Genomic DNA, 144,179 nt, shown 5'->3' on the forward strand with positions numbered 1-144,179 from the left:
AGTCAGATCTTCTAAGGTACCCCTAAGCCAAAGTATCTGTGTTCTAGAATTTTCAATCATGCACCATGCCTGCAGAACATCTTGTCCACTTGTTTGTTGGTAATCTGATACGGCAGTCACAATTGGAAAAATTTGCATGAAGAAAAAAGCAATGAGCAATTTTTCATATCTTGTCCTGCAATGACATATGGTAGATTGCTTCTGTTATGGCTTTATCATCGAATGTGGGGCATGTTGAAATATACTGCAAGCAGTACAACAGTCTGCTATATACAGTAGTTGCTTGGAATGGTCAAGGAAGGAACTAAAAATTGTAAGTAAGGCTCTTAGTTTACTCCACCAGCGTGTGTCACCAATTTTTTGAAGTCTAGCCAATTTGTCATGGCCTTGAGTCTGAGAAGAAACATGCTCAGTCCACACTGAAGATCTTTTATAGGATTCTGAGAAAAAGACAGCTGTCTTCTCTAAAATGCCATAGAAAGATATCACCCGACAGGAACATTTAGTAGCATCTACAATTACCAAGTTTAATATATGTGCATAGAACCAAGTATACACAGAATTGCATGACACAGTCTTTATGTGGGCCTACACACCAATATAGCATCCATTCATATTTGCAGCACCATCAAAAGAACAACCAATAATGTATTTAACACTCGGAGAAAACATCTCTAATTCTTGTTTCATGGTCAAGAAAAGCCCCTGCCCAGTGGAGACACTGACATTAAATAGAGAAAATAGTCTTTGAGGGACAGTTTTCTCCTTTACATAACGTAAGATAATGCTGCACTGTTCTTGACCGGCAACATCTTGTGTGCTGTCCATTTCCACACTAAAATTAACAGCATATTCCACATCCTGGCTTATTTCCTCTTTTATAATTTCTCCCATTATTATAATTAAACGGTTGACTGAGATTTTACTCAAAAATGTCACCAAACACCTCGTCTGTGGCTGTGCTTTTTTTTTTTCTCACTAATTGCCACAACCTCATCTACATGATGTTTCAGTGCGCTGTCACATTTGCTAAGAAGCAATGCTATTTCAAGGAAATTTCCATGATTGAGATCAGGATTTAGCAAAGAATGAGCAGCGTCATCCTTTCCTCTGTAAGTTAGGTTTAGTTTGGCTATGCAGAGTATAATGTCAATTACTCTTTTCACAACATTACCATTTTGTAGTATTTTATCTATGTTTTTATTGGCTAAATTTACATTGATCATTGTTTCAATGTCAGCTCTTTTTTCAGCAGCTGTTGCGGATGATGCTGGATTGATTCCTCATGGTCCCTGATTCGTGCCTACACATGTATTTTATCAACTGTCCAACCATTAATGAAATGGTTACGTTTGGTAGTGCAAAATGCCATACATGTGCAACAATACCGTTTTTGAAATTGCACACGTTTTCTTTGAATGGCACTGCCACTAGATAAATGGTATGGAATGGTAATATATGTGTAGCATCAGATATCGGTTGGATAGGATGTTTTTTCATAAAGTCTAACTTTGTAGCCAGATTACACATCAGATCTGGGGCGCTTAAAGCAGTGCTCATAGCAGGCATATGAGATGCTATGTCAACTTTCTGAATCTGTGTCACTCAATTTCTCTGAATCACTATTTTCCGCTGTGCACTCCTGTTCTACTGTTTGAGATTGGGATGGCTCACCAGCATCAAATGCAACATCTTCACATGTACAGTAACTATGTCTGGTTCTAACTCTGGATGAGTAACATCTTTAGAGTTTGAGGCTGTTGAGTGCCCAAGACTGCCATTGGCAGAGCTTCTTGGTTGCCATAATTTTTGCCGACCAGGTGCTAAACCTACTTTGGCTAGATGTTTTCTTGACGTTTCTAGTCTCTTTTCTGCACTAGATTTGTATTTTTTCTTTTTTGAACCAGCTTATTCAGATTTTTCTTTGGAATCTAAGCTTCTTTTAGAAGACATTGTGCTATCACTAATGAATACAGCCCGATTTTGTGTAAGAGCCTATGTACTTGGCATAGCTTAGCTATGTCACCCATGAAAGGCAGCATTAATGAATTCCTAAGGTAATGGATTTTGGAACAATAGTCACTCCATGGCCCTCCATCAATCCCTTACAAAAAGTGGTATCCCCTACCTAACAAAACCTGACAGAATATCATTAATAATTAAATCAGGAGTATTACACACAATTCCAAGGTATACAAATTGCAGATTCAAAGGTCACACATTCGGCTGCTAGATTGTCAGGTATATACTGTCTAGGTACCACAGCAAGTCCAGAATTGAATCTATGGAAATTAACATATAACTGATAAGCTTAGATCCTAAGACAATGCCCATATTCTTGATTCATGTTAACGAATGTCAAAAGATGTGTCCGTAAGGGAATCGGTAACCAGTTTCATGCTGGCCTATCTGAAGGCAGCATAAACTAGTGATAGAGAGCCTGATGAAAACACTGGCTCACTTAACCCTTGTATGACCAGGTGAGTTTAAATTTTTTTCCTTTTTGTTTTTTACTTCCAGGCCTCCCAAAGCCGTAACTTTTTTATTTTTCCGTTCACATAGCTAGATGATGGCTTCCTTTTTTGGGGTACAAGGTGCACTTTGTAATGGCACTATTTAAGGTTACACACAATGTGGTGGGAAGCCGGCAAAAAATTACAAATGGGGCGAAATTGGGAAAAAAAATGCAATTCCTCAACAGTTTTTTAGTGTTTTGTTTTTACGGCATTCCCTGCACAGTAAAACTGACCAGTTATTTTAATTATGTAGGTCAATATGAATCCGGCCATACCAAATATATATATTTTTTCATGCGTTTTTATACAGAAAAAAATGAAAAACTTGAAAAAAAATTTTTTCTTTTAGTCGCCATATTCTCAGCTTTATAACTTTTTGGTAGTTATGTGTATGGAGCTTTTTGCGGGGCGATCTGTACTTTTTAGTGATACAATTTGGGGTGTGTTCGAATTTTTGGGGGGCCAGTGCGATGATACTCATACTTACTGTAACTTCCTCTATAACGCATACAGAAGACCCTTTCCATTTTCCCCCATGTACATCACAATAATGTCTCGATACAGGGTGTCCTTCATATTTTTCTTCTATATTATATATATGTGCTCCCTTACACATTCTTTTAGGGGTCTTGTTGTTGACCTACATAACATTTCTCACATGGGCATGTTATTAAAGGGGTTAGCCTCAAGGGGGCTCGTCACTGACATGACTTGCTATTGGCTGCTCCCGCGACCGACAATCCTCTTTTTTGCTACAATTTCTATATAGGTGCATGAATTGACTCCCGGGTACATTTAATAGCCACTATGGCAAATGACAACTAGTCATGGCGATAAAGCTATTATGGTGCCTTCTTCAATAAAAATAGTTAAATCCAACAAATGAATTTTAGATTTACTGTATGTAGGGATAAATTAAAAAAAGTATTCATTTTTATTCAGGGGTGTTGCTAGGTAAAAACATTCGGGGCCAGTGCCTGCCAGCTAGATACAACTATATTACAGTCCTGAGGACGACAATACAATTGAATCTAATGCACTGGAAGAGCTGAAGGCCCTGTGATGACATCACAGGTCATGTGACCAGTAAAACAGGCACTGGTCACCATCATGTGACCAGTGCAGGAGAGGATGGCAGTGAAGAAGAGAAACGGTGGGAAAGAAGCTGTGGTGAGGTCTGCTACATCAGGAGAGATAGGTGAAAGGAGAGGCAAAAGAAAGCTGGGAGTTGTGGTTATTTAACTGGGACTGTGTGTTAGGGATGAAGTGAGGGATGTTATTTACATGGGATTGAATGTTGAGGGGGTGATGTTATTTACATGAGGCTGCATGTTGGAGAGGGAATGATGTTATTTACATGGGACTGTATGTTGAAGGCTGATGTGGGAGGGAGTGATGTTATTTACATGGGACTGTATGTTGATGGCAGTTGTGGGAGGGAGTGATGTTATTTACATGGGACTGTATTTTGATGGCGGCTGTGGGAGGAAGTGATGTTATTTATCTGGGACTGTATGTTGATGGCGGCTCTGGGTGGGAATGATGTTATTTACATGGAACTGTATATTAGAGGGGCTGAAAGGAGGGAAGTAATGTTATTTACATGGGACTGTATATTGGAGGGGACGGGAGAGATGGTGTGATGTTATTTACATGGGACTCTATGGCAGAGGGAAATAGTGTTATTTACATGGGACTGTATATTGGAGGGGCTGAAGGGAGGGGAACAATGTTATTTACATGGAACTGCGTTTTGGAAGGGGCAGGGGAGATGGTGTGATGTTATTTACATTGGACTGTATGGTGGAGGGAGAAATATAACTACAGGGGGCAGTATAATATCGGGGGCACTGTAGGGGCATTTTAAATCCAGGGGACATTAGGCGTTCTTATTACTACGGGGGGCTCTATAGGAGTGACTTATAGATCCACCTTATTTCTACTAAAAACACTATGGGGGCCTTATTACTACGGAGGGGTCTGTAGAGAGCTTTATTACCACTGGGGGAACAATAGGGGGCCCTATTTCTACTGGGGCTCTGTGAGGGCATTATTAATACTGGAGGACTCTTCTAATAATGAGGGCACTCTTGGGGAGCATTATTACTGTTGGGGGCAGTGTAGGGGGCAGTATTACTAATGAAGGCATTCTAGAAGGGAATTACTATTGGTGTGACTCTGAGGAGCACTATTACTATGGTGAGCACAGCGAGCAGCAGGATAACACTGTGGGGACTCCAGGTTGGGGGATGATGATAGAAAAGTGAGGAAGCTAAGATGTCTGTGTGTAACCCTCTGTAGAGACGAGGAGCGGCTGAAAGAAGATGTCCGGATCGAATGAAGAAGATGATGAAAGAGAAGATCTACATCAGAGGAGACACCACCTGGGAGGACCTGGATCTGAGAGTTTTGTGCTGCTGTATAGCAAGTTCAGTACAATGCGGTGTATGGGGGGAGGGTCGACTTAGAGGGGCCATATTCATTGGGGCTTGGGCCTCAGATCTTTTGAAACCCTAGCAACACCCCTGTTTTTATTTGCAACCTCAAAAAAATGTAAAAGCAATTCTTCTCCTCCCTTTTATATGAAAATAACATTATCAATAAAATGGCGCCAGAGGACTAGATCCGCACCGTGTCTGCCAGGTGGGAAGATGCATTGATCCTCCTATTGGGCAACAAATAGGTTAGCAAAACTTGGTGCGAATCTCACCCCCATCGCGGTCCCCCATGTCTGTAAATAATAATCTCCTTCATATAGAAAATAATTTTTATTTAATATAAATAAAATGCAATCTCCTATAAAATCAATTTGTTCTATAGAGTAAGAACTGGATTGGCAGAAAAAGGATTTTTCTGTTTCGCGTCCCTTATTACTTTCTATCGTCGTATACAATCATTTGACGTCTAGGTACCTATAATGTATTTAGATTGCCATTGTACTGTCTGCAATGTTTGAATAATATGTGTAGTATCCTTTAGGTAGGCCTCTGGTCAGCTTTACACAGGGTTGTAAGGGTACTTTCACACTAGCGTTTTTCTTTTCCTGCATAGAGTCCCGTCAAAAGGGCTCAATGCCGGAAAATAACTGATCTGTTTTATCCCCATGCATTCTGAATGGAGAGCATTCCATTCAGGATGCATCAGGATGTCTTCCGTTCAGTCATTTTGACTGATCAGGCAAAAGATGAAACCGCAGCATGCTACGGTTTTATCTCCGGCCAAAAAAACTGAAGACTTGCCTGAATGCCGGATCCGGAATTTTTTTTCATAGGAATGTATTAGTGCTGTATCTGGCATTCAAAATACCGGAATGCCGGATCCGTCCGCGCAGACCGAAAAAAAAAGGTGAAAAAAATAAATGCCGGATCCATTTTGCCAGATGACACCGGAAAGACGGATCCGGCATTTCAATGCATTTTTCTGACTGATCAGGATCCTGATCAGTCTTACAAATACCATCAGTTGTCATACGTTTTGCTTGCCGGATCACTCTGCCGCAAGTGTGAAAGTAGCCTAAATGGTGATCCACATATTTGGATAAATTACTTGTCAGGCAATTAACGCCCAACACTATCGGCCTTCCTGGTGGATCAGTGAGAGATTTGTGCAATTTAGGGAGGTATAAAATAGGGCAATAGATGGATATTGAATCATAATAAAAGATGCTTCATTTTTATTTAATATCTCTGCTGTTAACTAATTCCTCCAAGTCTCTTTGAAAAATGTTGGTGGGATCCTGTTTCAAGTATTTTGTATATCTGTGTGTCCCCTAATAATTAAAGAGCCTTTTTATTGTAGTAGTCTTTGTTTAAAGCAATTATCCCCCCCCCCCCCCCTTTATCTGCGGGACGGATAACACAGATAATAATATTGTGACTTTGTTGCATACTGACAATAGCTTATTTCTGTTTTAATGTCAAACTATTATTACTACCTTTATACACTGTACAGATATTAGTTTTACGGATGTCAATAATCACCATATTTTGAAAGGTTTTCATAGATTCAGAATATTCATGTAAAGGGTGAAAATGAGATTTTGCCTTCAGGTTGGTATGTATGTACAGTTAGGTCCATATACATTTGGACAGAGACAAAATGTTTCAAATTTTTTGTACCACAATGGATTTTGAACCAAACAATTTAGATGTACAGTACAGACCAAAAGTTTGGACACACCTTCTCATTCAAAGAGTTTTCTTTATTGTCATGACTATGAAGGCATCAAAACTATGAATTAACACATGTGGAATTATATACATAACAAACAAGTGTGAAACAACTGAAAATATGTCATATTCTAGGTTCTTCAAAGTAGCCACCTTTTGCTTTGATTACTGCTTTGCACACTCTTGGCATTCTCTTGATGAGCTTCAAGAGGTAGTCCCCTGAAATGGTCTTCCAACAGTCTTGAAGGAGTTCCCAGAGATGCTTAGCACTTGTTGGCCCTTTTGCCTTCACTCTGCGGTCCAGCTCACCCCAAACCATCTCGATTGGGTTCAGTGACTGTGGAGGCCAGGTCATCTGGCGCAGCACCCCATCACTCTCCTTCATGGTCAAATAGCCCTTACTTTCAAAGTTTTCCCAATTTTTCGGCTGACTGACTGACCTTCATTTCTTAAAATAATGATGGCCACTCGTTTTTCTTTACTTGGCTGCTATTGTCTTGCCATAATACAAATTCTAACAGTCTATTCAGTAGGACTATCAGCTGTGTATCCACCTGACTTCTCCTCAACGCAACTGATGGTCCCAACCCCATTTATAAGGCAAGAAATCCCACTTATTAAACCTGACAGGGCACACCTGTGAAGTGAAAACCATTTCAGGGGACTACCTCTTGAAACTCATCAAGAGAATGCCAAGAGTGTGTAAAGCAGTAATCAAAGCAAAAGGTGGCTACTTTGAAGAACCTAGAATATGACATATTTTCAGTTGTTTCACACTTGTTTGTTATGTATATCATTCCACATGTGTTAATTCATAGTTTTGATGCCTTCAGTGTGAATTTACAATTTTCATAGTCATGGTGTGTCCAAACTTTTGGTCTGTACTGTAGATGAAGTCCAGACCTTCAGCTTTAATTCATTGGGTTGAACAAAATGATTGCATAAAAATGTGAGGAACTAAAGCATTTTTTAAACTCAATCCCTTCATTTCAGGGGCTCAAAAGTAATTGGACACATTTAATATTTGTAAATAAATGTTAATTTCTAATACTTGGTTAAAAACCCTTTGTTGGCAATGACTGCCTGAAGTCTTGAACTCATGGACATCCTTTTTAATGCTCTTCCAGGCCTTTACTGCAGCGGTTTTCAGTTGCTGTTTGTTTGTGGGCCTTTCTGTCTTAAGTTTAGTCTTTAACAAGTGAAATGCTCTATTGGGTTCAGATCAGATGACTGACTTGGCCATTCAAGAATAATCCACTTCTTTGCTTTAATAAATTCCTGGGTTGCTTTGGCTTTATGTTTTGGGTCATTGTCCATCTGTATTATGAAACGCTGACCAATCAGTTTGGCTGCATTTTGCTGGATTTGAGCACACAGTATGTCTCTGAAAACCCCAGAATTCATCCGGCTGCTTCTGTCCTGTGTCACATCATCAATAAACACTGGGGACCCAGTGCCACTGGCAGCCATGCATGCCCAAGCCATCACACTGCCTCCGCCGTGTTCTACAGATTATGTGGTATGCTTTGGATCATGAGCTGTACCAAGCCTTTGCCATACTTTTTTCTTTCCATCATTCTGGTAGAGGTTGATCTTGGTTTCATCTCATCTGTCCAAAGAATGTTCTTCCAGAAGTGTGCTGGGTTTTTTTTAAGTAGTTTTTTTTTAGCAAAGTCCAATCTTTTTATTCTTGAGGCTTATGAGTGGCTTGCACCGTGCAGTGAACCCTCTGTATTTACTTTCATGCACTCTTCTTTTTATGGTAGATTTGGATATTGATACGCCTATATCCTGGAGAGTGTTGTTCACTTGGTTGGCTGTTGTGAAGGGGTTTCTCATCACCATGGTAATTATTCTGCGATCATCCACCACTGTTGTCTTCTGTCGGCGTCCAGGTCTTTTCGCATTGTTGAGGTCACCAGTGCTTTCTTTCTCTGGATGTACCAAACTGTAGATTTTGCCACTCCTAATAGTGTATCTCGGATTAGATTTTTCTGTTTTCGCAGATGAAGGATGGCTTGTTTCACCTGCATGGAGAACTCCTTTGACCGCATGGTTACTTCTCAGAAAAATCTTCAAAATGCAAGCACCACACCTCAAATCAACTCCAGGCCTTTTATGTGCTTAATTGAGAATGAAATAATGAAGGAATTGCCCACACCTGCCCATGAAACAGCCTTTGAGTCATTTGTCCAATTACTTTTGGTCCCTATAAAACAGGGTGCCACATGTAAAGGAGCTAAAACTCATAAACCCTTCATCCAATTTTAATGTGGATACATACCCTCAAATGAAAGCTAAACGTCTGGACATTATGTCCATGTCTATTATATAACTATAACTTCATTATGTTTTAGTAAACAGGTAATAATGAGACCAAACACAAAAGTTGGTTTCATGGAAAGATCTTCTCATTCCCCTGAGCAAGAGAGCTTTATTCGAAATACATTCACTTAAATAGAAGACATGATATCACAAAAGGGGTGTTCCTTAAGAAAAGACTATTGGCTTCTTGACAAAATGAGAGTAGTATGCTAATTTTACCCCTGAGTTTCATTGGTACATTCAAAAATGGCAACCTAACTCCCCCTTCCCCTCCCCCAGTGACCTTAAGACAAAGAAATGCACATGAGGCTCACACATCTGGTTTGCTGCCATCTTGTGGACAGAAAAGAGTAATACAGTACATATACAGTGGATATAAAAAGTCTACACACCCCTGTTAAAATGTCAGGTTTCTGTGCTGTAAAAAAAATAAGACAAAGATACATCATTTCAGAACTTTTTCCACCTTTAATCTGACCTATAAACTGTACCACTCAATTGAAAAACAAACTGAAATCTTTTAAGTGGAGGGAAGAAAACAAAAAAAACTTAAATAATGTGGTTGCATAACTGTTTTCTTATAACTGGGGATGTAGCTGTGTTCAGAATTAAGCAATCACATTCAAAATCATGTTAAATAGGAGTCAGCATACACCTGCCATCATTTAAAGTGCCTCTGATTAACCCCAAATAAAGTTCAGCTGCTCTAGTTGGTCTTTCCTGAAATTTTCTTAGTCGCATCCCACAGCAAAAGCCATGGTCCACAGAGAGCTTCCAAAGCATCAGAGGGATCTCATTGTTAAAAGGTATCCGTCAGGAGAAGGGTACAAAAGAATTTCCAAGGCATTAGATATACCATGGAACACAGTGAAGACAATCATCAAGTGGAGAAAATATGGCACAACAGTGACATTACCAAGAACTGGACATCCCTCCAAAATTGATGAAAAGACGAGAAGAAAACTGGTCTAGGAGGTCTGTTTAAAAAATGATTTTATAGATAAGTAAATGAGCCTGGTAAGGAGCCCAAGGGGCTGTACTAACCTTCTTGGAGCCCAGCCACGCCCCCCCTGTGAAGGAGCACAGCACCGCCTGCGTCCTCCGAATCTCCTCCTTGCTCATTGTTAGATCGCTGTAATCTCGCGATGCGCGAGCTCCCACATGCGCAGTGCCGGCATAGTGTTCCTTCTCTGTGCTGGCATCAGCCTCAGGGAAGTAACTGCATATGCGCGAGCTCACGCATTGCGAGATTCCGGCGATCTAATTTTGAGCAAGGAGGAGATTCGGAGGACGCAGTCGGTGCTGGGCTCCTTCACAGGGGGCGTGGCTGGGCTCCAAGAAGGTTAGTACAGCCCCTTGGGCTCCTTACCAGGCTCATTTACATATCTATAAAATCATTTTTTAAACACAATAAAAGGACACAGGGCTATGGGACAGGTATATTGCGGACATACTAGCGGCAATCTAGTCGTGCATGTCCGCATCTCTATAGGGTAAAAACTAGGTGACAAAATCCCTTTAAAGGCGCTGCAGGAATATCTGGCAAGTACTGGCTTTGTGGTACATGTGACAACAATCTCCCGTATTCTTCATATGTCTGGGCTATGCGGTAGAGTGGGAAGACGAAAGCCTTTTCTTATGAAGAAAAACATCTAAGCCAGGCTACATTTTGCTAAAACATATCTGAAGTCTCCCAAAAGCATGTGTGAAAAGGCCTTATGGTCTGATGAAACCAAGGTTGAACTTTTTGGCCATAATTCCAAAAGATATGTTTGGCGCAAAAACAACACTGCACATCACCAAAAGAACACCATACCCACAGTGAAGCATGGAGGTGGCAGCATCATGCTTTGGGGCTGTTTTTCTTCAGCTGGAACTGGGGCCTTAGTTAAGCTAGAGGGAATTATGAACAGTTCCAAATACCAGTCAATATTGGCACAAAATCTTCAGGCTTCTGCTAGAAAGCTGAACATGAAGAGGAACTTCATCTTTCAGAATGACAACGACCCACAGCATACATCCAAATCAACAAAAGAATGGCTTCACCAGAAGAACATTAAAGTTTTGGAATGGCCCAGCCAGAGCCTAGACCTGAATCCGATTGAAAGTCTGTGGGGTGATCTGAAGAGGGCTGTGCACAGGAGATGCCCTCGCAATCTGACAGATTTGGAGTGTTTTTGCCAAGAACAGTGGGCAAATCTTGCCAAGTCAAAATGTGCCATGCTGATAGACTCATACCCAAAAAGACTGAGTGCTGTAATAAAATCAAAAGGTGCTTCAACAAAGTATTAGTTTAAGGGTGTGCACACTTATGGAACCATATTATTTTATTTTTTCTTCCCTCTACCTAAAAGATTTCAGTTTGTTTTTCAATTGAGTTGGACAGTTTATAGGTCAGATTAAAGGTGGAAAAAGTTCTAAAATGATTTATCTTTGTCTCATTTTTTTACATCATATAAACCTGATATTTTAACAGGGGTGTGTAGACTTTTTATATCTACTGTATAGAGAGAAATAAAACTTCTCTCTCACAATAAGTAAAGCATCTCTCTTAAATTAGCTAATTTATTTTCTCTTTAAAGGGGTTGTCCGATTTCAGAGCTGAACCCGGACATACCCTTATTTTCACCCAGGCAGCCCCCCTGAGGCTAGCAGGGCATGGGCTCTTTTGTTTTCAATAACACACTGCCGGATGGAAACTTCCGCCCAGCAATGTGTTTTCGGTGACGTCACCGGCTCTGATGGGCGGGCTTTAGCGCTGCCCTAGCCATTTTACTGGCTAGGGCAGCGCTAAATCCCGCCCATCAGTGCCGGTGATGTCACCGGGCTTCCTGGCAGCCCCATGGAGAGCCCCAGTATGTCATCGGATCTCCAAAAAATGCCTTTGCCCTGCGCGATTTAGCGCAGGGCAAAGGAGAGCATCGGAGCATGAACTGCTCCGATGCTCATGTCAGGGGGGCTGCCGGGGTGAAAATGGAGGTATGTCCGGGTTCAGCTCTGAACCCGGATAACCCCTTTAATGTCCTTCTCCATATTGTGAATGTGGTTAATAATGCTATTTGTTAGTGTGATGATGCTTAGATGGCCCTTCCAAGGTCTCAAAATTTCTAATTGTTGTAAGATATCACTATTTATTCTCATTAGCCTAAGTTTCCTTTTCTTAGTTATGAAGGTAAGTGCTTGTCTAGAGAAATTATGGAACATATGTGTCCATTTCTTATTGACCTCATGATCCCAGATGTCCCCTGATAGGGTTTGATACACCGTGAGACCCTTAGGAATGATACCCTACTCGAAATATTTTTCTAACAAAGCAATCTCCCATAGGTCCTTTATTTCAAATGTTAAAAGACATTCCAAAACTTTAATGGTGTATTTGGCTTTAGTGAAGCCCGTTTCTGTACTGGAGTGCCCATCTTTTGTGACTGGCTGTTGTCCAAAGAATAATTGTATCTTACAGATATGTTCCTTTCTATTGTACCATAATTCAGACATGTTAAGTGGTGCTTGCAAATAAAGCTGCCACATGAATGCAGTAAAAACTGGATAAATGATCAACAATTGTAATCACTGGCGCTATTCCGCAATGCAAACTGATAGTGCTGCAGGAAACAGTCGGTAAAGCAACCGACTAAAATAATTACAATATAAAAAACAGCGTTGTTTATGTGCAAACTGTCAAATATAAACCCTCTCTTAACTGACTCTTGCTGACATTTTACCACATAAAATACAGTCCTGATCAAAAGTTTAAGACCACTTGAAAAATGGCAAAAAAAAATATTTTACATTGTTGGATCTTAACAAGGTTCCAAGTAGAGCTTCAACATGCAACAAGAAGAAATGAGAGAGACAAAACATTTTTTGAGCATTCAATTAATTGAAAATAACGATTAAACTTAAACAGGCTGTTTTTCAGCTGACAATATAACAAAATAATAGCAAAGACAGGTGCACTCTGCGGTCTTACAAAACCCTCAAACTGATTTTAAAATTGAGAGATTAGCCAACATGTCCTACGGGGTAGGACATGTCTGAGCCCGAGCACCGTGCCAAGGTTTCTCAAGTAGCTCGGGACCTAACACTCACCTACCTGTGCCGTGTAGGCAATACCAGGGGCCAGTGGGCAAATTACAGGAGCATGATGCCGACTCACCAGTTACCTCCAGCATGTAACCATGCTAGCAATGGGAGGAGGGAGGAGTCTGCGAGTCCCACTCAAGACTGGCTGGTATGGCCCAGGCCTCACAGGTGCACCTAAATGTAACCTGTAGATGAAAAGCAGGCACATTTAAATTGGAGTTTATACACCTCCAGGCATCTCTATATATAGAAACTGAAAAGAATGGCGTGGTATTAAATAGGCAGGAAGTGCTCAAACCCACATGCAGTTGTGCATATATATACAGGGGAGCAAATCCTGCACTTGTGGCCCGTTGCTAATGACGATCCCCAGAAAAAATGCATACAGTGGAGGATGCCTGCAGCGAACCACAAGTACCACAATAGACATCCTACACAAGATAGCAAGGTTACATGCTGGAGGTAACTGGTGAGTTGTTTGTTAGTCAGCCTCATGCTCCTGTAATTTGCCCACTGGCCCCTGGTATTGCCCACATGGCACAGGTAGGTGAGTGTTAGGTCCCGAGCTACTTGAGAAACCTTGGCGCGATGCTTGGGCTCAGACATGTCCTACACCGTAGGACATGTTGGCTAATCTCTCAATTTTAAAATTGGTTTGAGGGTTTAGTAAGACCGCAGAGTGCACCTGTCTTTGCTATTATTTTGTTATATTGTTATATTGATTATCACATCCACATAATTGCTATCTTGTGTAGGATGTCTCTTGTGGTACTTGTGGTTCGCTGCGGGCATCCTCCACTGTATGAATTTTTTCTGGGGATCGTCATTAGCAACGGGCCACAAGTGCAGGATTTGCTCCCCTGTATATACTGTATATGCACAACTGCATGTGGGTTTGAGCACTTCCTGCCTATTTAATACCATGCCATTCTTTTCTGTTTTTCAGGACCACATGCCTTTAAAAGGCCAAATCTGTGCAAAGATGTGGATTCATTGTCATTTTCTGCGAGGTAGTCACATGTTGTGATGGCAAAGGAAAAGAAACTCTCCCTTTTTGAATGTGGTTGAACTGCATAAGCAGGGTCTCTCACAGCGCGCCATCGGTGCTGAGGTGGGACGCAGTAAGACAGTCATTTGGAATTTCTTAAATGATCCTGAGGGTTATGGAACAAAAAAGTCAAGTGGAAGACCCAAAAAAATGTCATCAGCACTGAGCCAGAGGATCCAAATGGCTGTCCGTCAAGACACTGGACGATTCTCGACCCAAATTAAGGCCCTTACTGGTGGTGACTGCAGCCCCATAACCATCAGACGGCATCTGAGACTGAAGGGCTTCAAAAATAAAAAAACATCTTCAGAGACCTCGTCTCCTTGAACGCCACAGAACTGCTCGTTTGGACTTTGCAAGAGAGCACCAAACATGGGACATTCAAAGGTGGAAAATAGTTTTATTCTCTGATGAGAAAAAATGTAACCTTGATGGTCCTGATGGTTTCCAACGTTACTGGCATGACAAGCAGATCCCACCTGAGATGTTTTCTACGCGCCACAGTGGAGGGGGCGCCATAATGGTCTGGGGTGCTTTTTCCTTCAGTGGAACAATGGAGCTTCATGAAGTGCAGGGGCGTCAAACGGCTGCTAGCTATGTCCAGTTGTTGCAGAGAGCATTCCTGATGACTGAGGGCCATCGTCTGTGTGGTAACGACTGGGTTTTTCAACAGGACAACGCTACAGTACACAATGCCCGCAGGACAAGGGACTTCCAGGAGAATAACATCACTCTTTTGGCCCATCCTGCGTGTTCCCCTGATCTAAATCCAATTGAGAACCTTTGGGGATGAATGGCAAGGGAAGTTTACAAAAATGGACAACAGTTCCAGACAGTAGATGGCCTTCGTGCAGCCGTCTTCACCACTTGGAGAAATGTTCCCACTCACCTCATGGAAACGCTTGCATCAAGCATGCCGAAACAAATTTTGGAAGTGATAAACAATAACGGCGGAGCTACTCATTACTGAGTTCATGTTTGGAAGTTGGATTTTTGTTTTGGGGGGGTTTAGTTTTTTTTTGGAGGTGTGGTCCTAAACTTTTGATCAGCTAAAAAACAGCCTGTTTCAGTTTATTCGTTGTTTTCATTGAATTGAATGTCTCACTCCCATTTCTTCTTGTTGCATGTTGAAGCTCTACTTGGAACCTTGTTGAGATCCAGCCATGCTAAATATGATTTTTTGCTATTTTTCAAGTGGTCTTAAACTTTTGATCAGGACTGTATTCCCCTATACTAGGGGTGGCCAACCTTACAGACACAAAGAGCCTGAAAGAAAAAATGTATGACTGCTAGGAGCCACAAGCTATACATTTACACAAATATGCGTGCACACGACAGTATTACTGCAATTGAGTTTTCAAACATTTAAAAGTGTATTTAAACCACCTTTCCTACCTATAGTGTAGACAGCTTTAGTGAGACTTCTGGCAATCTTTGTTTTTCACAATGTGTTTCAAATCTGGCTTGTATTCAGTCCGCCTCATGCTCAGATGACACCCTCAAGCTCAGATGACCGCCCCATGCTCAGATGACCGCTCCATGCACAGATGACCGCCCCATGCTCAGATGACCGCCCCATGCTCAGATGACAACCCCATGCTCAAATGACCGCCCCATGCTCAGATGACAGCCCCATGCTCACATGACACCCTCATGCTCAGATGACACCCTCACCCCCATTTTGAAATCATGTGTGTGGGGGTGATTTGACATAGTGGAGATGTGAGCATGAGGTGTCTGATTTTAGTTGTCTTATGTGGGGGGGACTTATTTTGTGGATCTGATGAGGATTTGGGGGTCTCATCTGAGCTGGCCCCCTCCTCCCAATACTTTAAACAAAATTGTACCCGTAGTATTGCCCTTATTGTACAACCTTCACAGTAGTTTTTACAGATGTGTGCCCCTTCGCAGTAATTATGCCCACATTGTGCCCTCTCACAGTAGTTATGCCCTCTGTGCCCCTTTCACAGTTGTAATATCCTCTTTGTGCCCCCTTCACAGTAATAATCCCCATTGTGCCCCCTTCACAGTAATAATCCCCATTGTGCCCCCTTCATAGTAATAATGCTCATTGTGCCCCCTTAATAGTAGTAATGCCCACTGTGCTAGTAATGCCCTCTGTACCCCCTCCATAGTAGAAATCCCCATTGTGCCCCTTCACAGTAATAATGCCCACTGTGCCCCCTTCACAGTAAAAATGCCCTCGGTGCCCCCTTCATTGTAGTAATGCCCTCTGGCTCTGTGCCCCATCCATAGTAGAAATGCCAATTGTGCCCCCTTCACATTAGTAATGCCATCTGTGCCCCCTCCATAGTACTAATGCCCTCTGTGCCCCCTCCATAGTAATAAAGTCCTCTGTGCCCCCTCCATAGTAATAAAGCCCTCTGTGCCCCCTCTGTACTAAAAACAAAAAAACACAGTAACTACTCACCTTGTCCTACTCCTGAAGCTCACATAACCCTCTCCCCTGTAGGCACAGATCGCTCTGCAGCAATGTGTGGGCAGGGATTATGCATATTACCAGGCTACAGGCTCAGCCCACACATTTCGGCAAGGCGATCCATGTCTGCAGGCTGAATGGTGGAGCGGGGAGGAGTCTACCTGTTCCACCATTCACAGCACCACCGGCCTGAAGGAGGGGAGGAGTGGTGTGACAGAACCCATCTCCCTGCACTCCAGCAATGAGCGCTTCCATGTGTATTGATTTAGGCACTCATTGCTTCTGTGTTCGACACCCAGGGCGGACAGCACCCATGCCCCCCCCTATCACGCCACTGGAGAGCGCTGCTGAGACAAGCACAAAGTAGAGGAATAGCTGGCCTGCTCCCCTGCAAGCCGCATATGTAGACAGAGGAGAGTAAGGGTACTTTCACACTTGCAGCAGAGGATTCCTGCCGGATCCTTCAAAATGTACAGTAGGTGAACCCGATTTTGTGTCAATCTCGCTCTCTTTCTCGGCGAGATTGAGCACCTACGAGCCCCATCGCGGGAGCCAGCGCCGAGCTGGCTTGCCGCGATGGAGACAGAGCCGTCATAGAAGCGACGGGAGATCCGACTTGGATTCCCGCCAATTCTACACGTGTGCGGCGTTTGTTATGAATCCTGAGGGGGAAGTCCCCGCCGGATTTTAAATAAAAATCCGGCCTGGGTCCCCCCCTCAGGAGCATACCGGGCCCTTAGGTCTGTTATGGGTTGTAAGGAGAGCCCCCCCTACGCCGAAAAAAACGGCGTAGGGGGTCCCCCTACAATCCATGCCAGACCCGTATCCAAAGCACGCTACCCGGCCAGCCAGGAAGGGAGTGGGGACGAGCGAGCGCCCCCCCCCCCCCCCCCCTCCTGAGCCGTACCAGGCTGCATGCCCTCAACATGGGGGGGGTTGGGTGCTCTGGGGCAGGGGGCACACTGCGGCCCCCCCCACCTCAGAGCACCCTGTCCCCATGTTGATGAGGACAGGGCCCCTTCCCGACAACCCTGGCCGTTGGTTGTCGGGGTATGCGGGCGGGAGGCTTATCGGAATCTGGGAGCCCCCTTTAATAAGGGGGCCCCCAGATACCGGCCCCCCACCCTAAGTGAATGAGTATGGGGTACATCGTACCCCTACCCATTCACCTGCAAGAAAAGTGGTAAAAACACAAATAAACCACACAGTGTATTAAAATATTTTATTTTTCTGCTCCGGAGGCCGCCCCCTGTCTTCTTTATTAGCTCTTTTACCAGGGGGGGCTCTTCTTCTTCCGCTATCCCGACGGGTCTTCTCCGCTATCCGGGGGGTCTTCTCAACTCTCCGGGGTTCTCCTTCTGTCTTCTCCGCTATCCGGGGGGTCTTCTCAACTCTCCGGGGTTCTCCTTCTGTCTTCTCCGCTATCCGGGGGGGTCTTCTCAACTCTCCGGGGTTCTCCTTCTGTCTTCTCCTTCTGTCTTGTTGACTCGGCGCACCCCGGTTCTTCGTCTCGCGAGACTCGGCGCACCCCGGTTCTTCGTCTCGCGAGACGTCTCGCGAGACGAAGAACCGGGGTGCGCCGAGTCAACAAGACAGAAGGAGAAGACAGAAGGAGAACCCCGGAGAGTTGAGAAGACCCCCCCGGATAGCGGAGAAGACAGAAGGAGAACCCCGGAGAGTTGAGAAGACCCCCCCGGATAGCAGAGAAGACAGAAGGAGAACCCCGGAGAGTTGAGAAGACCCCCCCGGATAGCGGAGAAGACAGAAGGAGAACCCCGGAGAGTTGAGAAGACCCCCCGGATAGCGGAGAAGACCCGTCGGGATAGCGGAAGAAGAAGAGCCCCCCCTGGTAAAAGAGCTAATAAAGAAGACAGGGGGCGGCCTCCGGAGCAGAAAAATAAAATATTTTAATACACTGTGTGGTTTATTTGTGTTTTTACCACTTTTCTTGCAGGTGAATGGGTAGGGGTACGATGTACCCCATACTCATTCACTTAGGGTGGGGGGCCGGTATCTGGGGGCCCCCTTATTAAAGGGGGCTCCCAGATTCCGATAAGCCTCCCGCCCGCATACCCCGACAACCAACGGCCAGGGTTGTCGGGAAGGGGCCCTGTCCTCATCAACATGGGGACAGGGTGCTCTGAGGTGGGGGGGCCGCAGTGTGCCCCCTGCCCCAGAGCACCCAACCCCCCCATGTTGAGGGCATGCAGCCTGGTACGGCTCAGGAGGGGGGGGGGGCGCTCGCTCGTCCCCACTCCCTTCCTGGCTGGCCGGGTAGCGTGCTTTGGATACGGGTCTGGTATGGATTGTAGGGGGACCCCCTACGCCATTTTTTTCGGCGTAGGGGGGGCTCTCCTTACAACCCATAACAGACCTAAGGGCCCGGTATGCTCCTGAGGGGGGGACCCAGGCCGGATTTTTATTTAAAATCCGGCGGGGACTTCCCCCTCAAGATTCATAACAAACGCCGCACACGTGTAGAATTGGCGGGAATCCAAGTCGGATCTCCCGTCGCTTCTATGACGCGCTTGCTGGGATGTGCTGTCACTATTCCAGTGAGTGCGAGATCTAGGCACCATGTTGCCGAGTATCAGCGCGACGCTGTCGTGCTAAAAGCACAATCTCACAAACACCTACTGTATGCAAACTGATGGCATTTGTCAGACGGATCAGGATCCTGATCTGTATGACAAATACATTGAAATGCCGGATCCGTCTCTCCGGTGTCATCTGGAAAAACAGATCCGGCATTTATTTTTTTCCCATTTTTTGAGGTCTGAGCATGGGCAGACCACAATGCCGGATCCGTTTTGCCGGAATACTTGGGGCCGGATCCGGCATTAATGCATTTCAATGGGAAAAAATGCCGGATCCGGCATTCTGGCAAGTGTTCCGGAATTTTGGACGGAGATAAAACCGCAGCATGCTGCAGTATTATCTCCGTCCTGGAAAGGCAAAAAGACTGAACTGAAGACATCCTGATGCATCCTGAACAGATTGCTCTCCATTCAGAATGCATTAGGATAAAACTGATCAGTTATTTTACGGTATTGAGCCCCTAGGACGGAACTTGATGCCGGAAAAGAATAACATTAGTGTGAAAGTACACTAAGAGTTGGTCAGACCGCTCCCCTGTGAGCCGCAAATAAAGATGCAAGGAGCCGCGGGTTGGCCACCACTGCCCTATACAAATAGTGCCATTCAGTGCTTGAAGTGGGCCGGAACGCGGCGGTACTCAGTACCGCCACTTCCAAAAATTGCCCTGGAGAGTACCAGCACCTCTCCGTGCGCCCAGTACGTGGGTTTCCGGTACCGGAGGGCAGCGGAGAGCTGGCAGTATCTCCTCCCTAATGTCGTTGGCTGGGCAGCTAGTGGAGGGGGGCGGGTCGTTGCAGAGTACGGCTCAGGCTGGCGCAGGCAGGGAGTTGACCTCACGTTAGGTGACGTCAACTCCTTCCCACGCGCCTGTGACTGAGGAGCGATCAGTGCGGCGACCAGTGACTGGTCCTCCTTGGAGTCAGGAGTCGGACGGTGCAGCAAAGAACATCGACTTTGCTTTGGAATCCAACTTCTGAAGAGTACTGGTGAGTGACAGGCACCCCCCCTCCCCCCACACACATTAGTTCCTCTCTGTACCAGTACCCCCCCCCCCCCTGGCAGGGGGGTACTGGTACAGAGAGGAATTAATGTGTGTGATGAGGGGGGGGGGGGTCTGATGTGCAGGGGGGTACTGGTACAGAGAGGAACGAATGTGCGGTGGTGGGGGGGGGGGGGGGTACTGGTACATAGAGGAACTAATATATATGTGTCTGATGGGTGGGTCTGATGTGTAGGGGTGCACATCAGACCCCCCCATCACACACATATATATTAGTTCCTCTATGTACCAGGACCCCCCCCCCACCACCGCACATTCGTTCCTCTCTGTACCAGTACCCCCCTGCACATCAGACCCCCCCCCCCTCATCACACACATTAGTTCCTCTCTTTACCAGTACCCCCCCCCCCCCACCACCACCACACATTAGTGCCTCTCTGTACCAGTACCCCTCTGCACATCAGACCCCCCATCACACACATATATATTAGTTCCTCTATGTACCAGTACCCCCCCCCCCCCACCACCGCACATTCGTTCCTCTCTGAACCAGTACCCCCCTGCACATCAGACCCCCCCCTCATCACACACACACACACACATTAATTCCTCTCTGTACCAGTACCCCCCTGGCAGGGGGGTACTGGTACAGAGAGGAATTAATGTGTGTGTGTGTGATGAGTGGGGGGGGGGTCTGATGTGCAGGGGGGTACTGGTACAGAGAGGAACGAATGTGCGGTGGTGGGGGGGGGTACTGTACTGGTACATAGAGGAACTAATATATATGTGTGTGATGGGGGGGTCTGATGTGCAGGGGGGGGGAGCACCGGCGCCTAATAGAGTACCGGCACCTCTTTTGGCCCACTTAAAGCACTGGTGCCATTGGATTGTGACATAGATACTGGAGTTTCTCCTGCGGTCTCTTTCTTCAATGGTCCAGCTATGGAAAAAGCTCCAATGGCTTGGCTCAATCCCAGAGTCCTTTACAGGCAGTTTAGTTCTTTATTTCAGATGGAAGAGTGGCGTCACCTGAGCACAGCTACAAGAGCTGAAATGGGGAAAAAAAACTCAACACATTGCTAACTTCATTTAAAAAAAAGTATTTGTTGTTGACTGGGATTTTCAATGACTTCTTTTGAGCCGAAGACAGCAATGGATCCAGCAGGAAGGAAAAGTACTGTATAAGTGCAGCGACCAGGATCGCAGGGGCAATGTGTGACTGTGGGGGCCTGATGGGTGTAGTAGTTGGTACTCACGTTTCTGCAGCTCCCTTTGATGGAAAGGAAGGCATCGGGTTCCTTCGGTACACACTGTGGTGTTGAGGGATCTCCTGCCAGATGTTGGTTGAGGTGCCCTCGATGGTACAATGTTTTAGGTGCAGGGAAGGCAAGGTCCCTGACGTTTGTGACACCTGCACCATTGGGTGCAAATAAGGTGTGGAAATAAAGAAGAGTCTGACGATCATGGAGGTGAACATGCTGGATGTGGAGGTCCTGGGCTGGTGTGGTTACACGTGGTCTGCGGTTGTGAGGCCGGTTGGATGTACTGCCAAATTCTCTGAAACGCCTTTGGAAACGGCTTATGGTAGAGAAATGAACATTCACTGCATGGGCCACAGCTCTGGTAGACATTCCTGCAGTCAGCACGCCAATTGTACGCTCCCTCAAACGTTGCGACATCTGTGGCATTCTGCTGTGTGATCAAACTGCACATTTCAGAGTGGTCTTTTATTGTGGGAAGTCTAAGGCACACCTGTGCAATATTCATGCTGTCTAATCAGCACCTTTATATGCCACACCTGTGAGGTGGGATGGATTATCTCGCAAAGGAGAAGTGCTCACTAACACAGATTTAGACAGATTTGTGAACAATATTTGACAGTAATGGGTCTTTTGTGTATGTAGAAAATGTTTCAGATCTTTGAGTTCAGCTCATGCAAAATGGGAGCAAAACCGAAAGTGTTGCGTTTATATTTTTGCTCAGTGTGTGTATATATATATATATATATATATATAGTGCCAGCACCACCTAGAGGTTATTAGGTGTGATTACATACAAGACAGCACCAGCCTGTTAGAAGGAATTACAGCAATATACATACACAGCATAGAATGACGTTCTGCAAGTACCCTTAAACATATAGGATCCCACTACTAATATGGAGTGGAGCATTGCACAAGTCTTTCCTTTATATTTTGCTCATTTTCTTCCAACCCACTTTTTTCTTTGGGTCAAAAAACTACATAAAAACTGTCATAAAAACCTAACTATAAACCTACCCTAAGGCTCATTTCACAATATGTCTTCTTTTTCAGAAAAATCTGTGTATATACACCCTGCTCAGGGACTGATGGTCCTCCCCCCTCCTCCCTTTTCCCCTTAGGGGCGTTTAGGGAGCTGGCCCCGTCTCAGTAATGGTTAAGTAGGTTGCAGATTAGGGTCATTAAGGGTTAATTCACTGGGGATCCTCCTTAGACAGGATGGGGGCGGTGCAGGAAATCCTGAAGGTCACATATACCTTATCTCTGTTCTGGTCACTTCCTCTTGCAAGTGGAAGCAGATTGGTGTGGTATGTACCCTTTTGCTCTGTCCACACCAAGATGCCGCGGGAGGTGCTGCCCTTAAGGAAGCCTCCTGGCGAGTTTCATGAGGAGGGTGAGGTTAAGCTGCGCTCAGTTTTGAGCAGCCTCAGCTCTCCCCTGACATCCTCCTTCCCTGTGCCTGCTTTTGTGCTGAGTGTGGAGCTGCTGCAGCATGCGTGCAGCTCCAGCGCTTCAGGGGGTGTTGGGGGGGGGGGGCTTGGTCATAATCCCCCAGCTGCCTGCTTCCTCCGGCATGTCTAGAGCAAAGTGTGCACCATTTTTCCGGCCCAGCCTAGGGAAGTTTTGCGGCGCTGTGTCGGGGCTCTGCCCCTCCCCTGCAGCGCTTCTGGTACGTGGGTGTTGGGCAGCGCATGCCAGGCAGGATTGTTAGACATGAGGGGGGGGGGCACGAGAGAGCTCCTCACTCCCTGAAGACATCCACCCCCTCTACACCACCTCCATTGTAGCCTATTGTGCCCCCTACCGCTAATGTGGGGCAGCATGAGGGCGTCACCGCAGCCCTCACTGCTTCAGGCAGGACCCCTTCAGCGCCCATGGTGCTAGCTGGAGCGCTGTGCCTGGCCCCGCCCCCTTCCCCTGCAGCACTTACAGGGTGCTCGTAACGGGCAGGTTCATTTGTTACTCTGAGGCCCCTGGAGAGCTCTTTGCCCACCCCTGGCATCCCCCTATCCCCCCTCCCTTTTCCATCCTGGATTACAATGTCACCACTAATATAATATTGCCTCAAAGGGGAGTTACTGCCCCCCCCCCCCCCGTTTCTGTGGTCAGTGCCCCTCTAGTACTGTGGGGTGATCGGGGTCTCTGTTGGAGCATGTTACGGCACCTCCCTTTTTTCTCGCCATGCCTGATTGCATTGCACCCGCGCCTATGGCTTGCCTCGAAGGGGTGTTCCTGCTGTCCCTGCTTCTGCGATCAGTGGCTCTTCAGTACCATTGGGGCTCTCTGGGTCTCATTTGGAGCCCATTTTGCAACCCCCCCTTCCCCACGGGTCACGCTGGCGCAGGGAGCTCTCTGTTTTTCTCCTCCTCGCAGGTGGTCAGGAGGCATGGCGCAGTAGGCGCTCCAGATCCTCCAGGTGGCGCTTACCGTCGTCTTCGGACGGAATGTCAGGCGCATCTGAGGAGTCTGGTCTGATGTTGCGATGGAATTCCTGTACCCGCTCCTTCGGCGGTGCCGTCCCTGCCAACGACTGGTGAGTACTAATGCGGTGGGGGGTGGGAGGTCTTGTGCAGATTTAGAATCATTACTATGGGCACTTTTAGATACCGGGTCCCCCGCCCCTCCAGTCGAGCTGGTAGCTCCGTGGTACTGCAATAGCGTCATGGGTAGCATTTCTGGGTTTAAAACTCCTTTGGTTTAGGTTAGTTGTGTACAGGTTTGGAGCTGGGAGGTTCCCCAGCAATTTTTTACCTGAGCTTGTGCAACTGTGCAACTGCGGGTTTAGCACTTGAGGTATTCATCTTCTATAGAAGAGGTTTTCCCAGACTATACGTCCACCAAAAAAAATAAAAAAATTATGAAAGAGTAAAATAAATACAGAAAGCGACAAAGCCCCTCTGTCAGTGTCGGTTTTGTGACGTCTGTTGCTCCCCGGCATGTAAGCACGACTTCCCCCCTTTAAAGGGGTTCCTACGGTGGTCGTCACAAGTAGTGTAATGAGTAATTAATTTGTATTGTGTAGAAATCTTGTTGAGTTCAGAATGGGTCGTACGTTAGTCGCCAGTTTCTTTATTTTGTCTATGCGATACCCCACACGATCCACGGTTCTTGGTCCCACCGGTCTTTCTGCAGGTCTTCTTGCAGCTGGTTTAGCTCAGTCCTTCTGGGTGTCCTTTCGTTTTCCCTTACAGCTTGAAGTGTAGGAGTTTACTTGTCCTAACTGGATTGTATTTCTCCTTTTATGCAGCAGTTAAAAAGTGTAAAAAATAAATAAATATATATAAATAAATAATTAAAAAATAATAATAAAAAAAAAATAAATGAATAAAAAAATAAATAAAAAATTAATGAACATAGGAGAGTATGAGGGAGCGGTATATTCGGGTGCTTTCATGTGTAAAGTAGTACTGCCTGTTATGCTCCTATCTGTGGGCACTAGGCCGTGTGTATGTTAAAAAAATTAAAAAATAAATAGGTTCTATTTGGGCTTTCAACAGTGACATATAGGACATGGTTAGTTCATATGTACAGAGGCGAGGCGCAGTAGTAGTAATCCCTCTAGCATTCAGCTCTATAACCATTGGCTATGGACCTTCCTTTAATGTAAATGGTTTTCTCTTTCTGCAGTCGTTGGTATGGTTGATAACGGGGCACTTCTGCTGAGATTCTAACATGTCTATGCAGGCTGGCAGCTTGGTGGTAATGCACTTGCCTCATGTCCAGTGTTACAGGAGTTACAGTGCGGTGGGATCCAGTGAGGTCGAATTCAAGGGAGATGTACACGATGTTAGCAGTACAAGAGACTTTATTCTAGTCCAGCTGGGTTGGTTGCCATGAGGGCGGTATTAGTATACTGGTGCCGCATGTTTTGTACGAAGCAGGGCTGCTCCTTGTTGAGTGGATATGGCGAAATCAGTAGTCGCAGGTATAACTAGATGGTAAGCCAGAAGCGGATAACCAGGTCCGTTCGTATACATCGCTCACGGTAGAGCCTTGATACAACACAATTCATGGAGTTACACAGTAAAACTGCAGCCTTTCATTCCCCATTCAGATCTAGGTTTTGATGCGGGTCAGACACACTGACTGGTCCTCTTGACAGGACTTCACAGGTCAGCATTATTTTGCATGTATCGTTTCATTGTACGGTAGGCGATACGGGTATAGTTAGGGAGTATTTAGTCTGGATAGCCATGTCCCGTCTCCTTCAGCCTTCTGTTCTGGCTGATTGATATTTTCTCCAAGGTGTTTCTCTCTTCATTCAAGGCTGCACTGTGTGGGGGGTTGTTATTCCAGAATTTTTTTGTATGGGGTAATAGTACTCGGGATTGGGGTCCGTCTAAACACGTCGATCCAGTTAATATAAAGGGGTGTGTACCTCTCCTCCGCCTGGTTTCAGTCCGGCTGGTCGGTTCGTTTGGTATTTAGTAATGACTTCATGCATGGTGGGGCTCCAATTGTTTTTCCCTTTAGGTTGGTTTCCCCCAGGTGGTTTGACAATTTACCTTGGTCTTTAAAAAATAAAAAATAATTTTGGGTGAAATATAACTATTTTGTGGCTAGTTATACCATCATCTTTTGTGTGTTGAGGCTCGGGCTAATTGTTTTTTCTTTCAGGTTCGATGGTTGGCCTTTCGTATATCTTCTGTGCGGTGCGGAGAGAGGAACAGAGGTTGGTGGGCGCTCTTTGTTTTTTTCGAGAGGTGGAAGTCTTTTGGAAAGGGATCCAGGAATTCAGGTGGTCATAACTTCTTCCGGAGGTGGTTGGAGTTCCGCCGGAGGCGCGGTGATGCTTGTGACCCGCCCTGTGGTAATGCCCCTTTGTCTATTCCAGAGCTCTGGACCTCATGTGTCCTAAAATATGATGATCCCTTTCTTTTTCAGGAAGTTGGTAGTAGGGTAGTTGGTGATTATCTCCCGGGTGGGTTGTTCTGGGCCATATATGGAAGGCGTTATGAATATAATACAAAGGTAGAGATCAAGGGGCGGTAGTTCGGCACTGTTATCGGGAAGATGCAGCTATATAGTGTAGTGGTTACAGTCCTCTGGTGATCTGTACTGACCCCTGTTATATTTATACATAGTTATTAGATCTCCCCTCAGTTGTCATTTTTTTTCTAAAGTGAATAACCCCTATTTTGATAATCTTCCAGGGTACTGTAGTTCCCTCATTCCAGTCATTATTTTAGTTGCCCTCCTCTGAACCCTCTCCAGCTCTGCTATGTCTGCCTTGTACAACTGTACACAGTACTCCATGTGTGGTCTGACTAGTGATTTGAAAAGTGGTTGGACTATATTCTCATCACGGGCCTTATTGGCCTTGGTTTTTTAATGGGACCTGATGGTTGTCTTCTTCTTGGGTGTTACTTGGGACAATTCCTTTTCTAGCCTGTATGAGAGCTAAAATAGACTCGGTTCTGCTGGGTGGTGGTCGGAGCCCCTGTTGGGAGAACGGGTCTCCTCCGTGGCGGCATTTGAGTACAGCAGAGATATTGTGGTAGCAGATGGCGTAACTGCCCGCTGGGAGTCCAGCGGTTGGCAGACCGATCTGATGATTACGGTTTAACTTGCCCGCTGGGAGTCCAGCCTTTGGCATACTGCTCCGATATTATGGTTTATTAACCGCTTTACGTCCGCCCATAGGATATAAACGTCCTATGGGTGGACCTCTATTTCTGAAAGCACGTTTTAAAACGTCCTTTCAGAAATAGCAGCTGCACGCTAATCGTGCAGCTGCTGATCGGGTTGCCCGCTGTCAGTGACAGCAGGGCAACCCTAAGACAAGGCAGGGACAGTTCCCAGGTGTCCCTGCCTTCTGGATCGCTGCAGACACAGCGCTCACCGAGCGCTGTGTATGCAGAGAAGGAAGCGCTATGCGCTTCCTGTTCCGGCCCGGCGGTCATGTGACCGCCGTGACCGGAGAGTGCAGGGGCTGTGTGAGCCCTGCTCTGAGGCTGTACTGTCTCTAGGGCTGTATTTGTCCTGTAACTGGGGCTACTATGTCAGCCCCAGTTACAGGAGAAATCAACAGTGAAAAAAAAAAAAAGAAAAAGTGAAGTAAATGTCCCCTAGAGGTCTTGTATGACCTTATAGGGGACGAAAAGTGTAAAATAAAAAAAATAAAAATAAAAGGTTGAAAATAAAAAAATAAAAAAAAGTTTCACATGTAAGTAAGGAATGAAAAAAAAATGTTAAAAATAGAAAAAATAAAATAAAATAGACATATTTGGTATTGCCGCGTCCGTAAAAACCAGCTCTATAAAAATATCACATGACCTAACCCCTCGGGTGAACACCGTAAAAAATAACTAAAAAAAAACTGTGTCAAAACAAGCAATTTTTGTCACCTTGCATCACAAAAGGTGCAACACCAAGTGATCAAAAACGCGTATGTCCCACAAAATAGTACCAATAAAACCGTCACCTCATCCCGCAAAAAATGAGCCCCTACATAAGAAAATCTCTCAAAAAATAAAAAAACTATAGCTCTCAGAACATGGACACATTAAAACATATTTTTAATTTTTTTTAAATGCTATTATTGTGTAAAACTTTAATAAATGAGAAAAAGTATACATATTAGGTATCGCCACGTCCGTAACAATCTGCTTTATAAAAATGTCACTTGACTGAACCCCTCAGGTGAACTCTGTAAAAATAAATAAATAGAAACTGTGCTAAAACAACCAATTTTTTGGTCACCTTGCCCCATAAAGTGTTATAATGAATGATCAAAAAATCATATGTACCCAAAAATAGTACTAATAAAACTGGCACCTTATCCCCTAGTTTCCAAAATGGGGTCACTTCTTGGGAGTTTCTACTGTAAGGGTGCATCAGGGGGCTTCAAATGGGACATGGCATCTAAAAACCATGTGGAGTTCCTTTTCTTCTGCGCCCTGCCACATGACCACATGTGGGGTGTTTCTGTAAACCGCAGAATCTGGGTAATAAATATTGAGTTTTGTTTGGCAGTTAACCATCGATGTGTTAAAGAAAAAAATTGATTAAAATGGAAAATCTGCCAAAAAAGTGAAATTTTAAAATTTGATCTCCATTTTCCTTTAATTCTTGTGGAACGCCTAAAGGGTTAACAAAGTTTGTAAAATCGGTTTTGAATACCTTGATGGGTGTAATTTCTACAATGGGGTCATTTATGGGGGTATCCACTATGTAGGCCCCACAAAGTGACTTCAGACCTGAACTGGTCCTTAAAAAGTGGGTTTTGGCAGTTTTCTTAAAAATTTGAAGAATTGCTTCTAAACTTCTAAGCCTTCTAACGTCCTAAAAAAATAAAATGACATTTCCAAAATGATGCCATCATAAAGTAGAGATATGGGGAATGTTAAATAATAAATATTTTATGAGGTATCGCTTTCTGTTTTAAAAGCAGAGAAATTGAAATTTAGAAAATTGCAAATTGTTCAAATTTTTGGGTAAATTTGGGATTTTTTCATAAATAAAGTTGAAATATTTTGACTCAAATTTATGACTATCATGAAGTACAATGTGTCACGAGAAAACAATCTCTGAATGACTTGGATAAATAAAGGCGTTCCAAAGTTATTACCACATAAAGTGAGATATGTCAGTTTTGCAAAATTTGGCCTGGTCAGGAAGGGGGCAAATGGCCCAGATGGCAGGTGGTTAAGGTTTGCCGCTTTAAAGGGGTTGTCTGGGATTGGGGACATTGTTGTAAGGGTACAACAAGCACATAAATATTACATACATTCCTGTCCTACCTTTACCAGAGTTTTCTGATGCCCTGTATTTCTTTCATAAATTCTCAGCCGGAAGTTCCAATTTTCAAAGATTCAGTGACGTACCGACTCCTTACTGGTGTGCTAAGCCTCTTCCTTCCGCTTAGAAAGGAGCCCGGTGATGTCACCAGCACACCGGATCGTTCTGAAGCTAGCAAGGAGGCTGTCAGTAGGAGGTAAATGTCAGCTAAACCACGCCCCTCTGTGACATCACTGGGCACAGAGGGCGTTAGTCTGGTCATTTGCAATGAATGGAATGTGCTACAGCTCCCTGCACTATTGTCTTTTATGCAATGCTAGCAGAGAGCAGATACATGGAAGCAGGGAGGGATTCAGTTTGTAGGCTTAGAAAAAGGTGGTTTTAGGGGAGGAATACTGATGAGGAGTATGAGTGGCAGGAGGCGGAATACTGATTAGGGGGAGTGGAAAGGCTTGTAAGATCCAGCTGCAGAGTCACGCAGCCTTGTGGGACCCATAAGGCAGTGTGGCCGGAAATGACATAGCACAGGAGCTGCTATGTAAACAATACTGACAGCAGGGGACTCATAGGAGCAAAGAGAATGAAAAAAAAATATACAGAGCATCAGAATGACTTTACTGCGTAATGTCAAGGTGATTATTAACGTTTTTAAAAATTACTTTGATCCCGGACAACCCCTTTAATAAAGAAGCTGTGGCCGATCACCACCCAGCAATAAAATGATACAGTTGTCGGTGTCTTTTGTTATGGGTCAAGGTTGGGTAAAGGGGCCAAGGGTGAGTTAAAGGTGGTACCCCCTCCCCTGTTTACCTGGATACCAGCAGTCCAAGCTGGCCAACATTAACTTGACCAACTAAACAAAAAAGTTATGTTACTAAAAAAAAAGCCACCCCAATAAACACTTTTTTTTGCAAGAAAAAAAAAAAAATAGAAAAAGATTTCATGTGACAGCACACTAACAGTTATTACAATACTTATTGGCCACTTAAAGAGGACCCTGTGTAATAGCAATTATGGAGCATCTTTTCTAGTGGCTCTATGTTATGCCATTCTTTTCTTATTCCTACTAGAAATGTACGGATATAAATACAGATTGGCATTATAACCGGGGAGGGGAGGGGGTCTGCACAACCTAACAATGGCAGCACTGATTAGATAATGTCAGACTGTACAGGTACACACCCCAACTGGTATCACTCATCTGTGCCTTTATTCATAAACTTTTAATAGGAATAAGAGAAGAACCACATGAAATAGAGTCAAAAGAAAAGATGTTCCAGAATTGTTATTGCATAGGCAAGACAAGAAGGCACTAAAACAGACATGTCAGGAGAGATGACAGGTCCTCTTTAAGGAGTCTAACATGTGTCATAGGTATCATTGCTTCTAGGGGAGAATCCCTCCATAATATGACTTTTAACTAACCATGTCACATTTTTTCCTTTCATATAAATTTATAACACATATAATAGGACCCAATAAAAGTCTATTGGCGTCATATTAGGCCTGGAGGTATCTGCAAATGTTTTATTATATATTGTTATGTTATGTTGCTGTTATGTTTTAGGCCGTGTAATCCAGCAGAAGCAGTATGGTTCGCAATGGTTGGCAGGAACAGGGTTATCCACCCTGTTCCTCCCTTCTTGGTAGGAGTGGGCTGGTCCTACTTTCTGCCAGGAAGGGGAGTAAGAGTCCAGACAGAGTGGAGGTAGGAAGCACATTCCAGAGCTCCTACTCCAAGGCACGGTATCCAGGTCTCCTGTGAGAGAGGCCAGGCCAGAAAAACATTAAGCTAGTATCACAGAGGACACCTATATCCACAAGTGCCTGCAAGTGCCATTCATTAGCCACACAACCAACCACTATACCTCCTCATCCGGTTCCAGAAACTGCACTTTGTACTTAATACTGCTGGATGGGTCACAAGCTACATCTTACAGTAAGTAAAGAGAGACTTTTATACGTTTCCTTCTGGCTTAATTCTTCAAGCTACATTTCCACCACACCGATCCCCAGGTAGCAATGGCCTAAGGGAGTACACAGTGAAACAACAGCTCATCAGAGGTGCTATCACTCCGATTCTCTGCATCGACTCCTATGGGACTCACTGCATGTGTAACAAAAAGTCTTTGTGTAGCATCAACCTTCTTCTTTAGGCCCTAATAGACATAAGTGTATTGTCGGCCGAACCTGCCAAGACTGGTGGTCTAACATGTGCGAGGTGAATATTTTTGCCAGAATCTTTTGTTCACCCAGGAGATAAACCACCACCAGTAGTGTCTGACAGTGTAAGTCCCCAGAGGTGCATTACCACCTTCTGCACCTCCTCACTATCTCCTATGGTTAACATAATGTCATCATAGGTATTAATTTCCAGATCCTGCAAAATGTGCCTTCATAATAATGTTGTGTAACTGTTCAAGTGTAATATTCCTGGTTCACCAGCAGATTGCGGCATACATGGCAGAGCTATTTTACCTAGAATGGAACCTTCTTTCCATTCTAGCTTGCTCCCTCTAGGGAGGAGTTCAGCTAGTTAGAAGTAGAATAGAGTACCTCCTGCTATGGTAAGGCTATGTCCAAGCCAGAAGAGCACCCTAAGCTCTGCTGGATCAGGAGGCCAAACCAAAGAGCCTCAAAAGCCAGGAAGTAAGTTCCCTGGACAAAGACAAAGCTGAAGACCGACCAGACTACAGAAATAAAGTACAGCAGAAAAGGAAAAGTTTCCTATTTAATCCTATTAGCACAGCAGAGCCAGAGAGCAACAGATGTAGCATGGACGAGTGTGTTCGCCTGCCAGAATTAATGCCAAAGCCTGCTGGTAAGGCCTCATGCACACGACCGTATTTTTTTGCGGTCTGCAAAACGGGGTTCCGTTTTTCCGTGATCCGTGACCGTTTTTTCGTCCGTGGGTCTTCCTTGATTTTTGGAGGATCCACGGACATGAAAAAAAAAGTCGTTTTGGTGTCCGCCTGGCCGTGCGGAGCCAAACGGATCCGTCCTTAATTACAATGCAAGTCAATGGGGACGGATCCGTTTGACGTTGACACAATATGGTGCAATTTCAAACGGATCCGTCCCCCATTGACTTTCAATGTAAAGTCAGGAGTTAATATACCATTGGATCGGAGTTTTCTCCAATCCGATGGTATATTTTAACTTGAAGCGTCCCCATCACCATGGGAACGTCTCTATGTTAGAATATACTGTCGGATTTGAGTTACATCGTGAAACTCAAATCCGACAGTATATTCTAACACAGAGGCGTTCCCATGGTGATGGGGATGCTTCAGGCTAGAATATACTAAAAGAACTGTGTAAATGACTGCCCCCTGCTGCCTGGCAGGTGCTGCCAGGCAGCAGGGGGCACCCCCCCCCCCTGTAGTTAACACATTGGTGGCCAGTGTGGCCGGCCCCCCCCTCCCTCCCCTGTAGTTAACTCATTGGTGGCCAGTGCGGCCGCCCCCCCCCCTCCCCTGTAGTTAACTCATTGGTGGCCAGTGGACCCCCCCTCCCCTGTAGTTAACTCATTGGTGGCCAGTGGGCCCCCCCTCCCCTGTAGTTAACTCATTGGTGGCCAGTGGGCCCCCCCCTCCCCTGTAGTTAACTCATTGGTGGCCAGTGTGGCCGGCCCCCCTCCCTCCCCTGTAGTTAACTCGTTGGTGGCCAGTGGGCCCCCTCCTCCCTCCCCCTCCTAATTAAAATCTCCCCCCTATCATTGGTGGCAGCGGAGTGTACCGATTGGAGTCCCAGTTTAATCGCTGGGGCTCCGATCGGTAACCATGGCAACCAGGACGCTACTGCAGTCCCGGTTGCCATGGTTACTTAGCAATTTGTAGAACCATTATACTTACCTGCGAGCTGCGATGGTCTGCGTCCGGTCGGGAGCTCCTCCTACTGGTAAGTGACAGGTCCGGCCGGGAGCTCCTCCTACTGGTAAGTGACATGACCGGCCGGACCTATCACCAATGATAGGGGGGAGATTTTAATTAGGAGGGGGAGGGAGGGGAGAAGGCCCACTGGCCACCAACGAGTTAACTACAGGGGAGGGAGGGGGGCCGGCGACACTGGCCACCAATGAGTTAACTACAGGGGAGGGGGGGGCCCACTGGCCACCAATGAGTTAACTACAGGGGAGGGGGGGGCCCACTGGCCACCAATGAGTTAACTACAGGGGAGGGGGGGTCCACTGGCCACCAATGAGTTAACTACAGGGGAGGGGGGGCCGGCCGCACTGGCCACCAATGAGTTAACTACAGGGGAGGGGGGGGCCCACTGGCCACCAATGAGTTAACTACAGGGGAGGGGGAGCCCACTGGGCACCAATGAGTTAACTACAGGGGAGGGGGGGCCCACTGGCCACCAATGAGTTAACTACAGGGGAGGGGGGGGGGCGGCCGCACTGGCCACCAATGTGTTAACTACAGGGGGGGCGGTTGCCCCCTGCTGCCTGGCAGCACCTTCCAGGCAGCAGGGGGCAGTCATGTACACAGTTCTGTTAGTATATTCTAACCTGAAGCGTCCCCATCACCATGGGAACGCCTCTGTGTTAGAATATACTGTCGGTTCTGAGTTTTCACGAAGTGAAAACTCAGCTATGAAAAAGCTTTTATGCAGACGGATCTTCGGATCCGTCTGTATAAAAACTAACCTACGGCCATGGATCACGGACACGGACGCCAATCTTGTGTGCATCCGTGTTCTTTCACGGACCCATTGACTTGAATGGGTCCGTGAACCGTTGGCCGTGAAAAAAATAGGACAGGTCATATTTTTTTCACGGCCAGGAAACAGCTGCAAAACAGCTGCAAAACGGTGCATTTTCCGATTTTTCCACGGACCCATTGAAAGTCAATGGGTCCGCGAAAAAAAACGGAAAACGGCACAACGGCCACGGGTGCACACAACGGTCGTGTGCATGAGGCCTAACCAAGATAAAGTCTGTAAAATGCTTGGAGGAACGTTTGTGCCAAGTAAAGCTGCTGTTCAATGTTATACAAAGTCTGGACTCCATTTATTTCTTTCTCATCCCTTCCATCAACTACCCCTTGATTTGCTTCGCTTGACCACACCTGGGTTTCCAGCGTATCCAGGTATGAGCACCGTGACAAGTGCAACACCATTAAGGGACATTTTAGGCCACCCTACACCACTCTGGTATTTTTACACCTGGGTACCACCATATCACTAAAAGGGGTCCTGTGCCCTTGTTGCTGCAATGCAACTGGTGTCACGATAAACACTTATCTCATCTTAAAGGGATCCCATGGATGTTAACCCCCGTGCGCTGCAAAAGTGGCGTCACGAACAGGATCCGAACACGTTAAATCTGTGAGCCCATGAACTATATATCCTATCGGATTTACAAAAAAATGCCTCTAAAAATGATTTTGATGCATTTATTGTGAAGCGACCGGCGCAAAATGCTGCGTGCCGGCCGCCAAAGGGTTAATCTGCCATTTTTATATGTAATGACGCAGCTTCTTCGTGAGCAAATAGAGTGGGAAAATCAAGGCACGCCGCTAGCTAACGCAGAAAACTTCAGCCCTGCCTACTGGGAGCGATACTACAGTGTGCAAACAGGAAGAGGAAGCCCCTCCCTTCAGGCTCCTCCTTCTTCTCCAGTCATCTCAGACAGAGAGCAGCAAGGCAAGATGGTGAGTGAGCAGCACGATAATAAGGCTCTCTCAAAGCCCAATTGGGGAGAGATGGTCTGCGGGGATGACCTCCCCAAACTGAAAGAAGCAGTGGAGAAGATCAGGCTGTCGCAACTTGTCCGAGGATCGGGAAAGGAGACGCCCGCACTTCCCGCACCGGCTGGCGTGGCAGAGGCGGCAGGAATTTCCACTCCGCCACCCAGAAAGAGCGAGGAGTATGATTCTCTTAACCCCATAGTGCCGCTGAAAGTGACTGCCCACGTTACCAATGCATGGGATTATAGAAAACCAATTGAAGACTGGGTTGTCCGGATACTCGACCATCCACTGTCTCATGACCCGATTCTTGAACGAAGCACCGCCATTGTGCTTTGGTTCAACATGGAGAGAGGTAATGCCAAAGCCTCCTGGTAACTAAGATAAAGTCTGTAAAATGCTTGGAGGAACGTTTGTGCCAAGTAAAGCTGCTGTTCAACGTTATGCGAAGTCTTGACTCTGTTTATTTCTTCATCCCTTCCATCAACTACCCCTTGATTTGCTTCGCACGACCACGCCTAGGATTCCAGCGTATCCAGGTAGGAGCACCGTAACAAGTGCAACACTATTAAGGGACATTTTAGGCCACCCTACACCACTCTGGCACTCCTACACCTGGGTATCACCATATCACTAAAAGGGGCCCTGTGCCCTTGTTGCTGCAATGCAACTGGCGTCACGACAAACACTTATCTTAAAGGGATCCCATGGACGTTAACCCTTGTGCACTGCAACAGCAGCCTTCTGCACTCTGCCCAGTCAATACACATACACATTTGGCTAAACATATATGTGAATGGGGAGCCGATAGGGAGTTGGGAGAGATAGCTGTCGGCTGAAGGATAGTTCAGCTGAAAGCTGTTGAATGTACAGTATATGACTGTGTAAGCCGTGTACCGGGATGGGCTCCCCCGGATACAGCAAAGTCACGAATGAGGTGCATCAGTAGAATAAATTAATGGGGGCGGCACCGCTTAATGTCTCTTAAGGCAATGATTTCCTTAGTACCTTGTCATATACACAGTGTGCGTGGTTCTCAGCCCGATATAAACAGGTGCATCAATTCACTTGATAATAGATAAAGGAAAGAAGGTGGCACTCACCACTATTGTACTTGAATTTCTTTATTCTTCCATGTTATAGATGCAAAAATATAAAAATAGGGCTGGGGTGGACCTGTTATCACACAGAACGCTGAGTGGCCTAGATGTAAGCCGTGTACCGCGTGGGCTCCCCAGGATACAGCGAAGTCACGAACGAGGAAAGCAACTCCAACACCAGCTTTTGCCAAAACATAAATTTACTAAAACATGGTAATGAACACCACCACAAATGCTGGGAACATAAGATAAATTTACATACACAAAGCACGAAGGCTGAGACCCTTGTGCTGTACAACACAGTACCATCCGATGGATGCAGGAGGAAAATGCTGTAATTTACCTACTGGCGGGCACAACTTATCTGCCACACCTTTACTGTTATTACCCTAAAAGAACAAGAATCACTGCATGGGTGTGCGGTACGGGCTAGCCTGTGGTGCAGCACAACAGCTTACAATCTTACACAGATCTATAGTATTCCCCCTCCCATAACTGGTCCTGATACACGTGCCTGAGAATTCTTTCTGAGTTTGTGGGGATTTATCAGCTCTCCAAGGTGAAATGTCCCTTTAAGTTATGGAGTCCTTGCAATGAACAGTATAACACTTGTGGCCTGACGCAAAAAGAAACCCTAACTAACTACAGGCCTGGTCTCAGTCTCTAGGCACCAACACTGTAATGAGGTGCATGCACGATCTTAGAGACTGGGTCTTTTTTGCATCTGCTGGTGACTCTGAACAGAACAAATGTCTCTCCAGAAAGCATGCGGTACCGCAGTGTATGTAGCTTTGTTCCTCTGCTCTCATCAGCGTTCCTGGCAACAGTCTTCCTTCCTCTGGACAAGATCAGGGTCTTGGGCATGATCCGCTTCACTTAGCTGCAGCTCTTGTCACTCTCACACCTGGATGCCGTCGGATTCACTGCTCACACAGTCTCTCAGTGTCTCTCACAGCCTCCTTCTAAGATGGCTACTGGCTTCCTCTTCAGACTTGTAACTCCAACCCTCTCATGAATATGGATATATATGTCTGTAGCTGTCTTGGGAAATAGCGGCAACTTGTGGCCAAACAGCAGAATGTCAGTCCAGAACATTTAATTTAATCACACAGTGTTCAGACAAGCAGAGCTTTCCCAATCTCACAACTGCTGTTAATTACATGTCTGTGACAAGGTCCATGAAAAAACAGTCAGTGTTTCATCCGTGACAATGTCTGTAAAGGGTCCATGTGTCTGTTTTTTCCCTCCATGTGGCATCTGTTTTCTACGTGCACTGCTAGGCTGAAAAGAAATTTCCCAAGAGTCTGCTTGCAACAATGTGAAATATGGACTGACCACAGATGGCATCCATGTTCTTCTATGGATGTGTTTGGGCCGCAGAATAAACCTAAGAACAACAAAAATGTCTATGCTGTTTCAGCGGATGTATGACTAAACATATTAAAATCAATAGATCCTTGTGCTGTCCATCGAGAATACGGAGTAAACACATTCTTGAGTCAGTCACTGAAGTGTAAATAAGTCCTTAGAGGGAAAGTGTCAGCCAAACATAGGTGCTAGTCCTGTTGAGTTGAACTTGACATTTTGACACTTTCCTTTTGTCATTTGCTTCTGAAATTCCCATTCCTAACTACACATGAAAATAAACCCTTTTTTATTTTATTTGGCCAATGGAAAGAATAAATGGCAACTTGTCTAGGCCAACTGCTGATCTGCAGAGGAATTTCACGGGTAAGATTTTTTCTTGAAAGTCTCATCATTTCCTGTGCGTTGGGTTCCGAAAAAAGAGCACTGACAACTGAAAATGTAAAATGTGGACGGATTTTATGAAACATTGAGGGCATATGCAGATTCTTAACAAGTCGCACTTCTAGATGAGGGGAAATTAAAGTTCACAGTGTGAGAATATAAAGAAAAATCTTAAATTATTCATCACATTTTGCAACCATTAAAAGACCATGCTGCTTATGGATAAGTGGCTGCCCCTGTTCCAGTCTTGATGAACCCTCAAGTTCTGCTACCGTAATGTAACACAAGTGCATCTGATATCCCTCGTGAATACGTACAAGATTAATTTACATACAATTAGTCCATTGTAAATGAGTTTCTGCCTAATTTAGCTAAACGCTTTTCCCCTCGCCTACAACAGAAGCAAGAACACTGGAGAAATAACGCAAGGTCTCTAAATAATTGATTTTTTTCTACCTGCAGAAAGTTTGTGTGTTATTTTCTCGTGATCAACTGGAAATTTCATGGAGGTCTACAACCTGGAAGAAAAATACTTGACTACACAAGATAAATATGTCTAGAATGATTATATTGACCCAGGCAAATGAGGAAGGTCCCTTAATTAGGCAGCCACCATTAATTGGCTGGGTGAGTGGTAATTTTGTCTCCTGTTATTATGAGAGATTAGTAGATAGAAATGTGGATTCTGACCCTGAAGGAGTGAGTGCATTTGAATAAATTTGTAGAAAAACAATGTAACTATTAGCAACATACTGTACATAGTATATAAGGATAAAAAAATACATTTGTCCATCCAGTTCGGCCTGTTATCCTGCAAGTTGATCCAGAGGAAAGCAAAAAAAAAACAAAAAAATGTGAAGTAGAAGCCAATTTTCCTCACTTAAGGGGAAAGAAAATTCCTTCCCGACTCCAATCAGGCAATCAGAATAACTCCCTGGATCAACGAACTCTCTCTAGTAGCTATAGCCTGTAATATTATTACGCTCCAGAAATACATCCAGGCCCCTCTTGAACTCTTTTAGTGAACTCCCCATCACCACCTCCTCAGGCAGAGAGTTCCATAGTCTCACTGCTCTTACCGTAAAGAATCCTTTTCTATGTTTGTGTACAAACCTTCTTTCCTCCAGACGCAGAGGATGTCCCCTCTTCACAGTCACAGTCCTGGGGATAAATAGATGATGGGATAGATCTCTGTACTGACTCCTGATATATTTATACATATTAATTAGATCTCGCCTCAGTCGTCTTTTTTCTAAAGTGAATAACCCTAATTTTGATAATCTTTCAGGGTACTGTAGTTGCCCCATTCCAGTTATTACTTTAGTTGCCCTCCTCTGGACCCTCTCCAGCTCTGCTATGTCTGCCTTGTTTACAGGAGCCCAGAACTGTACACAGTACTCCATGTGTGGTCTGACTAGCGATTTTGCAGCTTAGTTTGCTGTTTATTAAAATTCCTAGATCCTTTTCCATGTCAGTGTTACCGAGCGTTTTACCATTTAGTATTTCAAGTAGTACCTGTGCATCTAAGTACACGTATCAAACTGGTGAAGTGTAGCACATTACACAGCCTTTTATTACAACTTGCATAAAGCTGCTTGTTAGCCCTCATCAGTATATGATATGGAATGTATAACTCCATGAAGTAGGTTTTGGAGAACAGCAAGAATATACAACTAGTAAAATTATAGTGGCATGAAAGAATAAAAATATTTTTTTTTTTACATTTTAAGGGTCTTTTCACACTGCCTCTGCAGTGTATACTTAATGTATGCACTAGGAAAGAACACTGCAAATATGTTACCAACAGGCCCCCATTATCCCAAAAGATGTAAAAAAAAATGTTTGGGAGATGACTGTCAGCTTATAAGGAGATCAGATTACATTCATGGACATCTGTGGAGAGAGGAGGGGCAGGAAATGCAGAAGAGACACACAAAGGTGTTAATGCAGCTAACAGTGTTTTGCTGTCTTACAGCTGCTGGATTCACATCTACACTGTGCAGTACTTCTCTATAATGCCTTCAATGCTGCTCGTGAATTTATGTACACAAGCAGTTTTTCCCAAATTGGTAAATTGGTACATAAAATGCAGAATACAAGTTATAAATAGCAAGATATTGTGCTATTTCTCATATGCACACACAACAGCTCATACTGAAAAGTCACCTTAAGCAACATGTCTGCTTTAAATTGCAAGATGAACCATATTAAAGGGAGAGAAAAACAGTTACATTATTCATGAAAAGTCATTGCACAAATACATAGACAAATCCATTATATATTACACCTCTCATATCCAAAGGAAGCGAAACTGCACCTAAGATGAACCCAAGATCTGAAGCATCAAAATAATATGAAATATACAATGGAGGCAAAATTCAATAACTCCTCTATATAGATAACAAAATAGAAATATATGTACCATACAAAACATTGGTGGCTACTTGTGTAGACAGAGTGTCATTTGTGCACCAAGGAGATAAATGTCCAACATACAATTCATAGAAAATCTGTCAGGATTCAGCACAGAAAATGGGTGGCAAGTTTTAATTGTTATTACAAAAAAAACAGGTGGATTGTTTTCTGGATATAATTTTTTTGGGTCAATCCATGTATTCTACTTTTTGCTCTGGCACTTCATTTGCTCCTTTGTTTGGACTTTTAGCATTACTGACAACTTTGCTTGACTTTCTCAATAGACCATTAGCTGACCATCTTCCCATCACAGCAGCAGTAAACTAGCAATGGGTTTGTTTGCCTTAATAGGACAATGCATTGTATTACATTTTCCATGGTATAGTACTTCCTAAATGGAAAAGACAAACAAAAAAAAAATAATTTTCTATGGATATTGAGTTTCCGAAAATACCCCTTTCTGGTGGAACTGTCCCTGAGATTACAAATAGAGGGTTGCTGTTTTTCAATTTCTAGAAACAACACCAATCTTGTCGATGAGCTCTGTCTGGTTTTGCAGCTAAGCTCTATTCACTTGAATGGATCTGAGAGGCAATACCAGACACAGCCCAAGGCCAGCAGTGATGCTGTTTCTAGGTGGTAACAAAACATTTTTTTCTGACCTCAGACAAACCCATTAGGTATTAAACTGGAGATGAGCATGAAATTCTATTTGTTTCATATTAATTCATCACGAATTGCTATAAATCAGGTATACACGGCAGGTGCCGGCTGTATCATGCAGCAGATACCCGGCTGCAATGACGGGGAACGGCGATCCTGCCACGGACCGTCATTTAACCCTTCAGATGCCGCGAACAACGCTGATTGTGGCATCTGTGAGGTAAGCCAGAGGGATGCGGCTCCCTCAGCCTTCCGATCAGAGCCCCCAAAATGAAATTGTGGGGCTCCGATTGGTCACCATGGCAGCCTGGACACTTCTGAAGCTTTCCAGGCCTGCTATGGTAAGCTTCATGGTTCGCTCTGCACGAGGCCCAGCTCAGGAAGGAGAGCAGTATAATGTAATTCACCCTAATAGATCTCTATTAGGGTGAATGGGACAAATGTTTAAAAAATCCTAGGGTCTAGCCCACTAAGGGGGCTAAAAGTCAACGTTAAAAAGTAAAAAAAAATAAAAATAAATAAAATATTATCAGTTTAATTCACCAGTTTTTCCCAATTTTACATATAAAAATATATAAACAATAAAAATATATATATATCGGGTATAGCCGCGTCCGAAAAAATATTTTTTAAAAATTTCCAGAAGAAATTGAAAAACACACGATTCACTTTTTTTGTCACCTTTTTCCCCCTAAAAAATTGAATAATAATGATAAAAACGTTGTACATATCACAAAAATCGTACCAATAAAAACTACAGCTCGTCCCACAAAAAACAAGCCCTCATACAGCTCTGTAGACCAAAATATAAAAAAGTTATGGGTATCAGAAAATGGCAATGCAGTGCCAGTGACAGTTTTGGCCACATTACAGAGTGGGGACGATGGCAGCAGCAGCAGTGGCATACAGCACAAGATGGTTGGAAATCACAGTAGTAGCGGAACCCAACAACAGCAGTATGATAGCAAGGCATAGTGGCATGCATATCCTTACACCCAATACCCCACCCCACTGTAGGAATGGCAGTAGAGGCAGAGCTTGTTAAGAACTCATTTGCATCCCTTCCCTCCAAGAATTCCAGAGGAGCATGTATGGCCTATAAGTCTCCTCACACTGATTAAGGTGCTCTCTCCCTAAGGAATGTGAGTCAGTATGACATGCAAATGACAGGCATTGCTCTTAGAATCACTGCACACTTCACTTATTTGGGCAGTACGGGACCAAAACTGACCAAATAACTCAAGTGTGAACTCAGCCTTACAGGTCAATGTTAGAGTCAAGAAGAAGCGCACTCTTTTTACACCGTCAGCTGCTGATTCTACATAGATGTCTACAGAACCTGTTCTATTAAACACTTATACAAGTAGAGCCCAACCCTGGCAGAGTGGAGAGGGTGTCAGCAGTAAGTCTGTGTTGACGTCACTGATTATTTTGCCCTTCCTCTGATTCGTCAGAACAATAACCCCCAAAAAACGGATCCTGTCTGTGGAGCATCCGCCTTCACTAGGTCAGCATTTGGTCAGTAATCCATCAGTATTGCTAAAGCCAAAAAAAACAGGAGTGGATCCAAAACAGAGATGACACGTGAATGGAATATTTACATGGCTTCTGTGTTTTGTACCCATTTGGCTACCAAATCATAAGCCAATTCTCATGCAAAATAGGGACCATGTCATGCAGGCCTTACAGCTGTTACATAGACAGGATCTGTTGTGCATCTCATTTTTCCTTCCTTCTGACAGATCAAAGACAAAATAGTGGCCCAGTCATGAAGTGGGGAGGGTGGGAACAGCATGAGAAGTCCACAGACTGGCCCTATGACATAGTGGTGAGGTGGAAGCAGCATGAGAAGACCACAGAGTGGCCAAATTACAGAGTCTGGAGGTGGCAGCAGCATCAGGAGGAGGCCAAAGGGTGGCACAATGACAGTGTGGAGGTGGCAGCAGCATGAGGAGGCCACAGAGTGACCCAATGACATAGCGTAGAGGTGGCAGCAGCAGCAGCATGAGGAGACCACAGAGTGGCACAATAACAGAGTGTGAAGGTGGCAGCAGCAGCATCAGGAGGCCACAGAGTGGCACAATAACAGAGTGTGGAGGTGGCAGCAGCAGCATCAGGAGGAGGCCACAGGGTGGCACAATGACAGTGTGGAGGTGGCAGCAGCAGCATCTGGAGGCCACAGAGTGGCACAATGACAGAGTGTGAAAGTGGCGTCAGCAGCAACATCAGGAGGAGGCCACATAGTGGCACAAAGACAGTGTGGAGGTGACAGCAGCATCAGGATTCCACAGAGTGGCACAATGACAAAATGTGGAGGTGGCGGCAGCATCAGCATAAGGAGGAGGACACAGGGTGGCACAATGAGTGTAGAGGTGGCAGCAGCATCAGGAGGCCACAGAGTGGCACAATGACAGAGTGTGGAGGTGGCGGCAGCAGCAGCAGGAGGAGGCCACAGGGTGGCACAATGACAGTGTGCAGGTTGCAGCAGCAGCATGAGGGGACCACAGAGTGGCACAATGACAGAGTGTTGAGGTGGCAGCAGCATCATCAGGAGGCCACAGAGTGGCAAGGTGACATAGTGTGGAGGTGGCAGCAGCATCAGGAGACCACAAAGTGGCAAGGTGACATAGTGTGGAGGTGGCAGCAGCATCAGGAGACCACAAAGTGGCAAGATGACATAGTGTGGAGGCGGCAGCAGCATCAGGAGACCACAGAGTGGCAAGGTGACATAGTGTGGAGGAGGCAGCAGCATCAGGAGACCACAGAGTGACAAGGTGACATAGTGTGGAGGTGGCAGCAGCATCCGGAGACTGCAGAGTGACCCGGTGACAGAGTGGGGAGGTGGGTGGCAATACCAGTAACAGATGAAGTTGGTGGGTGAAATAAGGAGCACTTGGCATCAGATGTGTGGCATTAGGCGGGTGGCAGTATCAAAATAGGAGTCTGATGCATCAAGCATTGGTGGGAAGAAAATCCTGGCTGATCCACGCTTGATTCATCTTGACAAAGATCAGTCTCTCCACATTTTGGGTGCACAGGCGAGTTCTTCTTGGAGTAATTATGGCCCCCACCGCACTAAACACCCACTCGGATGCCAAACTACTGGCCAGACAGGACAACTTTTACAGGATAAATTCTGCAAATTGCCGCCACAAATCCAGTAGTCCAGCGGATCTTCAATGTGGGGTGGCAGGGTGCTGTCAAAGTATGCCACCACCTGCTGGTTCAGGTCCAGGTCTAGCTGCTGCTGGTGAGTAGTTTCTTCACTAGACGGGTGAAGAAAGCTGCTCATCAGCGACTCTAGACTCAAGTTGCTGTTGATGGAGCTGGAACTGCTCCTACCCCCCACCACAACAGCCATGGCAGAGGAACGGGAGCGCAGAGGGCCCCCCCGGTCAGACCGATGGGAGGATGGACGATGCTGCACATAGGCAGCGGCCAACTGACCACATAGGATGTCTCTATAGTAGTTCAGTTTGTCCTCCATCTCAGCGAGTGTAAAAAAGGCACCCATTTTGGACAGGTATCTAGGGTCCAACAAGGTGGAGAGCCAGAAGTCATCCCTCTGCCGAAGGGTGACAATTCGGCTGTCACTACGCAAGCAAGTGAGCATGCATCGGGCCATTTATGTCAGTGACTCAGAGAGACCCCCTGCCTCCATCTCCACTGCATACTGCCACGGTGTGTCTGGGTCCTCTGCCTCGTTTTCCTCATCGCCCTGTAGCTCCTCTGGCTGCTCCTGCTCCTCCTCTCCTGTGACCTGTGTAGAAAAACCACCCATTTCACTACACATTGCTTGTGCTCCAATATCCTCCTCCTCCTCCTCCAGTTCATCCCCCATAGGTCTCATGTGGCCATGAGATCTAGGCGCCACATCTTCAGTCCCCTGACCAGCCAGATTTACCAGCTCAATGATAGAAAACAGAGGGTGGTTATTAACAGTACATACTCAGATTGGGTCACTGTCACTAGTGGAGTACCTCAGGGGTCAGTATTGGGCCCTATTCTCTTCAATATATTTATTAATGATCTTGTAGAAGGCTTGCATAGTAAAATATCAATTTTCGCAGATGACACTAAACTGTGTAAAGTAATTAACACTGAAGAGCAGTGGCGGATTACAATAGGGACGTTCGGGTCGGCAGCCCCGGGTCCAGCACCGCTGGGGGGCCCAGCGCCGACCAGAACGTCCACATACTGCAGCGGGGCACAGGAGCGCATAGCTCCCTGTCCCGTCGCCTATCACCGCCATAGGCTTCAGGCCTAGTAGGCCTGAGGCCTATGCGGTAGTGAAATCCCGGCGCAGGAGTGCGTGATGACGTAATCACGCGCCTATGCCGGGACACAGCACATTGACGTGAGCACGCCTGCCTCATCCCGCCTTCGTCTGCGATCAAGTGCCTGGCCCTGGACGGTGAGTATTTAGCTTTTCATTTTTTTTTCCAATTTTTTTTATTTTATTTCATGTGCCTACTTTGGGGGACATGTGGGGGAGGGACGACACACAGAGGAGGACATATTCAAGGGACCTCGAGTACATGGGAGGGGGAATGTGGGGGCTGTGTGGGGCTAAACTATTATGGGAGGGACTACTATGTGGGGGCAAATTATTATGGGAGGGACTACTATGTGGGGGCAAATTATTATGTGGGGGCAAATTACTATGTGGGGGCAGTGTGGGGGCAAATTACTATATGGGGGCATTGTGGGGGCAAATTACTATGTGGGGACAGTGTGGGGCAAATTACTGTGTGGGGGCAAATTACTATATGGGGCTGTGTGGGGCCAAATTATTATGGGAGGGACTACTATGTGGGGGAAACTATTGTGTGGGGACAGTATGGGGTAATTGCTATGTGGGGGCAGTGTGGGGTAATTGCTGTGTGGGGGCAGTGTGGGGTAATTGCTATGTGGGGGCAGTGTGGGGTAATTGCTATGTGGGGGCAGTGTGGGGTAATTGCTATGTGGGGGCAGTGTGGGGTAATTGCTATGTGGGGGCAGTGTGGGGAAATTGCTATGTGGGGGCAGTGTGGGGTAATTGCTATGTGGGGGCAGTATGGGGTAATTGCTATGTGGGGGCAGTGTGGGGTAATTGCTATGTGGGGGCAGTGTGGTGGAAATTGCTATGTGGGGGCAAATTACTATGTAGGGGAAATTACTGTGTGGGGGCAAAGTACTATATGGGGGCAGTTTGGGGGAAATTACTGTGTGGGGGCAAATTACTATGGGGGAATTACTATGTGGGGGCAGTGTGGTGGAAATTACTATATGGGGGAGTTGCTATTGGGGAGGCACTGTAGGGGCAATTCTATTATTTTTGGGGACACTATACAGGGATTGTTGCCTGGAGCACAATAGAGGGTGTTATTACTCTAGGAGACATTATAGCTGCTGTGGACACTATAAGGACATTTGGGGTAATTTATCAAACTGGTGTAAAGTAGAACTGGCTTAGTTGCCCATAGCATCCAATCAGATTCCACCTTTCATATTTGACAGCTCTTTTGGAAATCCAGTTCTACTTTACACCAGTTTGATAAATGACTCCAATTATGTCTATTAGGGTCACAATTTTTTAAGCAGTATAGTACCTTGGACATTGGGGGGCACAACGGGCACAGGTATTGGGGGTGGCAGCAGGATGACACTGTGGGGAGACCAGGATGAGGAGGAATTGAGAAATCTAAGGTGTCTGTGTTACAAACTGTAGAGACAAGATGCGGCTGAAAGAATTTGCCATGGCGGTCTGGGTCAAATGGAGGAGAAGAGGAAAGAGAAGGTCTATATGACAGGAGAGGTCACTGGATGTAAGAGGTATGTGGTGCTGTATTCTCCTCCATGTCTTTTTTTATTTTAATTATATGTATTTTAAATTTGGCGACCAAATTTTTCAGTTTAGGACCCAATTTGGGGTATTTTTTTTTTTGTCTGAAGATGTCATATGGCCTAAGAAGAGACTGTGGCGCTCATGAAGCTCCGCAGCCTCTTCATACAAAAAACTAAACTAAAATGGGGGGGGGGGGGGGCAAGTTGGTTAGACAGCCCCGGGCCTATGATGCACTTAATCCGCCCCTGCTGAAGAGGACAGTATACTACTACAGAGGGATCTGGATAGATTGGAGGCTTGGGCAGATAAGTGGCAGATGAGGTTTAACACTGACAAATGTAAAGTTATGCACATGGGAAGGAATAATGCAAGTCACCCATACATACTAAATGGTAAAACACTCGGTAACACTGACATGGAAAAGGATCTAGGAATTTTAATAAACAGCAGACTAAGCTGCAAAAAACAGTGTCAGGCAGCTGCTGCCAAGGCCAATAAGATAATGGGTTGCATCAAAAGGGGCATAGATGCCCGTGATGAGAACATATTCCTACTACTTTACAAATCATTAGTCAGACCACACATGGAGTACTGTGTACAGTTCTGGGCTCCAGTGAACAAGGCAGACATAGCAGAGCTGGAGAGGGTCCAGAGGAGGGCAACTAAAGCAATAACTGGAATGGGGCAACTACAGTACCCTGAAAGATTATCAAAATTAGGGTTATTCACGTTAGAAAAAGACGACTGAGGGGAGATCTAATTACTATGTATAAATATATCAGGGGTCAGTATAGAGATCTATCCCATCATCTATTTATCCCCAGGACTGTGACTGTGACGAGGAGACATACTCTGCGTTTGGAGGAAAGAAGGTTTGTACACAAACATAGAAAAGGATTCTTTACGGTAAGAGCAGTGAGACTATGGAACTCTCTGCCTGAGGAGGTGGTGATGGTGAGTACAATAAAGGAATTCAAGAGGGGCCTGGATGTATTTCTGGAGAGTAATAATATTACAGGATATAGCTACTAGAAAGGGGTCGTTGATCCAGGGAGATATTCTGATTGCCTGATTGGAGTCGGGAAGGAATTTTTTATTCCTCCAAAGTGAGGAAAATTGGCTTCTACCTCACAGGGTTTTTTTGCCTTCCTCTGGATCAACTTGCAGGATGACAGGCCGAACTGGATGGACAAATGTCTTTTTTCGGCCTTATGTACTATGTTACTATGTTACTATGTTACTAGTTGTTCCAGGACATGAAGCAGTGGAATGACGTTGTTCATCCCATAGTCCACGACAAATAATGTGGCCTCCTCAAAGGGCCTGAGCAAACGGAAGGTGTCACTCATGAGCTGCCACTGGCTGACATCAAAGTTACACACGGGAGTACTCCTGTCCGCTTGGATCATCAAAAAATCGTTTATGGCCTTTTTCTGTTCTTATAGTCGGTCCAACATATGGAGGGTGGAATTCCAGCGGGTGGAAACATTGCATATCAGCCTATGTTGGGGGAAGCCGTTCTGCCGCTGCAGCTCAAGGAGGATGTGCTTTGCGGTGTACGAGTGGCTGAAGTGCATGCAAAGTTTCCTGGTCATTTTTTGTCTTGCAGATGGGTGGAAGACTTCAGGAACAGCTTGACAACCAGATTGAACACGTGTGCCATGCAGTGCGCATGGCTCAACCCTCCTTGACGCAGCGCCGACACCATGTTCTTCCCATTGTCGGTCACCATGGTTCTGATTTTGAGTTGTCGCAGAGAAAGCCAGGATTCAATTTCTTGATGAAGGACACGGAGCAGTTCCTCTCCTGTGTGACTCCGTTCGCCCAGGCAAACGAATTGCAGAACAGAGTGACACCACCGTGCCCTGCACATGTGGTATGTTGGAGGTGCACTGTGAATTGTCCCTGCAGTGACGGCTGAGGACATGGTGGAGGATGAGGAGGCAGAGGCGGACATTGTTGCAGGACCAATGACCTGAGAACATGGAGGCAGAAGCGGGGTCACCTGGACAAGTTGCTGGTGTGAATGTGCAGGAACCACATTCACCCAGTGGGCCGTAAAGGACAAGTATTGTCCCTGACCGTAGTTACAGATGTACACGTCGGCGCTCCTGTGCACTTTGGCAGACACCCACAGGCTCAAGGACTGGCCCACCTTCTGTTCTACATAAGTGTGCAGTGCTGGTACTTCCTTTTTGGCAAATAAAAGACGGCTTGGTACTCTCCACCTCGACTTGGCACAAGCCATCAGTTCTCTGAAATGTGCAGAGTCCACCACTTGGAAAGGGAAGGACTGCAGCACCAGCAACTTGGCCAGGAGCACATTCAGTTCTGCGCCGTTGGATGAGTGTATGTATACTGTTGTCTCTTGGCAATCGCTTCGGTGATCGATTGCTGATGGAATGAGTGACGAGGAGTAGGAGCAGGAGCATCAGGACCAGCAGATGATGGGAAGGACAGACAGCTCCCTTCGGCTAAGGTGGTGGAGCCTTGACTGCCTAAAATCGAGTGCGTGCCACTGGGTGATGCAGCGGTTGCTGAGGCAGGCTGGACCACCACATCGGAGCCACGGTTCTCCCAGGCCACTTTATGGTGACGTTGCATATGTTGATGCAGGGCCATGGTACCAACATTGGCACCCTGGCAATGCTTCACCTTCTGCTCACAGATTGTACAAATGGCCATGTTCACCTCCTCCTTAGCAAAAAACGGTCACACCACTGAGTAGATGATCTTACTCCCAACACTCCGCATTGACTGACTGCTACTGCCGTTGCTTCTGTGAACCCCTGCACCACTACTTTCAGGACAGGTAGGCTCATGCAAAGCGGGTGGTCTACCCCGGGCACGTTTGGCAGCCGACCTCCCACTGCTGCCACCCTGCTGACTCCCGGCTACGCTAGCGGCTTACTGGCTCCACCTCTGCCTCACGGGAAAGCTACCACCCTCTTCTCTCGATGAGGATGAAGCCCCTAATTCATATAGCTGATCCCAAGTGCGATCAGCTACATCATCATCATTGAGTACTGTCTGCATGTCACTGATGTCCTCCTCAATTGTCTCTGGGTGAGAAGCCTGACCTCTCGCAACAGCAGCTCCCATGCCACTCTCCTTATCACTACTTGCCCGCCTACCGGAGGAAGCTGCGAATGTTTCCTCCACATCTTGGCTGGCCAGTAGCTGCTGACTGTCCTCTAGTAGCTCGTCCTCACTGTATAGTGGAGCTGAGCCCACAGCATATAATACTTCTCTGGCTGAGGGAACAGAAAAGGACAGAGGTAGGTTGAGGACAGGTGAGGGCACAGGGCCTGCTCCCAGGCCATGCCAACTAAGGGTTGTGTCTGACAAACCCACCAACTCTTGGCTTGGGGTGTCTGATATCACTTGGGACAAAGTGGATGACCGAGTCAACCATGCAAGAACCGCTGGGTTGCTGGTCAAGACACGAACGCTAGATGACACCGCGAGCTCAGGCTTCTCGATGCGACTTCTACTACCACGCTTCCTTACTCTGCTGCGACCTGTGCCTGCGTTAGAAACATTTAGGCCTCTGCCACTCCCCTGTGCAGGGCCTGGCACTTCTCTGTCTGATGTACTGTTAGATCAAATAAATAAATAAAAAGGAAATTAAAACACCCAAAAATAGTCTGTAGTTTTCTCACTTGACCACATAACAGGTAATAAGCCCTTTTTTTCACTAATGCACACCAAAAAGGGCTTTAGAACAAATAACTGCACCGCTGAACAGCAAATAGGCCCTTATTTTTTTCCACTTAAACACATCACAAAAGGCTTTAGAACATATAACTGCACCGCTGAACGGCAAATATATATATTTTTTGCCACTAATACACGCCAAAAAGGGCTGTAATTTTCTCCCTTCACCACACAATGACAAATACTTTTTTTTGTGCCACTAATACAAGCAAAAAAGGGCTTTAGAACATATAACTGCACAGCTGAACGGCAAATATATATTTTTTTGCCACTAATACACGCCAAAAAGGGCTATAATTTTTTCACTTCATCACACAATGGGAAATACATTTTTTGTGCACTAATACACACCAAAAAGGGCTTTAGAACATATAACTGCACCGCTGAACAGAAAATAGGCCCTTACTTTTTTCCACTTGTACACTCTACAAAAGGCTATAGAACATATAACTGCACCTCTGAACGGCAAATAATATATATTTTTTTGCCACTAATACACGCCAAAAAGGGCTTTAGAACATATAACTGCACCGCTGAACGGCAAATAGGCCCTTACTTTTTTCCAATTGTACACTCTACAAAACGCTTTAGAGCATATAACTGCACCGCTGAACGGCAAATAATATATATTTTTTTGCCACTAATACACGCCAAAAAGAGCTTTAGAACATATAACTGCACCGCTGAACTGCAAATATATATTTTTTGCCACTAATACACGCCAGAAAGGGCTATAGAACATATAACTGCACCGCTGAACGGCAAATAATATATATTTTTTTGCCAATAATACATGCAAAAAGGGCTTTAGAACATATAACTACACAGCTGAACGACAAATATATATTTTTTTGCCACTAATACAAGCCAAAAAGGGCCATAATTTTCTCACTTCACCACGCAATGGGAAATATATTTTTTGTGCCACTAATACACATCAAAAAAGGCTTTAGAACATATAACTGCACCACTGACCAGCAAATAATATATATTTTTTGCCACTAATACATGCCAAAAAGGGCTTTAGAACATATAACTGCACCGCTGAACGGCAAATAATATATATTTTTTTGCCAATAATACATGCCAAAAAGGGCTGTAATTTTCTCACTTCACCACACAACGGGAAATACATTTTTTTGTGCCACTAATACACGCCAAAAAGGGCTGTAATTTTATCACTTCACCATACAACGGCTAATAAGTAGGGTTGAACGAACCCGAACTGAAAAGTTTGGGTTCGTACCGAACTTTAGGATTTTTGAACCCCGGACCCGAACATTTCAGTAAAAGTTTGGGTTCGGTGTTCGGCTATTTTATGGCGCTTTTTGAAAGGCTGCAGAGCAGCCAATCAACAAGCGTTTAACTCTGTGCCCTTAGAAGCCATCACAGCCATGCCTACTAATGGCATGGCTGTGATTGGCCAGTGCAGCATATGACCCAGCCTCTATATAAGCTGGAGTCACATAGCGCTGCACGTCACTGTGCTGTTACTAGTGTAGGGAGAGGATGCTGCTGCTGTGAGGGAGAGAATGGGACAGAATCTTTAATTAGAAGTGCTTGTTAACTCAGTGATCTACCAAGATTTTGTTTTCTGGGTGCAGTGCACAATCTTTTTACCCTGCCCTGAGCCAAGTGACCCAGAAAAATAACTTTTATCCGTCTGTTAGTTAGGTGGGCAGCGGTGGCCATTTTATGCAAGTTCTGTGCAACAGCACAGCATATGGCATATGTGTCAAATACAAGCTTGAACTACTGCAATTATATTCAGGGTTGAAAAAAATCACCCATTTTTGGCAAGACCCTAAATCTGTGGCCTTTGCAGCATTATTCAGTGTGCAATTTTAGCTAGAAATACAGCTATAATTTTCTGGGTTTTAAAAAACTCAATTATTGGGCAAAATACTCAATTTTACAGCCCTTACTGCATCTGTCAGTGTGAGATACACGCGTGAGATACACGCTTTAGATACCGCTGTCATATTCTATTATTACACTTTATTTACCCTTTTTGGGCAAAAAACTTAGTTTGTGGCCTTTGCTGCATCTGTGATTGTTAAAAACAAGTTGAAAAAAACTTCAATAATTTTATGGCTTTTAAAAAACACCCATTTTTGGCTATACCCTACATCTGGGCCCTCTGCCACATTAGTCAGTGTGCAATTTAAGCTAGAAAAACAGCTCTAATTTTCTGGGTTTTAAAAAACACCCATTTTGGGCACAATACTAAATTTTACAGCCCTTGCTGCATCTGTCAGTGTGAGATACACGCTTTAGATACCACTGTCATATTCTGTTATTAAAAAAACACTCTTTTTGGGCAAAAAACTTAATTTGCGGCCTTGTCTGCATCTGTTTGTATAAGATACACGCTTTAGATACTGCTGTGCTATTCTGTTATTAAAAAAAACACCCTTTTTGGGCAAAGTACTTAATTTGCGGCCTTGTCTTCATGTGTTAGTGCGAGATACACACTTTAGATACCGCTGTCATATTCTGTTATTAAAAAAACACCCTTTTTGGGCAAAATACTTAATTTGCGGCCTTGTCTGCATCTGTTAGTGTGCGATACACGCTTTAGATTCCGCTGTGCTATTCTGTTATTTAAAAAAAACCTTTTTAGGCAAAATACTTAGTTTGCGGCCTTGTCTGCATCTGTTAGTGGGAGATACACGCTCTAGATACCGCTGTGCTATTCTGTTACTAAAAAAACACACTTTTTGGGCAAAATACTTAATTTGCGGGCTTGTCTGTATCTGATAGTGTGCGATACACGCTTTATATACCGCTGTGCTATTCTGTTATTAAAAAAAACACCCTTTTTAGGCAAAATACTTAATTTGCGGCCTTGTCTGCATCTGTTAGTTTGAGATACACGCTTTAGATACTGCTGTGCTATTCTGTTTTTAAAAAAACACCCTTTTTGGGCAAGATCATAAATTTTAGAAATATGAGGAGAGCGTCAAATAAGGGACGTGGCTCCGGTCGTGGTGCTGCTGGTGGAGCTCCTGTTGCAGGGAGAGGACATGGTCGATCTGTGCCAGCTACACGCACAAGTGAAACACCTTCCTCAGGTGCTAGTAGGCGACAGAACCTTCAGCGGTATTTGGTCGGGGCTAAAGCGGCTCTACGAATGGTGAGGCCAGAACAAGTACAGGTGATAGTAGATTGGGTTGCTGACAGTGCCTCCAGTTCCTTTACATTGTCTCCCACCCAGTCTCCTGCTGAAAGATCAGAGTTGGCACCTGCAGCAGATGTCCATCAGTCTTTCACCTCACCCCATTCCAAATCAGCCAAGCAGTCTGAGCCCCAGGTCATGCAGCAGTCTCTTCTGCTTTTTGATGACTCTGCTAGCAGGGTTTCCCAGGGCCATCCACCTAGCCTTTCCCCAGAAGTGGAAGAGATTGAGTGCACCGTTGCCCAACCACTTATGTTTCAAGATGAGTACATGGGAGGACCACCGCAGCACGTCTCGGATGATGACGAAACACAGGTGCCAACTGCTTTGGCTTTCGAAAAAGTGCAGACCGACAAGGAGGGCAGGGGTGAAGACTGGGTGGAAGATGATGTGGAGGACGATGAGGTCCTCGACCCCACATGGAATCAAGGTCATGCGAGTGACCTGTGTAGTTTGGAGGAAGAGGCGGTGGTCGCACAGAGCCACCAGCACAGCAGAAGAGGGAGCAGGGTGCAAAAGCGGAGCGGCCGTCCCCTAGACAGTACGCCTGCTACTGCCCACCACAGCAAGGGAACAAGCACACAAAGCCATCTCCAAGGAGTTCCCTGGCGTGGCAGTTCTTGCTGGGGACAAGACACGAGTGGTTTGCACGCTGTGCAATCAGAGAATGAGGCAAGGCATAAACGTTCTCAACCTGAGCACAACCTGCATAACCAGGCATCTAAGTGCAAAGCACGAGCTGCAGTGGAGTAGACACCTCAAAAACCAAGAAAGGTCTCTGGCTCCTCCTGCTTCCTCTTCTGCTGCAGTCTCGGCCTCTTCATCCACCGCTGAAGTGACAGTGGCACCTGCCACCCCACAAACAGAGGATCTGCCAGCAATACCACCACCTGGGTCACCAAGCATCTCCACAATGTCCCACGGAAGCGTTCAGCTCTTCATCTCCCAAACACTGGAGCGGAAGAGGAAGTACCCCCCTACCCACCTGCGATCCCTGGCCCTGAATGCCAGCATTTCAAAATTACTGGCCTTTGAAATGCTGTCATTCCGTCTGGTAGAGACGGAGAGTTTTAAAAGGCTTATGGCGGTGGCTGTCCCCCAGTACATTCTGCCCAACCACCACTACTTTTCCAGGCATGCCATCCCTTCCCTGCACAACCAAGTGGGGGTAAATGCAGTAGCGGCTGGGCCTGAGGCGGATAGCAGTTTGGAGCATGTCCTTCCACCACCGAGGATTGCAGGGCGCTTCTCTTTGCCTCCTGTTGCTTCCTCCTCCTACTCCGCTTCCTCATCATCTACCGGCTCCTCATCCGGTCAGCGTAACACCTTCACCACCAACTTCAGTACAGCCAGGGGTAAACGACAGCAGGCAATTTTAAAACTTTTCTGTTTGGGGGACAAACCCCACACCGCGCAGGTGCTGTGGATGGGCCTTGAACAACAGACCGATGAGTGGTTGGTGACAGTGAGCCTCAAGCCCGGCCTGGTGGTGTGCGATAATGGGCGAAATCTCGTAGCAGCTCTGGGACTAGCCGGTTTGACACACATCTCTTGCCAGGCACATGTGCTGAATTTGGTGGTGCAGAGATTCCTTAATAATTACCCCGATATGTCAGAGCTGCTGCATAAAGTGCGGGCCGTCTGTGCGTGCTTTCGGCGTTCTCAACCTGCTGCTGCTCGCCTGTAAGCGCTACAGCGTATCTTCGGCCTTTCCTCTCACCGCCTCATATACGACGTGCCCACAAGGTGGAATTCCACCTTGCACATGCTGGCCAGACTGTGCGAGCAGCAGCAGGCGATAGTGCAGTTTCAGCTGCAGCACGCACGGGTGAGTCGCTCTGCGGAAAAGCACCACTTCACCACCAATGACTGGGCCTCCATGCGAGACCTGTGTTCCTTGTTGCGCTGTTTCGAGTACTCCACCAACATGGCCAGTGCCGATGATGCCATTCTCAGCGTTACTATCCCACTTCTATGCCTCCTTGAAAAAACGCTGCTGGCGATGATGGAAGAGGATGTGGCACAGGAGGAGGAGGAGGAAGAGGGATCATTTCATAGGGTTTCCAACCAGACATTCACAAGTGGCTCCAAGGATGGGTTCCTGCACCCACAAACACCAGGTACACAATTGTCCAGCCAGGGCACAGTTCTGGAGGATAACAAGGTGAAGGATGAGGAGGAGGAGGAACCATGTTCACAGCAGCGTGGCACCCAAAACAGCTCATGGCCATCACTGGTGCGTGGCTGGGGGGATACAGAGGACACAGGTGATACACCTCCCACAGAGGACAGCTTTTCGTTGCCTCTGGGCAGCCTGGCACACATGAGCGATTACATGCTGCAGTGTCTCCGCAATGACCGCCGAGTTGCCTACATTCTAACTTGTGCTGATTACTGGGTGGCCGCGCTACGGGATCGCCATTACAAGGACAACATACCGTCCTTAATTCTGTCACTGGAGCGTGATTGTAAGTTGCGCGAGTACAAGCGCACGCTGGTAGACGCGCTGCTGGTGGCATTCCCACCTGACAGCGGGGGTACAGTGAAAACACAAGATGAAGGCAGAGGAGGAGGAAGAGGTCGCCAACGCAGCTGGGGCACCACCAGCACCTCAGAAGGCAGGGTTTGCATGGCCGAAATGTGGAAAAGCTTTGTCAGCACGCCACAACAACCAGCACCACCAGCTGATATGGAATAATAAAATAATAATAAAATAAAATAAAAAATAAATTAAAACCAAAAACCAGTGTTGGCTACCTCGTCCTCCTCCACCGCCGCTTCCACCTACAACGCTACGTCCACCACCTCCTCAAACTTCTACTCCAAATGGACCTTCACCTCATAAATCAAGATTATTATTTTTTATTTGTTTTTTATTTTATGTAATTTCACTCATTTCGGGTGAAATTCACCAATTTTTGGGTGTGATATACCACTGCTATACCTAGTAGACAGGTAAAAAAAAATCATTCATTTGTCTGTTACATATTCGGGTGAAATTCACCAATTTTTGGGTGTGATATACCCCTGCTCTACCTAGTAGACATTTAACATTTCACTAATTTGTCTGTTACATATTCGTGTGAAATTCACAAATTTTTGGGTGTGATATACCACTGTTCTACCTAGTAGACAGGTAAAAAAATTATACTAATTTGTCTGTTACATTCTTGGGTGACATTTGACCATTTTTGCCGTGATTAAACCCCTGCTCTGCATAGGTGATAGGGACCTAAATTTAAAAAAATCATCTGTTACAAGGTGACATTTTACCAATTTTGCCGTATACAAAACCCTTGCTCTGCATAGGTGACAGGGAATTAAATTTCAAAAATTCTTCTTTAATTGATGCGCGCCCCATCCTTTCATTCAATGCTTAAACTTTAATAACTTGTCCCACATTTGCGCTTCAATAATTTGTTCCACTTTTCCGCTCGATCATATTTAATTTTAAAAAATCAACCTCCCTTGGATGTGGTCTCTCTTTCTCACGCTTCCTCTCCGGCATGGAACCCTGATTCGCCGATAACAGTGATCAACATGGTAGGCTCAGAAAATAACATTGAAAGTTGATAGAGAAGATATCCAAATGGATCGTGGACGTCACGGTGACGTGCGATCAGGCAGAAGTTATCTAGAGTCAACAAAGCGGCAGCAGGGCCTCTCCTGTCTGTTTCCAAATCCTAAATACCCCAGTGACATTCCCTATAATTTTTTATAATTCATTCCAATAACAGGGCATCTTAAGAGTCCTGTATTGTTATTTATCATCACTACCACCCCTAGTCGGGAGTGGGTAATTGCCGCGCGCCCCCTCCTTTCCTTCGATTCTTCAGTTTTAATAACGTTTCCCATATTTCCGCTCGATCACAATTAAATTTCATCTATTGATCTCCCTTGGATGTGGTCTCTCTTTCTCACGCTCCCTCTCCGGTGTGGAAACCTGATTTGCCGATAACCGTGATCAACATGGTAGACTCAGAAAAAAACATTGAAAGTTGATAGAGAAGATATCCAAATGGATCGTGAACGTCACGGTGACGTGTGACATGATGGGGCAGTATGTGTGCACACGCCTACATGAACTGACTGATGGGTCTCCAAATTGGGCACATGGACTAATCTTGCCCTTTACGCCTTGAAGGTGCTGGCCTGCCCAACTTCGATTCACTCATCTCTAATCAGGAGAATGGCAGCATCAGAATGGTGGCAGCAGCACATGGCAAGAAGTAACTTCCCATTTCGCAGAATATTCCGGCGTACACACTACAGTGTGATCATTTGTGGCAGAATGATCTTTTCTGTTGCATCAGGCACCGGTGTCTGGAAATCCTGGTTGATCCATGACTTATTTCATCTTTATGAAGGTTAGTCTGTCTACATTTTGGGAGAAAAGGTGATTTCTTTTTTAGGTCCCTAAGCCCCCCACTGCACTGAACACCCACTCTGATGCCACACTACTGGCCGGTTAGGAAAGCATGCCCATTGCAAACTCGGCCAGTTGCTGCCACACTTCAAGTTTGCATACCCAGTATTCCAGGGAATCTTGGATCATATGGGTGACAGGGTGCAGTCCAAGTATGCAAGTATGAGGTTCTGCTGGATGTCTTGTTGCTGCTGCTGGGTGGTTTCTTCAGAAGGCGGCTGAGGAAAACTGCTTATCAGAATCTTTAGTTTTAACTGGCTGCTTATGGAGCTGGTGCAGCGACCAACCAACTACCCAGCATGTCTCTATAGTAATCCATTTTTGCATCCAGCTCAGAAGGTCTAAAAAGTGCACCTATTTCTGACCAATAGTGAGGGTCTAACAATGTGGATAGCCAGTAGTCATCCCTCTGCCGAATCCTGACAATGCGGCTGTCACCACGTAGTCTCCCTGCAGTCTCTTTGGTCTCTCTCTCCAATATTGTTCTTTCAAACTGTTTTCAGCAACACTGTCCCTAGCGTATGAGCACTTGCCACGTCTTTCTATATACTCAGCTCACAGGACAATGGTGGAGACCGTGCAGAATTAGGGTTTTATAGGGCTGTGACATCACAGGGGATGGCTACCTGAAGATTGTCTGGCTGCTCGGCATTATGGGTTATCTTGCGTTTTCGGGCTTCTTACTTTCACTTTGGAACACGTGCAGCCACCATTTTAGGAAAAACTGATTTGTTATCACAAAATGCTGGGAAATTCAAAAATCAAAGTTTTCCTAAACTTGGGACCAAATTCTGCTTTGAATGCTTCACTATACTAAACAATAATCACAACCCCACAGAACTTAAAGGGACACTGACAGGCCCAATAAGCATATTTAGGTATATATATGACAGTACAGGTCTTATAAAGTGTATTAAAATCATCTAAGTATCCCCCCTGTCCACCTTATAAATACAGTAAACTGAAGTTTTATAACCTGCTTGAATCGTCTTCAATCTGCCCAAGGGGCGGCGTTTCATCTTCACTTTTCGCCCAGCCAGCCGCCCCAACTGCCGTTTTGAAGCGCCGCCCAGCTCATCAATATTCACTTCGCTGGGCGGCTACTACTGTCCCCGACTTCACAAGATCTGGCGCATGCCCAATACAATCCTATGGGCTTCAGCCTCCGTCTCATCTTCAGTGCATGCGCCCGGCACCCTCACTGGCTGGGATCACATCGCGCCTGCGTACAGTCTGCATCTTAGAGGCCGCTTCAGCCTCTGCATTATGCGCATGCGCCAGGCACTGTTCAGAGCAGCGCTTCAGAGCGGAGACAGCAGAAGCCGCCCAGCTAAGTGAATATTGATGAGCTGGGCGGCGCTTCAAAACGGCAGTTGGGGCGAGGCTGGCTGGGCGCAAGTGGAGATGAAACGCCGCCCCTTGGGCAGATTGAAGACGATTCAAGCAGGTTATAAAACTTCAGTTTACTGTATTTATAAGGTGGACAGGGGGGATACTTGATGATTTTAATACACTTTATAAGACCTGTATTGTCATATATATACCAAAATATGCTTATTGGGCCTGTCAGTGTCCCTTTAATTTTGTATATGAAACGTGCGCTTCCCTCCAGGGCCCTCTATTGCGCGTCCCAGGTTTAGTAGGAATGCCGAGTGGTGTAGTGCGGCCTAAATGTCTCTTTAAGTGTGTCAAGGTGCTCCTACCTGGACACTGCTGGACCCCAGGCTTTGGCTCCAAAGCAATAAATAGGTGGAATAATTGAGGAATGGAGAAAAAATAACTTGAGTCCAGACCTTGAGATGAAGTTCAATGGCAGCTTTACTTGAAAAAAACAGTTTTCAGGATTTGTCTTGGTTCCAGCAGGCTTTAGCATAAACTGGCAGGCAAATTCAACTCTGCTTTATTTATTTCTCTCTGTTGTGATGACAGGCTAACTTAGTAACTTTGTTTTCTTTCTTTATGCTGCACTCCACTCTTTAGTCTGACTTAGTTTCAGCCAAGGAATAGGTTAGTGTCCTGTCAGCATCAACATGGAGTCTGAATCAGAATCATCTACAACTGCCACACTTCCTTCTGGTAGCAAGCAGGACTCGCCCACTTCTGCCCAAAAGGGGGGAGAATGAAATGGTGAGTTCTATTCTATCTAACTATAGCTCTGCCATATTTGCTGCCACCTGCTGGTGAACCAGGCACATTACATGTAATAAACAGTTACATAACAAGATTATCAATGCACAATATGGAGGACCTGAAGCAAATTACATAAGATGACATTTAGGTTAGACCATTAGAGACAGTATCAGGGTGCAGGAGTGGTAACACCACTCTGGGGTGTTACATATATGTGTAGCCTGAAAAAAAATTGGTGTGCATTTAAGGTACATTAAGATTCAATATATAAGTTTTCCTCCAGTTTATGTGCTGCTTGTCTTTTAAAAAATCAAAGAAGTGACAAATGACCCGCACTTTTTTCCTGCACTGGACACTGGGGCAGGTTATCATACTTTATGACTGTTTGATCATAAAGATGTGAAGACAGATCTTACAATAGATTTCTATGGTCAGACACCATAGTGCAGGAGGCCTCTGTTCTGGATGTCACTCTGACATATTCTACACAGTGCTCCCTGTCACAGCTCCGTCATCGTGTATTTTGGATTCTGATTGAAATGCCTTTATACCCATCCCATTCAGAGAGTGAATACAGTGTACAGGATTAATGTAGAGCGGCATCCTTCAGATAAACCTGACACTGTGTTAGGGAAGCAGTGATCCTTTGTCAGACTGGGAGCTCCCGCTGACAGCTTTTCAGATTAACACATTTCCCTGGTGATTGATATCCACTTAAACAGAGTGTAAGGGAATCTCTAGACCTCATTATAGTCCATATCCAAACAGCAAGGACGAAGGCACAGCCAAATCACTGCTGTGACCTCCAGCAGGAGAGCAGCTCTGAGCCATGGAATACTGATGGAATGTCCTACGGCCACCTCTGCCCTGCACTCTGCGGAGCCAATATCCCTGTTATTAGGAGGCGCTGGCGATTAGGACACATTTGCGAATGACTGTGCAAATTGAAATTGGAATATACTGCAGCACTGATTAAGGCTTCATGCACACAACCGTATCCATTCGCAGTTCCGCATAATACAGATGCGTTCTGTGTTGCATCTGCATTTTTTGAGGATCTATTGACTTCAGCAGGTATGCAGTCCGCATTTTGTGGACAGGTATAGGAATTGTTCTATTTCTTTTCGAAACAGACATACGGATGCAAAAAGCACACAGATCATCCCATGCCCTTCCCCCATATGTATCAATCAACTGGATCGACACCACCAGTGCATATGCGGGTGTACCTCCTATATATAAATCAACAAAAGAGAGCTGGTACCACAAAAATACCCAAATTATCAAAGTTTATTAATATGATTTAAAAGACATATATGACATAAATACACATGTACAAACATGTGGAAACCAATGAAGTGCCAATACAATCTCATGGAATCACAATAAGCATATAAGTGAATACCTGGAGCTCAGCACTGTGGATACAAATGGGTAAAAGCATGTATCATAAAGTCCCCAGTGTATGCAGCAAGTGTGGCGGGCAGCAAAGACTAACAAAGTCCACCTATCCGTGGTCAGCAATGCCAACTTTCCCAAACATGAAATGATGAAGCGTACTAAATAGTCTGGATCTATCTTACCCTGATGCGCTGTGTGAATGAGCTGTCGCTGTATGGCGTGTCCCTCTATACGCGTTTCGCGTTTGCTTCTTTAGGAGGAATGGCTACTTTCTTGTGTTGGAGGTTTTTAAACTATCTTATGGCCAATGACTTGTTTCCTACTGGTCACGTGGTCTATCTTCATAATCACTCCATATGCGGCGCATCGCAGTGGCCAGCCGGCCGGGTTCTAATGGGACTTCCGCCCTTCCGATCGCGCGGCTCCAGCAAGGGCAGCCTACGTCTGACGTCACTGGAGACGCGCATGACGGAAAGGCGCAAGTCCACCCACCTCTGCCTCGCGATGCGCACCGGAGTGGAGCTGCCGTCACTAGGTATGACTGGAGGATTAAGGATCTTACTATATATATATATATCTCCAATATGTTTAATACGATCACATTCAATATACATACAATATATACATTATATAGATCCCTAATCTTAGAAGTCAGTACATATATTCAAAAAATATGAAACATCTATGGCTCCGAGAGGACTACATCTAAGATGTCCAAAGGAGGAATTAAAATAATCCAGACTTGCACATACGACATGCAAATGCATCCTACAGTACATAGCTGATAACAGCAACAAGGGGGAAGAGGCATACGTCAAATGATGGAACCGAACTAGCTGCATATGTACATAACAAGAATGGTAATAAATACATACATAAATATATATACCGGTGAATCTAAATGTGGAAGCATAGAAATACATAAAAATACATCTCCATATAAATTAAATACAAGTGCAATAACAACTATAAGTGTAAATACCGGTGGGCCATATGGGTCTCAAGTGTCACCAGCATATCTCAACACATATAACCCAACACATATTCATACCATTATATTACTAGCCCCATATATACAGAGATTCATATTCAAGATGAACTCTGTCCCTGTGATTATATAGTGTGCCAGAAATTATCTTATATATAATCCATAGACCCTATATCAAATATAGGTCTACCTGTGTAACAGGTAGACGTACACTCACATAGAGTGCATCCCACCATGTCACCCCATTCCAATATCAACATCAATATCCATAACTAAATACTATGTCTGCATGGCATGGGGTGGGCAGCGTCCGCCCCCAAATAAGAGCGGACCGTCCATCCCATGCCATGCAGATCCTCATATGACCATGTGCCTATGGTGTACTAAAGCCATCCTACTAAAAGGCTCGGGCATGTGAACTAAAGTGCTAGGTGCAGCAGACATGTACCATATGTCATCATGATAATATTCCATTTATCCCATGCCATGCAGATCCTCATATGATTCAATGCATACCGTGTGCTAATGCCACCCTACTTAAAGGTATTTGTGTGTGAATTAAAGTGCAAAATGCAGCAAACATGTACCACACGTCATCATAATGGAGTTCTATTAATGACACTAGTCAAAGGTGTACCTTATGTGAATGTACAAATACTTCAAAATAATGATGTACCATATGAAGTCCACCATGTCTCACCATCCAAGAATGCGTGGCAACACATGATAGAACATCAATACTCGTCATTCAACATAAACATCCATCTTCCAATATCATGACACGTGATACATACCATATTATATCGATATCCAACACTAGACATACCATACAACCTCCTGTGTATGATACATAGTTTCATATAAAATAAACATAACCCTGGTAACCCAGTCCTTTCAAACTGTAACATAATTCTGAACCTTTATTCCAACAGATGTAAGTTCTTTCTTCTCCGATGATGGTTCTAAAATAATCAATATCTATTTTCTCTCCATAGATGCCCCCGAACTTCTACAGACCAGAGGACTCAGCCATCAGCCCACATGGAAACAACCACATGTGAGTTCTACAATGAATCAAACAAAGACAGTATTAAAATACAATATATTAATCTACTAACATAAAACATTATTTAAAACCCCCTACAGTCTTCTTACAAGAAGGAACTAAATCCTAAGGTTTCATTAAGATCTCTAGGTGCCATGGTGCCCAGTCGAAAGATCCATTTACTTTCAATTTGAGCTAGTTTTTTGCTAAGGTCCCCCCCTCGCATTCCCATGTGTACCTGATCAATGCCTGTAAACTTCAGTAATTACATTGATGAAATAATTTGAAATGTCGCGGTATAGTTTTCAGGTTGTTGAGACCTTCTGCAAAAAGATAGACTATGTCCACAAAATGCGGACCACGGACTGATTGAAAACAATGGTTCAGCAAATAAAAAGCTGACAGCAAATGGACTGCATCTGTATTTTGCGGGTCCACGATTTTCGGACTGCAAAACGGACACAGTCGTGTTCTTTTTCTATGTTTTCTATTTGATTCGTGCTACTAGTCATTTCTGTAGATTTTCAAATCACAGGACTTTATACCTAGAAGATAGTGGAAATTTGATGTATCAGATGATAGAATTCATCATAGAACACCCATGTATCTGACCTACACATTGTGATAATTATCGCAATTAGAGATGAGCAAATTTCACAAAGAAATTCTTTTTGTGGCTAATTGCTTCATCATTAAGCACATTTCTTTGTATGTAGCGGGCACAATGATGGGAACTGCGATTGAGACGCCCCCCCGCCCATCACTGAACCCCTCAGATGCCACGTTCATTGATGATTGCCGCATCTGAATCTACCATTTAGGCCTCTCAGGGGTTAATAAGGAAAAAAATAAAAATAATACTCACCTTATCCTTTTGATCGCGTAGAGGCTGTTGTGACTATCTTTATTGAAGACACCGCGCAAAATCTTCAACTCGCTCAGCACTAATCTCAATATTGACAGCTCCTGGATCCGTGTGCATGTTATGACAAAACAGAAGTCAATAACCTGATATAATTGATTGGATCTTCATTAACTGTCGTCAGAGCATATGACAATAAATCACTTGCATGCTCCTGTGGTCGTCCGCCCATACTGCCGGCAAACTGTGAAAATGGAAACAATCTGGCACCATCATAAAGTTGACAAATGATCCACTGCGGTCACTGTACATAAGCTTCAATTAGAAAAATGATCCGGTTACCAAAGTGCAGAGAACTTGTACTACAACCCACCAAACACATTCAGCTTTCCCAATAGCAGATGAGAGCAAATGGATAGAAATGTTCTGAGACAAACTCAAATTAATGTTCTTTAAGGCTGGGTTTATGCTCCTTGGCTGTGGCATATAGCCCAAACTCCAAACAATTAGAAAGGAGGTATTACCCACAAAATCATGAGGTTGTTAGCTGTGTGGTTGGGTCGGGTTCATCCACATGCAGCAGCTAGTAACATAGCTTATGAGGCTGCAAAAAGACATCTGTCCATCCAGTTCGGCCTGTTATCCTGCAAGTTGATCCAGATGCAGCGTCCCACTAGTGTACGTGGGCACTGCAAAAGCTTGTTATGTCACATGATATATAATGCTGTTTTTTTTCTTATGTGAAATGCCTGTTACCAGGCTGTCAGGTGCACTACACACATTCCACCACTAGATGGGGATAGCACCACAGTATATATATATATATATATATATATATATATATATATATAGCTCAGTTCAGGCCTAGTTAGTCAGTTGGTAAAATGTAGGAGTTGGATTTAGAAGTTGGAGGAAGAAGGAGATGGAGTGAGGAGCAAAGGGGAAGGAGAGGTCTCCTCTTAGCTCTCTCTTGGGCTCCACGGCCCAGAGGAGCCAACTTGTATCTCAGTGTCAAGCCAGGAAAATAGGCAGAGGTGAAGTCTGTATTCTACCATTCACTCTTCTGGAGTAGCAAGTGGATTTTGTCAAGTTTATTGTGGAAAAAACAAAGGAAGGACAAAGCCATTATTCTGGGCTCTAGGCGCCTTTGTAGCTAGGTGAAGGTTTTATTAGCTTCCAGCAGCCTCACCGTTATTTTCAGGACAGATAAGATATCTGTTGCATCACTTGTGTGTAGAAAATAAAGACTTGAACTACCTCTACTGAGACTGAAGCGAGGCAAGGAGCTGAATATCAGTGATTACACAATTACCTACTATAGCCTGAGACATAACTACAAGTATAGCCTGTTACTAGGATTCATCACATTCAACTTGCATGTGTATCAGAGACTGTTTCATAACTGGATGCAAACTGTTATCAAGAACCTGGTTACAGTAAAGTTCTCAGTTGGATTCAAACCTGACTCATTCTTTTATCTCCATACTACCACTACTCTCATCATCTTGCACCATCAAGGTGCTGGCATCACGAGATTACCTAAGTCAGGGGCCCAGCCGCACAAGCACCCAGAAAATCCAATCACCATCAAGGGCACCTCGATCACCACCTGGCCGGTGTCCCCTGTAATAGAGTGTGCCCCGGAGAATCCAGTGCTGTTCTCCCCTTCACTGCACTGCTGGCCCAGGGAGGCATCTGCTAAACCGTGAGTAACCGATGAATTGTTTGTACACTTTGGCCCACCGTGAACCTGTTCTACCCCTGCAGACTGGCAAGTTGCACAGAGGAAGGCAAAAAAAAAGGAGGAAGGGGAAAAAAATTCCTTCCCGACTGCAATCAGGCAATCAGAATAACTCCCTGGATCAACGACCCCTCTCTAGTAACTATAGCCTATAATATTATTACACTCCAGAAATACATCCAGGCACCTCTTGAACTCTTTTAGTGAACTCACCATCACCACCTCCTCAGGCAGAGAGTTCCATAGTCTCACTGCTCTTACCGTAAAGATTCCTCTTCTATGTCTGTGTACAAACCTTCTTTCCTCCAGGCGCAGAGGATGTCCCCTCGTCACAGTCACAGTCCTGGGGATAAATAGATGATGGGATAGATCTCTGTACTGACCCCTGATATATTTATACATAGTTATTAGATCTCTCCTCAGTCGTCTTTTTTTCTAAAGTGAATAACCCTAATGTTGATAATCTTTCAGGGTACTGTAGTCCACCTGTCACGAATACCACACCTCGTGTCCGCTTGACGTCAACTACGTCAAGCTCACAAGACGCGGTATGGTCCCTGGTTACCAAGACAGGATGTTACGCCCTCCTGGAGGAGCATGTAAGATCAGCTTGGTACAGTTTACCCACACACTTCCTGTCCACGCGGGCACAGAGAGGCAACAAGCTGAGAGAGCCTTTTCACTGCCGCAGTGAAAACAGCACTGTCTCAGCCCGGGAAATCTGCCACCAGCTCCTCGTTTGATATAAGCCCGGTCCGCTAACGGGATTATATAGGGTGAGAAACCAACCCGCTGTATTTTATAACTAGGCCAAAACACGGACATGGGGATTCGTGATCGAGATCCAAGATAGCACAAGATTAAATTATATATTTAATCGCCGTAAGGGCACACTACAGTCGTGGCCAAAAGTTTTGAGAATGACACAAATATTAGTTTTCACAAAGTTTGCTGCTAAACTGCTTTTAGATCTTTGTTTCAGTTGTTTCTGTGATGTAGTGAAATATAATTACACGCACTTCATACGTTTCAAAGGCTTTTATGGACAATTACATGACATTTATGCAAAGAGTCAGTATTTGCAGTGTTGGCCCTTCTTTTTCAGGACCTCTGCAATTTGACTGGGCATGCTCTCAATCAACTTCTGGGCCAATTCCTGACTGATAGCAACCCATTCTTTCTTTTTTTTTCTTTTTAAAATCTTTTTATTGAAATTTATATTCACATAACATAAAGAAATAGGAAACAGAGCTACAGGCACACTGCTTGAGAATACATTCACAATACATTGGTCTAAGAGTGCACATATTAAAGAGTAAATCAGGCACAGTGGAACATTACAGTAACTCTACAGCATCCATCGCAAGATAACATATCCGAAGAACCATAGTCTGAGTGATGAGACCAGGCCGGAATGAATGCATAATTTTACAATAAGAGCCATAGAGAGAAGAGAAAGAGCATTAAGACTGCTACCACAAGACTGACATCATGGGAGTATCCTGAAATAACGTTTACTATTCGGATAAAACATTGCAAAATATGCATTTTGGGTATAAAGTCCAATATACACAAATTTCCGAATCTTGACAAATTTGTGAACCTACAACTCTGTAGAACAAAGGACATAAAGGAAGGGGGGGGAGAAGGGTGGGGAGGAAGAAGGAGGAGAGTAGGTGGTGGGACAAGACAACGGAGGGGGAGGGGGGGTAAGCTGATAATAAGGTACATATCTAACGCACCAACAAAGGAAACGATTCTAGGATTGAAACCAACGTACATGAGTCCAGCAACCAGTTCAAAGGTAATACATAGGTCAGGTTAAGCGAAAGTGGGAACCAAATATGTATATGTTTATGTGAGCCCAAATAATGAGGCTGTAGACATTTAGACAAAGATATAGATAAAGTGCAGTTGTATGGGCGAGAAAAAGGGGGGAAAAAAACGCAGATGTCTAAGTTACTCTTACTCTAAATCTCTAACCTGATGAGGGACAACCAAACTCCTCCCAACCGACCAGGGTAACCATATTTTTGAATATTTGTGGTGGGAGCGAAGTTCCCAATGTGATAATTCCTCTAATCTTGCTAGAGCTTCCATCTTCATTCTCCACTGGGAGATGGAGGGAGGGACTGTCAGTTTCCAGCTAGAAGCGATTAATATTCTGGCTGCCGCTAACATTATTCTCAGAAGAGACATCTTTGGGGCATTTATCTTATTTGGAAAAAGAGACAGTAAGGCAGTTTCCGGGCTGCAGGGAAGTGAATCTGCATTTAGCTTGAGAATGTCCCTCACCAGGTCAAAGATCTGCCCCCAAAATATTTTTATTTTAGGGCATTCCCACCAGATGTGCAAAAAGGAGCCTTTAGCAACCCATTCTTTCATAATCACTTCTTGGAGTTTGTCAGAATTAGTGGGTTTTTGTTTGTCCACCCGCCTCTTGAGGATTGACCACAAGTTCTCAATGGGATTAAGATCTGGGGAGTTTCCAGGCTATGGACCCAAAATGTCAACTTTTTGGTTCCCGAGCCACTTAGTTATCACTTTTGCCTTATGGCACGGTGCTCCATCGTGCTGGAAAATGCATTGTTCTTCACCAAACTGTTGTTGGATTGTTGGAAGAAGTTGCTGTTGGAGGGTGTTTTGGTACCATTCTTTATTCATGGCTGTGTTTTTGGGCAAAATTGTGAGTGAGCCCACTCCCTTGGATGACAAGCAACCCCACACATGAATGGTCTCAGGATGCTTTACTGTTGGTATGACACAGGACTGATGGTAGCGCTCATCTTTTCTTCTCCGGACAAGCCTTTTTCCAGATGCCCCAAACAATCGGAAAGAGGCTTCATCGGAGAATATGACTTTGCCCCAGTCCTCAGCAGTCCATTCACCATACTTTCTGCAGAAGATCAATCTGTCCCTGATGTTTTTTTTTGGAGAGAAGTGGCTTCTTTGCTGCCCTTCTTGACACCAGGCCATCTTCCAAAAGTCTTCGCCTCACTGTGCGTGCAGATGCGCTCACACATGCCTGCTGACATTCCTGAGCAAGCTCTGCACTGGTGGCACTCCGATCCCGCAGCTGAATCCTCTTTAGGAGACGATCCTGGCACTTGCTGGACTTTCTTGGACGCCCTGAAGCCTTCTTAACAAGAATTTAACCTCTTTCCTTGAAGTTCTTGATCATCCTATAAATTGTTGATTAAGGTGCAATCTTAGTAGCCACAATATCCTTGCCTGTGAAGCCATTTTTATGCAACGGAATAATGGCTGCACGCATTTCTTTGCAGGTCACCATGGTTAACAATGGAAGAACAATGATTTCAAGCATCACCCTCCTTTTAACATGTCAAGTCTGCCATTTTAACCCAATCAGCCTGACATAATGATCTCCAGCCTTGTGCTCGTCAACATTCTCACCTGCGTTAACAAGACGATTTCTGAAATGATCTCAGCAGGTCCTTTAATGACAGCAATGAAATGCAGTGGAAAGTTTTTTTTGGGATTAAGTTAATTTTCATGGCAAAGAAGGACTATGCAATTCATCTGATCACTCTTCATAACATTCTGGAGTATATGCAAATTGTTATTATAAAAACGTAAGCAGCAACTTTTCCAATTTCCAATATTTATGTAATTCTCAAAACTTTTGGCCACGACTGTAGATATAACACAATATACACAGAGAATATATACAGTGGTCTGAGGTTACAGATACGGGTTATATGGGTACAACAGGGTTAAGCAGTTTAAAAGTCAGTTACCGGGTAGTTGAAAGTTCCTTTGGGTCATAAGGGTGGAATAGTCCCTAGCTTCAGTCACGTGGGTGCGGTGATGTTTCCAGGTCTCTCCAAACACATTTGCATGATGTGACCCCCTTTCAGAGAAAGACACCGCCCTCTGGCTTGCATGGGCTTATGACCTGTAGCCGGCCACTCCCCTCCCCGCCTATGGGTAGGGTCCACCCCTCCTTCTCTGGTGCTGGGAGCAAATGACCCATAGGGCTCATAGCCCCAGACCAGAATGTCGCGGGAAGATGGTTCCGGGCCCAATTGATCTGCCTGGGTTCCGGCTACAACTAGAGTCCAAACATGGTACCGGTATTTGGTTTCTGTGGGGAGATATGGATTTCTCCTTTGGCCCCTTTCACACGGGCGAGTATTCCGCGCCGTACTGAATCCTGACCCATTCATTTCTATGGGGCTGTGCAAATGAGCTGTGATTTTCACGCATCACTTGTGCGTTGCGTGAAAATCGCAGCATGCTCTATATTCTGCGCAACGCAGGCACCATAGAAGTGAATGGGGCCGCGTGAAAATCGCAAGCATCGGCAAGCAAGTGCGGATGCGGTGCGATTTTCATACATGGTTTCTAGGTGACGATCGGGCTGGGGACCCAATCTGTATTATTTTCTCTTATAACATGGTTATAAGGGAAAATAATAGCATTCTGAATACAGAATGCAAAGTAAAATAGTGATGGAGCGGTTAAAAAAAAATAATATTAACTCACCGAGTCCACTTGATCGCGTAGTTGCGGATCTCTGTCTTCTTCTGTAATGTTAAGCTACCGGCTAAGGACCTGTGGTGGCGTCACATCACATGGTCCAATCACATGGTCCCTCACCATGGTGATGAACCATGTGATTGGACCATGTGATGAGCACAGTGACGTCACCACAGGTCTTTTGCCAGGTCCTGAAGATAAAACAGAGACCAGCAACTATGGAGCAGGTAAGTAAATTTTTTATTTTTTTTAACCGCTCCATCCCTAATTTACTTTGCATTCTGTATTAAGAATGCTATTATTTTCCCTTATAACCATGTTATAAGGGAAAATAATAAAATCTACACAACACCTAACCCAAACCTGAACTTCAGTGATGAAGTCCGGGTTTGGGTCTGGGTACCAAACATGGCGATTTTTCTCACGCGCGTGTAAAACGCATTAAAACGCTTTGCACTCTCTCGGAAAAATCGCACATTTTACCGCAACGCACCCGCATCTTATTGGGCCCTCACACGCCACGCTCGTGTGAAAGAGGCCTTTCCCTGGCATGCCCCCATCAAATAGAGCCCATGGGCACGTACATCGTGGCCACCGGGACACAAGTATGTATCCAATTTGCGCCTGCGATGGCCGGGCGATTCATAATTCCTTATGATAATTCCTTATGAAATGTAGGTGCCAACATGTCTGGAAGGTATCCTTGATCCTGGCAAGGGCTGATACCTCCTGCTGGGGGGGTTTCCTGCAGGATTTAGCTTGCCTCCAAACTGGTTGATTGAGGTGTGACCTTCTCCACCTGGGGCTTTCTTCATTGCCAGCTGACAATCAGATGGCTGGGTGGTGGGAACTTATTTTGCATGTACACTGATGAACATGCCAAAAGGTGAATCAAATGACAATCAGGGCTGGGGCTTTGAAGCAGGGCCCTCCTGTGGAGTTCACTACCTCTGCTATCTGTCAGCAAATGGGGGTGTGAGGACATGGCTGACAGTAAATATTAATCCATATTCCTCACATCACCCATTCCAGTTATTACTTTAGTTGCCCTCCTCTGAACCCTCTCCAGCTCTGCTTTGTTTGCCTTGTTCACAGGTGTCCACAACTGTACACAGTACTCCATGTGTGGTGTCACTAGTGATTTGGAGTGGTAGAACTATGTTCTCATCACGGGCATCTATGCCCCTTTTGATGCAACCCATTATCTTATTGGTCTAGGCAGCAGCTGCCTGACACTGTTTTTTTACAGCTTAGTTTGCTGTTCACTAAAATTCCTAGGTCCTTTGCTATGTCATTGTTACCCAGTGTTTTACCATTTAGTATGTACGGGTGACTTGCATTATTCCTTCCCATGTGCATAACCTTACGTTTTGTCAGTGTTAAACCTCATCTGCCACTTCTCTGCTCAAGCCTCCAATCTATCCAGATCCCTTTGTAGCAGTATACTGCAAAAATTGATATATTACTGTGCAAGCCTTCTACAAGATCATTAATAAATATATTGAAGAGAATAAGGCCCAATACTGATTTGTAAAGTGGCAGTGACCCAATTTGAGTAATAATAACTAGTGTTGATCATGATTGAATATTCGAATAGCAAATTTTTATCGCGAATATCGGCACTTCTAGTGATATATATTCCTAATTTTGGATATTCGAGACTCTTTTTAATCAGTACACATGATCCGTCCCTGCTTCTAGCTTGTGAGCCAATGAGAAGGCTGCAATATTTTTGACTTTAGGAGTAGTGTTGATTGCGAATTTTCGTAATGCTAATTTTTATTGCAAATTTTTCAATTGCCGATTTCCGCAATCAAGAAAATAATGACTGGAGATAACAAATTCTCGAATTCGCGAATATATGGCGAATATTCGCCCAAATATTTGTGAAATATCACGAATTAGAATATTGCCCCTGCCGCTCATCACTATTAATAACCACCCTCTGTTTTCTATCACTGAGCCAGTTACTTACCCACATACAGACATTTTCTCCCAGTCTAAGCATTCTCATTTTATATACTAACCTTTCATGTAGTACAGTGTCAAATACTTTGGAGAAGTCCAGATATACGACATCCATTGATTCGCCGCTGTCAAGTCTAGTACTTACCTCCTCATAGAAACTGATTAAATTAGTTTGACATACCGATCCCTCATGAAGCCATGCTGATATGATATATTTGCCTATTTTCATTGAGATACTCCAAGATAGCATCTCTTAGAAAACCTTCAAACAGTTTACCCACGACAGATGTTAAACTTACTGGCCTATAGTTTCCGGGCTCTGTTTTTGGACCCTTTTTGAATATTGGCACCACATTTGCTATGCGCCAATCCTGTGGAACACTCCCTGTCAGTATAGAGTCCTTAAATATCAGAAATAAGGGTCTGGCTATGACATTACTTAATTCTCTTGGGATACGGGGGTGTACGCCATCCGGTCCTGGCGATTTGTCTATTTTAATATTTTTAAGACGCCGCTGTACTTCTTCCTGGGTCAGACAGGGCACTTTTAATGGGGAATTTACTTTTACATTCTGCATTTCATCTGACAGTTTATTTTCCTCAGTGAATACAGTGAAGAAAAAAATATTTAATAGCTTTGCTTTCTCCTCATCGCTCTCTGCAACTCCCCCCTCATTACTCTGTAGAGGGCCGACACCTTCAGATTTATACTTTTTACCATTTATATAATTGTAGAACATTTTAGGGTTAGTTTTGCTCTCTTTTTCAATTAATCTCTCGGTCTCTAGTTTGGCTGATTTTATTTGTTTTTTACATATTCTATTTTTTTCCTTAAAGTTTTTCAGTGCTTCCTCGCTACCCTTCCTGTTTTAGTGGTTTAGATGCTTTCTTTTTGTCATTTATTGCTTGCTTGTTCCTTAACCTTTTATTCCCATAAGGTATGTACCTCTCACAATTAGATTTTAGGATGCTTTTAAAAATATGCCATTTTGTGGCTGTATTTTTATTATTGAGGACTTTGTCCCAGTTATTTAGTCCTATGGCCTCTCTTAGTTGGCTAAATTTAGCTTTTTTGAAGTTTGGTATTTTTGTTCCTCCCTGAAGAAACACTCTTTTTAATGACAATTGGAAGGTTATTACTTTATGGGCACTATTTCCCAGGTGTCCTCCAATCTGCACATCTGTTGTTCTGTCAGGTCTATTGGTTAATACCAAGTCCATTATGGCTGTCCCTCTAGTTGGTTCCTGAACCAGTTGAGAAAGGTAATTGTCTTTGGTTATTGCCAAGAACCTGTTTCCTTTATGAGATATACAGGTTTCAGTTTCCCAGTCTATATCTGGGTAGTTGAAGTCCCCCATAATAACGACCTCATTATGATCTGTCGCCTCGTCATTCTCGTTTAGTAGCAGATTTTCTGTGGACTCTGGTTTATTAAGTGGTTTATAATAAATTCCTATTAGTATTTTATTATTGTTTTTGCCTCCATGTATTTCTACCCACAGTGACTCCACATGATCATGTCCCTCACTTATATCTTCTCGGACTGTGGGCTTTAGACAGGACTTTACATAAAGGCAAACCCCTCCCCCTCTCCGGTTTTGGTGATCCTTTCTAAACAGACTGTAACCCTGTATGTTAACCGCCCAGTCATAGCTATCATCCAGCCATGTCTCAGTTATTCCCACTATGTCATAGTCCTCCTCATACATCACTAATTCCAGTTCACCAGTTTTATTAGTCAGGCTTCTGGCATTAGTATACATACAATTAAGAGGTTTATGTATATTTTTTACCCTACACCTTTCCTTCTGAACTGTTCTAGTCCCTCGTTCCATTCCTCCGCAAGTCCAATTACCTTGCCCCCAGTATCTATCTGCACTATCTTCCCATCCTATAACATAATTACCCTCCCCTCCTAGTTTAAACACTTCTCCAACCTTCTAGCCATCTTCTCCCCCAACACAGCTGCCCCTTCCCCATTGAGGTGCAGCTCATACCTACAATAGAGCCTGTAGCCAACAGAGAAGTCGGCCCAGTTCTCCAGGAACCCAAACCCCTCCTTCTTACACCAGTTCTTGAGCCACTTTTTAACCTCCCTAATCTCTCCTGCCTTTCTTGTGTGGCTCATGGAACAGGTAGTATTTTAGAAAACACTACCTTTGAGGTCCTTGCCCTAAGCTTGTGACCTAAACCCCCTAATAATTGAGTCTCCAACTACCAGCACCTGTCTGGCCTGCCCTGCTCTCCTGGTCCCCTGCTTACTGGAGCTGACATTCCCCTGACTGGCAGAGGAAGGGTCCGGCTTCAGCAGTGCTCTCCCTGAACTGACATCCCACTCATCTGCCAACCTTGCAAACTTGCTGGGGTGTGTCAGATCAGGGCTAGCCTCCCTGTCACTCTTCCCTCTACCCCGCTTTCTAACTGTTATCCAGCTAGCTACCTCACTTTCCTGAGCCTCCTCTGTACCACCCCACATCTACCCCATAGACTGCTCGCTCAGAGAGCAGTAAACTCTTTTTCAAATTGTCAACGCTACTCAGTGTTAAAATTCGCCTGGTTAGATACTCGATGTGCGGTTCCAAACGGGCAATTTGCTCACATTTTGAACAAAGATATGCACCCTCAAAAGGCTGTTCCAGGACTGCATACATTAGACAAGATGTGCACTGGACTGCGCTGTCAATAATGGAACACATACTAAATGGGGATTACGCAAGAAAAGAGAAAAATACAATATGGTGCAGTGATAAGAATCTAACTTACTGTAGTCCCTTCCTAAAGTCCCTGAATCTCAAGTCACGTAATCTAAAGTCACACACTTAATACAAACACGCTGGAAATCAAACACTCGAACGCTCACAAACTCGCCTTGTTTGACTGCTTGTACTGTATAAGTGCAGCTCTTAAAACAGCTCTCTGGATTCAAAGGACTGAGTTGCCCTCTAAACTGGCTATTTAACTTCTCCTAATTAGATAGTCACACCCTAATTACTCATCTGTGCAACACCCTGGAGAAGGAAGAGTATACTCTCAGCTGCTATGAAATAAACCTGGCAGCAAAAGCAAGTCACAGTGTATAAACTACACTACACTGCTCTGACTTGGTATAGAGTAGTTTAGCGGTAGGTCCCGCGCCAACTAAGAATATATATATAGAATGTGCCATTTTTTATCTTTGGTAACATTCTGGTGCACCTGGTAGCCTGTGTCACACTAGCCTGTAATTGGTGGGGCTCACAGCCCCCTCCCTCCTCCCATTGTATTTGTGATCTCACTTTGGAGGTTTGTGGAAGCTTAGCTGTGAGTTGGACCTTAGCACCTATCAGACAGTGTTCACACACTATAGGTAGGTTTAGCGGTAGGTCCCGCACCAACTGAGATACCTTGATGGGGTGTGCGGGCTCCGATATGTTTTTTAACGGAATATATTGGCTAAAGTCTCATTATAACATCAAGCATGAGGGTTAAGCCTTGTATTTTCATTTGCATATATTGTAGTGCACCTTTGCAGTGATTTATTTATTCTCATAGTGTAATCCACACATTATTCCATCTTGTGTAGGATTTTTTTGTGGCACATGTGGTCCGCTGCCGGCATCCTCCATTGTATGCATTAATTGCTGGGGATTGCCGTTTGCAGCGGATCACATGTGGAGGTTTTGCTCCCCCGGTTATAAATACGCTACAGTATTTGGGGTTCTGAGCATTTCCTCCCATTTACGCCACTCTATTCAGTGATTTGACTTGGTATAGGAGTACAATAAAGTCAGGCACTGCCACTCTGCAATGCACACAAATAATTTAGCTCTCACAGATACGCCTTCACGTAATCTAAAGTCACACACTTAATACAGACACACACTTGAACTCAAACATGTGAATTCTCACAAACTCACAAACTAGACTGCTTTTTTTTCCTCTAGATTCGAGTAAACCCAGCCCAAAGGGAAAATTTGCCTGTAAGGGCTCATGCACATGGCCGTTTTTTCAGTCCACATCCAATCTACGTTTTTTACGGATCAGATGCCAACTTTTTCATCTCAGAGGGGCTGCAAACGATGCGGACAGCACACCTGGCCATGTGCATGAGCCTTAAAGGGATTCTGTTACCTTTTTACCCTATAGAGATGCGGACATGCACGGCTAGATCGACGCTAGCATGTCTGCAATATACCTGTCCTATATCTCTGAGTGGTTTTATTAAGTGTAAAAAATGATTTTATATATATGTAAATCAGCCTGGTAAGGAGCCCAAGGGCCTGTACTAACCGTTCTGGAGCCCAGCCATGCCCCCCTGTGAAGGAGCCCAGCACAGCCTGTATCCACGAATCTCCTCCTTGCTCACAAAGACAGATCTCCGTAATCTCGCGATGCGTGAGCTCGTGCATGTGCAGTTCCTTCCCTGAGGCTGATACCAGCACAGGGAAGGAACACTATGCCGGCACTGCGCATGTGCGAGCTCGCGCACCGCGAGATTACGGCGATCTGACTTACTGAGCAAGGAGGAGATTCCTAGATACAGGGGGGCATGGCTGGGCTACAGAACGGTTAGTACAGTCCCTTGGGCTCCTTACCAGGCTGATTTACATATATATAAAATGATTTATTACACTCAATAAAACCAGTCAGAGATATGGGACAAGTATATTGCGGACATGCTAGCGGCGATCTAGGCGTGCATGTCCTCATCTCTATAGGGTAAAAAGAGGTGAGAGAATCCCTTTAAAGGTGTTTTCTCACTAAGGACAATAATCCCCTATCCATGGGATAGACTATTAATGTTTGATCTCTTGTGGTGTTACTAGAATGGCAACCCTGAGCCCCCCATTTCTCCTCATCATTGTGATGCAATGAGGAGGGATGAGGGGCTAGGATCCACATGATAAATGTCCTTAGTGGGAGAACCCCTTTAAACATCTGACATCACAAGATATCACTGTAGAGAGGTCTGTCTCTGTGACCCCCGTCAATAGATAGAACAATAGGGCTGTATCACCATTAGCATTGTGCCCCTTTGTCTTCTGACTCCTCACCAAATATGCATTTCTAGAAGCTCAATCATATATGGTGGTATCGACTTCTCTGTACACATAGGGTTTAAAATAGTACTATTATTAGATGTATATCTTATCTTGGGTAGTATTAAGCTTGTCATGCACATTAGATGTCTGTTGACCAAAACTGGAGATTTCTGAGGGAAGAACTGACCATCTAATGTGTATGAGCGTCTCCTGATTCTCCCATATAGCCAATGTTGGCAACTTTTTCCTCTTTCAGCCAAGCATGCATGTGTATTGGGGGGTTAGTAGAAATAGCTGTTGGCCAGACAAGCGTTCAGCTGACAGTTATCTCATGTCTATGGCTGACTTCAGACTTGTTAAAAAACATGATGTTCCTCACAGCAAAAATATATATTCTAAGATATACTAAAAGCTATGTAACAAATCTGGGCCTATTAACTGCACATATGCAACTTCGTATACATGGACTTTTAACATTATAAAATTGTGGATATTTGTTATAAAAATATTTAATCACATTATGATGTAACAAACATTCCTATATAACTCCAGAAACACCACAATGTGGCTGTGGCCTGAGAGAAGAAAGAACCCCCTTTGCTTTCCCTTTTTTGGATTTTAGTAAAAAATCGGAATGCATCTTGCTATGTTGCCACACGAATGGATTGTTATGGGGAAGCAATTAATTTTAATCAGTTCATAGTATAATAAGTAGCTGTCCGCTAATTGGTTGCTATGGATTGCAATAACAACTGCTAACAATTAATTACCGTATGCATATTTTATGGCACAATCTTATTATACACTTTTTTTTTTCTTCTTCTCAGATTTGAGCTAAAATCATATTCTGGATTTCACTTCATATTTATCATTAATAATGTGCGTTGTATTTTTTTGCTGTAGACCTAGGCAGCTTAATCATTCTAAAGGTTTTCACATTCTGTGGTCATTCATTTAATGGAGTATGAATCTGCAGAAGACATTCAGTCCACAAAGAAAGTGACCTGATGGCTGACAGATCATTTGTACTGTGCCATAGACGATGGATATTACTGAAGAAAGTGCATGAAAAAAGTATAAAATATAAAGACATCCCTGCTGGATAAAGGCGGATATACACACAGGCAGAAAGCACAATGAATATTACAAATAAGAGCTCATGACCACGAACGTATTTACCGTGTCCGTTCCGGTTTTTTTGCCGCCCATATGTGGAACCATTCACTTCAATGGGACCGCAAAAAAAAACGGAAATGTTTCTGTGTGCATTCCGTGTCCATATGTCCACATTGCTGTTACCCCAAAAAAATAGAACATGTCCTTTTATTGTCCGCATTAGGCCCCTTTCACATGGGCGAGTATTCCGCGCGGATGTGATGCGTGAGTTGAACGCATTGCACCCGCACTGAATCCCGACCCATTCATTTCTATTGGGCTGTTCACATGAGCTGTGATTTTAACGCATCACTTGTGCGTTGCGTGAAAATCGCAGCATGCTCTATTTTGTGCGATTTTCACATAACGCAGGCCCCATAGAAGTGAATGGGGCTGCGTGAAAATCGCAAGCATCCACAAGCAAGTGCGGATGCGGTGCGATTTTCACGCACGGTTGCTAGGAGACGATTGGGATGGAGACCCGATCTTTATTATTTTCCCTTATAACATGGTTATAAGGGAAAATAATAGCATTCTGAATACAGAATGCATAGTAAAATAGCGCTGGAGTAACTCGCTTTAATCCACTTGATCGCGCAGCCGGCATCTCTTCTGACTTATTTCTTTGCTCTGTGCAGGTACAGGACCTGTGGTGACGTCACTCCGTCATCACATGGTCCGTCACCATGGTAAAAGATCATGTGACGGACCATGTGATGACCGGAGTGACGTCACCACAGGTCCTGTTCCTGCACAGAGCAAAGAAAGAAGTCAGAAGAGATGCCGGCTGCGCGATCAAGTGGATTAAGGTGAGTTAAATTATTTTTTATTATTTTTTAACCCCTCCAGCGCTATTTTACTATGCATTCTGTATTCAGAATGCTATTATTTTCCCTTATAACCATGTTATAAGGGAAAATAATACAATCTACAGAACACCGATCCCAAGCCCGAACTTCTGTGAAGAAGTTCGGATTTGGGTACCAAACATGGCGATTTTTCTCACGCGAGTGCAAAACGCATTACAATGTTTTGCACTCGCGCGGAAAAATCGTGCATGTTCCCACAACGCACCCGCACATTTTCCCGCAACGCCCGTGTGAAAGAGGCCTTACAGACAAGGATAGGACTGTTCTAATAGGAGCCAGCTATTCCGTTCTGCAAAATAAGTAATGCACACGGCCGGGATCCATGTTTTGCAGATCCAAAATTTGCGGATTTGCAAAACATCCAACGAATGTGTGCATGAGCCCTAACATAGATATTTCTCTTTCAAAGTGCTTAAAGGGGTTGTGTCATCTGGGACTTTGATGGCATATCGGTAGGACATGCCATCAAAGTCATATAGGTGCAGGTCCTACCTCTCGGGCCCGCACCTATCTTCAGAACGGATCCCAAAATTGAAGAAAAGCGCACTATGCATGTTCGGCTATTTTCGGCAGCCCCTTAGAAGTAAATAAACGGTGGCCACCAGTTAGGTAGCTGGGCGATATTTGGTTACAGGTGGAAATTTCTTACTAAAGAAACACAAAGTTTTTATAGATGCTCACCCGTCTATTGTCATACAAGGTACTTAAAGTCTGACTGACTCACCCAGTCAGCAAAGGAATATATAATTGTAGATTTTAAATATATTATATAGCTGTGCCTGCGCTGTCAATGGGTGGTTAACTCTATAAACAATTGGAACACAGAGCCGCTGCTGGGTACCTAAATGGGTGTCGGCTGCCCCGATCCAATAAAACAAACAAATGTGTAAAATAAATGACGGTACCAGCGCTGGAATAAAAGGGGGGGGGGGGGGGGGGGTTTATACAACAAAGCTCTTAGAAAGTACCTGTTCCGGTAAGGTGATAGCTCGATGCTGATGTGTTGTATGGCGAATATTCAGTCCATGGATGTTGCAGGATAAATCGCAGTGCTTCTTGCTCAACTTCAAAGCGCGAGCGCCGCCCCAGCCGGTAGCTGGCGTGCGCGCGAAGGAGCCAGTTGGTATGGGATTCCGGAGCGTGGAGTGTGACGTCACAACAGTCCTACGGTGAGATCCAGGGACCAAAAACAATTCTACGCGTTTCGAAGCCTACGGGCATCTTCGTCAGGGATAGCTGCCATGTTCGGTCCCCTGGAATAAATAGATACCCGGTTCCCATGGCTACTGCTATGACCTTCATTGTCAATACTTCCGCACACATTCCTGATTGGATTAGCAATAAAGGAACGCAAGTCTACAAGATGAACAAAGTTTTTTTTAGATCCAAACAGTCTTCAGATGCTTGATATTAAAATGCAAACAGTTCCATTTCTTGATTTAAACCATTTGGTGCTAGGCTGTTCAGTCTAAAGATCCATTTGCTTTCGCACCGTGACATCTGTTGGATAAAATCTCCACCTCTTGTATTTAATTTAACTTTTTCAATACCCCCAAAAACGGCATAATGACGGGACAGGGGATGACCGTCATATTTTTTCTTTATGTTATTTAAGTGTTCCCCCATTCTAATCGTCAGTTCCCGTTTAGTTCGGCCCACATATATTTTAAGGCAGGGACATCTAATGAAGTATATTACTCCCCGAGTATTGCATGAGATATAGTGATTGATTTTATAGAAGTGATGGTTATCTCCTATTTCTGTAATAGAGAATTTTATGGTGCCATACTTCATTTTATTACAATTTTTGCTCAATTTGCATGGAAAAAAACCTTTCTGTCCTATGTGGGTAGACATATTTCTTTGAACTGGTTTCAGGGTGGGTGCTACCATAGTGGCCAAATTTGAAGCCTTCCTAAATATGAAGGTGGGATGTGTAGGGATCCTATCTCCTATCATTTTATCCTGTCGTAGCATTTCCTAATGTTTTCTAACAATTCTTTTAAAAGTGGATACCCCTTCACTATATGTAGTGATTATAGGAATTTTAATGGGGGCATTGATAGAATTGCTCTCATTAGTTCTTAACGGGTCCTGTGGTTTATCTTGCAGTAGTGAATTACGGTCTACCTCTCTAATCTGTCTTATAGTTGGTTCTAAGTCCTCCATTTTGTATCCTTTTTCAATAAATTTATTGTTTAAATCTCTGATTTCTTCTTCAAAATGAGTAATGTCTGTACAGTTCCTACGTATCCTAATATATTGGCTGCGGGGGATATTTATCAGCCATGTGGATAGATGGCAACTGTTAAGCGGGATCAAGCTATTACAGTCAGTGGGCTTGCGATATGTCTTGGTCTGAATCTGCCCTTTTACAATGAATATTGTGAGGTCCAATAAATTCACCTGCTGTCTACTATAATGTGGTGTGAACTGTAAATAAAATTCATTTTTATTTAAATCATCTAAAAAACAATTCAATTCAGATTCGCCTCCCTTCCAGATAAAAACAATGTCATTGATAAAGCGTTTCCAGAGGACCAGATTCGCACCGAGCATGCCATGAGGAAAGATGGTGGTATCCTCCCAATAGCCCATGTATAGATTTGCGGAACTCGGTGCGAATCTGGTCCCCATCGCTGTACCCCATGTCTGTAAATAAAAATCATGATTAAATTTGAAGCAATTGTGTGTGAGAATAAACGTGACACAATCTCCAATGAATTAAATTTGTTCCTTGGGCATTTTCCCATCCTTTTCCAGAAAATATTCCGCTGCAGATCTCCCTTTTGTGTTTTCAATGACGGTATATAGGGAGGTCACATCCAGGGTCCCCAAAATGTAACCATCCTCCCATTTAACACTTTCCAGGAGTTGTAGGATGTTCTTGGTGTCCTTAAGGTATGCTGGAAGTTTCTGTACATGACATTGTAGTAAAGTGTCAACATATTTAGATAGATTTGCTGTCAGACTGTCAATTCCCGAAATGATCGGGCGGCCGGGGGGGTTAGTTTGACTTTTATGGATTTTTGGCAAATAATAAAAGATAGAGATCTTCGGACATTGATTATTTATATGTGATGCTTCATCAGAAGTTAATATGCCCTTCATTTTTCCATTTTTAATAAGTGAACCTAGTTGATGTTTATATGTATTCGTCGGATCAAGACTCAATTTTTTATATGTTTTCCTATCACTGAGTAGTCGGATTAACTCCCTGTGGTAGGAGTCCTCATCTAGGATCACTATTCCTCCCCCTCTATCTGCGGGCCTTATCACGATTTTGTTATCAATTTGTAGTGTCCGGGTGGCCTTTTTTTCCCAAGGAGATAAATTCTGAGGACCTATTCGCTTGATATTGGGATTAATTCTGCGTAGGTCTCGCAACACCAAAGTTTGAAATGCTGTAAAGGCGTCTGAGTATTAACCCAAGGGGTTAAAGTGGGTTTAAGTGATGTATGTATGGGAGCTTCTGTTACAGTACAAGGATGATTGACATTGTGTTGGGCAATGTCATATGTGATCGAATTTTTACCATGTCTCTTATTTTCTATTGATTTGGTATTAGAGTGTAGATTGTCTTGAGTCTTATTAGAAGGTTTGGTTTTGTTTTTTTAAATTAAAATTTGTTGTTCAAATACTTTTATTAGCAAGAGCCAAAATAATCACTTTACATTAAGGATAACCCGAACACAAATCGGGACCATATACAATATCAGCATACAAGTAGGAGGTCACAATAGCAACATCAGAATAAAGGAATCTCAATGACCCAATTACAGGAAAGAGATATTGAGAGCTCCCATATGAGATACACAACAAATTTAGACAAACAAGACAGGACCACAGGGGGGAAGGAGGAAAGGAGAAGGGGGGGGGGGGGGAATCCCTGAACAGACAAGTCGAGTTAGGAAGGACTATGTAAAATATATCTTGTTAAGGCGTGCCGAATACATGTGGGTTAAGATCCAATGGGATGTGCAATCTCCCTAGGGACTGGCGACCCCCCTGTTCAACCACGTGATAAAATCAGGAGAACTCTTAAATAGGATCCAAGGGGTCAAGGTTTTCAAGAACTTATTAGTATTGCCCATGTCCTCCGCCCAGAGTTCCTCCATTCTATATATTTTTTCAAAGGTGGTGAGCCAGTCCCCAGGGAGAGGGGCGCGCGTGGACTTCCAAAATCTAGGGATAACCAGACGTGCAGCCTGAACAAAGAATCTCAGAAGACCCTTTTTCAGAGTAGATATAGTGCAAGGGAACATAGAAAGCAAAGCGCCCTCAAGAGTCCATCTGGAGGAACTGCCACAAACCATATCGTATAAATCATTAATAGCCTCCCAAAATGGGGTGATTTTGTTGCAGGACCACCAGATATGAGACATGCTACCCTCCTCCTGACCACATCGCCAACAAGTACTAGGACAAGAAGGGAAAAAAGAGTGCAGCAGGACCGGGGTCCTGTACCATCTGGACATAATCTTAAAATTCTTCTCCTGCAAACTGCTGCTTATTGATGATTTATAAGATATCTCAAATGCCTTCTCCCATATGTCAGGAGGAAAAGATTTACCCAAGTCTCGTTCCCAAGCCTTTACAAAGGGAAGGTCAGATATGGCATCATCTCTCCCCTGGAGCAGCCCGTAAACCAGAGACACCAGATGTGTAGGTGGGGATGTTTGGGTGCATAGCGCCTCAAATGGGGAAAGGTCTCTGGACAAAGTGTTATTGGGGCCAAGTAAAGATAAGAAGTCTCTCAGACTAATGTATTTAAGCCAAGCCCCTCTAGCTGACCCCCCCGGGAAGGATGAAATTGGCTGAAGGGATCCCCTCACCCAGACCACAGAAACCGTAGGATTGTCTGCGCGATCCAACCCCAAAAAGGACGTACAACCTAGGCCCAAAGGAAAGTCAGGATTGTTAAAAAGGGGAGTTAAAGGGCTAGGGAACTGAGTAAGACCCAAAGGGATTGCAATTCCTGGGGCAGAGTAATATTGAGTCATAGCAGTAGCCATGGGAACCGGGTATCTATTTATTCCAGGGGACCGAACATGGCAGCTATCCCTGACAAAGAAGCCTGTAGGCTTCGAAACTAGTAGGATTGTTTTTGGTCCCGGGATCTCACTGCACTGTTGTGACGTCACACTCCACGCTCCGGAATCCCATACCAACTGGCTCCTTCGCGCGCACGCCAGCTACCGGCTGGGGCGGCGCTCGCGCTTTGAAGTTGAGCAAGAAGCACTGCGATTTATCCTGCAACATCCATGGACTGAATATTCACCATACAACACATCAGCATTAAGCTATCACCTTACCGGAACAGGTACTTTCTAAGAGCTTTGTTGTATAACCTTTCCCCCCCCCCCCTTTTATTCCAGCGCTGGTACCGTCATTTATTTTACACATAATTGTAGATTTGCAAGTAAAAGTATAGACCGGCACTCTGATAGGAGGAAACACCAGAATCTATTGAGGCAAAAAAAATATGTTTTTCACCATATCAATAACTAAAATAAAATATAACAGTAGAAAAGTTGCAAGCACTTGAAGGAGATTTTGTAGTTGAGAATTAGGATGGTTCTGGAATTCAGCAATTCAGCCTTCAGAGACTGATGGTAGTGTCAGATAGGTGCGTACATAAACTGACACTATGTAGCGAGTGATACTACTGTGGTAAAGTGGCAATGGTTGCCTAATATGGACCGATTCAGTGTGAGCCGATTCAGTGTGTACAGATTCGGTATGAATAAATTCAGTACGACTTTGATGCAATATTAGTGTGACAACTTTGGGTATACATCAGACCACAGGAAGGCCAAGGGATGTATTAGGCAGATGCTGGCAATGTCACAGGATTAAAGGGATAAACAATTAGCCAGTTATGGCTGTTTGACTGTGGTGTCCTGTATTAGTCAAAAAGTCCCGATAAGTTCACTTGACATGCAGTACACGGTTCTATATACTTCAGCTTAGAGTGGTTTCTCAGGCATATGTAAAAAAAAAAGGACAAAGTGGTGAGATACCCAGTAAGGTAATAGTGAGAAACCATATTTCTCTGCTTTTAATAATTGTAGATTTGGTTAATGGACTGGTACACTATATCTGATGATAATTTATTTTCCCTATTATAATAAAAATATGTCAATAAGAGATGATATAGTAAGAAATATATATAGAAATAGGATAAAAGGGCAAAAGATGGCACAAAAATATATTAAATAAAAAATATAAAAAAAGATGATAAAAAGTCATTGTTAATTTCTAACGATAATTTGTTTTCTCTTAGTCCTAACAGCAGAACAGATGGGGTTAACCACCCCCCGTGGACTGGTAGGACCGGAGGAATTTTAATGAGCCTAAGTAATAATTAAACACTTAAACCTCCCCTATAAAGGAGGGAATCACCTCCAGCCCATTGTGTTATAGCAAGAAAAAAACTAGTCTTACTAGGGTGGGAAATTTGTGTGCTGCTGTTAGGACTAAAGGAAAACAAATTATCGTTAGAAATTAACGATTCCCATACGTCCTACCAGCAGCACAGATAGGAAGATAGCAAGAAGAACCCCTAGGGAGGGCCATCTTGCCTGGCAGAACTAAGTATAGTCTGCCCAAAGGCCGAGCACTCAGCTAATCTGGCATCTAGTCTATAATGGGAGATGAATGTTGATTCAGAGCTCCAGGAGGCAGATTTGCAAATCATGTCGAGCGGAAGAAGACTCCTCTCGTCAAAAGAAGTAGCTACAGCCCTCGTAGAATGGGCTTTTGCAAACCCATGGAGGGTCTAGAGATTGGGAAACAAAGGATTCAATAATAGCCTCCTTAATCCATCGACTGATGGATGGTTTAGACGCCTTACGGCCTTTAAAGGGCTTCTGTCACCCCATTAAACCGTTTTTTTTTTTTCTTTACTAATAATCCCTATAGTGCGATCTCATGATACATAAGCTAATTAATCATTTTCGTTCAGTAGAATTTGCTAAAAATCGATTTTTTAAATATGCTAATTACCTTGCTACCAGCAAGTAGGGCGGCTACTTGCTGGTAGCAGCCGCATCCTCCGATCGTAATAACGCCCCCTCGGCATGCTGATTGACAGGGCCAGGGAAGGGAATCGTTCTCTGCTGGCGCTGTTAGAATTTGAAATCTCGCGCCTGCGCCGTACCTGTCTTCAACCTGTCTTCGACCGCTCCATCCTCAATGCGCCTGCGTCGATGACGTCATCGCATACACCCGGAAGAGTATAGTGTTAATAATTGTACTTTTGATAACAATTATTTATTGTTTTTTATGACCATTTCGTTGGTGGTTTTTGTGGCAGCATGCTTATTACATACATACTTACCTGATTCGAGCATCCAGCGACGTCATCCAGACTCTCCGCCTCCTTCCAGCGATGCCGGCGTCTTCTCTTCCGGGTGTATGCGATGACGTCATCGACGCAGGCGCATTGAGGATGGAGTGGTCGAGCGAGCGGCCGCCTCTCAGTGCGCCTGCGCCGATTGAAGACGGGTACGGCGCAGGCGCGAGATTTCAAATTCTAACAGCGCCAGCAGAGAACAATTCCCTTCCCTGGCCCTGTCAATCAGCATGCCGAGGGGGCGTTATTACGATCGGAGGATGCGGCTGCTACCAGCAAGTAGCCGCCCTACTTGCTGGTAGCAAGGTAATTAGCATATTTAAAAAATCGATTTTTAGCAAATTCTACTGAACGAAAATGATTAATTAGCTTATGTATCATGAGATCGCACTATAGGGATTATTAGTAAAGAAAAAAAAAAAAACGGTTTAATGGGGTGACAGAAGCCCTTTAAACTTACCGGCAAACAGGATTAGAAGATTTTCATCTTTCCTGAACTCCTTTGATGTATCCACATAGATCCGGAGGCATCTCGAGACATCCAAAGGATGTATAGCAGGTTCCTCGGAGGAGGTAGAAGGTCTAGAAAGAACCAGGAGGGATATCACCTGGTTGATATTCTGGAAAGAAAGAACCTTAGGCCTAAAGTAAGGGAGAAATTTTAAAAGGACCCGGTGTTGCAAAAAGATGGTATAGGGCTCGTGCGCTGATAGAGCTTGAAGCTCAGAGACCCTCTTGGCCGAAGTCACAGCAAGGAGAAGAAAAGTTTCCATGTGACAAACTTGAAATCTACCTCCTCCAAAGGCTCAAAGGGGGGAGATGCTAACCTCTTGAGAACTACTGATAGATCCCACTGAGGAATGGGTTTCAGTACTGTAGGCTTTAATCTTTCAGCTCCTTTAAGGAACTGTTTGATGAGCGGGTCCTGAGAAAAAGACTTGTTGAGACAAGCTGAAATGGCTGAAACTTGAACCCTCAAGGTAGATGGAGCAAGGCCTTTGTCAAGGCCATCTTGCAGAAACTGAAGGATGATGGGAAGGGGCGGATCTGCAGACGCCACCTCCTTTGAGGGACACCAAGAGGAGAATATCCTCATAATCCGTGAGTAGGCTCTCTTAGTAGCGTCTGCTCTTGAATGAGACAGTGTTCTCAGGACCGACTCTGAAAGCCCTTCTATTCTGGGAAGGGACTGATCAACCTCCAGGCTGTCAGGTTGAACCTGTGCAGATCTGAGCAGAGGTGAGTATCCCACGACACCAGGGTCTGCTGAGGGGGGAGTCTCCAAAATTGCCCTCGACTCATTTGGGTGAGCTGGGTAAACCAGGATCTCTTCGGCCTAAACGGTATGATGGCTATCACCGAGGCCTGATCCTGACGGATTTTCATCAATCCCCTCGGAATCATGGAAAATGGAGGGAAGATGTAAGCCAGCCTGAACCGCCATGATATTGACAGAGCATCTATCGCCAGGGGGTTGTCCTCCCTGTAAAGGGAGCAAAACCTCTCCACCTTGGCGTTGAACCTTGTTGCCATAAGATCCACCTCTGGCATTCCCCACTTGAGGACTATCTGCTTGAATATCTCCAGATGTAAAGACCACTCCACTGTTGTTAGGACCCGTCTAACAAAGATCGCCTTGACGTACGGCAGACGGGCTCAGATGGTTTTGTACAAAATGCATTGTCCAAGCATCTCACTTTATAAATAAGCGTAGCATTAGCACCATTATTATTGTAATCATAATTTTTGTGACTATGGCATTGTTGTACTTTATCTGATTTGCAGTGTGCTGCTGCATTGTCTTTTTTTCTTCTAGGTCTTTGCCATGGCAGCGTGCACCTGCGCACTGGGAGGTGCTGACTAACCCCCTTTTTTTGCACACTCCACTGTTGGAAGACCGCGGCTCAACCGATCCGCTATCATATTAAAGGAGCCTCTAATGTGGATTGCAGATAAGTGGGAAAGGTTCAACTCTGCCCAATCCAGAATCACCCCGATCTCTGTTAAGAGGGGAAGTGATCTTGTGCCTCCCTGCTTGTTGATGTAAAATACCACAGTCATATTGTCTGACTGGACTTTCACTGCTTTGCCCCGGATCTGAGGGGCGAAGTGAAGGAGGGCTAGCCGGATAGCTCGAATCTCGCGGAGATTGGATGAGAGGAGCCGCTCCTGAGGAGACCAGGAGAACTGGAGAATCGTCTAGATGAGCGCCCCAGCCAACTTGTTGTCAATATGACCCAGGTTGGCTGGGTCATAGACTTCCCATCTAAAAGATGGCTCCACCATCTGAGGGAATGCCGAGTTTGCCAAGACAGGGAACACAGGGAGTTCAGCCCGGCGGGGGTTGCCATTCCATTTGGAGAGGACCTCCGACTGCAGCGGTCGGAGGTGCCATAAAGCCCAAAGGACTGATTCCGCAGACGCTGACATGAGCCCCAACATCTTCATGGGAGTCCGAATTGGAACTCGCTGAGGCACAGATAGGAATTTGCCGTGTTCTGTATTCGGGATCTTCTTTTTGGAGTCAACCGGATAGACATCCCAACGGAGTCGATTATGAAGCCTAAATATCTTACTGACGTCGACGGGCTCACGTTCGACTTCTGCCAGTTGATGATCCACCCTAGGCGGAACAGAAAGGAAATCGCTACATGAAGATGGTGGGTCAGGACCACAAAGGAAGAGGCTTTTAAAAGCTAATCGTCCAGATAAGGAATGATGGTCAGTCCTTGGAGTCTTAGAGCCGCCACCACAGAAACTACCACCTTGGTGAAAGTGTGAGGGGCAGAAGAAATGCCGAAGGGAAGGGCAACGAACTGAAGGTGTCTGGTGACACCCGACACCTGGACTGCGATCCTGAGATATTTCCTGGAAGCAGGATGAATCGGGATGTGCAAATATGCATCCTTGAGGTCCAGGGTTGCCATCACATCTCCAGGATTTGAGAACGTGAACCACTGACCTGATGGTTTCCATACGGAACCTTACTTTCCTTGCGTATCGATTGAAGAATCTCAAATCGATAATCATACGGAGATCCCCTGACGCCTTAGGAACCAGAAACACTGGTGAGTAAATCCCTAAGCCCCGTTCCCCTGCCGGAACCTCCTCCAGAGCCCCCTTGTGTATGTAATCCTGAATGTAAGCCTCCAGAACCAACTGCCTTGCGGCCTGTCCGGAGGCAGAGAAAGAAGATTGATTGAGTACCCCTCTGAGATGACATTCAGGACCCAGGGATCCGAAATCTCTCGGATCCAGATGTCCTTGAAGTGGGAGAGCCAACCTCCGACGGGAATATGAGGCAGGGGAGTGGGGAAGTCTTCTGGCAGGAGGCATGAGTAACGGGAGTCATCCAAGAGCCTCGAGGAGGCCCGTAGTCAGGAGGTGGATTTTTTATCCTTGTCTCCTTCACGAGAGCGCCTCGAACCTCTTCGCTGCGCTCCCCAGTCCCTCCGGGCTCTTGACTGCTGGTCAGACCTACCACCACGGTTTTGTCTGCTCCGCCCCCGAAAGGACTGTTGGGGAAGACTCTTCCCCTTTTTATCTGACAGGCCTTCCATAATCTTATCCAACTCTGAGCCGAACAAATGGTTGGGCTCAAAGGGAAGGCTACATAAATAATATTTAGAGGAATTGTCAGCGACCCAAGGCTTAAGCCACAAAGGCCTGCGGGCCGCTGACACCAGGGCTATGGTTTTGGCCGCCAACTTCAGCTGTTGTTGCGCTGTATCAGACAGGAAATCCATTGCCAAGTTGACAGTCTTGAAAGCCGCCAGAATGTCATCCCGAGACACCTTCTGATCCACATCCATATGGATCTGGTTTAATCGAGACCGGAGGAAGGTAGAAACTTCTGTAGCAGCGATGGCCATAGACGCGGAAGCTGCAGCTGCCGTATAACCTCTCCTGAGTGTGCACTCTGCTCTCCTGTCAAGGGGATCCAGCAGACTCGACCCATCGTCCACAGGAACCAGAGTGCGCTTGGACAGTTTGGCAATAGCCATGTCCACCTTGGGAATTGAACCCCACGATTCCACTAAGGGCTTAGCCATCGGAAACATGGTTCTGAATCTTTTAGTTAGAATCAGACCTTTTTCGGGTTTCTTCCACTATGTGCGCATGACAGAGAGGAGGGTCTCATCCTCTTTAAAGACACAAAGTGCCCGACTAGCGGGATCAGAGGACTCCCCCAGGTCAACATCATGGTCCCCCGACCTGATGGACTTAAGTAACTTTTGCGTCTTATCAGGAGGAAAGAAGCATCATCCGAGGAGGAGGAACCCAGGGAGACTACGGAAGGTCTCTCTACTGGAGCCGAAGACTCCATAGGAGTCTGAGTAGGAAGCCTCTCATCCAGCAGGCTTATAACCCCTTTGATGGATCCATCAACATAGTTCTTCACCCACTGATACATATCCTGCATCGTAGGTTCGGTGGAAGGTTGGACCCTCGGACGGCAGACGTCACACCTGGAGTAGGGACAGCTATCCTCCAAAAGCACTACATCATAGCACAATAAATGTTTCCACTTGGAATCCGCCTTTCTGCCATTCGAATCCTGTGGAGATGACATCACTGTGGGAAAAAAAGGACAAGTAAAACATTTGTAAACAACCAATAAATGTTTCAGGAGAAAGGTAAAAGAAAGGCAGACCGGCGGAAGCTGAAAATGAGGACCAGAAATAAGGCACCAATAAGTGGAGGAACACCAGCTTATAGGACTCTGGGAGCTAGCTTAAAAAGCATGTGCAGCCAGAGAACGACCTGGTGCACAATGCTTCCTTAAATAGGGGAGGGGATGGGCTCAGAACCGAGGAAAAATCGCGAATTATATATTTAAAAATCGCAAAAGGACGCGAAATCGCGTCGCAAGTAAAAATTCCGGAAGTGACGTCAGAGATTCCAACATCACTTCTGGAAGAAGGCGGCGCCCAGCGACCGCAAGGAAGAGGACCGAGGACGCCGAAAAACGCACCGTAGCGAAGCACCACTGCCGGACAAACCATAGTAAAAGCGGAGGCAAAGCCCGCAGATAAAATGAAAAAAAGATTCCCCCTAAGAGAGGGGGAATCACCGCCTAGTCCACCTGTCGGGAGGACAGAAAAAAACACAATGGGCTGGAGGTTATCCCTCCTTTATAGGGGAGGTTTAAGTGTTTAATTATTACTTGGGCTCATTAAAATTCCACCGGTCCTACCAGTCCACGGGGGGGTGGTTAACCCCATCTGTGCTGCTGGTAGGACGTAAGGGAATACACTGTCTCCAAGGATGAAAGTAGGTTTCACCCAGGAGTTAATACCAATAACAATGAGGGTATCAGCAAGTCAGCTGTCTGGTCACCATTAGGTTAATAGCTGTGCAAATAAATATCACCTGTTGGATATACCAGTATAATGTTATGATTACTATATACAGTGGGATGCGAAAGTTTGGGCAACCTTGTTAATCGTCATGATTTTCCTGTATAAATCGTTGGTTGTTACGATAAAAAATGTCAGTTAAATATATCATATAGGAGACACACACAGTGATATTTGAGAAGTGAAATGAAGTTTATTGGATTTACAGAAAGTGTGCTATAATTGTTTGAACAAAATTAGGCAGGTGCATAAATTTGAGCACTGTTGTCATTTTATTGATTCCAAAACCTTTAGAACTAATTATTGGAACTCAAATTGGCTTGGTAAGCTCAGTGACCCCTGACCTACATACACAGGTGAATCCAATTATGAGAAAGAGTATTTAAGGGGGTCAATTGTAAGTTTCCCTCCTTTTTTAATTTTCTCTGAAGGGTAGCAACATGGGGGTCTCAAAACAACTCTCAAATGACCTGAAGACAAAGATTGTTCACCATCATGGTTTAGGGGAAGGATACAGAAAGTTGTCTCAGAGATTTCAGCTGTCTGTTTCCACAGTTAGGAACATATTGAGGAAATGGAAGACCACAGGCTCACTTCAAGTTAAGGCTCGAAGTGGCAGACCAAGAAAAATCTCGGATAGACAAAAGCGACGAATGGTGAGAACAGTCAGAGTCAACCCACAGACCAGCACCAAAGACCTACAACATCATCTTGCTGCAGATGGAGTCACTGTGCATCGTTCAACCATTCGGCGCACTTTACACAAGGAGATGCTGTATGCGAGAGTGATGCAGAGGAAGCCTTTTCTCTGCCCACAGCACAAAAAGGTCCGCTTGAGGTGGGCTAAAGCACATTTGGACAAGCCAGCTTCATTTTGGAATAAGGTGCTGTGGACTGATAAAACTAAAATTGAGTTATTTAGCCATAACAAGGGGTGTTATGCATGGAGGAAAAAGAACACAGCATTCCAAGAAAAACACCTGCTACCTACAGTAAAATATGGTGGTGGTTCCATCATGCTGTGGGGCTGTGTGGCCAGTGCAGGGACTGGGAATCTTGTCAAAGTTGAGGGACGCATGGATTCCACTCAGTATCAACAGATTCTGGAGACCAATGTCCAGGAATCAGCGACAAAGCTGAAGCTGCACCGGGGCTGGATCTTTCAACAAGACAACGACCCTAAACACTGCTCAAAGTCCACTAAGGCATTTATGCAGAGGAACAAGTACAACGTTCTGGAATGGCCATCTCAGTCCCCAGACCTGAATATAATTGAAAATCTGTGGTGTGACTTAAAGAGAGCTGTCCATGCTCGGAAGCCATCAAACCTGAATGAACTAAAGATGTTTTGTAAAGAGGAATGGTCCAAAATACCTTCAACCAGAATCCAAACTCTCATTGGAACCTACAGGAAGCGTTTAGAGGCTGTAATTTCTGCAAAAGGAGGATCTACTAAATATTGATTTCATTTCTTTTTTGTGGTGCCCAAATTTATGCACCTGCCTAATTTTGTTTAAACAATTACAGCACACTTTCTGTAAATCCTAAAAAACTTCATTTCACTTCTCAAATATCACTGTGTGTGTCTCCTATATAATATATTTAACTGACATTTTTTATCGTAACAACCAACGATTTATACAGGAAAATCATGACGATTAACAAGGTTGCCCAAACTTTCGCATCCCACTGTATCCGTAATGTGGCGGTGATATAATATTCAAGATTGTCCCTCCTAGGGCAAGGCCACTGTTTCTCAGCTGTTTCAGCCTATAGGGGTTGAAAATCTCAGTTCATCAGCAATGCAGTTGCCCCTGGGTTAGTTCTCAGCCGTTATAGACTGTGGATGTTAAGATTGTCAGTTGATCAGCGGTATAATTATTATTTGGCTGTGCAGACAGGAATGATCCACTGGATATATAGTTATAGTGGTGTCATTTCTATATATCCACAGTGAAATAACATTCAAAATGTCTCTGATGGACTTAGGCCCCTTTCACACAGGCGACAATTCCGCGTGGGTGCAATGCGTGTGGTGAACGCATTGCACCCGCACTGAATACAGACCTATTAACTTCAATGGGGCTGTTCAGATGAGCGATGATTTTCACGCATCACTTGTGCATTGCGTGAAAATCGTAGCATGTTCTATATTCTGCGTTTTTCACGCAACGCAGGCCCCATAGAAATGAATGGGTCTGCGTGAAAATAGTAAGCATCCGCAGGCAAGTGTGGATGCGGTGAGATTTTCATGCATGGTTGCTATGAGATGATAGGGATGAGTAACCCCATTAAAGTCTAATCACTGTATTATTTTCCCTTAAAACATGGTTATAAGGGAAAATAATAGCATTCTTAATACAGAATGCTTACTAAAACGTGGCTTGAGGGGTTAAAAATAAAAAATAAAATTAACTCACCTCCTCCTCTTGTTCGCGCAGCCGGCATGTCTTCCTTCTTCTTCTTTCAGGACCTGCCAAAGGACCTTTGATGACGTAATCGCGCTCACCACTTGGTGGGAGCGGTGACGTCAGCGCAGGTCCGGCTGAATTAAGATAGAAGACTTATATACATATTTCCTTTTATATAACCTTTCATATAATTTTTTACATCTTTATATACATCTCCTTCTTATTTTTATTAATATACATTTTTATTCATATATATTTTGGATTATTGTACAATAGAAACATAACAGAGAAAAATGTTTCTATTTTAATGATATGTCAAAAAAGTATCTACAACAAAACAATGAGTAGTAATTTTAACATGATTGGATCATTGAAATCAGACTCAAATGATTGAGGGACAATTACCCCTAAATTGAAGGAAGTGGATAAAAAGGGCGTTATACGTAACAGCGGGTCACCACTGAGAAAGGAATCAGTTTAGACCCCGAAACGCGTCTGCTGAAAATCCCGCTTGTCCACACAGTTAAGGATACTATTACTATACATTAAGAGGAAGCACTTCCCCACAACTATGCTAGCCTGCATAGCTACTACAACCTTTCCCGATATGTGTAACCAGCGGACATATACCACGTGGGATGCCGAGTCAACATAACACCACGTGGGACACCGAACCTGCCACGCGCACATCGGGAAACATAGAGAGCAGCAAAGTCTAATCGGACAACCTAGTGGAGAGGAGCGGCCACGCACACAGAAGACATCTCAAAGGTAACAGCAGGCAGTGTATTGCCTCCGTGTGGGACGCCACAGGAGCGATACAAACAATACCTGCCTGCTATAGGACTTTAACTATTGAATGTGTTATAAAAGCTGCATCATTTATTTAATGTAAAGCGAGATGTTTATAGGTGAAACAGCTGATACACAGTAGCATAAGTCCATCAGAGACATTTTCAATATTATTTCACTGTGGATATATAGAAATGACACCACTATAACTATATATCTAGTGGATCATTCCTGTCTGCACAGCCAAATAATAATGATACTGCTGATAGACTGACAATCTTAACATCTACAGACTATAATGGCTGAGAACTAACCCAGGGGCAACTGCATTGCTGATGAACTGAGATTTTCAACCCCTATAGGATGAAACAGCTCAGAAACAGTGGCTTTGCCCTAGGAGGGACAATCTTGATTTTTTTATATTTTTTATTCAATATATTTTTGTGCCATCTTTTGCCCTTTTATCCTTTTTCTATATACTGTATATTTCTTACTATATCATCTCTTATTGACACATTTTAATTATAATAGGGAAAATAAACCAAGATATATTTGTCACACCGGTGACAGGTTTTAGAAGGTCTGAAAGATTACCTGCACATTAGTGATCTGACAGCCTCTTTTGGTTTTGGTTTCACTTTGTCTGTGTGTTGCTTGTATGTCCACACTTCCTGTTCAGGTGTGGATCATGTGACCTTTACCTCCCCCTATTTAGTCTGACTTTACCCATCACTCCTTGCTCTGGATAGCTTCATTTGGTTTTTGGAAGAGCTGGAGTGTGGTTCTAGTTGAAGTCCTGTTCATCCATCAGTTAGACCAACCTACGTATAAGAAAAAACTCACATGTAATGTGTAGATAACACTGGGGTCTAGTATAATATACTGAGCCAACCCAAAAACAAAACCAATAACCCCAAAGAAAAGTGGGAGACACATATAAAATATATGTAATTTATTAAGACATGATCAAATAACAAACACTATATGAGACATAAGGCACAAGTGTACAGGAGGGGGGGGGACCTCATGTAAGGAGGTCAGATACAACCTCTCTCCCAAAACACCCAGCTGGCAGGGAAAAAGAGGTCACAGCCCTAGGTATACATCAGCATGAACATTGTGAGAACTGTAGGTTCACTCAAAATAACATATACTGGTATGTATGTTGCATGCACAGAGAGAAAAATTAAAAAAATTAAAAAAATAGCACAAGGCAAACTAGCCCACCCAAAGACCTGGGATGGCCGCATAAAGTATGCACATAGCCATTGAACTGTGGAGTACAGACAGAGGCCAGTGTGCCAAGTGTAGGTGGTAATAGAAATGTAAAAGGAAATATAACCACTAACTGAGCAAAACAACAAAACATGTATTACCCATGATATGATGGACCCAGAGCGTGTGACCAAAAGCTGCACCTCGAAACATATTTCATGTGCATACTAATGTGCCAAAGAAGTAATAATAAATAATTATACATACTGATAATCCATTTAAGTGATAAGATGTAAAAATTATGAACTCATATAAAGTGCACTGTGCAATGAAGCCCTGAGCAAGATAACCTAGGAGCCAAAACAAATACTACCCATACATTAAAGCTTAAAATCACCCACTAATCTGACCGCACGGATCAACCCATACAGAGAATAGAATACAGGGTACAACAATATTTTGGAGTGAATATTCTGATGTTGGTAGACAGTTAGTATCCGTTGTTCAATAGGACATATTCTATTCTGCTTCATAACACAAAGAAAGCCTTCTTTTCATCTGGCAGGGCACGGAGAGCCGGCTCTTGTCCTTCCTCCAGCAACACCCTTAATATTAGGCTCACATGACATTACAGCCAAGATAGGATGGAATTTCTGGACATTCTCATTTGTAGGGAGAGGGACGGCCGGGTCTCCACGGACCTATTCAGAAAGCCCACCTCCACCAACACCTTGCTACATGCGAAATCTGCACACTACCCACAGACAGTGAGGGCCATTCCGATTGGGCAATTTTTGCGCCTTCGACGAGTTTGTTCCAGTGATCAAAAATTTGAGACACAATCCGGGGAGCTGTCTAGGAGGTTCCGTAACAGGGCCTATAATCAGGCTGACATCAAGAAGGGCTATACACGGGCCAAATCTGCAAATAGGGATTCTCTCCTAACTAGTAGTAGATCTAAAATTGACAATACTGGTTGTCGTTTTATTACCCCTTTCAACATGCTGTGGCGCAAAATACGCGAAATAATAACAAAACACTGGCCAATACTGCTCTCGGATAGTGACCTGCGGGCAACTCTTCAGGATTATCCCCAGGTGACATGGCGACGCTCAAAAAATCTAGGTGATTTGCTTACCAGCAGCCACTATGTATCCCCTTCGCCATCTTAAATTTTTGGCAGCAAAGGGCCAAAGTGGGGCTCCTATCCGTGCAATAATTGTCAGGCGTGTAGGTATATGACCCAGTCTTCCACATTTGGGGACTCCGAGGACAGACGTGAATACCAAATTGTGCAACATATCACATGCAGGACTGCCTCTGTGATTTATCTTATCACCTGCCCTTGTAAGCTCCTGTATGTTGGGATGACCACCAGGGAGTTGCGTGTTAGTATTTTTGAACATGCAAGCAAAATCCGGCAGGCAGCCACTACTACACAGGAGGAGGGGAGCCAGTTCCAACCCATAGCCCTACATTTTAGGGATCACCACAGGGGGGACCCTCATGGGCTACAATGTATGGGTATTGATAGGGTGTCCTTGGGCTGCCGTGGAGGGGATATCAAGAAACGCCTTTTACAGCTGGAGACCAAGTGGATTGTGTTGCTTAAGGCCTCATGCACACGACCGTATTTTTTTGCGGTCCGCAAAACGGGGTTCCGTTTTTCCGTGATCCGTGACCGTTTTTTAGTCCGTGGGTCTTCCATGATTTTTGGAGGATCCACGGACATGAAAAAAAAAGTCGTTTTGGTGTCAGCCTGGCCGTGCGGAGCCAAACGGATCCGTCCTGAATTACAATGCAAGTCAATGGGGACGGATCCGTTTGACGTTGACACAATATAGTGCAATTTCAAACGGATCCGTCCCCCATTGACTTTCAATGTAAAGTCAGGAATTAATATACCATCGGATCGGAGTTTTCTCCAATCCGATGGTATATTTTAACTTGAAGCGTCCCCATCACCATGGGAACGCCTCTATGTTAGAATATACTGTCGGATTTGAGTTACATCGTGAAACTCAAATCCGACAGTATATTCTAACACAGAGGCGTTCCCATGGTGATGGGGACGCTTCAGGTTAGAATATACCAAAAGAACTGTGTACATGACTGCCCCCTGCTGCCTGGCAGGTGCTGCCAGGCAGCAGGGGGCAGCCCCCCCCTGTAGTTAACACATTGGTGGCTGGCCCCCCCTCCCCTGTAGTTAACTCATTGGTGGCCAGTGGGCCCCCCCTCCCCTGTAGTTAACTCATTGGTGGCCAGTGGGCCCCCCTCCCCTGTAGTTAACTCATTGGTGGCCAGTGGGCCCCCCCCTCCCTCCCCTGTAGTTAACTCGTTGGTGGCCAGTGGGCCTTCTCCCCTCCCTCCCCCTCCTAATTAAAATCTCCCCCCTATCATTGGTGGCAGCGGAGTGTACCGATCGGAGTCCCAGTTTAATCGCTGGGGCTCCGATCGGTAACCAGGCAACCAGGACGCTACTGCAGTCCTGGTTGCCATGGTTACTTAGCAATTTGTAGAACCATTATACTTACCTGCGAGCTGCGATCTCTGCGTCCGGCCGGGAGCTCCTCCTACTGGTAAGTGACAGGTCCGGCCGGGAGCTCCTTCTACTGGTAAGTGACATGACCTGTCACTTACCAGTAGGAGGAGCTCCCGCACAGACCTGTCACTTACCAGTAGGAGGAACTCCCGGCCGGTGGCAGAGATCGCAGCTCGCAGGTAAGTATAATGGTTCTACAAATTGCTAAGTAACCATGGCAACCGGGACTGCAGTAGCGTCCTGGTTGCCATGGTTACTGATCGGAGCCCCAGCGATTAAACTGGGACTCCGATCGGTACACTCCGCTGCCACCAATGATAGGGGGGATATTTTAATTAGGAGGGGGAGGGAGGGGAGAAGGCCCACTGGCCACCAACGAGTTAACTACATGGGAAGGGAGGGGGGGGGCCCACTGCCCACCAACGAGTTAACTACAGGGGAGGGAGGGGGGCCGGCCGCACTGGCCACCAATGAGTTAACTACAGGGGGGGCCACTGGCCACCAATGAGTTAACTGCAGGGGAGGGGCCGCACTGGCCACCAATGAGTTAACTACAGGGGAGGGGGGGGCCGGCCGCACTGGCCACCAATGTGTTAACTACAGGGGGGGGGGCTGCCCCCTGCTGCCTGGCAGCACCTGCCAGGCAGCAGGGGGCAGTCATGTACACAGTTCTGTTAGTATATTCTAACCTGAAGCGTCCCCATCACCATGGGAACGCCTCTGTGTTAGAATATACTGTCGGATTTGAGTTTTCACAAAGTGAAAACTCATCTCTGAAAAATCTATTATGCAGACGGATCTTCGGATCCGTCTGTATAAAAACTAACCTACGGCCACGGATCACGGACACGGATGCCAATCTTGTGTGCATCCGTGTTCTTTCACGGACCCATTGACTTGAATGGGTCCGTGAACCATTGGCCGTGAAAAAAATAGGACAGGTCATATTTTTTTCACGGCCAGGAAACACGGCTCACGGATGCGGCTGCCAAACGGTGCATTTTCCGATTTTTCCACGGACCCATTGAAAGTAAAAAAAAAAACGGAAAACGGCACAACGGCCACGGATGCACACAACGGTCGTGTGCATGAGGCCTAAGAGTGAGATCCCTAAAGGTCTCAATGAGACGGCTAGCTTCAGGTCCTTTCTATAAATCTTGCTTTTTATTTCACTATGTGTTCGTTGTTTTTTTCATGTATTCATTGATGTTATTTGTATTTTCAACGGATACTAACTGTCTACCAACATCAGAATATTCACTCCAAAATATTGTTGTACCCTGTATTCTATTCTCTGCATGGGTTGATCCGTGCGGTCAGATTAGTGGGTGATTTTAAGCTTTAATGTATGGGTAGTATTTGTTTTGGCTCCTAGGTTATCTTGCTCAGGGCTTCATTGCACAGTGCACTTTATATGAGTTCATAATTTTTATGAATATCACATCTTATCACTTAAATGGATTATCAGTATGTATAATTATTTATTATTACTTCTTTGGCACATTAGTATGCACATTAAATATGTTTCGAGGTGCAGCTTTTGGTCACACGCTCTGGGTCCATCATATCATGGGTAATACATGTTTTGTTGTTTTGCTCAGTTACAGTTGTGTTCAAAATTATTCAACCCCCAATGCTGTAAAGGGTTTTAGGGAATTTAGTGTACATTTGTAATTGTGTTCAGAATGAAATCTTACAAGGACTTTTTAAAGAACCAAATGCAACTAAAATAACATCAATTGTTTTTGTAATACAGTATTAAATGTTTTTTTTTGTGATTTCTTCATTGACACAATTATTCAACCCCTTAAAGACTACCACTCTTAAGAACAGAGGTTCATTCAAGTGTTTTCGATCAGGTATTGAAAACACCTGTGGATGTCAAGGAGCAGCAATCAAGCATAATAAGCACCAATTAGGCATATTTAAAAGGACTGTGATACTCAGCTCCTTCTAGACATTTACTGGTGTGTTTACAAACATGGTGAAGTCAAGAGAATGGTCCAGGAAGACAAGAGAAGAGGTGATTTCTCTTCACAGGAAGGGCAATGGCTATAAGAAGATTGCAAAGATGTTAAACATACCAAGAGACACCATAGGAAGCATCATTTGCAAATTCAAGGCAAAGAGCACTGTTGAAACGCTACCTGGTCGTGGCAGAAAGAAGATGCTGACTTCGACTGCTGTGTGCTACCTGAAGCGCAAAGTGGAGAAAAGTCCCCGTGTGACTGCTGAGGAACTGAAAAAAGATTTGTCAGATGTGGGTACTGAAGTTTCATCTCAGACAATAAGGCGCACACTGCGTAATGAAGGCCTCCATGCCAGAACTCCCAGGCGCACCCCCTTGCTGTCTCCAAAGAATAAGAAGAGTCGACTGCAGTATGCCAAAAGTCATGTGGACAAACCACAAAAGTTTTGGGATAGTGTTCTGTGGACTGATGAAACAAAATTAGAACTGTTTGGGCCCATGGATCAACGCTATGTTTGGAGGAGGAATAACAAGGCCTATGAAGAAAAGAACACCTTGCCTACTGTGAAGCATGGTGGGGGGTCAATCGTGCTTTGGGGCTGTTTTGCTTCTACAGGTACAGGGAAGCTTCAGCGTGTGCAAGGTACCATGAATTCTCTTCAGTACCAGGAGATATTGGATGAAAATGTGATGCAGTCCGTCACAAACCTGAGGCTTGGGAGACGTTGGACCTTTCAACAGGACAATGATCCCAAGCATACCTCCAAGTCCACTAGAGCATGGTTGCAGATTAAAGGCTGGAACATTTTGAAGTGGCCATCGCAGTCACCAGACTTAAATCCGATTGAGAACCTCTGGTGGGACTTAAAGAAAGCAGTTGCAGCGCGCAAGCCTAAAAATGTGACTGAACTGGAGGCTTTTGCCCATGAAGAATGGGCGAAGATACCTGTAGATCGCTGCAAGACACTTGTGTCAAGCTATGCCTCACGTTTAAAAGCTGTTATAACTGGAAAAGGATGTTGTACTAAGTACTAAGATTGAATGTCACTTGGGGGTTGAATAAAACTGATAATGATGTGAGCACAGAAAAGACATTTGTGGTTATTTCATTATAAATGTTATGTTATATTTGTCTGACTTACAAGTGCCTCTTTGATTTAATTGTAAACAAGATGACTGAAATTATCAAAATCTTTGTCAAACTGGCCAAAACACTCAATTTCAGTGGGGGTTGAATAATTTTGAACACAACTGTAGTTGTTATATTTCCTTTTACATTTCTATTACCACCTACACTTGGCACACTGGCCGTGTCTGTACTCCACAGTTCAATGGCTATGTGCATACTTTATGCGGCCATCCCAGGTCTTTGGGTGGGCTAGTTTGCCTTGTGTTATTTTTTTCATTTTTTTCTCTGTGCATGCAACATACATACCAGTATATGTTATTTTGAGTGAACCTACAGTTCTCACAATGTTCATGCTGATGTATACCTAGGGCTGTGACCTCTTTTTCCCTGCCAGCTGGGTGTTTTGGGAGAGAGGTTGTATCTGACCTCCTTACATGAGGTCTCCCCCCCTCCTGTACACTTGTGCCTTATGTCTCATATAGTGTTTGTTATTTGATCATGTCTTAATAAATTACATATATTTTATATGTGTGTCTCCCACTTACCTTTGGGGTTATTGTTTTTGTTTTTGGGTTGGCTCTGTTCATCCATCATCCATCAGCCTCAGAAGTTAAGTGTTCCACTTGTTGTATTTTGTATTCCCCCCACCTTTGTTGTTCACTAGGCCTCAGCGAGATGCTGGTTCCTTCACCAGGGAAGGAGCGGGTTGTCTCTGCCCTGTCATTATCATTAGGGCATCCGAGGGCCACCAGGGTTTTCTAGGTTCCTGTGTATGGGCATCTCTACCATCGAGAGGTGCTCATACAGATAGGAGTTAGGGCCAGGAGCAGAGTTTTATAGGTGGTAACCCTTTTCCTTCCCTAGCGGTGAGGCCTAGTGTCTTTTCCCATCCTTCTTGTTGTCTTTTGGTGTTCTCCCCTACTACATCCGTGACATTATTTAATACACCTTGTCTGCTCTCTACTTATCACCAGATATCGTAGTGTGCCAGCCTATTAACCAAATCTGCAATTACTTACTAAAGGTACATTCCTATATAGAAACCACGGGGCTAACTGCAATACCATGTGACCATAAATTAAAGGGGAATTCTCATCTCTAACATTGCTGTGGATTTACAATAAAAGTGCAAGAGATGCTGACTCTCTTTAGAACAATTGCCTATGGCAGTGTATGGAGAGGTGTCTCAACATGTGTGGCTCCTTCCATATACTTCTATGGGAGAATGAGACCTGTGGTATCTGAATCTATCAGACTCCTATGGATATTCAATAAAATTATTTTCTGAAGTCCTATGTAACACTACTCTCTGAATACATGTAGTAGATGTTCATAACTCTCAACTGTCAACTGCCTCTAACCCTGCTTAATGTCTATCTATACATGACACAATTCCACCCAGTCCCCTTTGGACCCCACAAAACTGAATTCCCCCTTACAGTAGAATGCCTCCTTTAGTGTCCCCTCACAGTAGTGCCGGCCCCTAAATTGTTAATAACACCCCTACCCCAGACTAGAACACACATGGCGGCTCCACTACACTGAACTGCATCCTAAAATACAGAGACAGGTAAGAGCAGGACAGCCACTGAACTCAGAGACTGTCCTGCCAAATCTAGTGCTGTACAAGTATACTGTAGCTAATGTAGTAAATATAACATGCAGTCCTATGTAACAGCACAGAAAACACCGTGATAGCTCTTGAGCATAGAAAATGTAGTAGTGTTACCTATAGTCCGATGTAAAACCACAGATAACACTAGTGCAGATTACAGTTGTTGCGGGTATCAAAATATCGATACCTTTGTCCTGGTATTGATACGATACCGGAATTTGACATTTTCTATACTATTCTGCGCTACGGCAGCATAGTAGCACAGAACTTATCCTCAATCCAGGAGTTGGGGTAGTATCACCATCTTAACTAAGGATATCCTGTCAGGATAGTCAAAGCCATATTGTCACTTTTGACCTCAACTTACTTATCAATGAAATCTGATTTAAATTTAAAAAATCTTCAACATTAGGGGATATAATAATTCTCAAGTATTCAAATGAACCAGAGACCTTAAGTAGACTCAAGGGCCCCTCAATAGAATAATCAGGTCTATCCACCGGCATAAGTGTCGTCTTTGTCCAATTAATATCAAAGCCCCAAGCTGCACCAAAGGCATTAACTATATAAATAAGTTCAGGAAGTGAGGTATTGGTATGAGTTATAAAAAACAACACGTCATCTGCATATAAGGAAATACGGTCCTCCATTCCTAATATCCCAAACCCCTCAATCCCAGGGTCCTGCCTAACTCTGGCAGCCAGGGGCTCAATATAAATATCGAATAGCAATAGGGAGAGTGGGCATCCCTGACGGGTGCCTCTACTCAAAGAGAAGCTTTCCATCACACTCCCATTGATATTCAATCTTGCAATAGGGGACTTATACAAGAGATTAAGCAAATTTATAAATCTAGTGCCAAATCTCATCCTTCCCAATAACTTCCAAAGTAATCCCCATTCCACCCTGTCGAACACCTTAGAGGAGTCTAAAGACAGAATGGAGTAAGGAATTTAGTAAGGAAATAGGCCTATATGACCCCATATCTAAGGGATCCTTTCCTTTTTTCAATATTAATATTATTACAGCCTCTCTCATTGATTCTGGAAGGCTACCCTCCTCAATTGAACCTAAAAACACCCTCAACAAACGAGGGAGAATATTCTCCCTATATTTACGATATAATTCATATGGAAGTCCATCTGACCCGGGGGACGAATTCCCCGAACACGCCTTCAGTGCAGTCTCTAACACCTCTAAAGAGGGATCCAGATCTAGAAACTCCCTCTGAGTATCAGTAAGGACTGGAAGATAGATAGAGTCTGGGTATGAATTAATCTCTTCATCTAAGATATAGTCTTATCTGAGCTATATAATTCAGAAAATAATTTCAAAAAAGTTTCTTTTATACGGTCTTGTTCTTCAATAATTATACCCTCAGATGTCCGAATACTAATTATCTCTTTTTTTTGTTCTTGGTTAAAGATCACCCATGTTAGGAGTTTCCCTGGTCTCCCTGCCTCAGAATTTTTTTTTTGTCCCCTAAAAAAAAGTCCACAAGAAAATCAGCATACACCTGGCTTGCCTTCTGCATAATTTCCCTATTTTCTGTGGTTTTATTCCTGAGAACTCATTCATGGCAGCTAACACTACTTTTTTCAGCTCCCCCTCCTTCTTGCCATATCCCTTTTTTAAATTGGAAATATTACTAATAAAGATTCCGCTCATAAAAGCCTTAAATGTATCCCATACCAATTGGGGTCTAGCCGTGTTCTCGTTACTGTCCCAAAAATACCCCATCTCTTGTCTAACCCGGTCATGAATATATTTATCCATTATGGAAATCCAATGGGGGTTCAACCTAAATAAAGTCTTGATTTATAATCATTAGGCCCCATGGTTAATTCAAGAGATATGGGTACATGGTCCGATAAACAACCTAGCCTCATATTTCATTGATTTAATAAATCTAAGATAGTTTTTATTTATCAAGGCCAGGTCTATCGTAGACATGGAATTTCCAGCTTTACTTATACAGGAGTAAGCCCTTTTCCCTTTTCCAGCCCATTCCCATACATCCACATAGCCTGCTTCCAGACAAAAGCGTGCCAATGGGGACCCTTGGGCTGCAGTGTAGGTATGCCTCCCCCCCCCCCCCCCCCACACACACACACAGAAAACATGTCTATTATTGGATTCATAACACAGTTAAAGTCTCCCATAATCAGTGAGGAACATTCAGGCCATTGGTCCATAAAAGTTAATAGGCAGTTAATTACCCGTAAAGAAAAGGGAGGAATATAAACAAAAGCCAAAATACACAATCTTCCAGAAAGTTGCCCATAAAGAGAAACAAACCTCCCCTGCTTATCTATCAATCCCCATATGGATCAAAACTGTAACACTCCTGGAATAGCTAGTAAAGGTAGAATGATAAGTCTGTACAGTCCATCCCCTACATAGTTGCAGAGCCGCCTCGTCCGTAGCATGTGTCTCAACCAGGCAGACAATCGCTGGTAGATGTCTCTTAACCTGGTCAAAAACCGCCTGTCTTTTAATCTTGTCCCCAAGGCCTCGCACATTCCAAGTAAAAATTCTAACTACCATCTAAACAAGCCACCAGTTTCCCTTAATATGTGTGTTCCAAATCCCCGCCCCCAACCCCACCATCTTAAGAGACACATCGCAACCCATCCCACCCCCTCCCCCCCACACTTCTTGATCTGTCACATCACTGCACAGATCTCTCACCTAAGACTACCCCTCCCCCTCTCCCCCTGTCCCACCAACAACTAGCAAAAAACAGAAAAAGGAAAGGAGATCCTGAAAAAAGAAAAACTGGTTAAATATTATTCAGGTCCAGCCAGTCCATAACAGAGTCCGCAGTATAAAAAAAATGAGTTTCCCCGTCTAATATTATTCGCAGTTTAGCTGGCTAAACAAATAAATATCAAATATTATTTTCTTGTAAACGTATTTTTGCCGCCGTGAAACTGCGTCTCTTTTCCCGGATCTCTTTTGAGAAATCCGGGAAAAAGAGCAGTTTATTTCCATTATATACAGTAGGGGGACACTCTCTCGCTCTTCTCAAAACCCTCTGTCTAATGCTGTCAGTATCTTCACCAATAACATCCTTGACTGCCTCCCAGGGGTAGGTCTACCTCCTGGAACCCAGTGTGCCCTCTCCACCAGAAACATTGTAGAAAAATGTTCCTTCCCAAACTTTTCTTGAATTAGGGTCTGTATCATTTCAGCAGGATTTTTTCCTTCAGAGCCTTCTGGTAGACCCAGAATTCTCAAATTGCATCTCCTAGATCTATACTCCAGATCCACCATCTTCTTTTTAAGAATATTGACCACCGTCCTCAGTGTAGTAATTTAAGATTTAGATATTTTAGCATCAATCTCCAAAGCCCCCACAGTTTTTTCTACAGTTGTGACTCTGTCTCAGATCTTGGTAACATCGTCCCTTATCAAAACCACATTTCTCTGGATTGCCCCAAGCTGCGTTAAGATGCTCTGTATTAGATCTCCATTCTTTTTATCGCATTCAGGATTTCTTTTAATGGAGCAGTCTCTCCCATAAGTGAATCATTCATCTCTTCCCTCCTCACCTTCTCATTCTGCGAATCCTCCTCCATTACTTCGTCCTTTTAAATCCGTCATTTTTTTTTTACCATTAGGATCTGTCATCCCCTTTTGTCCTGCCCTTGAAATTACATTTAGGGACTTTAGAAACTGGTCTATTTTTACAGACTCCAGTGTTTTCTGCCCCATTTTTTGTGACAAATGTTCCGCTGAATGTCTGTTTTGCTTAGGGGCCATTTCCTTTCCCCAGCCCCCTCCTCTCTTCATATATATATATATATATATATATATATATATATAGATGTGAAAAAACGGACAGCACTCCAAGTAAAAGCTAGTGGTGTTTATTCACCCATGTGGATGGCAACGTTTCAGCTCATACAAGAGCCTTTTTCAAGCTTGAAAAAGGCTCTTGTATGAGCTGAAACGTTGCCATCCACATGGGTGAATAAACCACTAGCTTTTACTTGGAGTGCTGTCCGTTTTTTCATCTCTATTAGACGGGGTAAGCTGCTACATCCCTGGACCTAGCACCCTCTTTGTGTTTTTCCAGTGCCGTCATTATTTTCTTTTTATATATATATATATATATATATATATATATTTCTCCCCTCCCCTCCCTTCTTCAGATTCAGTTATATCTTATTCCTCAAATGAGGTTAAGTGAGGTTATTAGCAAGGGGAAAAGGAAATAAAAAACAAAAAAAGGGGAAGAGAAAACAAAAAATACTATAGTCTCAGTATAAACGACTCCCAATAATTTTTCCATATACAGTTGCAAGAAAAAGTATGTGAACCCTTGGAATGATATGGATTTCTGCACAAATTGGTCATAAAATGTGATCTGATATTCATCTAAGTCACAACAATAGACAATAAGTCTGCTTAAACTAATAACACACAAAAAATTTATGGTACCATGTTTTTATTGAACATACCATGTAAACATTCACAGTGCAGGTGGAAAAAGTATGTGAATCCCTAGACTAATGACATCTCCAAGAGCTAATTGGAGTAAGGTGTCAGCCAACTGGAGTCCAATCAATGAGATGAGATTGAAGGTGTTGGTTACAGCTGCCCTGCCCTATAAAAAACTCACACCAGTTCTGGGTTTGCTTTTCACAAGAAGCATTGCCTGATGTGAATGATGCCTCACACAAAAGAGCTCTCAGAAGACCTACGATTAAGAATTGTTGACTTGCATAAAGCTAGAAAGGGTTATAAAAGTATCTGCAAAAACCTTGCTGTTCCGCAATCCACGGTAAGACAAATTGTCTATAAATGGAGAAAGTTAAGCACTACTGCTACTCTCCCTAGGAGTGGCCATCCTGTAAAGATGACTGCAAGAGCACAGCGCACACTGATCAATGAGGTGAAGAAGAATCCTAGAGTGTCAGCTAAAGACTTACAAAAGTCTTTGACATATGCTAACATCCCTGTTAGCGAATCTACGATACATAAAACACTAAACAAGAATGGATTTCATGGGAGGATACCACAGAGGAAGCCGCTGCTGTCCAAAAAAAACATTGCTGCATGTTTACAGTTTGCACAAGAGCATCTGGATGTTCCACAGCAGTACTGGCTAAATATTCTGTGGACAGACGAAACCAAAGTTGATTTGTTTAGAAGAAACACACAACACTATGTGTGGAGAAAAAGAGGCACAGCACACCAACATCAAAACCTCATCCCAACTGTGAAGTATGGTGGTGGGGCATCATGGTTTGGGGCTACTTTGCTGCATCAGGGCCTGGATGGATTGCTATTATCAAAGGAAAAATGAATAACCAAGTTTATCAAGACATTTTGCAGGAGAACAAGGCCATCTGTCCACCAGCTGAAGCTCAACAGAAGATGGGTGTTGCAACAGGACAACGACACAAAGCATAGAAGTAAATCAACAACAGAATGGATTAAACAGAAGAAAATATGCCTTCTGCAGTGGCCCAGTCAGAGTCCTGACCTCAATCCAATTGAGATGCTGTGGCATGACCTCAAGAATGCGATTCACACCAGACATCCCAAGAATATTGCTGAACTGAAACAGTTCTGTAAAGAGGAATGGTCAAGAATTACTCCTGACCGTTGTGCACATCTGATCTGCAACTACAGGAAACGTTTGGTTGAAGTTATTGCTGCCAAAGGAGGTTCAACCAGTTATTAAATCCAAGGGTTCACATACTTTTTCCACCTGCACTGTGAATGTTTACATGGTGTGTTCAATAAAAACATGGTAACATTTAATTCTTTGTGTGTTATTAGTTTAACCTCTTCCGGACACATGACGTACCGGTACAGCATGTTGTCCCGGTACTTAAGGACACATGACGTACCGGTACGTCATGTGTATTTCCGATCTCCGCCTCTCGGCGGGTGGTGATCGGAACCCGGTGCCTGCTCAAATCGTTGAGCAGGCACCTTGGCTAAATGCGTGGGAATTTCAATTCAGACCTGCGGTTTGCGGCTTTTCACTGTTGCGGTGGCGGCGATCGTCGGTGCCATCGGGTCCCCGTGGGGCTGTAGGGGGGACCTGATGGCATGGAAGGCAGCGTGATGCTTTCCTGAGGCATCGGCACTGCCTTCCTGTGACGAGCCTATGAGATCCAGCCCCCTGGATCTCTCAGGCCGGAAGCTGTATGAGTAATACACACAGTGTTACTCATGCAGCCAATGCATTCCAATACAGAAGTATTGGAATGCATTGTAAATGGGATTAGACTCCCAAAAGTTGAAGTCCCAAAGTGGGGCAAAAAATAAAGTTAAAAAAAGTAGAAAAAATAACGTTTTCCCCCCCAAAAATTAAAAGTTTCAAGTAAAAATAAACAAAAATGTCATTTTCCCCAAATAAAGTAAAAAAAAATAGGTAAAAAAAAAAAGTTGACCTATTAGGTATCACCGCGTCCGTATCGACCGGATCTATAAATATATCACATGACCTAACCCCTCAGATGAACACTGTAAAAAATAAAAACTGTGCTAAATAAACCATTTTTTTGTCACCTTACATCACAAAAAGTACAACAGTAAGCGACCAAAATAGTACCAATCTAACCGTAACCTCATCCCGCAAAAAATGAGCCTGTACGTAAGACAATCGACCAAAAAAATAAATAAATATGGCTCAAAATATGGAGACACTAAAACATAATTTTTTTTGTTTTAAAAAAGCTGTTATTGTGTAAAACTTAAGTAAATTTTAAAAAGTATACATATTCGGTATCGCCGCGTCTGTATCGACCAGCTCTATAAAAATAACACATGACCTAACCCCTCAGGTGAACACCGTAAAAAAAAACGGTGTAAAAAAAACATTTTTTGTCGTCTTACATCACAAAAAGTGTAATAGCAAGCGATCAAAAAGTCATATTCACCCCCAAATAGTGCGAATCAAACCGTAATCTCATCCGCAAAAAATAAGACCCTACATAAGATGATCACCCAAAAACTGTAAAAACTATGGCTCTCAGACTTTGGAGACACTAAAACATGATTTCTTTTTTGTTTCAAAAATGATATTATTGTGTAAAACTTACATAAATTTAAAAAAGTATACATAATAGGTATCGCCGCATCTGTAATAACCTGCTCTATAAAAATATCACATGACCTAACCCCTCAGGTGAACACCGTAAAAAAAAAAAAAAAAAAAAACGGTGTAAAAAAAGCCATTTTTTGTAACCTTACTTCACAAAAAGTGTAATAGCAAGCGATCAAAAAGTCATGTGCACCCCAAAATAGTGCCAATCAAACCGTTATCTCATCCCGCAAAAAATTAGACCCTACCTAAGATAATCGCCCTAAAACTGAAAAAACTATGGCTCTCAGACTATGGAGACACTAAAACATTTTTTCTGTTTTAAAAATGAAATCATTGTGTAAAACTTACATAAATAATTATTTTTTATACATATTAGGTATCGATAGGTGCAGGGAGGGGCTGGAGAAGATCCAGCGGTCATGGTCCATATCGGAACTGTAACGGTTCTCCTGGCACCCCGACCGGGTACCTCCGTTGATAAATGCTCCCAGTGCCTCCCGAGGACTCCAAGCACTATACATCCATGGATAGCTCTGATCTGGGTGAACAACATATCCAAAACTCACCCAGATCCGAGCAGGGGTTCCCGAATTCCATGGAAGTCACATTTGGCCGACCGCAAGCATGGCTTTCCTGCCCAAAACAGTTCCACAGATTTAAGCTGTGCGGCCGGTCTGTCTTCTCCTTTAAAGTTAGTATGGGCCATAATCCTGAGGCAAGAGGCTGGCAAAACCCAGTGGCGAGGTTATTTTCGCCACACATCTCCCCCTCCCAAGGAAGACTAACCAGATACCTGACCTCACGCCGGTCGGTATTTGAGTTAGTTTGGCAGTCCACCCACAACCAAATACTGGACCTGTTGAATTTGGTAGCCTGTCTCTGTCCAGTGAGTCCACCAAGGTTGTATTGGTAGCTGGTTCTCCCGGTCTCTGTGTTGCTTTCTGGCTTGGAGTGGAGGTTGCTTTGTGGGCAGGGATCAGCGGTGCTCTGCCCTGGTGCCAGCGCTACCACGGAAGAAGCCTGGTTGGAGTCTGGTTGTTGGAGGGGGAGACCGACTGTCTCCCCTTTGGCTACCCACCTCTGCTGCTCCGTCTCTGCTCCCAATACAGTGTCCTGCTGCTGGGGAAAGGAGACTGGGCTCTCTATTCCCTGCTGGACACTCTTCCGCTGGGGGACAGGACCGTCTGTCTCGGCCCCCTGTAACTCAGCCTGCCGCTGGGGAATGGAGACTGGGCTCCCAATTTCCAATAAATCACATTGCCGCTGGGGGACAGGACCGACTGTCCATGCCCCCTGTAAATCAGCCTGCTGCTGGGGAATGGAGACTGGGCTCCCAATTCCCTGAAGGACCAGTGGAGAGACCTCGGTTCCATCTCCACCTGCACCCTGGGGTTCTTCCCAGAAAAACTCCACAATATCTTCCCAGCTGAAGAGGTCTGGCTCTGGGTCTGTCACTCTGCTGTCCTTCTGAGCCTTCTCACTGGAGTGGAACAGCTGCTGGTAGCCCTGTTCCAGCTCCATCTCCCGGGTCACCAGGTGGACCAGGTCCTGCTCAATCTCATGAGTGTCATCCCAGTCATACCTGCTCTCCTGCCACTCAAAGAGGTCCCTGAACCGGGCTTGTGTAGGGCTCCCAAACTCCAGCTCTGAAAAAGTCTCCCATAACAAGCCAGGACCATCAAACTCCTCTACCTCTGGCTTGTCATGCTCAGCTGTCCTGGGTAGGTACTGTGCTCCATACCACCAGAGCGCCTGGTAGGCATCTTCCAGCCACAGCTCCTGCCATGCTAGGTGTTCCAGTTTCTTTACCCATTCCTCCCGGGGCTGCTCTCCCAGGAAGGGCATCCGCAGGGCTATTCGCTTCTGCAACCGCTGGTTTTCCGTGGGGAGTCTCTCGTCCCGCATATACTCCACAATACCCAGTGCCTGGTACCAGATGCCTTTGCGGACTGCATCTCGGTCATCCATGACACCCTCATCGTACTCCACTGCTGTTTTCATTCTGGTGCTGTCAGGGTTGCTGTACTAGGACATGCGTTGCCCTCAAATTGTAAAATACATGGAATGGTGTCTCCTGTAGCTGTCCTTTTGGCTGTGGGAACGATCCCGCCGCTTGCCACCAATGTAACGGATCTCCTGGCACCCCGACCGGGTACCTCCGTTGATAAATGCTCCCAGTGCCTCCCGAGGACTCCAAGCACTCCACTCGACACCGATACCACCACAGGAACCAGGAACAGAAACAGCTCTTACAAGAGCTAGGAGTAATAGCCAGGGGAGTATACACGTATAGCAAATCCCACACACGAGACGAGGCTCTATGTTGAATGTAAAACAGGAACTCTTTATTGAGGGCTACCCGCCTGTATTTATGCAGGTCCCCATCTGGTGGACACTCCCCTAGGGGACCAGATGGAAGACTGTGACACAGGACCGATATGCAGCAATTCAGGATACACAGACACAATACATCCCCACAATGCATCATGGTTTCCTCCTCTCTGCCCTGGAGACACCCGAGGAGTAATTCAATTATCTCTCAGGACAAAGGGAAATCGCCAATACACATGTGGGGACAACAGGACAGAAATCACAATTTAAACATACAATGTCACAACCCTTACAGTAAACACAGACATTTAACATATCCCCAGATAGCTCAAGTCTGAGTGCATATTATTAGATGAATGGCACTCAGACTACACGAATACAATAAAATTAGCTATCTGGGTACCCTCACATAACATACAATACAATTCCAAAGACAGATGATTCTGTCACACACCTCAAAACCCCACATACCCCCATAATGTATACATCCATGGATAGCTCTGATCTGGGTGAACAACATATCCAAAACTCACCCAGATCCGAGCAGGGGTTCCCGAATTACATGGAAGTCACATTTGGCCGACCGCAAGCATGGCTTTCCTGCCCAAAACAGTTCCACAGATTTAAGCTGTGCGGCCGGTCTGTCTTCTCTTTTAAAGTTAGTATGGGCCATAATCCTGAGGCAAGAGGCTGGCAAACAGGCCCCTCCAAAACCCAGTGGCGAGGTTATTTTCGCCACAGGAACCAATGACAAAGTTAGGGGTAGGTGGAGAGTCCATAAAAATGATTTCAGGGATTTAGGTCAAAAGCTTAGGGCAAGGACCTCAAAGGTAGTATTTTCCGAAATACTACCTGTACCACGGGCCACACAAGAAAGGCAGCGGGAGATTAGGGAGATTAACAAGTGGCTCAAGAACTGGTATAGGAAGGAGGGGTTTGGGTTCCTGGAGAACTGGGCAGACTTCTCTATCGGCTACAGGCTCTATCGTAGGGACCGGCTGCACCTCAATGGGGAAGGGGCAGCTGTGTTGGGGAAGAAGATGGCTAGAAGGTTGGAGGAGTGTTTAAACTAGGGACTGGGGGGGGAGGGAAATTACATTATAGGAGGGGAAGATAGTGCAGATAGAGACCGGGGGCAAGGTAGTGGGACTGGGGAGGAATGGAAGGAGGGACTAGAACAGTTCAGAAAGAAAGGAAGGTGTAGGGTAAAAAATATACATAAACCTCTCAAATGTATGTATACTAATGCCAGAAGCCTGACTAATAAAACTGGAGAACTGGAATTAGTGATGTGAGAGGAGGACTATGACATGGTGAGAATAACTGAGACATGGCTGGATGATAGCTATGACTGGGCAGTTAATGTACAAGGTTACAGTCTGTTTCGAAAGGATCATCAAAACCGGAGAGGGGGAGGGATCTGCCTTTATGTAAAGTCCTGTCTAAAGCCCACACTCCGTGAAGATATAAGTGAGGGACATGAACATGTGGAGTCACTGTGGGTAGAGATACATGGAGCTAAAAACAATAATAAATTACTAATAGGAGTTTACTATAAACCACCTAATATACCAGAGTCCACAGAAAATCTACTACTAAATGAGATAGACAAGGTGGAAAATCATAATGAGGTGGTTATTATGGGGGACTTCAACTACCCAGATATAGACTGGGAAAATGAAACTTGTATATCTCATAAATGAAACAGGTTATTTGCAATAACCAAAGACAATTACCTCTCCCAACTGGTTCAGGACCCGACTAGAGGGAAGGCCATACTGGACTTAGTATTAACCAATAGGCCTGACAGAACAACAGACGTGCAGGTTGGGGGACACCTCGGAAATAGTGACCATAAAGTAATAACCTTCCAATTATCATTCAAATGAGCGTTTCTACAGGGAGGAACAAAAATACCAAACTTCAAAAAAGCTAAATTTAGCCAACTAATAGAGACCATAGGCCTAACTAACTGGGACAAAGTCCTCAAAAATAAAAATACAGCCACAAAATGAATATCTTTAAAAGCATCCTAAAATCTCTTTGTGAGAGGTACATACCGTATGGGAATAAAAGGTTAAGGAACAAAAAGAAACCAATGTGGATAAACAGAACTGTAAAGAAAGCAATAAATGACAAAAAGAAAGCATATAAAACACTAAAACAGGAGGGTAGCACGGAAGCACTGAAAAACTATAAGGAATAAAATAGAACATGTAAAAATCAAATAAAAGCGGCCAAACTAGAGACCGAGAGATTAATTGCCAAAGAGAGAAAAACTTACCCTAAAATATTCTTCAATTATATAAATGTTAAAAAGTATAAATCTGAAGGTGTCGGCCCTTTAAAGAGTAATGAGGGGGAGTCGCAGAGAGCGACGAGGAGAAAGCAATGCTGTTAAATATTTTTTCTCCAATGTATTCACTGAGGAAAATAAACTGTCAGATGAAATGCTGAATGTAAAAATTCATTAAAAGAGATTAAAATAGACAAATCGCCAGGACCGGATGGCATACACCCCCGTATCCTAAGGGAATTAAGTAATGTCATAGCCAGACCCTTATTTCTGATATTTGCAGACTCTATACTGACAGGGAATGTCCCACAGGATTGGCGCATAGCAAATGTGGTGCCAATATTCAAAAAGGGTCCAAAAACAGAGCCTGGAAACTATAGGCTGGTAAGTTTAACATCTGTTGTGGGTTAAGGCTACTTTCACACTAGCGTTCGGGGCTCCGCTTGTGAGTTCCGTTTGAAGGCTCTCACAAGCGGCCCCGAACGGATCCGTCCAGCCCTAATGCATTCTGAATGGATAAGGATCCGCTCAGAATGCATCAGTTTGGCTCCGTTTGTCCTCCGCTCCGCTCAGCAGGCGGACCCCTGAACGCAGCTTGCAGCGTTCGGGTGTCCGCCTGGCCGTGCGGAGGCAAACGGATCCGTCCAGACTTACAATGTAAGTCAATGGGGACGGATCCGTTTGAAGTTGACACAATATGGCTCAATTTTCAAACGGATCCGTCCCCCATTGACTTTCAATGTAAAGTCAAAACGGATCCGTTTGCATGTAGGTTTTCTGAGAGATGCTATGTTAGAGCATCTCAATGGAAATAAGCAAATAACGCCATATCAGCATGGCTTCATGAGGGATCGGTCATGCCAAACTAATTTAATCAGTTTCTATGAGGAGGTAAGTTCTAGACTTGACAGCGGCGAATCAATGGATGTCGTATATCTGGACTTCTCCAAAGTATTTGACACTGTACCGCATGAAAGGTTAGTATATAAAATGAGAATGTTCGGAATGGGAGAAAACGTCTGTATGTGGGTAAGTAACTGGCTCAATGATAGAAAACAGAGGGTGGTTATTAACAGTACACACTCAGATTGGGTCACTGTACCTAGTGGGGTACCTCAGGGGTCAGTATTGGGTCCTATTCTCTTCAATATATTTATTAATGATCTTGTAGAAGGCTTGCATAGTAAAATATCAATTTTCGCAGATGACACTAAACTGTGTAAATTAATTAACACTGAAGAGGACAGTATACTACTACAGAGCGATCTGGATAGACTGGAGGCTTAGGCAGATAATTGGCAGATGAGGTTTAACACTGACAAATGTAAAGTTATGCACATGGGAAGGAATAATGCAAGTCACCTGTACATACTAAATGGTAAAACACTCGGTAACACTGACATGGAAAAGGATCTAGTAATTTTTATAAACAGCAAACTAAGCTGCAAAAACCAGTGTCAGGCAGCTGCTGCCAAAGCCAATAAGATAATGGGTTGCATCAAAAGGGGCATAGATGCCCGTGATGAGAACATAGTCCTACCACTTTACAAATCACTAGTCAGACCACACATGGAGTACCGTGTACAGTTCTGGGCTCCTGTAAATAAGGCAGACATAACAGAGCTGGAGAGGGTCCAGAGGAGGGCAACTAAAGTAATAACTGGAATGGGGCAACTACAGTACCCTGAAAGATTATCAAAATTAGGGTTATTCACATTAGAAAAAAGACGACTGAGGGGAGATCTAATTACTATGTATAAATATATCAGGGGTCAGTACAGAGATCTATCACATCATTTATTTATCCCCAGGACTGTAACTGTGACGAGGGGACATCCTCTGAGTCTGGAGGAAAGAAGGTTTGTACACAAACATAGAAGAGGATTCTTTACGGTAAGAGCAGTGAGACTATGGAACTCTCTGCCTGAGGAGGAGGTTATGGTGAGTACAATAAAGGGGGCCTGGATGTATTTCTGGAGTGTAATAATATTACAGGCTATGGCTAATAGAGAGGGGTCGTTGATCCAGGGAGTTATTTAGATTGCCTGATTGGAGTCGGGAAGAAATTTTTTATTTCTTTGTATGTAACCTGGTCTATAAAAATATGTATATGTAACTATACGTATATATATGTATATGTATATGTATACATATATATATATATATATGTAAAAAAAACCTGGTCTATAAAAATACATATGTAACTATGTAACCTGGTCTATAAAAATACCACATGATCTAACCTGTCAGTTGAATGTTGTAAATAACAAAAAAAATAAAACGGTGCCAAAACAGCTATTTCTTGTTACCTTGCCTCACAAAAAGTGTAATATAGAGCAACCAAATTTTGTTTGGCTGTTAACCCTTGCTTTGTAACTGGAGATTTTTTTTTTTTTATGGAAAATCTGCCAAAAAAGTGAAATTTTGAAATTGTATCTCTATTTTCCATTAATTCTTGTGGAACACCTAAAGGGTTAACAAGGTTTGTAAAATCAGTTTTGAATACATTGAGGGGTGTAGTTTCTAGAATGGGTTCATTTTTGGGTGCTTTCTATTATGCAAACCTCACAAAGTGACTTCAGACCTGAATTTTTTGAAAATTTCTGAGAAACTTCAAGATTTACTTCTAAACTTCTAACCCTTGTAACGTCCCTCAAAAATAAAATGTCATTCTCAAAATGATCCTAACATGAAGTAGACATATGGGGAATGTAAAGTAATAACTATTTTTGTAGGTATTACTATGTATTATAGAAGTAGAGAAATTGAAACTTGGAAATTTGCTAATTTTTCAATTTTTTTTTAAACAAATTGTATTTTTTTATAAATAAAAATGTTTTTTTTTCCTCCATTTTACCAGTGTCATGAAGTAAAATATGTGACGAAAAAACAATATTCAGAATGGCCTGGATAAGTCAAAGCATTTTAAAGTTATCACCACTTAAATTTACAATGGTCAGATTTGCAAAAAATGGCCTGGTCTTTAAGGTGAAATAAGGCTGTGTCCTTAAGGAGTTAAGCAGACTGTGATTGTCTATTGTTGTGACTTAGATGAAGATCAGATCACATTTTATGACCAATTTGTGCAGAAATCCATATCATTCCAAAGGGTTCCCATACTTTTTCTTGTAACTGTAGATTAAGAAACTTCAACATCAGTTCGTCTGGATCAGTCCCAATGCATATATGAAGCAGCATCAAAACTGTCTCAGAAAAATACTATAAGTGTTCATGCACACATATACAGGTGATTCTCGAAAAATTCGAATATCGTGCAAAGTTCATTTATGTATATCCTATAAGCTTCAGAGGGGTCCAAAAGACACATTTAAAACTCACAGAAAAATTGATTATTCATGGAGGTGGAGGTAGATTTTTTAAATAGACCAGGAGGCAGGAGATATAATAAGACAGGTGGGGGCTGAGAGAAAACAGACGGTCAAACCTTCAGATCCCCATGGGGATTAAATGGAGGCAGGAGATGGGCAGTTTGCGTATCCAGGCTGCAAAGACAGCACAGCTCCAGGCAGAGATAGCCAGGAACGAAAAGAGCAAAGATGAGTCCTCCGGTCCCCTCGGCGATAGCATGGAGGATGCAAAAGTAACCACAGAGTCCGCAAGCTCCCAAGTGCAGGGATCACCATGGGGAGCATAAGCAGCATGGTAGGACCTCCAGTGTTCAGAACGGCTCCGCTACATGCCGACGGCGGAGTACATCACAGCAGGGGCAGGAGGAGAGGGTAGGGCGTGACGTCATCACGTCACCCATGTCCAATTATGCAGCCGTGCAGCTTAACCCCTTAAGGACACAGCCTTATTTCACCTTAAGGACCAGGCCATTTTTTTTTTATCTGACCAGTGTCACTTTTAGTGGTGATAACTTTAAAACGCTTTGACTTATCCAGGCCATTCTGAGATAGTTTTTTCGTCACATATTGTACTTCATGACTGGTAAAATGAAGTAAAAAAAAAAATTTTTTTTTTGCATAAAAAAAATACCTAATTTACCAAAAATTGGGAAAAATTTGCAAATTTCAAAGTTTCAGTTTCTCTACTTCTGTAATACATAGTAATACCCCCAAAAACTGTGATGACTTTACATTCCCCATATGTCTACTTCATGTTTGAATTATTTTGGGAATGATATTTTATTTTTTGGGGATGTTTCAAGGCTTAGAAGTTTAGAAGCAAATCTTGAAATTTTTTAGAAATTTACAAAAACCCAATTTTTAGGGACCAGTTCAGGTCTGAAGTCACTTTGCGAGGCTTACATAATAGAAACCACCCAAAAATGACCCATTCTATAAACTACACCCCTCAAGGTATTCAAAACTGATTTTACAGGGTAGTTAACCCTTTAGGTGTTGCACAAGAGTTAGTGGCAAATGGGGATGAAATTTGAGAATTTAATTTTTTTGCCTAATTTTCCATTTTAACCCATTTTTTCCACTAACAAAGCAAGGGTTAACAGCCAAACAAGACTGTATCTTTATTGCCCTGACTCTGCCGTTTACAGAAAAACCCCATATGTGGCCGTAAACTACTGTACGGCCACACAGTGGGGTGTAGAGTGAAACGGTTTTTGGAAGGCAGATTTTGTTGGACTGGTTTTTTGACACCATGTCTTATTTGAAGCCCCCCTGATGCACCCCTAGAGTAGAAACTCCATAAAAGTGACCCCATCTAAGAAACTACACGCCTCAAGGTATTCAAAACTTATTTTACAAACTTTGTTAACCCTTTAGGTGTTGCACAAGATTTAATGGAAAATAGAGATACAATTTCAAAATTTCACTTTTTTGGCAGATTTTCCATTTTAATATTTTTTTTCCAGTTACAAAGCAAGGGTTAACAGCCAAACAAAACTCATTATTTATGGCCCTGATTCTGTAGTTTACAGAAACACCCAATATGTGGTCGTAAACTGCTGTACGGGCACACGGCAGGGCGCAGAAGGAAAGGAATGCCATACGGTTTTTGGAAGGCAGATTGTCACGACTGTGACTGATCCAGACAGGTCTGGGAGGAGAAGGTCGCAGCGACTTGCTACCCGCGATAGCTTGGGAGTTTGCTCCGTGGTTCAGGGTATGTCATCTGGGTTTTGCCTTGTGAACCGTTTTGTCCTGACTGGGAGTTTGTAGGCATCCTTCTCAGGTGAGTCCTGTCTGCCACTCCCAGCTACTATATTAGTTTCAGTTTCACTTGCAGTCATTGCCAGATATAGTCCTTACTTCCAGTTCTATTCTGACCATTGAAGGAGATCGTCTGATGGTGTTGCTGTGGAGCTCTTGTCCGGCGTGGACTGTCGTGATTGGGATCGCCTTCTCTGCTCGTGACTGGATAAGTTTATCTCTGCTATAGTTTGTTTGTTGCTGTCTTCCCCTGCTGTTCTCCTAGACATGAGTGATGGTGACTAGTGCTCCCATCGGCCTTTCCCCACTCTAGGCTTGTTAGGGTGACTGAGGGTTTAGGCATCCAGCTCGCCGCACGGGTTCACACCCCGTCTAGGGTATCAGGGCAGACAGGTGCCAGCTTAGGGTTAGTCAGGGGTGGCCATTCTATTCCCATCCGTGGATAAGGGTCCCCCTTCCCCTCCGTCTGGTGCGACACGACTGCTGCTGGGATAGCAGTCGTGACAGTATATCTGGCCTTTTAAAAAAAAAAAAAAGAAAAAAAAAGTGACATTTCTTTTTTTTTTTTTTTTATGCTTGCTGTTTTGCTTTGTATTTTGTCTGTTCCACTATGGATCCGGTTTCGGTTTTGGCGAAACAATCACAGGGGATATCCCTTGAAGTGGCAGGATTAAAAGCAACAGTGCTGCAGCAGCAATCCTTGGGTTCCACCGTTGCTACGGGAAACCAAGGTACTCCTGAGCCAAAAGTGGCTTTACCTGATAGGTTCTCAGGAGGGAGAGACCAATTTGTAACCTTCAGAGAAGCTTGCAAATTGTTCTTCAGGTTACGCCCTAGATCCTCTGGCGGTGAGGAACAATGGGTGGGCATTGTATTTTCTCTCCTGCAAGGAGATCCGCAGGCTTGGGCTTTCTCCCTACCATCAGACTCTCCGGCCTTACGATCAGTGGAGGAGTTTTTTGAAGCCCTGGGTCTCGTATATGATGACCCGGACAGGGTCTCACTGGCTGAGTCTAAGCTACGTAGACTTCGGCAAGAGAACCGGTCTGCTGAACTATACTGTTCCGAATTCCGTAGGTGGGCTACTGATACGTTATGGAACGACTCGGCCCTTAGGAGTCAGTTCTGCCAGGGGTTGTCTGAAAAATTAAAAGACGCGCTGGCGGTATACGAGGTCCCTGGGTCTCTTGAGGCTGCTATGTCTCTGTCCATAAGAATCGACAGACGACTCAGGGAGAGACTATTAAATTTTACGGAGGCCTCTATATTGCAGGGATCGGTCTGTTATGGTCCAGTCGAACCAATGCAAATAGGGGGCTCCACTAGACGGGTGAATCCTCCTAAGTTCCGCCGGAGGTCAGAGGTTTGTTTTCGTTGTGGGGGGAGGGGTCATTTTGTAAAGGTTTGTCCCTCAGAACCCAAGAGACCACAAACAAAGGAGCCGCCGGAAAAACTAGAGTCCCCAGATTGTGCGGAGGAGAACAGTCTGGGCGTATTCGTTTCCTCCATACGCATGTCTCAGTTTTTGTTGTCCGCTATCGTTGAGGCGGGCAATAAAACTGAGATCTGTTCCGTCTTTTTGGACAGTGGGGCGGGGGTCAACTTGGTGGATTCACGGTTTGCTCAGGCTCTGGGTTTTACTCCGGAACCGGTATGCAGAACCTGTTTTTGCCATCGACTCCTCCCCTCTTACTCAGAGAGAGTTAACTCAGATCATCCATAATATCCATCTGCAGGTAGGGGACCTCCATAAAGAGCATATCTCTTGTTATGTCCTGGACGGTCTTCCGGCTCCTATGGTATTGGGGCTTCCCTGGCTGGTGACTCACAATCCAGTGGTGGATTGGCAGGCCGGGGAGATTGTGGAGTGGAGTGAACATTGTAAGGACAACTGCTTGAGTAGTAGGTGCTCTACACTCTCTGTAACATCTTTACCTGCCTTTCTGTCAGATTTTATGGATGTGTTCTCTGAGAAGGGTTGTCAGGGGTTACCACCTCATCGTCCATATGATTGCCCGATTAATCTATTACCTGGGGCAAAACTACCTAAAACCCGGTTATACAATCTTTCCGGCCCGGAGAGGAAGGCTATGAAAGATTATATTTCGGAGAGTTTGGCTCAGGGACACATCAGACCCTCTTCTTCACCTGTGGCTGCAGGGTTCTTTTTCGTTAAAAAGAAAGATGGGGGCCTACGTCCTTGCCTGGATTTCCGGGAATTAAACCGGATAACTATCCGAGATCCCTATCCTCTTCCTCTCATTCCCGACCTCTTTAATCAGGTTGCTGGTGCTAAATGGTTCTCCAAAATGGATCTCAGAGGAGCCTATAACCTGGGTTGCATTAAAGAGGGGGAAGAGTGGAAGACGGCTTTTAATACTCCGGAAGGGCATTATGAAAATCTGGTCATGCCATTTGGTCTTACTAATGCGCCTGCGGTATTCCAACATTTTGTCAACGATATTTTTAGTCACCTTATCGGGAGATTTGTTGTGATATATCTTGATGACATCCTGGTCTATTCCCCGGATCTGGATACACATAAGATCCATGTGAGACAAGTGCTGCAGATATTAAGGGCCAACAAATTGTTTGCTAAGTTAGAAAAATGTGTGTTCGCCGTAAAAGAACTGCCATTTCTGGGGTATGTGTTGTCAGATTCAGGTTTCCGCATGGATCCAGAGAAAGTCCGGGCGATTATAGACTGGGATCTGCCTGAGAACCTGAAGGCATTGCAACGGTTCCTGGGGTTTGCCAATTTTTATAGAAAGTTTATAAAGAACTATTCCTTGGTGGTCAAACCACTGACGGACATGACCCGTAAGGGATCCGATTTTTCCAAATGGTCACATGCAGCCAAAACTGCCTTTGCATCTCTGAAGGAGAGATTCACCTCGGCCCCTATTCTCGTACAGCCAGATGTCTCGCTTCCTTTTATTGTAGAGGTTGACGCATCAGAGGTGGGGGTGGGAGCGGTACTATCTCAGGGCCCGTCCCCTGGTGAATGGCGTCCGTGTGCTTTTCAGTTCGAAGAAATTGTCTACTGCAGAAAGGAACTATGATATTGGCAACAGGGAACTTTTGGCTATTAAGTTGGCTTTTGAGGAGTGGCGTCATTTTTTGGAGGGGGCGGTTCATCCCGTCACGGTGATTACTGATCACAAAAACGTATTATATCTGGAGTCTGCTAAACGTCTCACCCCTAGACAGGCTCGGTGGTCGTTATTTTTTACTAGGTTTAATTTTGTAATAACCTATCGCCCAGGGGCAAAAAATACTAAGGCGGATGCATTGTCTCGAAGTTTTCCTGGAGGGGGTGATGTTGAGGTACCAGAGCCCATTTTGCAAAAGGGGGTGGTGGTCTCTGCATTACACTCAGGTTTGGAGGGGAGGGTGTTGGAAGCTCAGGGGGACGCCCCGGCCTCCTGCCCCTCGGGTAAACTGTTTGTGCCAGAAAATTTACGACTGGAGATACTAAAAGAACACCATAACTCCACACTGGCAGGACACCCAGGTAGTAGGGCAACCTCTGAGTTAGTGTCTCGTCGGTTCTGGTGGCCTAAATGGCGCCAGGGGGTGTTGAATTTTGTGTCTGCATGTGCTACCTGTGCTCGTTCTAAGGTAGATCATACTCGTCCGGCAGGGCGTCTTTTACCTCTGGCCATCCCCAACAGGCCTTGGACGCACCTGTCAATGGATTTCATTACGGATCTACCAGTATCAGCGGTGAAGACTGTTATTCTTGTAGTTGTTGACAGATTCAGTAAAATGGTGCACTTTATTGCTCTTGCCGCATTGCCTAATGCTAACACACTGGCTCAGGTTTTTATTGACGACATCGTGAAGCTTCACGGGGTCCCTTCCGATATTGTTTTGGATCGTGGTACCCAATTAGTTTCTAAATTTTGGAAAGCTTTTTGTTCTCGTTTAGGGGTTCATCTGTCGTTTTCTTCATCTTTCCATCCACAGCCCAACGGTCAGACTGAATGTACCAATCAAAACCTAGAGACATATTTGAGATGCTTTGTTTCTGAAAATCAGGAGGAATGGTCATCTTATTTACCGTTAGCCGAGTTTGCCATTAATAATCGTCGTCAAGAATCCACTGATAATTCACCATTTTTTGGTGCGTATGGTTTCCATCCTCAGTTTTGTACGTTTAGTGAGGGGGGGCCGTCTGGGATTCCCGAGGAGGAACGATTTGCGTCTTCACTTTCTTCAGTGTGGCAGAGTGTGCAAGAAAGTTTGAAGAGAATTGGTGGTAGATACAAACGTGCGGCTGATAGGAAGCGCTCTGAAGGTCCGGACCTTGGGGTGAATGACTTGGTGTGGTTGTCTACCAGAAATATCAAGTTGAAGGTTCCCTCGTGGAAATTAGGTCCGAGATTTATTGGTCCTTATAGGGTAATTAAGATCATTAACCCGATGGCTTTTCGTCTGGAGCTACCTCAGACTCTAAGGATCCATAATATCTTCCACAGATCTCTGCTTAAGAGATATGTAGAACCTCCTGAACCATTGCCACTACCGCCTCCACCGGTGGTTGTTAATGGCAGTCTTGAGTTTCAGGTAGAAAAGATTGTTGATTCACGATATGTTCGCCGCTCTCTTCAGTACCTGGTGCACTGGAAAGGTTATGGTTCCGAAGAGAGAATGTGGGTTCCAGCATCAGAGATAAAAGAGGATAGACTCATTCAGGCTTTTCATAGCTCCCATCCGGAGAGGCCTGGTCTTGAGGGTCCAGGGGCCCCTCGTAGAAAGGGGGGTACTGTCACGACTGTGACTGATCCAGACAGGTCTGGGAGGAGAAGGTCGCAGCGACTTGCTACTCGCGATAGCTTGTGAGTTTGCTCCGTGGTTCAGGGTATGTCATCTGGGTTTTGCCTTGTGAACCTTTTTGTCCTGACTGGGAGTTTGTAGGCATCCTTCTCAGGTGAGTCCTGTCTGCCACTCCCAGCTACTATATTAGTTTCAGTTTCACTTGCAGTCATTGCCAGATATAGTCCTTACTTCCAGTTCTATTCTGACCATTGAAGGAGATCGTTTGATGGTGTTGCTGTGGAGCTCTTGTCCGGCGTGGACTGTCGTGATTGGGATCGCCTTCTCTGCTCGTGACTGGATAAGTTTATCTCTGCTATAGTTTGTTTGTTGCTGTCTTCCCCTGCTGTTCTCCTAGACATGAGTGATGGTGACTAGTGCTCCCATTGGCCTTTCCCCACTCTAGGCTTGTTAGGGTGACTGAGGGTTTAGGCATCCAGCTCGCCGCACGGGTTCACACCCCGTCTAGGGTATCAGGGCAGACAGGTGCCAGCTTAGGGTTAGTCAGGGGTGGCCATTCTATTCCCATCCGTAGATAAGGGTCCCCCTTCCCCTCCGTCTGGTGCGACACGACTGCTGCTGGGATATCAGTCGTGACACAGATTTTGCTGGACCGGTTTTTTGACACCATGTCACATTTGAAGCCCCCCTGATGCACCCCTAGATTATTTACAACATTCATCTGACATGTTAGATCATGTGGTAATTTTATAGAGCAGGTTGTCACGGACACGGCGATACCTAATATGTATACAATTTTTTTTATTTATGTAAGTTTTACACAATGATTTCATTTTTAAAACAAAAAAAAAGTTTTAGTGTCTCCATAATCTAAGAGCCATAGTTTTTTCAGTTTTTGGGCGATTATCTTAAGTAGGGTCTCATTTTTTGCTGGATGAGATGATAGTTTGATTGGCACTATTTTGGGGTGCATATGATTTTTTGATCGCTTGCTATTACACTTTTTGTGACTTAAGATGACAAAAAATTGCTTTTTTTACACCATTTTTATTTTTATTTTTTTACAGTGGTCACCTGAGGGGTTCGGTCATGTGATATTTTTATAGAGCCGGTCGATACGGACGCGGCGATATCTAATATGTATACCTTTTTTTTTATTTATGTAAGTTTTACACAATGATTTCATTTTTGAAACAAAAAAAATCATGTTTTAGTGTTTCCATAGTCTAAGAGCCATAGTTTTTTCAGTTTTTGGGCGATTATCTTGGATAGGGTATGATTTTTGCGGGATGAGATGACGGTTTGATTGTTACAATTTTGGCGTACATGCGACTTTTTTGATCACTTTTATTACCTTTTTTGGGAAGTAAGGTGGGCAAAATTTCAATTTTATCATAGTTTTTTATTTTTTATTTTTATGGCGTCCACCGTTCGGGTAAAGTAACATGACCGTTTTATAGATCAGGTCATTACGGACGTGGCGATACCAAACATGTGTAGGGAATTTTATTTTTTTCCTTTTTAATCAGTGATAAATGTTTGTTGCGATCGCCGACATGGGGGGGTCACGGGACCCCCTCGCGCATTTAGCCAAGGTGCCTGCTCAATGATTTGAGCAGGCACCTTGTTCCGATCACAGCCGGCCGGGCGGCAGTGATCGGAACAACACATGACCGGTACGTCATGTGTCCTTAAGGACTCTGGAAACATGCCGTACCGATACGTCATGTGTCCTTAAGGGGTTAAAGGGAACAGTGGTGGCCATGCATTTGTAGCTGCACTCCATTCACTTTGGGAGTCCCGTTCTGAAGATAGGCGTGGGTCCTACATCTGGGTCCCACACCTATCTGACATTGATTGCATATCCTACGCCACCAATGTCTTACATGAGACAACCCCTTTAAATAGTGATGGGTAAAACGAGCTTTGGATCTTAGATCTGAAGTCGCTTCACTCAAAACTTTGGTTAAATGCCATATAATCATCTTACAAACATATTGGTCAACAGCAGGGGTGGGATAAAAAAATTTAACAACAGGTTTCCTAATCAACAGCGGACACGTGGCGTCACGACACATGTTTACATATACATACACCATATACATGCTACTCATTATAACGTAAAGTGAATTCTAAAAATTTGAGAATGAAATCAGCTTACGCAGGCTACTTGAATAAATATATTTACTAAGTGATTAAATATACGATAACACAAACAAATAATAATAAAAAGTAAATAAACATCACTACCCGAAATAGGGTGGAGACTCCGTCGATCATGCTATAACCCATGGCTGTCTACCCCATTATAACACATGACCGACACCCCAGGGTGTACAAGAGAGATAGGGTAAGTCATATTCACATCTTACCTATAATAGAGGGCCTGGTGGAGTCTGCCAAATGAATGTGTGTCATAATGTTTTAACCTGTGTAGGGGATCAGCTCTCTTTCGGGGGTCATTCTCACAGATATCTTCAGGACACCAAGTTTAAGATCCAAACACGGTGCTTTATTGCGGCACATCCGCATAAACATAAACAATAATACAAAATAATAAACACTCGCCCGGCTGGGCTCTAACTAAACAAACAGATCCCTGACTCACCTAAGTCCCTGTTCACACCCTGTGAACACGTGCGGCTTTCTGAGCCAATGTCCCACAGCCTCCTGGCTGTACAGAGCACAGTACGCCCACTGTCTCCAGTCCAGTGTCTCTTGGGGAATCGTGGTCTCTCAGCCCTCCTGGCTTGGACCACACTGACAGAGCCTCCAGGCCTCTGTCCACAGGTAACACACTCCCTCCTTGCTGACACCCTGGGAGGTGCTTTGTGCCAGCCTGATTACTTCCAGCTGGTCTCGCCTGTGGTGGAATAGGGGTGTGGACCGAACTATCCACCCCTTCCTTGCCTCTACCCTGCGTGAGACCTGTCACTGTCTCACACCTGTTAACCCCTCCTCCAATGTTCAGCACGCATGTCTCTGAGATCACTCCGGAATGTGGTCTTATCAGCACAATAGGGGATGGGTACTATCTCTAACCAACTTCATTACAAGGGAAAACTTATAAATTATTACACAGAGTATTAAACAGAATTAAAGGGGAGAACCAATCAGTACTTAAAAATACCCTTACAATACACTCCACTCCTGGTTCTTCGACTTAATTTTCAACACCCAATATCAGAACCTATTCTACATATATAGCCTAATCATTTGACAGAAAACTACTTTGGGACCATTGGATCAATGATAAAAAAAAATAAAATAAAAAAATATATATGTGTGTGTTGGACTAACAAGAATTGTCTCACTGAAGTCTTCTACACTTCTGATCTTCTTGGATAACGAAGTCTCTGGTGCAAAGTCAATTGTCCATTTCTTTTTTTTTTCATTTAATTATCTTTATTATTTAATATATCAAACAAGTTACGATACAAGAGAAAATACAAAAAATAATTTTTTTCCCTTCCCTTTTTCCCACCCCCCTCCCCTTACCTGTGGTGCGACAAAAAAAAAACACAGCAGCCACAATTTTCACAACTAATCAAATCCTCCAACCACCCCATATCTTAGTCCACTTATCATCAGCTCCCCTCTGTTTAAAGATGATTTTCTCATAGTTTTTTACATTGTCAATAAGGTTTACCCATGTATTTATATCTGGAGTATAACGAGCAAACCAGGTCCGACTAACCAGAACTCGGGCCAGCATCAATATCCTACCCAGAAAAATCTTTTGATACTTAGGATTATCTATTTTGGAAAGATCATTAAGCAAGAATAGATGAGGTTCAAAAGGGATTCGTATTTTTAGTTTGTACCTGATAAAATTATTGATGCTGTTCCAATAGTTTATGAGTTCTGGGCAGGTCCAGATCATATGAAGATAATCCGCTCCTAAAGTGTCACATTTAGGGCAATTGGACGTATCCCTTAGTCCACATTTATTCATCCATAAAGGAGTAATATATAATCTGTGGCAGATATAAAAATATACTACAACATGGTTGAAGTTCAGGGATAGTGAACCTAAATTCCCAAAAATATTCTCCCACCCTTCTCGTTGTATATTCGGACAATCCACCTCCCATGCTCTTTGTCCTGGTGACTGTGTATCACTAAAACGTGCCTTAAGTAATCGCTTATATATATTTGAGATCTTTATTCTAGACAGTGTATCCCCTACCCAATCATTCAAAAAAGATGAACTATCTATTTCCAACACCAATTTATCGTCCAGACTAGATAGTACTGAACGCAATTGAAAATACCTAAACCATGAAAAATTTTCTATATTATGTGTCATCTCTATAAATGGCTTAATGTCTCCATCCCTAACTACCTGTGAGATATACAAAATGTTGTTCCTTTGCCAAAATGTGTCAGCTGCAATATCATCTAACCTTTGTAGGTAGACATTGTGCCAAAGAGGCGTGAATGTAAGTGAACCTTTTACCTTCAACCATGTCCTAGTAGTAGCCCACACTTTCAGGAGCAGCTTTATAGTCTCTCTGTAGCCCAGCTCATAGATCTTCAATAGCCCGGATTCCAAAAGAGTAAATATATTATTATGAGCGTAGCTCCCTACCAACTTCCCTAACAGTGCACTATTTTCTGATTCGTAGCACATCAATAACTGAGCTGCAATAAAATAACCTTTAAAATAAGGGAGATTTAGACCCCCACACTCCAGTGATTTATACAGATATTCCAACTTTAATCGAACTCGTTTTCTTCCCCATATTAAATCATTAATTATTCTTTCCATGAGTTTAAAGTATTTATCTTGAATCCAAATAGGTGAATTCCTAAGCACATAGAGAAGTTGTGGTAGTATCACCATCTTGACCAGTGAAACTCGGTCAGCTCTAGATAGGGGAAGTTTCAACCAGATCCCTATTTTAGCTCTAATCCTTGCCATTGTGGGGATCAAATTAAGTTGTACAAAATTTTCCACCCGGGGTGATATATTCAAGCCCAAATATTGAAAAGTGTCAACGATGTCCAACTGTGTTACGAGAACCTCTTTCTGTGGCAGGGGGTCTATTGGCATCAAACTGGTCTTAGACCAGTTTATAAGAAGACCGGACACCTCACCAAATGCTTTAACCATTTGAATAATTCTAGGAAGAGTTATTTCCGTGTGGTCTATAAAAAAAAGAACATCATCCGCATATAAAGAGATGCGGTCTTGCACTCCTAACGTACCAAATCCTTTAACCCGATCGTCCTGCCTAATGGCCATCGCAAGGGGTTCAATATAGATGTCAAATAACAATGGGGAAAGTGGACAGCCCTGCCGCGTCCCTCTGTTTAAATCAATGCTAGTAGTCAAGGTCCCATTTAAACTTAGTTTTGCCCTAGGGGATCTATAAAGTAGTTTGAGAATACCTATAAATTTTTCCCCAAAGCCCATCCTTGCCAGAACCTTCCAGAGGAAGCGCCACTCCACCCTGTCAAAGGCCTTAGAGGCATCCAGTGACAGGATGGATCGAGCGGTCCCCCCAGGGGCCTGTATATTGGAAAAAAGCCGATGCAGATTATGATGGGTACCCTTGTTTTGAATAAAGCCATTCTGATCCGGATGTATAATAGAGGAAACAACCCTAGAGAGCCTTGTGGCTAGAACCCTCGCAAGAAGCTTAACATCTGCATTCAGCAGTGAGATTGGTCTATAAGATTCTATATCTAGTGGATCCTTTCCTTTTTTTGGAATTAATGTTATTACAGCTTCCATCATTGAGTCTGGCAACTTCCCGTCCTCCACTGATTCAGAAAAAACCTCCAGCAATCTAGGGAGAATACAATCCCCGTATTTACTATAAAATTCATATGGAAGTCCATCTGAACCAGGGGTGGAGTTGGCTGAGCATAGTTTAATAGCTCCCTCCAGTTCCTGAATTGAGATCTCTAGTTCAAGTGCTTTCCTTTGCACTTCAGTGATAGTTGAAAAAGCAATGCCATCAAGATACGAATCCATCTTATCATCTGTGATCTTAGATTCAGCCTTATACAAATCCAGGAAATAATCCACAAAGGCCTCCTCTACAGGACCCTGTCCACTAACCATCCTACCATTACTCAGTCAAACCTTATCTATGTATTTTTTAGATTGGTGCCTTGAGATCACTCTGGACAAGAGTTTACCAGGTCGCCCTGACTCCGTAAAGTATTTTTGCCCCTTAAAAAAAAAGGGATTGTTGGGCCTTATCCAATAAAAAGTTAGAGTATACTTGTGTGGCTCTTTGCATACTTTCCCTATTCTCCTCCGTCTTATTCATATAGAAGGATTGTGTCGCCAGTGATGCAAGTTCTTCTAAATATTTCTGTTTTTTCCCATACTCCTTTCTGAGATTCGCAATATTACTAATCATCATTCCCCTCATATACGCCTTAAGGGTATCCCATACCACTTGAATTTTTGCTGAGCCATAGTTGTTATCCCAGAAACGGACAATTTCCTTCTGAATTATTTCATGTGTCTTTATCACTGATAACCAATAAGGGTTTAATCTGAAAGGGGGTTTTTGTGTATATCTTTCCTGGGTTAAACAGAGTTCAAGGACTAACGGTGAATGGTCCGATATAGACCTTGTTTCATATTTCATTCGTTTTACCAATTTCACATGTTTACTACTTATCAGTGCAAGATCTATTCTGGACATAGATTTACCTGCTTTGCTAAAGCATGAAAAAGCCCTTTTCCCCTGTCCTAAGTATCCCCAGACATCTTCAAAACCAGCCTCAGAGCAAAACCGTGCCAGGGGAGACCCCTGGACCGGACTGTCTCCCTTGACACTCGTAGAGACCCTATCACGTAGAGGATCAATAACACAATTGAAATCGCCAATAATCAATGTTGGACACTCTGGCCATTTATCCATAAATAATAACAAGGAATTAAGAACCAAAAAGGAAAATGGCGGTGGAATGTAAACAAAAGCCAAAATACATGTCTTCCCCCTTAATCTACAATATAGGAAGATATATCTCCCCTGATGGTCGACAGAGGATGCCTCACAAGTGAAATCAATCAATCTATGTACCAAGACAGTAACACCTCTGGAGTAACTGGATAAAGTAGAATGATACGAATGCGAAGCCCATCCCCTGCCGACCACCCTGGAAGTTTCTTCAGTGAGATGGGTCTCTAACAAGCATACTATTGCTGGTAAGTGGACCCATGTCAAATCAAAAACCGCTTGTTTTTTTCCTCTGTCCCCCAGACCGCGTATATTCCAGGCAATAATTCTAGTCGACATTATCAAAAGCGGTTAGGTCGGACAAAACAAAAAAAAAATATTCAAAATAAATAAATAAATAAATAAAATAGAATAAAATTTTTGGACGCACCACAGCCCAACCCCACCCCTGACCCCCACCCCCCCATACAGGTAATCCACCACATATTGTAGTAGATTTCTCTCCTATGACCATCCCTCCCACACTCCCCCCGCTCGACCACCCCTATTAGGAAGCAAAGAGAAACAAAATTGGGGGTATAAGCCCCCATAACAATTATTGTTCCTACTAAATCCTAAAGCGATTGGATCGTAGATCATTTTGTTCAAGCCAGTCCACGGCTTCATCCGGGGTATCGAAAAAAAGGGTTTTATCCTTAAAAATAATCCGCAATTTTGCTGGGAACATAAGAGAGTATTTAATATCTCTTTCTCTTAGCCTCTTTTTTACCGTCATAAATGTGCGTCTCTTTTCTTGTATGTCCTTTGAAAAGTCTGGAAAAAAGGCCACTCTATTACCATTATATACAACCGGTGAACATTCCCTCGCCCTTCTCAATAGCATATCTTTATCCCCTATGACCAGTAGCTTGACAAGAAATGTCCGAGGTTGTCTCCCTGGGATTGGTTTACCCCCTGGGACCCGATGAGCTCTTTCTATCATAAACAATGGGGAGAACGAGTCCTTCCCAAAATTCTCAAAAATTAGCTTCTGTATAAATTCGGTTGGGTTCTTCTCTTCAGCGCCCTCAGGGATCCCTATTATTCTCACGTTGTATCTTCGTGATCTATCCTCAAGGTCCACCACCTTTTTTTTCAAAAGGCTACACTCTGATTTCAGTGTGGAGATTTCAGAGTTTGTTTTTTGGGATTCATTCTGTATCAGGGCGACGAAGCTCTCCAGATTGTTAACTCTGTCTCGCATTTTGGACAAATCATCTTTTATTAGTCCCACATCGACTTGGATAAACCCAAGTTGAGTTGTAACAACTTGTATTAAATCCCCATTTTCTTTAACCGCTAGCAATATTTCCTCTAGCGGAGAGGAATTATCATTAGGGATAACTTCTCCCATTATACCCTCTTCCTCTTCAGGGTATCTGGAAGCTTTTTGTGGTTCTAACCCAGTCACCTCAGAGTCATCATTTTTTTTGGAGGCAAGATCCTTTTGTCCGCCCCTCGTATTAACCTTCGGGGACCTCAGAAACTGATCTATTTTTATTGTTTCAAAAGTTTTTGACCCCGGTTTCTGACCGGAGAAGTCGGCCGAGCGTCTACTAGCTTTTGGAGCCATGCCTTGTTGTTGTATATCCTTGGTCTCTTTTTTTTTTTTTTTTTTTTTTTTTCCCCTCCCTCCCTCTTTCTCCCCCTCTTCTTTCTTTTTCCTCCTTTTGTTTACGGCTTTCCTCTTTTCCTTTTCTTTTTTTTTTTTCCCTCTCCTTTTACGTTGTTATTTATTTATTTTTTTGTTTTTTCTTTTTTTTTCTTTTTCTCTTTCCTTTCTTCTCCCCCCCCCCCCTTTTTTTTTTTTTTTCCCCCCCTTTTCTCTTCTTCTTTTTTTTTTTCCTTCTTTTTTTTCTTTTCTTTTTCCTTCCTTTCTTTCCCCTCGCCTTTCTCTTTTCTCTTTTCTCTCCTCTTGTCCCCCTTCCCTCCTTTCTCTTCTCTCCTCCTTTTTTTTTCTACTCCCTTTTCTTCTTCTTTTCTTCGTTTTATTTCACCTTTTTTTTTTTTTTTTTTCCTTCTTTTCCTCCCCCTTATCCCTTAATTACTTATTTTCTTTTCCCTTTTTTTTTTCAGCTTTACAGCTTTATAGCTTTATACTTTAAGTAGTACTAAGCCCTTGAATGTATTTCTGGAGTAATAATGCAGTTTTACTTAGTAATTAGTATCGAGGGGAGAGGGCATAGGGGAGACAGCAAACAAAGGGAGCAGATTGCAATCTCCAAAAGCCCATCAGCCGATGTGATCTCGGCAAGACTTAAACAGCAAGGTTAGTTCCAGCAGTACATAGGAGGAGGGGAGAGGGATCCACAAAACCTAGAGGCATAGGGGGAGGTCAAATATAACGGGGGAGTCAGGCAAAAAAAAAACAAGCAAAGTCCGTCCTGCAACCTTCCAATTGCAACGGAGTTACTCACAGTCACGGCGAGATTAGTCACACAGAACGCGGGACGGAGGGGGGATTCTCCTTCCCTCCGTCCCGCGTTCTGTGTGACTAATTGTCCATTTCTTGATGTTCTGTGCACCTGCATGGCCCATTTTTGTGCAGTTCAGTCTATTACCCCTCCTTATTTATGTGAAGGGGTTTTTGGAGGTGTAATGACATTGCAGATCTTAGAGCCTCTTATCAGTAGGCGATAGACAGTCTATTACCTTGTCTGTAGGAGGAGCTTTGACACAAGGACCTCCTTCCCTCACTGGTCTGCAGAGCATTGCATTAGCCCTTCTGGTTGGTCAGGAAGACTTGTGCACACGATTACCATTGAGGTACGCCCCTGGACAGCCATAGTACGAGCAGTAAGGCCTTGGCAGACCAGTAGTTGAAGCCTTTTCTTGTTAGGTCACCGAAAACTGTGTCTTACCACACCTGGTGTCATTGACTTAGGGTCCATTCACACGTCCGTTGTTTCTTTCCTGATCTGTTCCGTTTTTTGCGGAACAGATCTGGACCAGTTCTGTACCCATTCATTTTCAATGGGTCCTGTAAAAAATCGGACAGCTCAATGTCTGATTTTTTTTTCAGGACCCATTGAAAATGAATGGGTACAGAACTGGTCCAGATCTGTTCCGCAATAAACGGAACAGATCAGGAAAGAAACAACGGACGTGTGAATGGACCCTAAGTGAGCTTGTAACGGTCACGTCCACACACACACAGTGGGAAGAGTAGTGACCACTGCACTCCACCCTCACCCCTGGCCCTGCCTACTTGCCTCACGAGTCCTGATGACAGGAGACAACTGGACGGCAGTCCCTAACTTAGGATATGTGCAGGGAAGACAGACAGACAAACAACAGGACGTGAACGGACCGAGTCAATACCAGGAAAGCTACAAAGTACAAAGGATTAAGCAAAGAATGGTCAGGAGAAGCCGGGGTCAAATACTAGGAGAGCAGAGAAGTACAAGAGGAGTCCTAAGAGAGTAGTCAGGTGGGAGCCGAGGTCACAATACCAGGACGGATGCGCAGTACAGGAGGATCAGGCAAAAGGATGGTCAAGGAACAGGATCAGGTAAGTATTCAGCAGTCAAACAAATAGCCAGGAACCTAGAAATTAACAGGCAACCTGTAGCCAGCAGGCTGCCTGTATTTATAGTGGGGAGTGAGGGTCATGTGACGTGGCCAGCGTCACATGACCGACAGACCAACCAGTCGAGCACCGAGTGATCAGCTCGGCGCTCAAGGCAGACTTAGGAGCAGGGAGCCACCCAGCTAGTAAAGCCACCCTGGGAATGAGGTCAAACACAGATCCTCATTCCCAAAGCTAAGCAACAGGTCTGCGGGCGATGGGGGACCGAGTGCACCTTCGGAACCCCGTGACGAGGGGCCACCGGACCCAAGACTTTAGGCGATGGCTTTTCAGGGTGTTCTAAATGAAATTTACAATCAAGTCTAGGAGCATGAACCTCCCTGGCAGGTACCCAAGATCTCTCTTCAGGTCCATACCCCTTCCAGTGAATCAGGTACTGCAAGGAATTACGCACCTTCCGGACATCAACTATTTTAGACACCACATACTCGACAGCATCATTAACAAGAACCGGCGGAGGCGAGGCTTTTAATGGTACTACCGGTTCAAAATATTTTTTAAGTAGAGATTTATGGAACACATTATGAATGTGGAATGACTCGGGCAGCTCCAACCTAAATGATACCGGGTTAATCACCTCCGTGATCTTATATGGTCCAATAAAACGAGGAGCAAATTTTCTAGAAGCTACCTTGAGAGATAGATTCTTGAAGGACAACCATACTTTATCCCCAACCTGAAAGTTCACCCCCCTTGAACAGCTCCTATCGGCCTTAATTTTTTGAGAACTTTGAGCCTTTTCTAGGTTCGATTGAACCCGGGCCCAAACTGTGCACAGTTCGGAGAAGAGTTTATCAGCTTCAGGGTTAGAGGAGGAGACGGACGACCCAGAATGAAAACGGGGATGAAAACCATGGTTACAAAAGAAAGGGGAGACCCCAGCAGAAGAATTGACACGGTTATTCAGAGCAAATTCAGCCAACGGAAGGAATTTGACCCATAATTGCTGGTCATCAGCAACATACAACCTCAGGAATTGTTCCACAGACTGATTAAGGCGTTCAGTCTGCCCATTACTCTCAGGATGGAGGGCGGAAGAAAAAGACAACGAAATTTTACATCTTTGACAGAAGGCCCTCCAGAATTTGGACACAAACTGCACACCCCTGTCCGAAACAATATTTTCCGGGATGCCATGTAAACGAACAATCTCTCTCACAAAAATAGACGCCAGGGTTTTAGCATTCGGAAGTTTAGACAGGGGAATGAAATGAACCATCTTGCTAAACCTATCGACCACTACCCAAACCACAGTCTTACCCTCTGCCAGCGGTAGGTCAGTTATAAAGTCCATCGAGATATGGGACCAGGGTCTACTGGGAATGGGTAGGGGTCGTAGGTTACCAGCAGGGCGAGTCCTAGGTGTCTTAGACCTGGCACAAACCTCACAGGCTGACACGTAGGACTTGACATCCCTGGTCAGAGTGGGCCACCAATAAGATCTAGAAACCAGATCCTTAGTGCCCTCAATACCCAGATGTCCACAAAAGGCAGAATCGTGACACTCACCCAACAGCTGGAGAAGAAATTGTACGGGAACAAACAACTTATCTGTTGGGGTGGATGCCGGTGCCAGATGTTGTTCAGCCTTAATGCGAGCCGAGATATCCTGGGTTAGAGCCGCTAAGAAGATGTTTGCTGGTAGGATGGATTCAGGCGGCGTCTCAGTGGGTTGAAAAGCATGGAAGCTCCGAGATAATGCGTCTGCCTTCACATTTTTACTTCCCGGCCTGAACGTAATGGAGAAATCAAAACGGGTCTCCACTCCTCAAATGCCCATTTAATGGCCAACAGCTCCCTATTCCCTATGTCGTAGTTTCTCTCCATGGGAGAGAATTTCCTAGAGAAGAAGGCACACGGTCTCAGGTTAGTGAGGCTAGCAGGATCTTGTGAAAGGACTGCTCCTGCGCCGTCCTCGGACGCATCCACCTCCACAATAAAGGGTCTCTCCTGATCAGGCTGGATCAGAATGGGAGCGCTACTAAATGCCTTTTTTAATGTTTCAAATGAAGAAATGGCCTTGGTAGACCAATTCTCCAAATCCGCCCCTTTCTTAGTAAGGTCGGTCAATGGCTTAGCAATTACAGAAAAATTCATGATAAATTTACGGTAGTAATTAGCGAAACCCAAAAACCGTTGTAAAGCCTTTAAGGATGAAGGCCTTACCCATTCCTTAATTGCTAAAACCTTACCAGGATCCATCTTAAAGGCGTGAGGAGTCAAAACATGCCCTAGAAACAGTATCTCCTGTACACCAAAGACACATTTCTCTTGCTTAGCGGATAGCTGGTTCTCCCTCAACACCTCTAATACTTGTTTGACATGGGACACATGAGATTCGAAATCAGGAGAGAATATCAAAATGTCGTCAAGATAGACAATAATAAATTTACCTAAGAACTCCCTAAGAATATCGTTCATTAAGTTTTGGAACACAGCTGGGGTATTGCTGAGTCCAAAAGGCATCTCCTGATATTCAAAGTGTCCTATCGGAGTATTGAACGCTGTCTTCCATTCGTCTCCCTCCTTGATTCGGATTAGATTGTATGCCCCTTTCAGGTCAATCTTGGAAAACCAGGTTGCCCTCAAAACCTAGTTAAATAAATCCGGAATCAATGGGAGAGAGTATCTATTTTGGACAGTGATTTTATTTAATCCTTCTTTTTAACAAAGAAAAACCCTGCTCCCATAGGAGAGACTGAAGGTCTAATATGCCCTTTAGCAAGGCTCTCCTTAATATAATCTTCCATAGCCTTGCGTTCGGGCCCTGAAAGATTATAAATTCGACCTTTAGGAAATTCGGCACCCTCAATTAGCTCTATGGCGCAATCATAAGGTCTATGGGGGGGTAGAACCTCTGGAGTAAGGGATGAGAACACATCAGAATATTCCTTAATAACAGAGGGTAATGTATTAGACCTTACTGAAACCCCAGCCTGGACCACGGACAAGCATGAGTCACACTTAGGTCCCCATTTCACCAACTCTCCTTTGGACCAATCAATTGTGGGGTTATGTAAACGGAGCCAAGGCAACCCTAGTACCACCTCAACCGGTAGGTTCTCCAGGACTAGAAGAGAACATCTCTCAGAGTGGCACACACCCACGGACAGAGAAATTTCATAGGTACATGACCTCACCGTACCACCAATCAGGGGAGTAGCATCAATAGCCATGACATGGATAGGTGTAGGTAACGCAAACATTGGAATACCCAATTTACAAGCAAACTCAAAGTCAATAAAGCTGGCCGCTGAACCGGAGTCAATAAAGGCCTTACCCGGCCACTTATTAACCCCCAGAGAAATTGTTATGGGTACCAAAAGCTTACCTTTAGAAAAATCAGGGTGTACCTGGTCTTTAGGTTGTCTTGCCTTCGAAGACTTGTCAGAGAGGTCCCTCTTAGGACACTTGTTGATCCAATGGCCAGGATCTCCACAGTAGAAGCACTCTCCGCGTCTGCGACGAAGATTACCCCGGGTCAGGCCAACCTGAATGGGTTCCTCGGTGGAGACCTCAGTGTTGTCCCTGGAAAAGGCCTCTGGCTGGACCACCATCTGAGAACAGAACTGTCGTTCTTGTCGTCTCTCTCTAACTCGTCTGTCAAGTCGGACAACTAGGGTCATCATCTCCTCTAAGGTCTCAGGAATTTGGTAATTGACCAATAGATCTTTTAAATTATCAGATAGACCAGACCTAAACTGACTCTTCAGGGCTGGTTCATTCCATCCTGAGGGGACACACCACCGTCTGAATTGGGTGCAATACTCCTCCGCAGGGAGATGGCCCTGAACCAGTGCCCTAAGAGCTGTCTCGGCTACCAGGGCCCTGTCTGGTTCGTCATAGAGGGTACCCAGGGCCTGAAAAAAACCCTCCACAGAAGTTAGACAACTGGCCCCAGGAGGTAACGAAAATGCCCAGTCCTGGGGATCACCCTGTAGTAGAGAAATGATAATCCCCACGCGTTGGCTCTCGGGACCGGAGGACACGGGGCGCAAACGGAAGTAGAGTTTGCAATTCTCCTTAAAGGAGAGAAACCTCTTCCGGTCTCCAGAAAAGGTTTCTGGGAGCTTGATCTGGGGTTCAAAATATGGACTGGAGGACAGAGGAGTGGAAGAACCTTGCCCTAACTCACAAGAACGGAGTTTCTCTCCTAGCTCCTGCACCCTCTGTGTCAAGTTAGAGACATGGTCAGTCAGGGTAGTAAGAGGATTCATGATACAGTGGTTATTGGGCCTGTTAATCTGTAACGGTCACGTCCACACACACACAGGGGGAAGAGTAGTGACCACTGCGCTCCACCCTCACCCCTGGCCCTGCCTACTTGCCTCACGAGTCCTGATGACAGGGGACAACTGGACGGCAGTCCCTAACTTAGGATATGTGCAGGGAAGACAGACAGACAAACAACAGGACGTGAACGGACCGAGTCAATACCAGGAAAACTACAAAGTACAAAGGATTAAGCAAAGAATGGTCAGGAGAAGCCGGGGTCAAATACCAGGAGAGCAGAGAAGTACAAGAGGAGTCCTAAGAGAGTAGTCAGGTGGGAGCCGAGGTCACAATACCAGGACGGATGTGCAGTACAGGAGGATCAGGCAAAAGGATGGTCAAGGAACAGGATCAGGTAAGTATTCAGCAGTCCAACAAATAGCCAGGAACCTAGAAATTAACAGGCAACCTGTAGCCAGCAGGCTGCCTGTATTTATAGTGGGGAGTGAGGGTCATGTGACGTGGCCAGCGTCACATGACCGACAGACCAACCAGTCGAGCACCGAGTGATCAGCTCGGCGCTCAAGGCAGACTTAGGAGCAGGGAGCCACCCAGCTAGTAAAGCCACCCTGGGAATGAGGTCAAACACAGATCCTCATTCCCAAAGCTAAGCAACAGGTCTGCGGGCGATGGGGGACCGAGTGCACCTTCGGAACCCCGTGACAGAGCTCCTGGACTTTTCTGAGGTTGCCAGTCCCAGCTCTGTTCAACAGCTGATACAACCTGCACTTACTTGAACCATTCCACACAATCTAGAAGATGTAAATTCAAAAAACTCAGTCCATGTCAGGGAAAACCATTGATGGGGTGGTTTCCTCTTCACCCCTGCATCAAATGGATCAAATTAACAAGCAAAAGTCCTTGAAAGTTTGTTGGTCCAACACTATATTTAAATAACTCTTTCCAATAATGCCACAGAGGTCTTCTGCCAAAGTAACATAAACTGGTAAACCCTGAACTTCGTCTAATTATCTGTATCCTAGATTAATTAAGATTAATATTAATAATATTTCAAAACAAACATTCATATTATTTTTACAAGTAATAGAGATCCTTGTCTTCATACTTCAACACATTAAACAATAGCAATGCACGAGAATCTTTTTCAAGGTAAACCTTCTAACCAATTATAACCTTAATAAAAAACACAACACCATTAACCCCTTACGGCGCTGCGGGAAGTGACTTACCGACCTGCGCCGTAGTACTGCGGCGTGCTGATCGAGCAGGTGCAGGAGCTGTGCCCGCCCGATCAGCTGCAGGGAATCGGCTGTTCCTGTTAGCCAGACCCCTGCTGTATGCGCCGTCATCGGTAAAAATAGCAATGCGGGCATATTAACCCTTACTATGCCGCTGTCAGCACTGACCGCGGCATGTGCGGGGTGTGTGGAGGGAGGGAGCTCCCTCCCCTTCCCCATCGGGTCCCTGCTGTGACGGGGACCCGATGGCAGGGAAGGCAGCCTGATGACTTCCACAGGCCTCAGGGCTGCCTTCCATGTAAGCCTGTGCCTGGATCTCACAGGAAGGAAGGCTGTAAGTGTATTACAGTGTGCAATACACTTACAGCCAATTCATTACAATACAGAAGTATTATAATGCATTGTACAGGGGACCAGACCCCCAAAAGTTGTTAAAAAAAAAAAGTAAAAATAAAGTTTTGCATAATGAAAAAAAAATAAAGTTTCAGGTAAAAAAAAGTGTTCTTTTTCCATAATTAAGTAATACATTTTTTTTTTTAAATAGGATAAAAAGAAAAATATACATACTAGGTATTTCCACATCCAAATCAACCGGCTCTGTCAGGTGAATGCAGTAAAAAAAAAAAAAAAGACATTTTTCCTTCCCTCACAAAACGTGTAATACCAAGCGATCAAAGATGTTTGCCTTGCGGCCGCTGGAACTCCGGCCCGCCCCCATTATAATCAATGGGGCAGGAGCAGACCTCTGGCGGCATGCGTGCACTAGCGGCAGCAAGGATCCAGCAGGCTGTTCACCCGCCGGAACAGCCTGCCAGAGAAAGCTGCCACTAGTGTGAAAGTAGCCTAAGGAGTGTTTGCCTAGCAAACTATATGTCTCTTATGTCTTCTTGGCTAAGGCTGGGGGATGGAATCAGCCCACCACAGCCGTCCGTTCCCCTTTACTTACTCTTATCTCTCAAGGATTCATCCAAATTTCCTGAGACTTCAGCAAAGGGATTAAAACAGAGCCTCAATCAGTCTAGAAGGGGGATGAATGGGGCAATAAAATACCACTATATGTTTGTCTACAGTACATTAATTACTGAAATCATACATTTCTATTCTAAAAATAGCTCTAAAGTGCCCTATTTTGAGCCTTAGCAAAGATCCACTGTCTTTTGTTTACATAACACAGTCAATGTTAGAAAGTCTCCGCTGTTATGTAGACAGACACAGAAGACAGACATAGACTAACTTTTTTGCTAAAAGAACGTATTAGCTACTATGAATTTGGGTCGAGTTGATGGAGCGATTTGTGTGGTTCATTCCGATAACCAACGATACTCCTCCTTTATGGCAATAATCCAGATGCCATGTTTGATCCATCGACCAAGTTTGGCCCATCTGGTTTTAACCCAAATACAAGGAGTTATTTGACTCCACTACCCTTTGCCAACAAGTGCGGGTTACCCATTCAAGTCATTCGTCATAGGGATTGTAACACTGGAGCAGACTAATTTATTTGGTAAAAGACTAATTTATTCATTAAAAGACAAATTTTTTTCACTCTTTCAGATAAAAAAATAAAAATTTCCAACAAAAAACAATGATCAACTCATAGGCAAATCTTTTGTGCCAAGAATCAGTTTATTTGCACTGCCCACACTATGTTAAAAAAGACTGTAACACTAAATCACAGTAACTTCATAGCATTGTGGACACTCCACACACACAGTAGAATGAGACAGGTGTATCACCCCCAATTTGTGAATTAGGGACTAATAGAATTGCTTATCTATTAATCAATGTAGACACTCCACAAACAGTAGAATGAGATAGGTGTATGACCCCCAGTTTGTGAATCAGGGACTAAGAATTTGTTTTCTATTAGTCAATGTGGGCACCTTTCAATTAGATTGCTCTGTGCCGTACACAATTATTGATTCAACTTGCAACAGATTCCACAGATGAACTCAACAGATTAAGTCTTAATGGTGCAGCAGGTGAACTACAGGGTGGCCCACGAAAAAGTAGCATCACTGTTGAAGAGTTGCAAGCAGTATCAGCCAACATAATCCAACGTGCCCAAAGATGTGTAGACGTGAACGTGGAAAAAACAATCCACTTTCTTGTTCATCTTGTCATACTATCACTGGAGGCGGGCTACTTTTTCGTAGGCTATCCTGTAGATAAAAGTGCCTATATATTAGATTGCCTGTTGACAATGAGTCTGATGCACAGTAAGTCTATATATAACAGAACAGATTAAGTATTAATGGTGCACCAGGTGAAATAGATAAATGCACAAATTTATTAGATCGTTGCGCCACCATCTGCATCTGAAATATGCCTGATTTAGGAATATTTCAGAATAGTAAGTGATCCCCCAAGTCTGAAGTCTATGTATAAGAGAACAGATTTAGGTATAAATGGCCCAGTAGATGAACAAGATGCACAAAGCGATAACATTTAGCCTGCACTGCACTGTCCCTGCATTCTCCCTATTCTCGCCCGATATTGTCTAAAAACTCTCCCTACACTGTCCCTG

This window comes from Bufo bufo, chromosome 6, assembly GCF_905171765.1.
Source record: "Bufo bufo chromosome 6, aBufBuf1.1, whole genome shotgun sequence".
Lineage (NCBI taxonomy): Eukaryota > Metazoa > Chordata > Amphibia > Anura > Bufonidae > Bufo > Bufo bufo.